General features: G+C 40.4%; 1 protein-coding gene and 1 pseudogene across 2 annotated transcripts; one reads left to right on the forward strand and one right to left on the reverse strand.

The window, feature by feature from the left end:
• Window positions 1-16,951: 16,951 nt before the first annotated feature.
• On the reverse strand, window positions 16,952-121,245 carry efna5b (ephrin-A5b). 2 transcript variants are annotated; one of them, XM_084945283.1, is made up of 5 exons: window positions 120,061-121,239; window positions 40,940-41,232; window positions 23,428-23,493; window positions 22,996-23,076; window positions 16,952-21,464 (listed from the first exon to the last, which is right to left on the reverse strand). In XM_084945283.1, the coding sequence occupies exons 1-5, from the start codon at window positions 120,183-120,185 to the stop codon at window positions 21,340-21,342; spliced, it is 690 nt and encodes a 229-aa protein (XP_084801409.1). In that variant the 5' UTR covers window positions 120,186-121,239; the 3' UTR covers window positions 16,952-21,339. The 2 variants fall into 2 exon arrangements, with proteins under 2 accessions (XP_084801409.1, XP_084801410.1); XM_084945284.1 differs by lacking the exon at window positions 22,996-23,076 and having other exon boundaries at window positions 120,061-121,245.
• On the forward strand, window positions 36,158-40,932 carry LOC146376334 (uncharacterized; annotated as a pseudogene).
• Window positions 121,246-144,179: the final 22,934 nt, after the last annotated feature.

The raw sequence follows: 144,179 nt of genomic DNA on the forward strand, positions 1-144,179 counted from the left end.
ACATTGACAACAATAAAGTGCAGATGCACAACAAAAACAGCCCTAACAATAAGGTAATATTAAATAGGTAACAGGATAGACAAGACCTAAAAATAAATAAAATAAAATGTTCCAACAGTGTTCCCTGGAAAATAGTATACTAGTCTACTTGAGGTAGTCCCAGGTTGTGGTTGGTAGGGGTTTTTGTTTTAATGCAGCATAAGACTATAGCAGCAGTAATAGTAATATAATAATATAAATAGTGCTAAAAGAAATACTAAAAATATATAGCAGCAGGTGTGTGCAATTGCAATGCAGAGGTAGTTGTTTCCAGTCAGGAATGTTTTCCAGTTCTTGGTTCAGAGAGTGTTTCCTTGTTGGAGAGTGTGCGTGGATGGGGGGTGGGGGTGGGTGGGAGGGAGGGGTAGAGTCCAGTCTGTCTTCCTATACTTCTGCCAATCTGGTGATTCTGCTGGCTGGGAGCCGGGAGGGACTGGTAATGTAGCTAATATCTATATTGTAGCAGAAATTGTGTTTACATGGTTAGTTAATGCAGTTTTGCTACTTGTGGGAAAGATGTCTGTGAAGGTTCTCAGTCATCCAGGTCATCGTAGTCAAAGGAGCTTGCAAAGAAAAGCGTCTGGACTTCTTTAAGTTACTTGAAGACGTTTCACCTCTCATCCGAGAAGCTTCTTCAGTTCTAAGGTCAAATGGTGGAGAGTCCCAGATATAAACCTAGTGGGAGTATCCCCCCACAGAGGGACAAAAGGACCCCCTGATGATCCTCTAATCGCCTGAGCCAAGGTGTGAAACTGGGTGTGGGTCCCAATCAGCCAGAGTTTCGGGTGTGTTCATTGTGAAACCTGGCCCCACCCTATCATGCGAATTCCTGAGGTCAGATGGCCCAGGATGTGAGTGGGCGTTAAGGCGTCTGGGAAGGGATCTCAAAACTGGATTATAGATGGCAGAGAGTTGGTGTCGTAAACCCCCGCCTCTGTTCAAAGATGGTCGCTCACAGTGGACATAGATGGCTTCTTTCACTCCTCTTTCAAACCATCTGTCCTCTCTGTCCAAAATGTGAACATTGGCATCCTCGAAAGAGTGTCCTTTATCCTTAAGATGCAGATGGACTGCTGAGTCTTGTCCTGTCGAGGTGGCTCTTCTGTGTTGTGCCATGCGCTTGTGAAGTGGCTGTTTGGTCTCTCCAATGTAGAGGTCTGGGCATTTCTCGCTGCACTGTACAGCATACACCACATTGTTAAGTCTGTGTTTTGGCGTTTTGTCTTTCGGGTGAACCAGTTTTTGTCTGAGCGTGTTGCTGGGTCTGAAATGCACCGGGATGCCATGCTTGGAGAAAACTCTCCTAAGTTTTTCTGATACACCGGCTACATAGGGGATGACAATGTTGTTGCGTCTGTCCTTCTTATCCTCCCTCGCTGGTGTCTGGTCTTCTTTTCTGTGCCTCTTTGCTGACTTTAAGAACGCCCATTTAGGATAGCCGCACGTTTTGAGTGCTTCCTTTACATGTGTGTGTTCCTTCTTTTTTCCTTCAGGCTTAGAGGGAACATGTTCTGCCCGGTGGTGTAGGGTCCTAATTACTCCAAGTTTGTGTTCCAAAGGGTGATGGGAGTCAAAGAGGAGGTACTGGTCCGTGTGTGTGGGCTTCCGGTAAACTTCGATGTTGAGTTTGCCGTTCTCTTCAATGTGCACAGCGCAGTCCAGGAAAGGCAAACAGTTGTCCTTTGTGTCTTCCCTGGTGAACTTGATGTTTTTATCCACAGCGTTAATGTGCGCAGTGAAGGATTCCACTTCTTGTGTCTTGATTTTGACCCAGGTGTCGTCCACATATCTGTACCAGTGGCTGGGTACTCTTCCTTTGAAAGAGCCAAGAGCCTTCCTTTCCACTTCCTCCATGTAAAGGTTGGCTACAATAGGTGACACGGGGGAGCCCATGGCACAGCCATGTTTTTGTCTGTAAAAGCCTTCGTTGTATTTGAAATATGTAGTGGTGAGGCAGAGGTCTAGAGGACAGGACCAACTTCACACCCGATCAGATTTGCACACTGTTAGACCTCTGCCTCACCACTACATATTTCAAATACAACGAAGGCTTTTACAGACAAAAACATGGCTGTGCCATGGGCTCCCCCGTGTCACCTATTGTAGCCAACCTTTACATGGAGGAAGTGGAAAGGAAGGCTCTTGGCTCTTTCAAAGGAAGAGTACCCAGCCACTGGTACAGATATGTGGACGACACCTGTGTCAAAATCAAGACACAAGAAGTGGAATCCTTCACTGCGCACATTAACGCTGTGGATAAAAACATCAAGTTCACCAGGGAAGACACAAAGGACAACTGTTTGCCTTTCCTGGACTGCGCTGTGCACATTGAAGAGAACGGCAAACTCAACATCGAAGTTTACCGGAAGCCCACACACACGGACCAGTACCTCCTCTTTGACTCCCATCACCCTTTGGAACACAAACTTGGAGTAATTAGGACCCTACACCACCGGGCAGAACATGTTCCCTCTAAGCCTGAAGGAAAAAAGAAGGAACACACACATGTAAAGGAAGCACTCAAAACGTGCGGCTATCCTAAATGGGCGTTCTTAAAGTCAGCAAAGAGGCACAGAAAAGAAGACCAGACACCAACGAGGGAGGATAAGAAGGACAGACGCAACAACATTGTCATCCCCTATGTAGCCGGTGTATCAGAAAAACTTAGGAGAGTTTTCTCCAAGCATGACATCCCGGTGCATTTCAGACCCAGCAACACGCTCAGACAAAAACTGGTTCACCCGAAAGACAAAACGCCAAAACACAGACTTAACAATGTGGTGTATGCTGTACAGTGCAGCGAGGAATGCCCAGACCTCTACATTGGAGAGACCAAACAGCCACTTCACAAGCGCATGGCACAACACAGAAGAGCCACCTCGACAGGACAAGACTCAGCAGTCCATCTGCATCTTAAGGATAAAGGACACTCTTTCGAGGATGCCAATGTTCACATTTTGGACAGAGAGGACAGATGGTTTGAAAGAGGAGTGAAAGAAGCCATCTATGTCCACTGTGAGCGACCATCTTTGAACAGAGGCGGGGGTTTACGACACCAACTCTCTGCCATCTATAATCCAGTTTTGAGATCCCTTCCCAGACGCCTTAACGCCCACTCACATCCTGGGCCATCTGACCTCAGGAATTCGCATGATAAGGTGGGGCCAGGTTTCACAATGAACACACCCGAAACTCTGGCTGATTGGGACCCACACCCAGTTTCACACCTTGGCTCAGGCGATTAGAGGATCATCAGGGGGTCCTTTTGTCCCTCTGTGGGGGGATACTCCCACTAGGTTTATATCTGGGACTCTCCACCATTTGACCTTAGAACTGAAGAAGCTTCTCGGATGAGAGGTGAAACGTCTTCAAGTAACTTAAAGAAGTCCAGACGCTTTTCTTTGCAAGCTCCTTTGACTAATTGTGGGAAACTTTAAAAAAGTGAAATCAGCACATCAATTCAGCTGAAAAGATAAATGTTACATTTACTAGCAAACACTTCAGGTTGTTGGTATACACAGATGTGCTAATGCGATGTGAGGGACACCCTGATGTGGACCAGTGGTGGCTGAGGACTCTTATTTTTTCCAATTTTGACTATAGTTATCACTGATCCATTAATAATTAGCATATTTATTATATTTTCATAAAATATAATTTATTAAAATCAAATTTACTTTAATAAATTATGAGGAATTATTTTTTCACCTGTGAAAGAATCCCAGATTTTCCCCCTAACATGTCTTGAATGATGTAAAACGCTGTCATAAAGTTTCATTAAACAGCCAGGAACAAAAACAGTACATCTGAAAAAGAAATACATTATTTAAATTGAACGTTTTCTTAGGCAGAAGTTCTGCTGTTTTGAGTCCTGGTCATGGCTACCTTTCATCTTGAATTTTAATTTCATTTTATGAAAAAGGAAGAAGTTGCAGGGTGCCAAATCTGGCTAGCAGAGCCAGTGGTGAGAGGAGATTTTTCTGGTGTGGGCAGAAGAAAATGAGCTTTGTGCCAGCAGACAATAGCTAATGATAAACACTGATGTCCCACACCACAGTTTAGGTTGTTTCCACCAAAAGTTCCCCCTAAGACCCCTTAGTATGCTACACTACATCTCTGAGTTTACAGTCTGAACATGGGGAACAATCAGCATTGTCTTTAACATGAATTCTTTTTCAGTGTGACACAGAAAGCACAAATGCAGGCATTCAAGTAGGAATATAAGAGCAGGGCAGTGATAGGCCAAATTTAAATCAGCATAGTTTTTGATCATTATATTATTCATCTGATAAACATAGGAAGGTTTCTTTAATACATGCCATGTATTTGCACCATTAGCATCTTTATGTATATTTTATTTGGCATATTGTATTACGCCATCAGATTCTAGTATGGGTTTGTTGTTCTATGTTCACATTAACTCAGTTCACTGTGCTTTTATCTAGTATTAGTAGCTAAGCCTACCCAAGAGGTGCCCACCTGCTTGCTTTCAGCATATCACACTGTAGACCTTTGATCTGTCATCATCCATCTACCCACTAAACCCACAACTATTACAACACATTCATGGTCACTCACTCAAAAGACTAAACGCACACATGTTTTAAGTGCACAGAATCAAAAACACAAACATGCACACACTTCACTCAACAGCTATATTCCAGTAGGGCTAACTAATTTAATTTTCTGCATCTAGGAGCTTTGGGTCCCCTTTGTCCTTGACCTTGTTGCTGTTGGTCAAAACCGATTCAGGGGGATCCGCCTGGCTGTCCTATTTATAACCAGGAAGGAGAGAGGCAAAGCACTCATATTAAGTGCTAAACGTAATAGATGGTAAGCTCTAAATTACACCAAATAAGCCCATAAAAGCAAAGATGGCAACTAAAAGCAAAGACAGGCTTATGGTGAATGAGTTCTACAGGTGAGACGGACTAAAATCTTGCTTTAGATGAAAAGCAATTTAATTGATGTTTGCTCATTCAATGTTTAATCATCTGATTTTGAACTGATTTTAGTCAGATGAGTTATGTTTTTACATGAAAAGCTTTAAAACTTGGTCAGTTTCAGTTCTACTGATTCATGCTTGTTGATGTGAATGTATTGTGTCAACATTGTGAAACAACATGACTAATCATTCTACATCCCATCCCAGACTTTTTTTTTATCTGACCATAAGGTTATAGTCATGACAGGTACAGACGTTTTAGCTCAAACAGTATATGCAAAATCCCTGTCATATCTCCTGCCCATACACCAAGCTGGGCATACTGCAGCTGTCAGATAACATCTGTTTAGCTGTCCTCTGTTTCTGCTCTGTGGTCTGTGCTTTCTCTTTCTTTCTCTCTTCACATACATATATATGTATATATGAACTTGCAGGCATTTGTATACATAATGCAATGTAAACCACACAGTAAACACAAAACAGGCAATTAAAATTTGTGAAACGCCCTACATTCGGTTGTACACATGCCACTCGACAACAGCTTTCAGTAAACGAAATAATGCAGTGGGATCTGGCATAATTGCTCTGTCTCTGCAATCTATGTGGAGACATGCATCATTTTTATAATTACATTTAGAAATACAAATTTATATTTTTTTGTATAAGGATTCATCTGAAATCTCTTGGTTTCCAGAGATGTATAAATATTGTAGCCTTGTCCTTGCAATTGGTTTCATCAGTTAGAACTTCTGTGTAAAGAAATCATATTCCTCCACGAGGGGTATCTTACGCAACATTCAAACAGCCAAGCAGGAAAAAACACATCCAACATTTAGTAGTAAAAAAATATATATGCTTAAAGCTTTTACACTTAATATATCCACTGCACGAGTGTGCCACTTCACTCTCACTCCTCTGATACACTGCGATACCAGTGCGTGCAGTGGGAGATTTTGCTATAACTGTACCCTTAACATGCTTTGAAGCTGCTGAATAACCTAGAAGGCATCCCTGTAGCTATTGCTGTTAAAATTATATATGACATATGTGTGACTCTGTACACTTTGAGTCTACATCCAATGAATGCTGACCTATACTTTAAAGCAGATCAGTTTCAAGAACTCATGTATTATGGTGGTTAATTAAAAAAAAACAATGAATATGATATTTGAATGGTGACCGCTGTTGAACCTTTTCACTCCTGACATTTCAGTGTCCCTTAGGGCTAATACAGAAGCGCTTACCAGCTAACCCCCCCTCCCCCAAAAGATCCTCAATCCTCATGTAAAAATATGCTTTAAATGTAGATTTGCACTTGAAACATAAAACAAAAAAACAAACACAAAACAGTGTTAATCTGAACATTTAATTTGCATGTGATGCTTCATGCATTTCTACAACAGTATTTTTTTAAAAATAACTAAATATCTAAAAATAAACTAATGTAAGAAAAGACTGAATATGAACAAATGAGTGTGGGTTTGTGTGTGTGGCTGATAAAAAGTACGAGAGGACAGCAAGGATGAACAGAGAGAAGCTGAAGTTGGAAGGTCATTTGCATGATCTTTAGAAATATTGCAATAACCTTGGGCTATTGCTAAGAAGACTTAGCTTAGAGAAAACCAAGTTACTTACCACGCTGTGTGTTCGCTCTGCTTCTGCAAGATAAATAAATGCATTTCCACAGTGCACTGAAACATCCACTGAAGATAGTATTCTCACAATTAGCTTTGCTCTTTCTCTTAATTAATGTCATTCAGTAACACTTTAGATTAATGACATTTAATAAGTTACTTAATGCATATTTTGGATAATATTACCATAACTGATTCATCAAAATTTTTATTACAGACCTACCGTGGCCCTAATATGTATGTGGACAGTTAAACTATTCCCTTAGGTCCATAACATTATTAAAATATTTGAAATAAGGTGTTATTATGTCCATAGAAAAACATATTTAACACAACTCTAAAGGTGTAATTTTTACCAAAGTACATCCAAAAAAGTATTTGAACAAGTTCTCACTGTGAAACTTGTCTCCATAACGTCATAAAGCACAACTGTTAGCTAGAGGCAAGGATGAAGGGCACTTGGGATTATTTGGAACATAGGCTGCAAAAGCTGACCAGCTTCAAACTTCACTGCATATTTTTAAGTAAAGCTAAGACAGCAGGCAAGAAATGGGATAAATAATTAATTTGGCGCTCAACAAGCAGATGCAAGTCTGACTATTCTTGATCTAATCAACAAGTATGGGTAACGATTGTGACTGATACAGCTGAACCCAGTCAAAGGCTTAAAGAATAAGTCAGCTGGGATTACATAAAAAGTTCAAATTAAGCAAATCTCTTTCTGATTGTAAAAATCTTGTGCCGAACGCTGGCAGATGAATTCAGACAGGCTGCAGTAAATGGATATACTGTACATGAACGTCAGAACATCAAAGTGTGGGACTGTTTTTCTAAAAATGGTGCAGGTGAAGTGTACAGATGTATTTTGGATGCAAGCTTAAAGAAATCAGCCAAACTGTGAAATTGATATTGCAAAGCATATCAGCTTTGTCCAGGACAAAGTCAACATTTTACAGAGGCTCTTTCGAAACCCTGATCCAAATCTCCCAGAGCACATACAGTATGGCATGGAGAAAAAAGAAATGAGTTTTTTATACTCTTGTGTGGAAACTGAAAGGAAACTTTGACCACAACTCTTGTGGTAAAGTGCCTGGTTGACTCCATGCCCAGATACCGATCATCAAGCAGTCCTGAAAGCTAAAGATGACAATCTAAACATTGAAATATGGTAACTGTGATCTTTAGTGTGCCCACTTCTGACTATCCATGTTCTTTTTCTTAAATGTGTATTATATTTAACCTGCCAAATTTCCTCATGATTGACAAGTGTGCTTGTGCCATGTTTCTTTTAAATAAATGTGATTTGCATTGACATTTTACAGTCTAATGAAATAAAAACATCATGCATTTGCTTACCTTGCAGTGATACAGTGTAATGTAACCAAGTTAGACCACTGCCCGGCCTGGCCAGCACATGTTAATGTAAGCTATTTAATGGTTAGCAATTCCCCGATAGCCACTTAGCCATTGGTCATATTATCATTGCTAAGTAGCTGCTAGCAGCTGTGGCTAATATAAGAAAATGATCATGTAGAAGTTAGGCAGGAAACCATGATGCAAATAGAGTTTGTTTTGGCACATTATAATGTTATTACTGTATTTTTGCACAATTTCAGACAGCATGAAAATAATGTCATTGTCTAGATTGCTCTAATCACTATGATTATTATGATGGTTGAGTATTTTCTTGGGTATCTGTGTCAATTTTGAAATTCTAGTATTATGTGTAAGCACAGTTTGAATTCATCATAGTATAAGGATGAACAATCTTCTCTCAATTTACTTTTTCCATGTATGGATATGTAATATGTATGCAAAAGCTTTAAAGTAGCCAGACTTTCTTCAAAGTGGTCTTGCACAACAGTTCTCTAAGCTGTCTGAAGGGCTTTTTTTTTTCACTCATTTTGAGTCCAGTCATGTTATTTGTTAATAATATTAATGACTTTATTTGCATAGCATGTTATAAAACACACAGTTACAAAATATTTCAAAGATGGCTTTATTCTCATTCCAAGCATGTGCAGTGGTACAGTACACAGTGTAATAAGAAAACGTTCCTTCAAGACCATGGTGCTACATACGACATATAACAGACAATCAGCACTGGACTTTATATCCACAGTAGAAGAACAGCAATCAGAAATAAGTCTAAAGACTAAACATTTCCAAAATTTAGGAGTTACAACCAGAGCTACCAATCTGGTTGCCTCTGGTTTTAAAATAACCATTAAAAGACTCTGATAGGGTGGTCTGCTAGCCTGCCAAAGTAAGGTTTTATATGTGATTAATAACATTTTTAAATGAATTCTGAATTTCACCGGAAGCTTGGACAGGTTGATACAATCCAGGCTTGAACTGTGACCTCATACCATTCATCTTACCAGCAAATGTAATGTAATGCACTAGCATGTAAGAAATATTTCACATTAAGCTGATGACATGGCAGGAAAAGCACACTGAATGGCATTCAGGAGTCTTTTGATAATATTTAACATGAACCTTGGATTGTGCCTATTATTGCTAATCAAGCCAGAGAAGTAGAAGGTATGAGTGAGTCAAGTCAATGCTGAATTTGAATCATTCAAGCATAGAAAGGCACTCAAGGGATGGAAACAGTTTTGTGTCTACACATAACGGACAACTTACAGAATAATGAATTTTAAAAGTGTATGTTTAGGCATTTTGTTACTAGTAGCCTAATTTGTTACAATTTCTTTAGCTGATTCCATGAAAAATAACTCATCAAAATGTTAATCTCAAAGAGCTATTAGCTAAAAACCTGGTATATCTCAGCATGGTGTCCAGTGGGTCCTAAAAAAATCTGAGGAAACTGGATAAGAGGACCACAAAAGAAGAAATGACCGGCCAAAAAACAATCTGCAACAGATGAACGGTGTCGGAAATTCATGTCCTCAAACAAACAAGAAAAATCCACCAAAGATCGGATACAAGACCTGAGAGATGGATCTGGTAACAGTGAGGGTCCACAGCCATCTGCACAGTGGAGGCTCTACCATGGTTTGAGGTTGTATTTTACCCAGTGTTGGGGACCATGTCAAAATTGGTGGAATTATGTATTGTCAGATTTTCATCCACCTGGAAAGTATCTGAGCGGTAGCTACATAATGTTTTAGCTTGTCAACCATACTACCAATGGATAGACAAAGACAATGGAACACAATCAGTCATAGATTGGCATTCAGAGAGCCTGAACCTCAACATTATAGAAGTGTGGCGTCATCTTGACAGAAAACACAACCAAAGTTGAGCTTTGAATGGCCTTCAGGAAGGCTGGAGAACTATTCCTGAAGACTACTTAAACAAATGATAATAAAACTTGTCTAAGAGAGTTCAGGCTATGTTGGAGAAAAAAAGGAGGTCATATTGACTTTCAAGCTAAATAGAATTGAACAAACTGTTTTTGCCTTAAATGCTGTACTTCCATGTACTCGTTTCAATAAATCTGTGCACATGCTTTGTGTTTTATGAGCAGAATATAAAAAAATGAGGGATGGCTCAAGACCTTTGGACAGTACTATAAGCTCCCAAGTTAAAAATAAGGTTAGCATTTATAAATATGGACAAACATGACCTTTGACTAAAATACTGAGCATTGGTTATTTCTTAGATATTAGATTGATATATTGTTTCAAACTTGAACCTTCATTTTATGCTTGGATTAATGAAAATCTGGACCATTACAGCGCACAGAGTAGTAACCTGATCTCACACATACTGCATTCTTCTTTGAAAAACAATGTGATGCTATCAACAGCAGGAGTCATAATCCACCTCAAGTCGCATTTGCTGAAATAGAGGCCTCAAAGACATTTTCAATGCGTAACATGATATATTGTCCAAGAGGGAAAGACTTGAATTAAGAATCAGATTAAAGTTATGGCAAGCTTTATGAATAATGCAGCCAGCATTTATTTCCCAGGAAGTCAACTGTAAAACATAGTCTTCTTGCCAAGTCTCTCTGCTCTCTGTACTCTCTACATTTCATCCACATCAGCAATGATGGATGGCAATTTAAAGTAAACTAATTAAACCCGAAAAGGAAAATGAATTGTGACGATATTTCATCCCATCAACATCATAATTGTGCAAGTGTCAGACTATTTCTAGCCATCAAAAAATTAAAAGCATAAATCAAAGGTTATAGAGGCAAAAAAAGGAGATTGGGTTTGAAAGTTATTGTTTTAACAGGATGACAAAATCATTAGAATCAAATTTATGACCCTGGGGCAAAGACTTCTATGATTCTAGTATTGACTTGTCAGTGTAATATCCCTGTCACTTTTGCCTCATTCATTCAGTCTGCACAGAGGAAATACTCTCATTTCATACTCTCACACTGAGCGGAAAGGGCTGATCAGAAGACAAAAACCTTATCCACTTTGGGAAATCTCACAGCAGAATCCTACAAATATCACTATGGATAACTAGGCAATATGTGAACAGAAGATATTTTTTTATTTGATTTCTACAACCCAAACTGGCTGTGATGGTTAAATCCTGCAACTGGGAAAATAACAAAATAATCACTAGAGTTTATGGAGTTAACAGTAGGGGAGAGCGGGGTAAGTTGTCACACTTTTCACACTGACTAACTTTTACTGAGCACCATACATCACAACGTAATAAATGTTTCACCAAATGAAAGAAGGAAGTCTCGGGCACATATGATGTATTCATTACATTTTCATATCTTATCTCATTACGGAGTTGTAGACTGTTGAATGGAGAATGTGCACTTGTGACAATTTGCCCCATCGGCAGGTAAGTTGTCACACTAGATTATCTTAAAATAAGAACACAAATACTTAATTGTGATTATTGATTTTAATTGTTAAATTCAAACCAAAACTGGAAATTTGAACAATTATGCCAAGAGAATTTGGAAAAAAAACAATTATTTCAATCCAATACACATTTTAATCAAAACATTAAGTAGAAAGAAAACTTTAGTTTGAACTTTAAACTCAAATGTTCTCTGGCTTGCACATAAATCCATCATAACTGAATGGAATGCTGCAAATAACTTGCTTTACTTAACATGTTTATCCTCTGAACAAAACAGATGCCCTATTTCTGATTAATCAGACTCAACTTCAGAGTCACAATTCTGGCACACATAAATTGCCTGGCCTGAGGTGCAAGCATCATGGGCCCATTTGTTGCATTTTACGCATTTTACCCAGGTCTCTTTTGGACGACTGTTTGAAAATGGCTCCACACAGACAAGGCAGAAGCACTCTTCATCATCTGATGATGACTCTTGAATTATTTTTCTTCTTTTAGCTGCGTTGTTCTTCATAGGTCCATATGTTTTCCCCCCTCGCGTCCCTCTCTTTTGAAACAGCTTTTTGCTAGATTCAGCCTTATTCTTTTCTTTTTCTAGTTGCTGCTTCACTGGCGTGTCAGTTAGAATTGCTGATTTGTGTCGTTTTCTTCCTTTGCTGGATGGTTTTTGGCGGCCAGCTTTTGGATATGGCTGGATGTCCTCTGGAGTTGGTAGTCCGCTGTCAGTAATTGCAGTGCTGGGTAAGGGTGAGCTCGTGATAGAGATGGTGCTGGAGCTTGGCAGTTCAGAGTTGGTGCTGGGGCCTAGCAGTGCAGAGTTGGTGCTGGGGCCTGGCAGTGCAGAGGTAGTGCTGGGGCCTGGCAGGTCAGAGTTGGTGCTGGGGCCTGGCAGTGCAGAGGTAGTGCTGGGGCCTGGCAGTGCAGAGTTGGTGCTGGGGCCTGGCAGGGCAGGGTCCGGAATAGGGCGATCTGTGACGTAGGATGGTGCAAACTCGGCTTCCAGAAATACATTTCTGTTGTAAGGTTGAATCCCAGCCACCCTAAAACCAGCCTGAATGTTCAATGGGGTTGCAGCCAGAGGATATGCAATTGCCACAATCCCAGGAATGTCATAAATAGACATTGTCTTCCCAGGGTTGTTCCTCATCCAGGCATCACACGTGCTGTTGATGTGCCTCTGTAGTGGCCCGTAGACAGACCTGTCTAATGGTTGGAGCCGATGTGAGCAGTGGGGTGGGAATGACAGCATGATTATGCCATTTTCTTTGGCATAATTGAGTCCATCAATGGACAGATGAGACTCGTGGTTGTCCAAAAGGAGTAAACAGGGCTTCTCCTTTGAACACTTTGTATGTTCATTGAAATGTTGCAGGAAGTCAACAAAGTGTGTGTCTTTCATCCATCCAGAGGAATTTGCCCCTCCTTTGCTGCCGGGTGGCCCGTTGATCAGGAAATGGTCACGGAAGTGGACACGCGGGAAAATAAAGTATGGAGGTAAACTATTCCCTATTGCTGAGACAGCACAGGCCAGTGTGACAAGGGTTCCCCTTTCAGCAGAGGTCAATGACCCTACTTGTTTGAATCCACGTCTGGCCAACACTTTGTCTGGTTTATGTACAGTGGTGACCCCAGTTTCATCAACATTCCAAATGTCTCCTGGTCCAAACTCATATTTGCATAACACTTTCTCTAAGTTGTCAAAGAAAGCATTGACATTCTCTCTGTTGAAGCTACTTGCCCTGGCAAGGCTAGTTGCTTCTGGCTTTCTCAGTGACAATGTTGTATGCCGCTTTAAAAAGCCTGTAAACCACTCTTTGCTGGCCTTTTCTTTTTCTGCCCACAAAGGCACAAACTTCATTTCGTGTGCCACAGCAAACTGGTAGGCAAGCTTTCTGACCTCACTTGGTGACAGACCAAAATAAATGTCAGCTGACCTAGTAATATACTCAACAAGCTGCTTTTCCAAATCAGGGGAAAAAATCTTCCTTGGCGTTGTATAACCAACCATTGTTGTTGGCATGGCTGTCTGACTTTCAATTTCTTCTCTGGTAATCTTTTGACAATACCGAGTTAGAGTACGGTAATTTATGTCAAAATCCTTTGCTGTACTTCTGATTGATTTGTTCTGCATCTTTACCTGCCTGACTGCCTTTAACATAATGTCAGGTGGTGTTCTGCCACGCCCTGTCTTTCGTTGATAATTTCGAACCATCTTACTTTCTTCCTTCCTTCCTTAATTCCTGCCTCTCCTTCCTTTCTTCAAAAACCTTATTACAAATACAAATGAATTACAATATCACAATTTTTTGGAGCATTTATTTGTACTGGGGCAAGTTGTCACATGTGACGACTTGCCCCAAAGTTAATGAGACAACTTGCCCCAAACTGACATTTATGCTAATTTTGGCTAAATGTCAGGGTTAGCTCAACATAGCACATCAGCTGAAGTATCAAAAGACACGTTAATGTCTCCTCTATTTTGTGTAAAATAATAATTTGTAACATCTATACCTAACAAAGTTGTACTGAAGAAAATTTAAAGTGATTTATTTTTCCTTTTAGGTCAAAAAAATAAAAAAGATGTGCTCACCTCAGATTAGAGCAGTCTTGACCACATGTGAACAGGAGGTTGACTATAGAAGAAGAAGTCACACAAAGTGGCTATTTCATTTTTGAGATAGAGCCTCTAGTGTTGGAGTTATGAACAGTGTGACAACTTACCCGTGTGACAACTTACCCGTGTGACAACTTACCCCGCTCTCCCCTACTTTTAAACCTCACTGTCACTAATGAAAAACAACACTTTTAATAGATGTCACTGAAAAATCTGCACTTTGTGACGACAGAATATGCATTTTTTTTCTTTAGTTAAACCGTTTGACACTTGACAAACTAATTTGTTTTGCTGTGACAAGTTTAGTGCATCCGTTTGTTTCACAGCAATTAAAGCCGCCCACTGGTCATGCTACTTCAAGTGTTTTGTTAGTTACTGCACACTGTTCATACATCTGGGTTGCATTTTTTTTCCACAGCCCTGTGTGAAATTAGCTGTCATTTCAAAAGAGAAATAATCTTAATATCTACATGTGCGATCACTTACTGTAACACATTAGACATGGTGTGAAACACTGTGTGAAGACTTGCTGTTTTCATAGCTCTTCATAGCATCTGGCTGTCTAAAGACAGCATTGAAAACAATCTGAGTTTCACAGAGGAATAACATTTGGCTTCCAACATTTGAAAATGCAGATACGTGCATAGATAGAAACCTGATCCCTTAAACATATAGCCAGTCAAACATGTGATCCCTGATGCAAGTACTCACCTTCTAACATTGCCTTTTTCTCTGTTTTATCTCCCTTTAAGTTGACATTTTCTACTAGCATCACATCTTCCCATAATCCTCCTCTGGATAGGCTGTAGCCCCTCATCTCTTAGCCCTGAAGGTCAACATGTGAGAGGCATAAGCAAAAGAAAATGACCTGCATCAAACACAATGCAGTGACTCCTATCTGAGGTGGGGGATACCCCTGTAGAAAGATAGGCAGATAGGCCATCTTTAGAAGCTACATGCTCTTTGTAACAAAGCAATTTTACCTGATTGTTAACAGGATGTTCTTTTCTAGTATTTATCCCGAGAGAAGAAGAAATCAATCTTAAGCTAAAAAAAATTTCTTAAATAAAAGGAGTATGAGAAATTCATATTTCTTTGAGGAACTGACTCTTTAAGTACGTAAAAAACTCAATTTGATGGGTATGATCAAACACAGATAAGATTTTTCAGCCCTTTTTGAAACATTTTTTGCTGTTACGATTGATCTTCTGCAAAACAACCTACTGAAAGATATTTTTTTCCACTTTATTTTTGATTTCTCTTTCTGTTTTTATATTTTCTTCCTAAATATATTCTTAAAACATGTCAAAGCTGTCATAAGTCATAACTTCTGACCTTGAATTCTTCTCCAACTTTCTAAATAACACTGTGACATTCTACAGTGTGACTGAGACTCTGAAATGTATTCTGCTTATCAGTTATTTCTGGCACAAGCAGCCACCGCCCCCCCCCAACTCCCTCTCAATAAATATGGGGTTGACTAAGTTGATATGCCTTGGAGGCATTTTAAATATTCCCCCCAAAAAATATCTATTCATAAAGCGGGGCGACGTAATTGGGTGATTTATGACCTTTTCACACCACTGAAGCGATTAACTGAAGACATCATTCAGAGCTGTCAGTCAAACAGATTGTTCACATGGAAACGAAACACCATGCAGCCAATAAGTGAGCCAGCTGACTTGAGAATGATTCCTTCAAAAGCCTTTCATTGAAGTGGCCTCTTCAGGACTGTCACTCGAGCTGTTATTGTGTTAAGCTAAAACTTGTATCAGAAAGCTACACTGGTGAAAAGAAAAATGAGATCAAAGGTGCAGGTAGATCAGTGTGCCTTCTTGCATTCATGTGGCTATCTCAAGGGTGGCATGGTTTCTATTGAAGACCGTCTCTTCCCACTGCTCGCCACTCATTCACTGCTGGTCACAGATGTTGAGTATGTTCACAGCTTAATAGTACATGTGGGATGCATCTTCACATAAAGCAATCATTTTCCCAAATTTAATGATCAGGCTCAGTGATTTGCCTTTATTGGTCTTCCTAGAGACACACACCTGCATCTCTAGAGCCTTCTTTGGTAATAACAGCAGGAAGAACAACTTGACACTAATTGGCTCATCATGTCAAGTGTGTTCATGCATAACGTATTTTTTTTCTACTGATGCTTTAAAAAAAAGTACCAAATTTGTGAGAAGATTATCTTCCACAGAACTGCATCCGATCTTTTGTAGCAATGCATTTTATGCTACGGTGCTTTTAAATACTGACGACAAACTGGCAGCACAACTTTTCATCCTGTTATTATTATTTTTTTTTTTTTATCTAGTTCTCTGCTGATGTTTAACCTATATTTATAGTCTATAAAGTCAGATTTCACCGAACTTCATAACATTGCTGAAATCCAACTGGCATATTAGAGGGCCTTTCCCCTCGTTTGGTCCTCAGGGCTTGCCGACTCTCAGTCTAATTAACAGAGATAATGGAAGGTGAAGCTAAATGGCGCTGATGGGGTCCAGCAGAAGGTTATTAGGTGTCCTCATTAGTGCCCGACTGCAGTGAAAGGAGGTTTAAGGTCTTATTCTGATCCTGATGGATGGTGTTCCTCTTTGCCTGTCTTTACAGAGTGTGATTTTACTGCACAGACAGCTAGGCAGGGGCACAGATAGGGAGAAACCTAAAGAGAAGTGTGTGTGCGCACGCTGATGACATTCAATTTGGCACATAATGAGACATGATTTTGCCCGAGTGTCAGAGGAGTATGTTCATTTTCTCTATTAGTTACAGTAGGAATGTTTACTGCAATAAACAACCCTAATACAGTACTTCTTAATACGCCATGGTCGCGTACATTTAAATTAAGTTTCCATATCTTTGTAAAATGAGTTACAAAAAAAAAAAAGAAAAACAGTAGCACAGTCAGCAAAGCAATGGATTTCTGTTTTATTGTAGTACTCATAGTAGCTCAGACATGTGTATATACAAATACAGATCATTTTTTGTCCATTTTTAATTTTTGTTTATATAATGTAAAAGAGCAGGTTGGAAACTTTCCCCACTGATGGCAAAGTGGGAGCTGAGTTCAGAGGTGAAGGAAGAAAGATAGCAGGTGGTGTGGTGCGGTGGGGGATGGGGTTATACAAGTACAAGAAGAATGAGACATAAAATGAAGAAGTGGCTCATCAGCAAGAGGCGAGCTGAGAACCCACGGAACCTGGATCGATGATGGGCTTTACCCCGCTAACAATCCGGTTTTGGATTGGTAGAAGGGGGTGCGCTAATCCTTGAACTGTGCCCGGGACCAATGTCTACCGTAGTGACAAGTGATTTAGGGTTGTTAAAAAGGGAGAGAAAGTGAAGGGCCCCGTCGTAGTCTCTTCGACGCCAGCAGCTGTTCCGTGTAAAAGCACAATGGCAGAAAGCGTCTTGTACACAGACCGGGCTGCCAGGGCAGAGGCTGAAGGGCTAAGGCATGGGAAACACTCTTTGCTGCCAAAGAGGGTTGCCGCTTCCCATTCACTGCAGCAACAGCAAATGAGACATGCACACACCAAACTTACAGGTCACACACGTTTTTTTTTTCCTTTTCTTTTTTCTTTTCTTTTCTTTTTTTTTTACTGAAAAACATCCACACGATGTATACACTCCCAAACACCTCCTCTTGGGAGAGCAGAAAGTGAATGACTAGTCAGAGAAGACAGAGTGCAGCTACATGGGATGACTTCAGTAGATGGATACAGAGAGTCATTCTTATTAAAAAAAACTTAAAGTTGCTTTTGAACTACAAAATGACTGACCCCACTGTAACCTCACAAAAATGATATTTGTTATGTACATTTGCGTAACTACACAGTTTAATGACAGCACTCAAATGGGGATGCAAAAAAACCAAAAAAGAAATCGCACAACATGAACATGAAAATCTAATACATCATAAAGGAAAAGAAAATAACAGCAGAAGAAAACTTTTTTTTTTTTCCAAATGATTTTTTTTTAAACATGTCATCAAGTTCATGCGCATGCCACATAATGAAACTAGTGAGATCCTTCTTTTTAAAAAGCCAACAGTCCAGTTATGGATTTTTGAGCTGACCAACATGCTTTCAAACACTGAAGGCAAAAAAAAGTACAAATAGGCCACCCATTAAGTCCCAAATGTTTCTTATCAAGGCAGGATCCTGACATGAAGACGTGGTGGTTGGTGACTGGTTTGAAACATGTAAGAGATGAGCCTCCTGTTGGCTAAAGTCCAGCCTGCTGTTCACCGATACGTGTTCAGCGCCCACAGGTTTCCACTGTGTATTAGCTCAAAGTTTCATTAGGCATTGAGTATCAAAACACACAATGCATCGTTTGAAGACAGTACACACTCCGCAAAACCCCGAGATAATATGGTATTTGTTTGTTTTTTAGAAAAGACATAAGAACCAAATTAATACTTTAATATCAAACACTATTTACATCAAGAAGTTTTCCTAATAATAATAGTCATAATCATCATCATCATCATCATAACAATAATAATTATACAGATTTAACAATGATGTATCTCATTTTTTTCTTTTGTCCTCCAGAAAGGTACAAAACGGATACTAACCTAACACTACATGTTTTATGGTTGACTACCTCAGGATACACAGTATCCAGTATTTAAGTTGATCCTCATTTCCCAGGTTAAGGTGTGTACAGAATAAATCATGACAATGATAGCAATAATGACAAATACCATTGGTAATTAAGTAATTAATAAGAGTACAATTGAAGCTGGTTTCCGATAAAAGTCTATTGTTAATCTGCTCGCAAGCATCCATTTCGAATCATATGCAGTGCTCATTCCCCGTGGTGTTATCCTGAAAATTAGTACCTCATTAAATGGCATGTCTCCTGTCACCCCTCACAGCCGAGCTGCTATTCCACTGTAATAGCATTGTTACCAACCCCCCCCCCAAAAAACTAATGGCAAAAGGCAAAGGCAGTCTTTCTAGTAATAAAGACAGAAAAAGGCAGCCACAAAGCAAAACCATTACCATGTGCCTTTGAGACTGAATGTTACTGAATGTACGTTTGTCAGAGAAGGTGTTTGTTCCAGTAGTGTTGAATGGATTCTTTTATTTTTTGTCACTTTGTTTGGATTTTTATTTTTTACTTTTTAGGCACTCTAGTCACACTACCTTCAGCTACTTCTCATGTCTTTCCATCTGTGTGTGTGTGTGTGTTTCTCTCACTTTAATTCTTTCTGTCTCCTTCACTCACCAATTCTCTCAAACTGCAAGGTCATTGGTGCTTTAAAACCCCCCACGGCGGAAATCTACCTCCCCCTGAGACCCCCCAGGCCTTCCAGCATCTATTTTTAATACCAGAAATAACTCCCCTTGCCACAACATGGGGTCCACATGCCTGTCATTTTGAACCTCATTAAAGAGTCACTTAAGCCAGTAACACAAGAAGCTGAAGGTGGACATGCAATTGCTCCCGTGCTCCTTTTCTTGCTATTTTTCTACATTTCTGAATCCATATTTCAAGACCAATTGGTGCCCTGTTTCTCGTGCAAGAACCCGGCTCTGAAGGGAAGTCAGTTGCCGCACTTTTTCTGTGTGTTCAGACTTCTTTTAAAACTAAGAAATAAGTCAATCTGAAAAGAAAAAGGAAAAAAAGACATAAAAGCTTTTTATGCTAACTCACCATGTGCATCAGCGGGAGTTGAAGGAAGCTGAATATCATTATATCACAGCAAATTCCTTTAAATTTAAGTGCTAACACAAACCTGGCCAGACTAAATAAAGCAGTGCGTCGCCTAGAATTTAATGGATTTTGTTGTTGTTATTCACACGGCAAACACAAGCTATGCATTAGCTAATGCAACGAGCTGGCTCTAAAAAACATCTCACTTTTACGTAAATCTACTGTATGAGTCAAGGCTGTGGTTACACTTATGGGACAGGGATCCAAGAAAAAGTATGGCACTAATAATGGAAATGTCTTTTCAAACAGTTTCCCACGATTTCTTTCATATTTCTTATTTAGCTTGATGTCACACAGTACAAAAGTCCTACAGTTTTAGAATCTGTATTATTATAGAGATGTAAAAATTAAGCTGCAAATCATTTTCGAACAATTTTTTTAACCGTCAATAGAGGGGTGGGGGGGCTGTGGATGCAAATGTTTATGGGAGTGTTAATATTGACTAATTCTCAAACTGAATAGAGAGAACAAATTGCTGCCTAGCTCAGTAAACATTGTATAAAATGACTGTGACCGCTGCTGTGAAATTGCACGATCAACTTTGAGAAGGTATTGATTTTTGATCCTGATATCCGCCGAAACAAAAAAAATGTCTGGTGAGAAAGTTTCAATTTAGTTGCTTTGTTAGCCAGAGCAATGCTTTGTTGAGCAGACTTTCATGGTTTTTACCTTTATTAACTCAAAGATTCGCTAAACCTTTTAAGTAGCTTATCCAAAATATACAAACACTCTATTTTCAAGGGAAATTGGAGATTGAATGACAAATAATCTTCAGACCGTCTTTGAACCAACATAGTCTGAAGACCTGTTGGGCTAAGGTGCATACCGGGCATTTAATTTTCAGTGCTCAGGTTTATCGTCTTGCTTCTGCTTGAAACTTCACACTTCTTTTCTTACGTCTTTAACTCTTAGCTTTTCTTACTTAATTGAAAATAACTCTAGACGAACGGAGATGCAAAAATCTTTTTTTTTTCCTTTTAATGACCCAACAGAACAATCAAAATATATTCTGAAAGGCTCCTTGAGAGGTCTCAGGATTATTTGTTTGCGTATGTACAGTCATTTCTAAGACCTAGCATCTTCACTGTCCTACTATGTAAAACTGGCTACTGTATAACAACTCTACTCCTGCTTAATGCTGATGTCAATATTTTTTGTATTTGACTCTGCGGCACTGTAATGTCGTGTGTTATGTAAAGTGTGTGTATATGTGTATGTCTAAACAGCGTTGCCATGACAGAAACATAATGTAAAGGGATGTCAAAAGTCACGGGAAAGTAAGAATCACTATGTGTCAAACAGGATTTGGCATCTTAGTTGAAGGTTTAAGGGGGGGAACTGTTTCTCCCGCTTCTAACATCAACTTTTGTTTTTTTTTCACTCACAGACGGAGAAAGACCACTTAAATATTTTTTTTTCTGAAAAAAATAGAGGGTTCCTTGAGAAGCCTGCTTTTATGCCCAAACAAGCAAATGCAATCCACCCAAATCCCACCCCCTACCCTGCAGCCTTGGGCAGGTTCAGGCCACGCTAGGTGTAAATGACCTCCGGGACAGAGGGAGGCGCTATAAAGTGGAGAGTGCTGCTAAGCAGATCAGCATCGAAGCCAGAAGCGGACTTGTTTTCTGGAGGCGTGGCACATCATTTGTTTCACTTCGTGAAGGCTCAGCCGGTTCATGGCTGGTATCGTCTAAAGGATTTAAAGAAAGGAAGAAGAGGAAGAAATAGAAGTGAATTCTATGGTACATGCAGATTTCTCTTAACAGTGCATCATACACACAAAAGCTTATTCAGTGAACATATTCTCAAATACACTCCCAGGCCAGAAAAAAGTCACAATCATCAGGTGGTCCAAGAAAATATCAAGAGTCTGTGACTTTTTTGTGTGTGTCCTGGGCAGTGCATTCACATTTGTCGTGTGAGAATATTTCTTATTTACCAATAATACTTTTCACCAGTTAGTGAAAAGCATAGATGTTTGGGTTTGTGCCATAAAGTCTGAGTTGCCATATGAACTTCAGTTGCTATATAATGTTTCTACTCTCAATGTCAGAAACATTTTTGAATTCATCTCCCAGGTGAGCTGCCCCCTGTGTTTTTCTGGCAGTGGCATCAGTATCTGTGAGCAGCCATGTGCCCACCGCACCATGGGAAAGGAGCTGAACCATGCACAGCAAAGGACAGATAGACAGAACAGAGGACTGGACAGTTACATAACTATACAAAGTTGTGTTTGTGTGTCTGTGTGTGTGTGTGTGTGTGGTAGAAATTGGGCAGAGACAGGGCGACAACAGATGACGAATTAATGTTTTCATGTTTCTCCTTTGGAAGGCATAACAGGGAAATGAGCCAAAAGAAGCTTGCAAGATGAGAGCCAGCCATTGAGGATGCAGGCAGGGTTTTAAGACGGGCAAAGGGGGGAGAAGCAGATGGGTATCAAACATGCCCTAGGATGCAGCATTGCTCTGCCTGGACTTGTGTATTTGTGTCCCATTTAGGTATCATAATATCTTATCTTCACAGTGAAGACATTTCAGAATGCAGCAGATCTCATTTTCAAATGACAGAATCCTTTTTTTGTGATCAATGATCATATCACTGTATATATCTATATATAAATAAAAAATATAGACAGTGGGGTAGTCTTTTTGTTATTTCAGACCTTGCAGTGAGCTGGTGCTGGGAATGAGACAACAGCATGTGGGTGATGTGGAGTGTTTCAGTTCAGAGACTGGGTTAGGCTGATATATGAAGACATAAAACTGCTGTGCGTTCTGAGCACAGAAAATAATCAATGCTGTGCTACAGAGCCAACAGCAAGTCAGTCAAGAGTAAAGAAAAAGATTAAAATTTGCCAAATGTATAGCTACTGTGTGGCTGTGCCTACTGCATTCATATTATTTAATGGTTTTTAAAACTGACGTTCTTAGTTAAAATACAGGCAGAAGAATTTTAGTAAGCATAAAGATTGCATGTTGTGGCATTGACCACAACATGCAGCTGGGAATATTACATGAGCAGCATTTTACATCATGTATGCAGCAGCAGTAACGTGACACCACTTTGATATTCTGGAGAAAAAGCAGCTTAAAAGAAGCATTATAGAGACAGGCAAGGGCAGATTGGCATCATAAAAGAAAGAGGCACAGAAAAAGGTACACATATACAGATAGCTGGAACTCATACAGAAGTGAATCAAAAAAGCAGGAAGCCATACTAACCTCGTGGTTCTAATGTATTGTCTACTTTGTCGTTTACATCAAAAACGCGGTCATGTACACCTATAGTTTTCACACAGCTGTCTATAACAGAAAATAGGGAGAATGAGAAATCATTAGAGGTATGTGCCAAATAGGTTAGTGACATTTGTAGCCCCCAAGCCCTCAAAATAAACATCTCAAGCAACAAAGCTCATGGCAACATTCAGATATTCAGATTATTTTATTTGACGTGAATGTCTATCATCATTTTCATGTTTTCAAATTTATTTATTTTTTAGCAAATCAAGCAGTGCTGTGATAAGTGAAAGAGCTATGTTCAACAGTGAGCTCAAGGTAGTGCGGTAACCAGACAAGTGGACATAAAGTGCTTTGATTTTCACTCCAACCGGCTACTTCAAGAAGCTCGGTTACAAAGCCTTGTGTTGCACTTACTTGCTGGTCGGACGAAAACTTTGAGCTTCAAGCAGGTTTTTTTCCCATTTTCAGCAACAGTGGAGGCTGGAGAAAATAGACACAGGTAAAAAGATGGTGCTTTCAATACTATATAGCATCAGATATATACAGTAAACAATGAACAAACAATGCAACTGTGTATTTTATCTATTCACATTCACACCCGCAGCCAATTTAGAATCACCAATTAACCTAACCCCATGCATGTCTTTAGACTGTGGGAGAAAGTTGGAGAGAACCCCTGCAGGGGGGAATGCAATTTCCAGCACTAACCACCGCAACACCTTGCCATCCATTAATGATTGTGTTATGAATATATTTATTTTCCCGTAGACAACAACTAGAAGTGAGGTAATTTATTAAGAAAAACACAAACCTTAATAGTTCGTTTTGACTCGCAAGTGGATTTTATGGCATTAGCTGCGGTTCTTGTGGGATTACAGCTGGAAAGTATTTACAGATGTGCTGAAGAAATCACCCTAGGGAAAGTGGAGTGCTTTGCTCGCAGTTTAATTGTACCATTTTGAGATTCAAAAACTGGCACTAGCTCAATGTGGGATCAACATAATTCCCATCATTTAACCTGGTTAAAGACTCTCATGCAGATACTTTAAATGTACACATTTATATGTATTCCTATAGAAACACATCAATCCTCTTTCAGGAGCGCAAAGTTCACACAGCGAGGATGTACAGTATGTGCTACATGTGTGGATGGTTTGCGGTTCCTGTCAGGAAATGGATCCCTTCCTGTCAAGTCCACGGGGTGTGAATCTCTCAGCATTAGCTACCATGGTGGTTGTATCACATCCCCTAAAAATATCTCAAAGGGAGCGTGTGCAAACGTGTGTGTGTGTGTGGTTGACCACTAATGGCGTTGTGTTGAGGCACCAGGTGCTGTCTCCTGTAGACGAGGATAGGGGTCAAACACATGTCAGCTGAAGTCTAGTGGGTGAGTACTGCCTGCATCCATCATGGTAAGATAACATGTAGTAGTTTAGCAATAAATTTTATTGTCTGGGGTCAGAGCAGAAAAAAGAAGAGTCGGCTTTTGCCACTATTGTGATACATTCATGCTATTTACTAGTTCTTCTTTCTATTATCCCCTTCAGCTCCAGTGAGACCATATTGTCCACTAAGGTGTCTTTTCGCATTATTTTATGTTTTCTGTGGATCAGTCTGATGCAGTGAAGCCAGGATTCAATTTCAAAATCGCTTTCCTCCTTTTCCCCCTTTCCAAGCACTATCACTGCCTCTTCTGCATATCCTGTTAAATAACTTTTTTTTATTATTATTCTTTAAACCGCCGTATCTGAAGAATATTTTTCTTAAAAAAAAAAAAAACCCGTCTCTGTACACATTGCTCCAATGAATGCACTAGCATCCATTTTTTCTGAAGGTGGTGGAAAAAAAGCCGTGAGCCGTCCCTGAAGCCGGGAAATGTTTTCATTAAGAGAATTATTTCTAATGACTTTCCATCTCATCTGACCCGTTCTTTTCTTGCATTTGCACGCTCTCGTCTCCTGAGTCACCCTAAAATCCCGACGACAGTTTTCTTATCAAAAACACGCCGCATACTCATCCGCCTTCTGTGCAGCTCATCAGGATTTCTCGCTCCCTTTTGATTTTTAACCTCAGCGTTACCAATTTAATGTTGTCACTTCATCAACTGTTACCCACATCTCCGTCATATATCACTGTACAGGAGAGGTGACCTGAGATCAGACACTATTTTTCACAGCTCAGTTCATATTCAGCAGATGCAGAAGGGAAGAGGGAAGAGAGAGAAAGAAAGGACCTTATTATTTCGGTGTGGAGGCAGCCGATGAACGCTAATGAACCTTGGCCGACGTCGCTCACCCACTCAGTCACATACACACACCAGCGCCCACGCAATTTATGTCACTCTTCTTATTGCTGCACTTCTTTATCCTCTCATTCTCAGTGTGCGCGCATATGCGCCCAAACAGCCGCACACCATCTCCAGATGTTTTATCTTCATCACTGTTGTGGGCAGAGTTCAGTCACAGCCATCGACACTAGCCACTTAACAAAGACAGCTGATCATGAGAGAAGTATGGCCCTGATGAAAACAGCAAAGAGCATGTGGGCATCTCTGTCATGCTGTTGGGATGTTCATTGACTTGGCTAGAACATGATATCTGCCTCTTACGCAATAGAAATAATGCATGAGTAATTAAAGTAGGTTTTTTTCTGTTATCTTGACTAATATTATGAATATAGAATATGACCATCTAGATTATTTCAAGAGTTGATTAAATGAGTGCACCGATCATGGGTGCACTGAATGTATGTACATTTTTGTCTACATCGTAAAGACTGAGCTTTGGCTTTGCATTCTCTTTTCAGTAGCAGCTCGTAATGCTCGCTATTTGATGAGGATTCTGCCACCTGGGCACAAACTGTCCACACCAGTGCCTGCTTATTTTAGATTAACAAGCTGCTGAGGGCCAGCTTATTGTTCTTGTAGGCTGTAACATCAACACCTGCTATTCTGGCTCCCTTCAGGCCCACAATCCAACTATCAATCCATCCAGCCTAAGCAAGTGGCTGCTTTGAAGGACAGAGGCCCTAGATGTCCCAAGATGGGATTGGTGAGAGGGAGGTCGGGTTACTCCTCCGTGCCCTGTCCCCTAGCTGGTAATGGCCGGTTCCCTCAGTACACTGCATTATGCATCAGCATTAAGGCAAATGGAATGAAGCAGAATCCAATTACAGAAGAACAAACAGGTGGGCTCAGTGCAGCTTAGGAGCAGTATTGTTTCAATCACAGCCCAAGCCAAGCTTTATTGTAACTGAAATTTTATCTACAAAACACATTTCCTATGTCTTTCACCGGAAGATTACATTCCAGACATGACGAATAACCAATAAATATCTTGAAAGAAAGCTAAAAGCAAAGCTGTCTAAATACAGAAGCTAAAATTGACATAGCATATGGGTTATCCATCATCTAGCAGGTGAAATGGGGGGAGGGGGAACACTGCAGGGTGAGTTTTGTTTGTCATTTTGTAAACATCAAATCTGTGTCATCTGGGCTTTTCTCATAACCACTGAACATTTTAAACATTTGGATGTTTGCCAGTATCAGCACAACCACAAAGCCTAATGCAGTCGGGCAGTCTTTAACTAATTTCTAATGAAAAAGTTTCCTCTTTTCACCCGTATGTTTAAGTTTGCTGTGTTTGTAGTGGTCAATTCCACACACACACACACACACAAAAATCCACTGAACATACTTAGCCCAGATGTCCACCAAAGCTAATCATACTGTCACAACAAACTGTCAGCATTTTATAGAACAGCGTTACGCAGAAAGGCATTCCTTCGGTTTCAGTTACAAAAGTCAAACCTTGCATAGACTTGTACAGGATCATGTGAACGTGTAACATGAATAGCATGATGTTAGCGTGCCTGTAGCCTGTGTCAAGTCTCCAGCTGGTTTTAATAATGGCGCTCCATTCCTTAGATCACTGCTTATTTGTTAGATGGGAGGGGTTAAACTGGAAAGTCTGTAATGTTGTGTCCAGCTCCGAGCATTCCTCGTTAGCTAATTCTTCAAGCTCGGAGAAAAACAGCCCGTTGGCTTTGTCTTTCATTTAGTAGGATCACCCATGTGAATTACCCCACGCAAGCTTAGAGTGTATGTCCAAAAGTTCAGGATTCTGAATTTACATAAAATTGTGTACAGGGGAGAAGAAGCGGTGAGAAACGAAAAGCTTCACTTTCTAAAAACTATATGCCAGCATCTATATGTTTCTTTTATACAGCCTCCTTCCCAGGAATCTGCTATTCCGAGACCAGAAATTACTTGTGGCATCTATTAGCTTTCACTGAAAAAAGAACAATGTTGGACTAAATAAACAAAAGAAAACTTTTAATTCAAGAGACTTGCTTTATTTATTTATTTTTTTAGAGAGAGAATGCTTGCATGACCCCTCTAATAAGAAATATGAACTGTTTCATTGTTCAGAATAATCTCTTCGTTGCAAACAACAGTGCACACTTGACTGTATGACACACATGTTCAATAAAGTGTCCATATGCACTGACATACACATAATGGCTAAATGTTCCTCAGAAATTATTCTCCCACATCTTATAAAGCAGCAGACTTAAAAGGACAAAAATGTATCTATTTACAGGCTTTAAAAAAAAATGTGAATGTGTATGTGTGTTTGCCTTTATACACAGAATCTGTATGTGTGTGTAAGAAGATGGAAGAGACTATCGACTGAAGAGGCCCATTAACCAGATGCTACTACAGCGAACACACAATGGGAGGGAATGAGGGAGCTGAGGAGCAGTAAAAGAGGAGGGTTTGGATTCATGCATCAGAGGGAACATAATCTTCTCCCCCTGGTGATAGCTGGCCTTTTGCTCCTTCCTTGTATATTTCAATCGTTGGCAAAAGTGCACCAAAGTCATTCCTTTTGCCACTTGTGCAATTGGGACAAGGTCACAAGCCATGAGGAAAACACTGAGAGAAATATAAGTTGAGAAGGGGAAGTTAGATGCAATCAATAACGCCTAATTATACAGTGCAACACTTTCCTCATACAACTGAATGTCAGAGCACTTGTGTAAGGATACAATTATTTCCTTGTCAAAGTGCATCCAGCATCATAATTTTGTGGAAGACCACATAATGACGCTCTTACAAATTACTCTTGTCGTCTTGAAAATGAAAAGCGAGTGATTGAAAGTCTGAAAACCCTTCAATTTCATCAACCGATTCATGTCTTTGCACTCAAATTACAATAAAATGGATGATTTATTAATCTATGGTGGAGTTCGGCGTTTTAAGGCAGTTACAGAATAATAAGTCTGTGCATAATAATGGTTCATTACTGCACTTAGTGTCTCACGTAGAATCATAATATTATTGTTATGGCCCAAGTACCCACCCACTGAATAAACGAGCAAAACTGTGAGGCTCTGTGTGTGTGCGAGTGTACAGTAATGTGTGCACTGTAACAACGGAAGAATAAAGGAGAAAAATATACAAGAATTAACCAATTAAACACAGTCGCTTGCAGATTAATATTGTACTGTGCTACACAATGGTTATAGATGTTTAGGTTTTTATGCATCACGCAGTTAAAAACTATCCTGAGCAACGAGTCCTGCAGTAGATACCGTGGCGATAAAGAGCCCTCAGCTCAACATTATCATTTCAGTCTAGGATTACGTGAGGAAACAGAAGCAAGGGAGGCAGCCTTAGTGGGAGTTAAGCAAACCCAATTTGCTTTTAGCAAAACTTTTGCACAGTACTATATCTGTTAATGGTTTAATGGCCAGGGATAGAATGTCCTTGACTTTGGGATTGTGAATCATAATCAGTTCCTGAAGATGGCTTTTAGGTGCATGAATCATAATAGGTTGAGAGGAGCCGTGTGCACTTTGATTCACAGCCCTCGCCTGCCCTATTTTTCCACTGATCTCTTGGCTTTTCACAGCCACTCTGTTTTCTGGCAGGCATTGTGATGACTACTTTAGGGGCGGTCAAACTCGGATAACTTGATTAGAGACTTTTCTATCTCGCCTTGCTTTCTCTGGGCTGTCAACAAGTATGCCATGAGTTCACTCATGGTCTATTATTAACCAAGTCTGGCCAACAGGCTAGCTAACTGATTGACTGTTTTCAATTTATTTTTAAAAAATGGATGCCTGAAGTTCCAGTGAGCTTGTCATGACCAAAACCAGTTTATTTTTGCATTATTGGATCTCATCCAAAACATGTGCAGGCTTGTTTCCACGACTGGGAAAAAAAAACAAAAAAAGAAGCCATCTGTAAGTCAAAATGTGTCATTATTCTGTCAAAAATTTAAATTGGGTATTTCAAAATATTTTTTGACTGAGTTAAGACTTTGAGATAGTAATCCAAAACTTCAGCTCAGCTCTGCCTGCCATTCTTTTTCCCATAGAACCCAGCACATTGAATTGACACATTTACCAATGTGTTTGATATACAGACAGAGATAGGTAACATATTTGAGAAATTTGTATCTTCGTAAGGCACCAAGAACACCCAGAAGGACTTCAGTCATGAAATACTGTAGACAAGAAGATAGAAAAAAACATTTATTTATGTATGTTTTCGGGGTGGCTGTAGCTCAGGAGGTAAAGCGGGTAATCTACTTATTGGAATGTTGATTGTTCAATTCCTCGCTGCTTCAGGTTGAATGTTAAAATTCGTTCTTTGAAAGAAATATCTTGGGTAAGACACTGAACCCCATTTGCTCTATTCAAAGTGTGAATATTGGGTACAAAAGGCTTAGGGTGTAGTGGGGGGGAAATTCTGGTGTGAATGAGGCATGTTCTATAAAGTGCTCCCTGTGCTCAAGTAGAGTGCAAAAGTGCCATATAAGAACCAGTCCCTTTACTATTAACCATGTTTTTGGAGAGCAAATCATTCCACAGTCTCTTATTAGTAGTAATTTAGTTTTTGAATACTCAAAATATGTATTAATCACTTAGATCAAATAATCAAACCTATGCATTTGTATCTGTGGCATGCATTCTGGGAGGCAAAAACACTGAGCTTATCTAGTGCCAAAGAGGCACAGAGAGGACACTTAATTAAAAAAGCAGTGCCATTGGCAGCTGCTAAGTACAAGCTCCCCAAAAAAAAAATCCCTGAATCTGAACTGACTCCTGCAGAAAAGCCGTCGACTTCTGTCTTCTTTGTAAATCTGGGACTTCTAATAAATGTGCTGGTGGTCATTGTGGAAATCGTGGCTCTGTTATTAAGATTTAAAGGATTATAGGACAAATGTTGTGTGATTTGTGGCTTTTTTTAATTTATTTTTTTCACTGAGGTTATTGAAAGATGATTTGCCTCCTGTTCTTACATAAAGTTTGTTAAACATGCAGTCCCACTGAGTTTGTACTTGAGCAGGTATTCTAACAAGACCCTCGGTGGAAGGCCCTGGCTTCAAACTAATAACATATGACTCTGTTATGCTTCTAACAGGCTGAAATGCACACAGCTTAGTGACAGCACACCTTCCCATGTCCACGTTTATATGTCTGTAGTGGGGAGTACTGTATTAAACCCAAAGGAGAGGATTAGATATAAGAGAGAGACAATAAATGATATAGTAACCAGGGGAGATAGTGGTGGAATGTATATCCATCTATCAGGATTATAATAATGCATTCCAGACAGTGTGGATCCGGGTGCCTGTTATGTGTATCTGTCCATGTTTATTTATGCAAAATGTGGATGAGTGTGTATACATTTGTGCAAGTGCCGTGTTACTCCATGTTGTCAGATTATTTCTGAATGCCAATGACAGCCCTGATTTTTCATTTGAATGGATGATGCCGTCCATATGCAGGATACCTCCTTGTACCACAAATGGAACTGAGTTGACTCTTTATCATTATTAGCAACTCTTCCATAGCCCCGGAAAAACACAGAGCACATACGCCACCCCCGCCTTTATTTCATTTTTGCCATTGATGCCATTTTTCTGTGGCTGCCATTTCCTGCTGTCTCTGCTTCTCTCTCCTCTCCAGAGTGGCTTGAAGGATCATGGCGCATCACGGGATTTATGGTCAATCGCGAGACAGCTACATTCCACGTCTTGAAGAATCTGTTAAAGCTTTGTGTGCATGTAGCAGTCCAGAAAAGCTGAAATATGTCTTATGAGATTTTGGAAAAAAATATCAAATGTTTTCTCTTGTTTTTTTAAGCTCGCTATTTATGATCAGTCTTGGCTTTGTGTTGCATTAGCATTTTGCATTTTGGCCTACGGGCATCTGGAGACTGATTGAAACTTTGCTAAATGTTTTTCATTTTGTAATACAGCTTGGATATAATCGCCACTGCAGTCTGGGTTTTGATAACGCATTAAACAAGTGTTCATTTGATATCATGCACAGACTTTCCAAAGGACTGTTCGTTTCTGTAATAACCACAAGATAAGACACAAAGATATTATTGATTGTGCGTTCTGTGAGAAGCAGTTCCAGTCTATGAAGGCAAGCAAGTCAAACGGCAAGAAAATGTCTTTTTAACCACCGGTCTGCCACTGCATTGTTACTCCAAGTAGTTTCCTTTTTCTCACAAATCTTGCCTAATAAACATCATAACTCTGCTCACTCGTTGCTTGCGGTGAGGTGCCGCTGATATTGGATATCTGCCCTTTTTGATTAAAATCACTCTGATACACGATTGTGGATTGTGTCCATATTAGAAAATTGTGCTTGCATCAGCATTCAGCGAGATGGGTTCCACTTAAACCAAGACTGCTCTGTGAACTGTGACCCAAGAAGGGCTCCCGCTGTCCAGGCTTATCCCAGCTGTCATTCACGGAGGCAGACACTTGCAGAATACTGCATTTTGCTGAACTGCTTATGTGACCAACATTGGGATAATCCCCATCCTGCATCTGAATGTGTTCAACATTATTTACTTTGTTAACTCTGTTTTGCGTTGACTTGTACACTAAGATAAGGCTCATGACCAACTCTTGTTTTCTTACATCTTTAATTAACTGCCTCAAATGGAGAAAAACAGGATGACACAAACTAAAATGAAGAATTATGACCTCTATTTTAGTGAATTTCCTCCGTCCTGCTAGCGTTGATTAAGCGCTTTCTGTTCTCAAAGCAGATGACAGCAGAACCCTGTCTCCTCTCTCTAATTTTATCAGAGATGCAACAAATCAACCTTCGACCTGCATCAAACTCACAGGGCGAAAACACCATTAAGAGGCGTTTTCGCTGCAGGAATATGATTTGACATCTTAATTTTCATCTACAAACAAGATAGCAAATCAATCATGTCGCTGAGGGCAAATTTTTCAGCCCCTAGTCCCTCCGGTCATTTGGCTACAGAAAGTTAATAGAGAAAGGAAAAGATTAATATTCTGATACTGTATGTCAGCACCGTTTACATATAAGGCCTCTGTTGTGTGTGGAGACAGACTGTGCTTACTCAAAATGAGTACAAATCTGAGGAATATTGATTGTGAACGGATTTTTTTTTAATCTAGGATGCATGATAAACTATTACGTCTCAAGTACATGAGCGCTTTCACAGTATTGCTTACCTCAGCTTGTGTGTTCATGGATAGTGACCTTTGCCTTGGGACACACTGACATTTCAGTTGAGAGCGGTTATGCAGCATAGCCAGCTTCAGTGGGTAATGATCCCTAAGATTTTCTCTGTTGGCTATGCCACACTATACATTTACACAACAGTCTAACTATGGAGAATAACAGGTTTTTTCACTTTAAATGGAAAATATATATATTTATTTGAATAAATATATAAGTAAATGAGTGAAATCATGTTTGAATTTTGGATGTTTTGTTTTTTTGAAATTAACTGTGCCAATTTTCCCCATAGTGTGATAACTAACAACTAGCTAAAAAAGCCAGATATACTGCGTGTTCACGTTCCACATGAATCCCACATGAATCAACTTTTTCATGCTTCAAATAAATCACAAAATTTTGGCACAGCCAGTACTTAGGTGTTCCTAACAAGATGCAGCACGAGCCAGAGTTTAATTAGTGTTTACTCGCGGTTGCACAGAATTTGACAGCAGTCTTTTTCTTTCTTTTTCATCATTAGCAACAATAATGAGACTGGATATTGTCACGAGGTAGTTGGCTAAATCCTGTCATAATAACAGTCAAGTTAAATATCAGCAAGATTGTTTCATAGCTGAATGAGCATTCACATCTCAGAAACTATAGGACGTAATATCATCGTTATCATTAAAAAGACCTAAACCGTGTATTCACTTCATTAAATAAGAATGATGGCATTAGACATTGACAAAGTGCTGCAACTGTAACACTGAAAATATTCCTGCAGAAGGCTTAGTAACACACTGGAACAATGAAACCAAGAGAAAACGCTGCACTAAACGTTATTAAAACTCCAACTTTCTTGGCCAACTCAGTCTTTGCTACAGAAATAATGCCATCCTGTCTGGCTCATGGTCCACTAACACAATTTTTCCATTCTAGGGTTTAGCGCCACATTGTAAGCCCTAACTGAGATTAATAAATGATAATAAACAACAGCTGTAAAACTGAAATGTTATGTTATATCCACACTAGCGCTAGAATTTATCTGCACACCATATAAGAGTATTTGTGATTTCATGTGAAAATGGCAGGCACACTGAATGTGCTCAAAGATTCCCATTCATGAAAAGGTGAGAAGGAAAGATGGTTAAGAATATGCATGTTTTCAGGTGTTTGCTTAAAACACAACAAACCCAAGACAACCAGGTTTATTTATTAGATTTAAGTGCACATTCACTGGATATTTTTGCAATGTAGTTCCCGAAATGTGAGCAAACACTCCATCTGCAAGCAAGATTGGTTTAAGGAGGATGGATGTGTTTCTTCCTGGTTATATTGCAAAAAGGTTTTGTAAACACATTAGTCTAAACAGCCAGCTGTTAGGTATGTTTGTAACACAGGGAATTGAAGCTAAAAAAAACTGCTTATTTTTATTGCTTATTTGTGTCACTTTGCCAAATATTAGACACAGAGGGTTAAAGTGAAAATAAATATTTTCTCCATACGTTTGAATGGAGTTAGAGGATTATCTGTAAAACACACGGCAGGCAAGACCCGGCCAGCATCTGGACAAAGTTCAGTGTTTTTGAATAAAGACTAGGCTTGCAAGCATACAGCACATGAGGGAAATCTGCCTGAAAAGCTGACTTCACTTCAAGGTGCCTGTAAAATATTGCAGCTGATGCCCTGGTGCTGATGTGCAAACAAGAAAAGAGACTCCCAGTTACTGCAGCATTTAGTATTTTATTCAGTATTAGAAAGGGAAAAACTGTATGTTAAGGTAAAAATGCAATCCCTGGGAACATTGCAGCGATTAAGTTATACTGTTACGATTTAATTTTGCCACTTTTTTAGTTTTTCCTGAGTTAGAAATTTGTATTTATTACAACAGTGAATATCTGAAAAGGTTGCATATTTTTGTTGCGCTGGGGTGTTAAGAAGATTCGGTGATCACACTGATGATGATGATGATGATGACAGAAGCTGCCACAGATGAATTGTAAAGATGTAAAAATGTGACTAGCTCTCCCTCTCTCCATATCCCTTCTTCAGCTTTACATCCCGTCTCCTAAAGAGACTGTCTAATCCATTAGCGGCCATCTCCCCTGCTTCCTGTGGACATTCAGGCTGGACACAATGACAGTGGGAAATCACATGTCAGATGACTTCATGGTAGATGACTTTAATATCCGCCACACTAGCCAGTGAGTATATACGCTGAAATCATTCAATAGCCAATGAAGCCGCGGGCCACTAAACAAAATATGGCGTGCTATAGCAGAATGGATGTGTTCCATGGAAGCCCTGTTGGTCGCAGTGTAATTTAATCCAGCCCTTAGGACAAGCATCTCTCAACAGAAATGGGGAAAAAAAATTGCAAAAAGAGACTTGAGGGAGTGGATGAATTTTATAACCCTACACTAACCCCTATCAACTCTCCCAAGTCTGGAGACTCCCCCCCTCCCTCCCTCCTGATTTAGAATGAGTGTCAGTGTGAACTGGCTATAAAAGAAAAGGAAAATCTGGTTACTTTTAACAGATAAATGGCCAAAAACCTGATTGTTGAAAGGCTTCGGGGAAAGATTATTTCATAGACAAGCTTGAGATTGACAGCACCTATTTAGCACGAAAACAATAGCAAACATTAGTGAGATACAGTTATGTTGTTTTTTTCCCCCTCCCTCCCTTTCTTCTTTTCTTTTTACTCCAGTCCCTAAGAGGAAACACGTGAAAGGAATAAAGCACACAAGTGTCGGTTAGCTGTCGGGTTAACTGCTTCATAAAAGCCTGCCAATTTAGAAAACAGATCGCGGTGTATAGGTAGAGTTCAGCTGTGCTCCTGAGTCATCTTTGGGAGACGAAAACAAAAGGACATGGGATTGTGACAGCTGCGCTGAGCTCCATTTAAGCCGCAGGCTGACAATTACAGAAACCTCTTTTTTAACCTTTCTTTAACCAAGAAAAGTGACTACACAAGTATATAACTCATGTTCATATATTACTGTAGAGGAAGGACTCGTGCCATTCAGTTCCCCTATTACCTTACTTTGATAAAAGCTCATTTCCCAGGGGCCTCAACTTCAGATGAAGTCAGTAAGGCTCAGTTCTTATGCCAAGAAGCAGACAACTTAACATCTAACACAAGCTACACAGAAGAATAATATAATACAGAGAGCAGGGCACTCCTTTTTGAAAGATACAGTATTGTGAAGCAGAAGAAGAGAGCTATAACTTTCAGACTGTCTCAATTTAACTCCCCTATGAATTCCATTGCCATTTTAGGGAAGAGTTTTCTGTGGTTGACGAGAGCAGTGTGAAAAGCTTAGCTGAAAGCAGAGCATGAAAGCATCTACTCGGATCACTGTAATGCCACCCTCAAAGCTCTGCAGCAAAATTGAGAAAACATAGTTGGGAAATAGCGGCTCTCTCGTGCTGTTGTAGTAGTAGATAAACAGTGGGTCAGGAAAGGGCCTTCCAGGTATGTTATTCCTGTTGAATTACATTTTTTTGGATTCGTATTTTTTCTGTGGATGCTTGGGTTGATTTTTTTGTTTTTTGAAAATAACAGCTTTTGGAAGTATCACACGACAGCACAGTATTAATATTAATGCATGACCTCTGCGGCACCGGGCAATTCTCCGACATCCCCACTCCTGCTAAACAGGTGGAAATAGACTTAATGGTGCTGAATCTTTGATTTTATTTATTCTTTGCTGTGTTTTACTTGCATCTGTTTGAAAGAGACCGGAAGTGACACACCGAGCTGTCAGCAACAGGTTCTCTGAGCAGAAACGTTGGCAAACTTAACATATCTCCTGAAAACGGCAGCTCTCCGTGGATACTAATCTTTGAGAGCGTGTGTGGGAAACCGTCCAGAAGTGGTGGCTCGTCATTTGCGACCTCTCGAAAACTCAGAAGTTGATGTTTTTGAACCGTAGCGGTGAGAGAGAGGAAGGACGCTAGCATCAACTAGCTAGCCGGTTGTCACGGCAACGCTACAAGAGCGTCTCTCAGCATGGGCCCGAAAAAAGTTCTGTCAGCCGAGGAAGGTGACGATATTAAGAAGTCGCTGGAGTTTATGACAGAGGAGATTTCTACTGTCAAACTGCAGCAGAAAGCCATCCTGGACCTGGTCGAGGAAGTTAAGGCTCTCCGCATCCAGAACGCCGAGAAGGATCGGCGGCTGGCGTACCTGGAGAACAGAGTGGCGGATTTGGAGCAGTACACCCGGATGAACGATTGTTATCATCACGGGGCTTCGCATCAAACCCCGGTCATACGCCCGGGCGGTCGCCGCTGACAATGTAGGAGAGCCAGGAGAGGAAGATGTCAACTCCACGGAGCATCAAGTGGTTACCTTTCTACGGTCCAAAGGTGTGGAAGTGGATTATAACAACATTGAGGCTTGCCACCCTCTACCCCGAAAAAATGACAGTGACAAACCAGCCATCATTGTGAGATTTGCTAACAGAAAACACAAAACAGCACTGTTAAAACAAGGAAAGAAACTGAAAGGATCCGATGTCTTCATGAACGAACATCTGATAAAAAGAAATGCGGACATTGCCAGGAAAGCACGTTACTTGAAGAAACAGGGAAAAATTCAAAATACATGGACCACCAACTGCAAAGTATTCATTAAACTCAATGGAACACCGGAACAAGCCAAAGTGTTGGTCATCAGAAATATGGAGGAGCTGGACAAATACTGAGGTCAACTTACTCTGGAGGTATGAATACACATGTGACGTGACACACAACACAACACATGGCACAGTCCAAAAGAACTTCATCTGCATCCGGCAACAATATCAATATAACTCATTGGAATTCTCTTTATGATAATCTGGAACTGAGAACATTTCGATACACAGACCATAATGTTCTAGACTTAGAAAAGGATATAGACCCGGAAAATAATTTCTTCTACAACATTAGCAGTAACTGCTGCTACTTCACTGATGAACAGTTTAAGCACACCATCAACACGGAAAATAAATTATCAATAATCCATTTTAATAGCAGAAGTCTGTATGCCAACTTCAACAATATAAAGGAATATCTAAATGAGTTGACAAATCCATTTGGAATTATTGCCATTTCTGAAACATGGATCAATGCGGAGAAAGGAATGGACTTTGGACTGGAGGGATATGAAGTGAATTTTGTAAATAGAAGGAACAAGAGTGGAGGGGGAGTAGCTGTTTATGTGGATAAAAACCTAAACTACAAGGTGGTAGAAAGTATGACAACTGTAATTGATAATTTACTAGAATGTATAACAATTGAAATTTATAAGGAAAAAGAGAAAAATGTAATAATTAGCTGTATATATAGAACACCTGGCTCTAGTATTCAAGTATTTAATGACTTCATAGAGGAAATATTCTCTAAAACAAATCAAAAAGTTATGTTTATCTGTGGTGATTTTAATATTGACCTGTTGAATCCGAAAAAGCATAAAATGACCGACGAATTCCTAAACACTATGTACAGTTTGAGTTTACATCCTAAAATAACCAGGCCTAGCAGAATTACACTACATTGTGCCACCTTACTTGACAATATTTTCACTAACAATATGGAAAACAACATTGTGAGCGGAATATTAATTAATGACATCAGTGATCACCTACCAGTTTTTGCAGTTTATGACACTAATTATAAGAAAAATCAGCATGAAGAACAACTGAGATACAGACGTGTAAGGACAGAAGAAACTATGAATGCACTTAAGAACGATCTATTAAATCAGGACTGGGACAATGTGTACAAAGAAGCTGATATTGATATTGCATATGGCATATTTTTAAGAATATTCATGGAGTTGTACGATAAAAACTGTCCAACAATAAAATACAACAGAAAGCACAAATATTCAGATAGACCATGGATCACTAAGGGTTTACAAAATGCATGTAAAAAGAAAAATACACTCTATAGGGAATTCCTAAAACAAAGAACAAAAGATGCTGAAAATAAATATAAAAAATACAAAAATAAGTTGACCAATATTATACGTGTATGTAGAAAGGAGTATTATAGTAAAATATTGAACAACAATAAACATAATATGAAGGGAATATGGGATGTTTTAAACGGTATCATTAAAAATAATTCTGGACAACAAAGTTATCCTCAATACTTTATCGACAATGGTAATATTATGGAAAACACTGCTGATAAGGTCAACAGCTTTAATCATTATTTTGTAAATATTGGACCAAAACTGGCAGAACAAATTCCTGAGTCACTGCCATCAGTAGACTGTAGTGAAAACCTGATTGATAGGAACCCTAACTCAATGTTCCTCACATCAGTGGAGGAAAAAGAAATAATTGACATTGTACACATGTGTAAATATAAAACATCTACTGATTGTAATGATATTGACATGAAAATCGTCAAGAAGGTCATTGAAGGAATTGTAGGACCTCTAACATATATTTGCAACTTATCATTTCAGACGGGAAAAGTGCCAAACAAAATGAAAATAGCTAAAGTTGTGCCGCTGTATAAAACCGGGGATAGACGCCACTTCACAAATTACAGGCCTGTTTCTTTACTACCACAATTCTCCAAAATCCTAGAAAACCTGTTTAATAAACGATTAGACAAATTCTTAGATAAATATAAATTACTCTCTGACAGTCAATATGGATTCAGATCAAAAAGATCAACATCTCTGGCATTAATCGAATCAATTGAGGAGATTACAAATGCTATAGATCAGAAACAGTATGCAGCTGGAGTATTTCTGGATCTCAAGAAAGCATTCGACACAATCAATCATGACATATTAATTAATAAACTGGAACGGTACGGGATCAGGGGGGTTGTACTGCAATGGGTGAAAAATTATTTAAGTGACAGGAAACAATTTGTGAAGCTGGGTGTCCATTCCTCATCATGCTTGGACATTGCTTGTGGTGTTCCACAAGGCTCTGTACTGGGTCCAAAATTATTTATTATTTATATAAATGATATTTGTAAGGCATCTGATATATTAAAATTAGTATTATTTGCAGATGACACAAATATTTTTTGTTCTGGGGGGAATCTAAAGGAGCTGCTGGATACAATTACTTCAGAAATGTGCAAAATTAAAAAATGGTTTAACAGGAACAAACTATCGCTAAATCTAAGTAAAACTAAAATTATCTTATTTGGGAATTCCCTTAGAAATGCACAAGTGCAGATTCATTTAGATGGTGTGGAAATTGAAAGAGTACTTGAACATAAGTTTCTTGGTGTGATTATAGATGATAAATTAAACTGGAAGTCTCATATAAATCATATACATAACAAAATTTCAAGAAGTGTCTCAATCTTGAGTAAAGTAAAACACATTCTGGACCACAAATCACTCCACATTCTCTATTGTTCCCTGATTGCACCGTATTTGAATTACTGTGCAGAGGTTTGGGGCAATACTTACAAATGTTCGCTATCATCAATCTTTATATTACAAAAAAGGGCCATAAGGATAATCCATAAAACTGGTTACAGAGATCATACAAATCCACTATTCTTAAAATCAAAAATTCTAAAATTCACAGATCTGGTTCATTTTCTCACTGCACAAATTATATATAAAGCAATAAATAACCTGCTTCCTGACAATATTCTAAAAATGTTTTCTAAAAGGGAACGGGGATACAATTTGAGGGGGGAATTCAATTTAAAACATCCTCGTATCCGTACAACATTAAAAAGTTTTTGCATCTCTGTGTGTGGAGTGAAGCTGTGGAACAGACTAAGTAAAGATATGAAGCAATGTCCAAGCATGGCGCAGTTTAAAAAGCGGTTTAAGGATATGGTTTTTACAGGGTACAGGGAAAAGGTAGAGATTTGATAGGGTGTTCTTGTCTAACATTTTCATGTGTGTGCGGGTGCACGGGTATGCTGGTATGGGTATATATATATATTTGTAGGTTGTGTATCCTTGAGGTGTTAATGGGGTTATTGAAAATGTGTATATGTGCGTATGTGTATATACGTATGTATGGATAGATAGAAACATATATGTATATATATATTAAAAAAAAAAAATTACACATAACATATAATGTAATTGCAAGGAGGTATTCTATTGATACTAGATAGTGGAAAAGGGGTGGGATTAAATAAGCTTATGCTTCTTCCTGCTCCTTTTTGAACATGAACGTTATTTGGAGTTGTGGTTGCTCGTTTTCCTTTTGTTTTGCTTTGTTCATTTGTCTCTTTTAATTCTATTTTGTTGTACTTTTTCAACATGTTCAAAATAAAGATTCAATCAATCAATCAATGCGACATTAATATGTAAAACAGCCTAAATCTTGTATTAGTAGTGCCATTTCTTGTTATTTCACTGCTGTTTCTTCTACAGTGTATTGTAGATGTAATGCACAGCATATACTCATTCAGAGCAGGTACTCACAGATGTAATAGTATTCTCTGCCCGGTCTGAACTCAAAGCCCAAGGAGAAGGGAGTGAAGAGCTGGAACTTCTCTGAAAACTTAAGTGGCCCGTTCGGAGAGTGCGGCCTGTTGCATTCCCAGCGTTTAAAGCCTTTGGAGGTGTGGTCACACGTGCTATAGCCATCATAGTTGACCATGTAGAGGACGTAGCGCTCTGTCCGTTCCTCAGGCACTGTGTCTTCATAGTGAGGACAGTAGACGTCAAGGTAGTCGTTTATGCACACATCGATGTGGTAATCCCCACGATGGAACCTGGTTGGAAAAAAAAGGAGGAGGCAGAAAAAGGTTAACCTTCAAAATTATTTTCAATGCAAACCTAGTTTTGAATGATTTATGTGAACACGCTACATCTCGCAGCACTCTTTCAGTATTTGGTGAAAATTTTCATGCACCAACACTCTCATCCTCTAGCATCAATAAATCTGAGTGGGTTAGTTTATCTATAAATCTCTCTCTGTAACAAATATTTACTTGTGCATATGCCTTCTGAATGGTAGCAAAATGAAGTATCCAACTCTGAGGAAAGATGTTTACAGGAAAACAGTTTTCAGGTCTTTTGGGACAAAAAAAAATACATTTGCTTGAGGATTTTTGTACAGTAAAAAAAAAGTAGAGTAGAAATGGTCACAGAGATATAGGATGGCAGGATGGTTCAGCCAGTAAATGTCAGTGATTGGAAAAATACAGGGCCAGGCTGTCTCTGAGGGCTGTGCAGTGAGGCATTTTTACAGCAGCAATGATCTAGAACAGGCCACGCAGGGTCAGAGGGCTTCAATACATACAGGGAGATTCATCAAAAGGCCACACACTGTCACAGGCTAGCACTAACATACACACAATCTCACCACAGTCTCTGCTGCCCAACACGCAGCCCTCTTATCTGTGGAATTTTCACATCCTCCAAAATCAGAGAGCATTTTCTGCATTGCGAGTGCTCTCGTTGACCCAGGGTGGAGTGACCCTAACCTCTGGGTCACGAGGGGGTTTGGAGAGAAAATGCCAAACACCTGTAAGCTTGCTAGGGATGCCCCAATTAGGCACACGCACACACTTGAAGCAGAACAAGAGTGATAATGTGAACCGCAGAGTTGACAATTCCTACGCAGCTGGCGTGACTGACTCGCTTCACAGAGAAACCAGGTGGTGTGAGGCGAGGCCCTGGTTAAATGTCGCGGGAGCACAACCTTACAAGAGTTTGGACCAAACTTATAATTAAAAAATCGCATCTGCTGTCTATGGGAAGAACTCTTCAACCCCCACAACAGGCAAGAAGCGTACGACAGGACAAATTCATTTTATATAAGAATTTTTAGGCTTAGATTTAACGCACCAAAGCAGCATAGTGACCTTTTATCATTCAGTATTTTCTTTTCATGTCCATTAAGTATTGCGTATTTCTAAAGAAACAAAAACTGCATGTCTCTTTGTATATGGCGAATAGGCAGTTAGAAAGAAGAAGGTCAAATTAATGACAAAAAAAATTCTAACTCATGGTGTAAAATACCATAATACTGCCTTTAAAGGATGCTGAAACCGTGCTTTCACTCTCTTTCCACCCACTTATTTGATTTCTCATTTTGAAAACTACAGCTCTATTGTTCTGCCTCTAAAGAAGGAAGCTCCTACAATCAAACACATGTATTGAAATCCTGCTTGGCTCACATCAGTCTGCAGTTTATCTGGTCACTCAGCAGAGAATAACAATCACAATGAAAACCAGGCGCCTTATACTGAAGATCAAATAGCCATTTTAGCAAAAAATCTGGTTTTGGGGCCTTTTAGTTGTTACTTTCTTAATGTTGGTGTAATGGAACAATTATTGCTACGATTGAGCAACAAAACTGAACCAAGCCATTTCTCATTACCGCGATCATGTGTGTCCTCTGGCTCTGCGCGGAATATTTGTGTGCACGTGTGTGTATTTGAGCATGAGCTAGCATGAAATGTCGTTCTTCTGTGTTTACCCGAGTAGGGTAAATATCAGCGTGAGGGTGTTTACAACCAAGGCATGGAGCAATTCATCTGTAACATTTCATTTAAAACATGTCTGTGGAGGTCCAGGAAGCGCCATGCATCTCTCGCGCTGCTTTAAAATGTCACTGCGTTAATGGTCAAATTCTCCCGGTCGCTCCTCCCAGCTTATGTGTATGTGTACATTCTGCGAGTGTGTGAGCAGGAGCGAGAAAGAGTATTAGAGAGGGAGCCTGTATGCGTGCGTGTGCCTGTGTGTGTGTGATGTTTCAGCTGCCCTTCTCTCCCTGCCTCAGCAGTCAGAATAGTGGCTTGTGGCCCTGACTGCAAATGAAGCAGAGGATGTTTGGGTGAGTGAGCACATAAAAAGGGACAGGACAGGCATTTGTAACATGTAACCTACTCAGTCACACACCCACCCACCCACATATACACCCACACATACACACCCACACACACACACACACATATATGTATATGAAACAAACGCAAAACTAGTACAAACCCTCACACACATGCACACCCATTAGAAACAGGCACACACATACATTAGGTTTGTGTTATCAGATGAGCGAGCACCCTGGCACATTGGCAAAGGAACAGCAGTGAGACAACCAGAAGCTGCTAATGGCACCGAGTGAGAAAGAGACCGAGGGTGAGAAACAGGCAGGGAGGCAGAGACAGAAAGGACCTGGTTCCAAAAGAGGGTGAGGGAATACAAAGAAGAGACAGCAAGACTGAACGCAGCAGATAGCACTGCCAGGCTTCCTGGTGAATCCACATCTTTGCAGGAGTTACTCAAGCATGCATTCATCATTAAAGGAGATTTTACAAAAGCTGCATGTGCATGGCACGATTGTGTGAGCAGTCAAATCTCTAAAACCTCCATCACCATTCAGGGAAGGACTCATCAAGATGTAGCTTCATGGATTTTTTGTAAAAAGTGTTCATTTTCCTTACGAACCTTTAGAAAAGTCAGTTCTGCTTTGTTCATTATCATGCAATGTTTTGGACGTTTTCCCCAAGCGTACATCGGTCTGTATGTTGGATGAAGAAGCGCCAAGATGTTGCTCAAATGTAATGTAAATTTAAAGCAGTGCTTCATTAGATTCCAGAAGAGTGACAGGCATAACTAAAAAAGAAAAAAAATCAAGAAGAGCGAAATATGAGCAGAAGGGCAAGCCAACTAATTTACAGGTTTTTCTGCATATGTAAGTCAGGGATATAATGTGTGGAGGGTATAGAATTTGTCAGCAAACAAATTAAGAGATTTATCAATGATAAGAACCAGTTCTGCTACACTCAAATATAAAAAAGAATGTGCAAAAGGATCATTAAATGATCCAATTAAAATGCATGATTTTGTCTTTAAATGTAAGATAAACGTGCATCTTGTAAAGTATTCAGCAAGTACTCTGAAATTGAAAGAATGGTGTTTTGGTTCAATCTCCAGCTCCTCCACATTCACAAGAATCTAAACCCTGAGTTGTTTCCAGTTGCAGGTAAACACTCTGCTGTCATTTGTGTGTGAGCGTGTGAATGGGAAACGCACCGAAAAGCACTTTGAAGACCGTTTATTAATGCTAAACATTTACTCCACCCAGTCACCAGAGACGCTTCCCTGTATTTTAGAACAAACTTCTGGCAGCGTCATGAGCTGCAATCTTTTCCGTTCTTCTGAGGAACTGTAGCGGCACAGAACGGCAGCGGAAGCCTTCCAGCAGTAAAATGGCTAGGTAATTAAGGAGCAAATTTGGATAGCAGGCTAATTGTCAAATGGTGATAATTACATGTCTTTGTTATGCCACAGCTGTCCCAGCGAGCTGTGGGTCACAACACAAAGCGAGGAAAATCAGCTGGACACAGAGCATGAGTGTGTGTGTCTGTGTGTGTGTGTGTGTGTGTGTGAGGGAGAGAGAGAGTGTGAGGGATAATCTTTATTGCCAACTGATTACATTTTCACACCGCCTCCTCAGGCCCTTTGGGTTAAAACTGAAGGGGCAAGTATTGTCAGCACACACACACATGCACACACACACAGATACATAGAGACACTTGCACATGCAGAGTCACAAACAGAGCGAGTTTGGGAGAGCTGGAACAGTGAAGTGAATTCAGGGTAAGGTGGCAAACCACTGCAGTTGCTGATTGGCTCATTTCCATTTCAATTACACAGCCCAGTGACATTGCTGTGCACACACTTGGGCGCATTCACACTCGCAGAGAGACAAACATACACACAAATACGTACACACACACACAGGTCCCGCGCATACATACGCATGCTGTAGGCCTATGCGCTCTCGTGAGGCACTTCTCTGAGCTGTGCATCGGTAGCTGCAGACAGAAAGCAAGAAGGACAGGGAGAGATAGATAACCTGAGCGAAAGAGAAAGGCAGAGGAGGAGAGCAAGAGCTCAGTGGCAGGCAGAGTGAGAGTAATCCAAACCATCTAACCAGTTGAATAAGTGAGATCCAGTAGAAAGAGGAGACTGCATGGCAGAGCAGTACTCTAAATACTACTGCTCAGAGGTGTGACCCGAAAGCAGAGGCTGCTTCATGACTAACACAGCGTATCAGAGAGGTACGATCATTTTATGTTAATGCTTTGCTTCTTTATTATGAGAAAATAAGCTCTAAAATGTGCTCTTCACTTTTCTTTTCTTTTTGTTTTTTTCCAAGACGTAAAGGGTGAAGACGCAGCAATAACGTGCATCCCAACGTGTGCTGACAAAGAGAGACTGCCACTGGTGTCACGTAAAAATGATCATGACAACACTGATGAACACAAGGAGGCAAAAATAGTGTTAACATTTTATGTAGAAAGAAATTCCTGGAACAATTCTGCTTCATCTTTTTTTTTTTTTTTTTACCTGCACAGACTTTAACAAGAAATGCTAAGATTAGACACTGCTGACAGCTGCATGCATTACAAAGCCAAAGCCCCGTCAACCTCAGTACAAAATATCATTTCTGTTTGTCTCTTCCTCTCTTCCCCCAGTTTTGAAATGTATTTTCTCGCTCACATCCCCTTCTTTCTTGATTTTTTCCGCCTGCCTGAGTTTCTCGCTTTGCCCAGTCCTGCTCATGACCCCAAATCAGATCTATTTACATTATTTCAACACTCCCTGTTGAAATTCAAACATCTGATATATTTTCAATTCAATATCCTCAGGCAATGTTCCGTTGCTTGATAAATCAAATCACAGTAACCTAGAAACTAGAAATGCACTGGGACCTTAAAAGGCAAGTCTGTTATTGTTTTTCCCTCAACTTTTCTCTGCATCCCGTTGACCGTGTGTGTGTGTGTGTGTGCGCGTGTGTGTGTGCTTACATGTATTACTGTGTGTGCGTGAGGGTGCAGGTGGGGTTATGTATGTCCTCCTAAAGTGAAATATAATTTGTTGATTTTGATCCAGAGGGAGAATCTGTTTAGCCAAGAGAAGATGAACTCTGACTGAACCCGCTAGGGAATACATGCAAAAGCCTTTGGAGGGCCATTCAACACATATGTTCCAAACACACATAACAAACACTTCAAGATATAGTTTTCACACTTGTCTAATTGCAGATGTTTGGTTTGGGTCTGAAGATGAAAGGAGGAGAAGAAAGGCAGTACTGGCAGACAGAAAGACGTAAAGGGAAAGAGGAAAGCGGCTGCTGCTCATCATTCTTGTTGATAACAGCTGTTAGAAAGGGATTTAGCCTTTCCAGCCAGATATTCACCTTCTTATTACTGATGGCAAAGCAGTGTAATGGGGAGAGGGGTGAAGAACTGATAACTGAATCCAGTATCTGTGCTCGACAGTCATCTTGACTGCTATGTTAGCAGTTTGGGACCTTGAGATGGAAAGCATTTTTCTTTGTGTCTGAGAAACTGGCAAAGGATGACAATGCAGCTTTCTTGGTTGCACATTTTACAAGTCCTAAAATTATTTCTCCAGCAGGTTAACACATAAACTGGGCATTGACAACCCCCTGTAACTGGCTATACCAAGCCAGAATTGGGATTGGAGGCTTCAACGAATCATTTTGTCACATTATAATGGAATATGGGATACTTAAAAAACAGTGTTACTTAGTAAGAATGTATTATATGCAAAATACAATAATGTTGCCGAGCAAAAACCTAGGAATACATGGACATTTGGACGATATACAACACAATAATTACACATTGCCCTGCATTTTCTGGCAGTTTTTTTGCCCCATTTGACAACTTTGCAGCAAAGTTGTCATTTTCCTTTGAGAAATGACCACAGCTATAAAAAGGGCACATTGATGAGAGATTCAAATCCCAAAATACTACTGAAGAAGTACAGAGATGGCTATGAAGTTGGAGAGGGGCACAGTGAAGTCAGAACATGCGCGAAATGTCAACTTGTTGCATGAGCTGACAGCCGCATTCCTCGCTCACTAACTGGTCGATAGGTTTACAACGCTGGGAGGGGTTAGAGGATGAGACACAGTGTCATCAGACCTATAGAATATCATATATTATTGGTATGCCTGCGGGACAGGTGTCTATGAATGCAGGCATGTTTTTATGTGTTCATGCTAGATATCGACTATAATGTGCAAACACATCCACACACACAGAAGTGCATAGCTGCTGGTCATGGTGCATTTTATTGTGTCCATCTGCTGGAGCTTTATGGACGGTGTACTTCAGGCTCAGAGCAGGTGGTCAGCCCAATATAATATACCGACTGTCAGCAGTGAGGGACGTGCCCATGCTTTTCGTCACCTTCCCCACTCCCACGTAGTTTCATTCGTTCGCCTCTCTGAGTCTTTTCTCCCTCTTCATCTCCCTGTCCTTTACTTCCTCACTCTTTTTCCCCTCCCGCCCACCTCAACCCCTACCACCCCTTGACTGTGATCTTACAATATTCATTTCTGCCATTTATGTCTGTCAGCACTCATTTTGCCCCAGGGAGACAATGAATTAAGAGCAGTGACAGACAAGTTCTTGTTCTGCTCTTGATGCTGAGTGAAACAGCGAGATGTAGGGCTCCAATAAGTGTTTGATGTAGTCTGCATCAGCATGCTGCTGCTCGAGTCCAAAACAGAGGGGGGAGAAGAAGAAAAAAAAGACAGACAGATACTTCCTCTGAGCTCATCTACTCACTCCTCTGCCAAACAGCCGTTTTTATGGATGTGTAACACTGATGTGTAAAAGCGATATGTGTGAGCGAATGGCTGAATATGTCTATGCGGGCCTGTGTATATCTGTCTGTGTGTAAAAGGATTTCTTTATGTCTCTCCTCATCACCAAGGGAGTCAGGGAAAAATGGCACATCCCCCAACATCCTGTCAGACCCTGGGGTCATTTTTCTGAATCACTGCTGCCCCAAGCCCACTTCAATCCCTTTGTAAATACTGTATACTTTGACATGTTTACTGGGTCCAGAGTTGAGTGTGTGCTTGCCTGCAGATGCATGTGGGCTTATTCATGGTCACACATGGGCAGTTGCTATCAATTAATGGCCATGTATCATTGAGTGGTGAAATGTGTTGGCCATTAATCATTGGTCATTGTTTTATAGTGACAGGGTATTTGGCAGCTGAGACAGAACAGTGGCAATGAAACGGCTTTGAGCCGTGTAACCCATCTTCCTGATGTGAGTGAGAGAAGGAGCGAGGGAAAGAAGGGCATCCTGTACAAATAGGGATGGAGATAAAAACTTGGTCTGGCAGTCTGGCTAGCTCGCTCTCGATAGGTTCTAAGAGGCTAGATAAACACAAACACTTAAAGTCGCCATGTGTCTGTAGCAATTAATGCTTTGTAAGTGACATAACTAAACAGTTTGATAGGTAGGCTATTATGCACGTGTAAACACAGAAAACATTCCCAGGTGCATGCTTTCATTTGTGTACAGTAGTCGACATTGCATAATGTCACTGGTACAAACCTTAAATGGAACTAAAATGGTCTCATCAATGCAGATGAAACAGTCGCTGGACTGAAAATGATGATGCTAAACAAAGGAGCGCTGTACTCACAATACACTGCTCGGGTGCTTGAGTAATGTCTCCTGCGTAGGTCACAGACGTATCTAAAACGTCTCTTAGAATCAGGCAAAATGTGGTTAAATTAAAAGAAAAGAAGTTGTTTCTTTATTTTAAATTTCTTTATGTATCTACTTTACCTATTCTCATAATTGTAGGAAATAACACAGGGGGGATATTGGGGACATTATATGATGTAAAGGTGACAAATATCCCAAACTGCTACAGAACACGCCTAGAAAAAAACTGCTCTTTTAGTGATGAAATAGTTCCCAGTATCACTTTGGGTGGGGGGGGGATCTCCTATTTTGGTTATTTTATGTTCACACTGAGAACATTTGGGACTTTAAGAGAATGCTGCCATATGTTTCCTTGCTTATAGATGTTGTTTCATCTGGGACAGCATAAGTTGGAGTGAACCAGAGAGCAGACTTTGGGGATATAAAGAAAATATTCCCAAATGTTTATCCTCTAGATCATGAGTTAACATACCCTTTATTTCTTAAAAGGGAAAAAAGTTACCTTAATTAATCCTCCAGTAACATCCAGGAACACAGCTTAAAGGGGATATTCCCATGTGGTTCATTTTTCACTTTTCATTACATTACAGTACCTTCCGGGAATGTTATAGTAACACAACAGAAACAATACAGCAGAACCTGCAAAACAGTAGTAAGAGAAATTTTACACCCGTGTGTGCAACACTAGCTCCACTCAGCTAAAAGCCATGCCAGGTTGTCAGTTTATCGGGTCAGATTAAAAGGGAGTGCGGATTGCCATCAAATAAAATCAGTCACATAAGTGTTGAGATTACTCCAACAAGGCGAATGGGGTTTTGGTGGAAAAACAGACAGATCAGAACATCAGCCTAGGCTTAAAAAAAAATAGGAGTATGGTGCAACTGCTGAGTGTATTATGCACCATCACATCACGCAATATGCTTAGCACCCTGGTTGTTAAGTAAACAAGCACATAGCCAATATCAGTCTTTATCAGACATGTTGATTAGGTCTATTAGGTTAGAAATGAGTTCCTTGATAAGAATACTGTTAGCTTTGATTCATTAAATATTGTGTTCAAGAGTATTTGTACTGTAGCATGTTATCAAGTCCAAACTGTGAAGAAAAATGTTATATATTTATTTCAATGAACAACATCATGTTGTGTAAAGCAATCTGTGAAACCTGTAAATGCTTGTGGTTGATGGTAGCAAACTAGCATTTTCTCTTAGGGTTTGCCTCCACCTTGTTTCACTGGTTTTAGATAATGGCTTGGACATAACTGGGATTGTTTGCCTGCACTGGGCTCAGCTTTTGTATATGACCTTTTGTACAGTAAGACAAAAACCTTGTCTATTTGAACTTCATAATTACAGTCCACAATAATTCATGTAGAAAATGCTGCAAGACTTACATAGAGAATTAAGATTGGTCTCCTCATGTTTGCTGTAATGCCACTAAACGTTTCTGCAAATGTTATGGGAACAAAAGACTTAGAGACAATGACTTTAGTAATGGCCCTGCTCTGTTTTTTAAATAGATATTCCTGTTATTGATTCAAATTATTTCTCATTGACATTTAAGGAGGGGAAACTATTTCCTGTTTTGTGTAAAAATAAAACAAACAAACAAAAAAAACATTAAACAAGCTAGAGAGGGAGTAATGGAGAACAGAGAGGGCTTTTGTTCAGTAGATTTCTCCTGTCTAAAAAGGCTATTGCAGTACATCCGTTCTTCCCCACCTTTCTTTTGACTTTCATCCACCTTTTTATGGCACATTGGAAAAGCAGAATATCAGCCCACTCCAGTACTTGTTCTATAAGCCCTCCTCACTCTGTTTCTCAGGACAAATGATCAGCAGATAGATGGAGGAGTGGAGTGAGTGGGAAAACTGGCAAAAAGGGCAAAGATGGACAAAAAAAGAAAAATCATGGAATCACATTGAGTGATAAGTAGAAGAGATTCAGAGTGGGAGGAAGGAAAAAGAAGAAAGGCATGTATTAAGGTTTGAAAGCTCCAAAAAATAGAGGGAAGGGAGGGATGAAAAGAAAAGGAGATAAATATGTGGACAGATGAAATGAGAATCACGGATTTAAAAAGAAGAATCGTCGAGTGTGTGCTGCTTCATGCTTGTTCGACAATATTTTCACCTGTAGGACTGATCATGTACACACACATACACAGACATCCCCATATACTGTATATCTATGCACTAAATGCACACACAGAGGCTGACCTTCACAGTAGGTTGCCATGGAGCTCTGACCGTATGTTATAATGTCACCACTTTCATAAAACCTGCACCTCTTTTACAGTTCACAAACCACTAACAATACACTGTTTGTGTGTGAGAGAGAGAGCGGGTACATGCATGGAAAGAGTGTGTGCCAAGCCTTCTGTGATTAGGATAAGTTAGGTATGTAACACTTAAAAACGGAGCTATGGGAAGCCAAATGTGAACTCTTGTGTTTATCTGAGCTATGTAATTGCTTTACTGACAGACTGTAGCTATAGTTGTGCCTGTCTATACATCATTGATGTCATGTGAAAACCTTGTTGATCCCTTCCTTTGGGGATTCCTCATACTTAACAAGAGGACTCTAGCAAATACACATTCACAAGCCGCTACATTAGGTACACCTGTTCAACCTCTCATTAATCTAACTACCTAATCAGCAAATCACTCAGTGCACTTAGACATGTAGTCACAATCAAGATGACCTAAAGTTCAAACCTAACGTCAGAATGGAAAAGAAACTTGACTTTAAGTGGCTTTGAATGTGATATGGTTGTATGTTAAGTATTTCAGAAACGGGTGATCTTCTGGGATTTTCCTGCATGTTCAGGGTTTCAGGGTTATGTTCAGAAATGTCTGAAGACAGAAAATATCTAGTGAGAGGCAGTTCTCTGGGCAAAAATGTGTTGTTGATATCAGAGGTCAGAGGAGAATGGCCAGACTGTTTCGAGCCGATAGGTTGGCAACAGCAGCTCAGATAACCACTCATTATAACTGAGCTATGCAGAATAAACAGCACATCAAAACTTGAAACAGATGCACTACAGCAGTGTAGTGCTATTATGTTAATGTGGACCAGAATCTCTGAGGAATGTTTCCAGGACCTTGTTGAATCTACGCCACAAGGAATTACGGAAGTTTTGAATGTGATAGGAAGTCCAACACGGTACTAGGGACATAACTAATAAATTAATCAGAATGCATAAGTGTTTCATTTTAATTCCAAAAACAGTCAAAACTATATTCGTCGAGTTACTAAAAAGCCACATTTACTTTATCCGTGCTCAAAGAAAGCAGCTTGGTTCAAATTTAAATTGTAACCCGAGTATTCAGAAAATAAATGTTCATTTGCTGCCCTATTGACAAGTGGTTAATGAGAAATGGTTGAAGATGAATGTCACGCTACCTGAGGAAATCTATCACACAGTACTTTGTTTCTCGAGAAAAAAGAAATCTCAAACCTACTAGTCACTGATGTAAAAGTTTACAAAATAAATTAGATTTGTACCATGAAATTGTAGCTTTATCTTTAAAGAGATAAACAACTGTATTCCAAGCAAATATTACAGTCAAAATTATTAAGTTTTTAAAGTGCATACTTCATTTGGACATACCCTGGCATGGTACTACTTTACTCCATTTCCATCAATAGTGATCTTCATCATTTCTTGATTTCAGTCTTGGTACCTCCCAGATAGTTTCATATAATATTACACTGAGCAGACTAGTTCTGATAAAATCACGCTTGAATGTGTTTTGTTCAGCACAAAGCCCCTGATCATGCCAAGTTAAAACTATATGACCAAAGCTTTTTGGGATTTGTGAAAACAATGTTTGCACTCGCACACTTTTCTTTTTAAGTATCTATATCTCTGCCCTCCAGCTTCTGCATACTTGAACTCACTGTAAATACTGCGGTCTATTACATGGAATGGAATTAACTTGTTCACTTAATGAGAGCATATATCAACCATTCATTCATTTTTACACTAATTACTGTCTTAAGGCAATACAAGAGGTCTGTGAAGTGAAATGTAGTATAACACTGGAATCTTACGATACAAGAATCAGTACCAGATCTAAACAGTACCCAGCTGTTGCTCAGCAGACAGAGGAAGGTTTGAACTCCGCCAAGGTTTCTGATTCATTTTTCCCCCCCGGGGAGACTCATAATAAAAAGTGTATTATTTCACTGTAATAAAGGATCCTCTGAATAAATACCAGTGCTAACATCTTGTGTTATGTGATGACATGTTTTGTCACATCGTATCATGTTTTGCCCCCAATATCATCTGCATCAGTCTAGACGGTGAACGCCTGTCTGAGTAACAGTGTAGTCTACATAATAAAGCTTCGGCACCAAGTGTTGACACATCAATCAGATAAAAGAAAACAGCAATATTCTCCGATTGCTATCACCCCTGGCGGCTGCCCAAATCAGGTTTGAAAATTTGAATACAGGGTCCGCAAAGGGTTAATCAAAACTTTCATCTCAACAGTGAAAGCCTATCGCAATGATCACAATCAGATTATAAGGAACTGCGCTACGTTCTCCCCAGACAGATAACTTTCAAGTTCAATTATAACTTTTAAGAACAATCGAAATTCACCAACATTCTAAGTGTTATGGCTCTATTACTGAACCGGAGAGCCGGCAGACAGGAGACGTGGCTGATGTGGCAGCGCATGGTTTAGAGGAGGTAATTTACAGAACATCTGCTGATTGAAAAAGGCAGAATGTTTTAAGAGCAGATGGTTATGGAGAGATGATGGAAGTACTTTATAACCAGCCTCGGCACAAAACAACCACTGCCATGTTTTCTAACAAGGGGCTGTTGTTTCTAGAAATGAGAGGGATTTTTCTTTTTAAACAGCTGGAAAACAAGAATGCATGAATATATTGTATGAGCGTATAAAGTCGGCAAAAAGGGTGAAAATTGCTAATATTTCAAAGAGACTTAGGTGCTGTCTTCTCATTGCATGTTGGATTGCTGTTTGACAGATATGTATAAACCCTAAAACAATCTATCTATAGAAATGCTGACAATTTAATATTAAAATTGCTAGGTATTTTAAAAAAAAATCCTGCTCAGTAATATTGAGGAGCACATATTTTTTACATTCAAATAAATATTTTAATGTCTAACATTTACTTAGGGTGACATTAACAGAGGCAGAGAGATAACAGCGAGGCTCTGAGCAACACTGTAGCTGTAACTCCAGGGGCATCAAATGATTTTTGCCAGTGGGGAGCTGACACATGGGCCTCTCCGCTAATTCCTCATGCCCGTTTAAAAGCTATATGGTTCTTTAGCTCCTACATGTCTGTGCATGCATGTGCAGAGTGTAAGTCTGTATTAATGCACCAGTGTGTGTGTGTGTGTGTGTGTGTGTGTGTGTGTGTGTGTGTGTGTGTTCGGTGTGAACAAAGCATTTTGTAGGACCTTCAGGGTCAGACTCCCACAGAGAAGCTGTCAAGGTCCCAGGCAGGGGGTTAAGTGGTGTGTCGGGTACTTGGGCTCTACGTCTTATTGCGGGCAATGCCTGTGTTATATAGGGCACCAAAGGTCACTTTGCAATATAGACGTGACGTTCACACACACAGAAGTGAATGCAAGCATGTACGTGAAATCTGTGTGCACAAATAATTCCCTTAAACTGTATTTTTCAGAGACAGTTTGTTTACCTTTGTATTGCTGCCTGTTTATAAATGGCTTACATTATGCCCTTGATCTGGTTAGGTTTCTATTTAACTTCATCACACACAGATCAATTGCATATTTGGCGTATCTGGCAGAAAACTAGTTTAATCGGAAATAAATGTTTGAATTGCTTTAGTAAAAACTATCTTTATGTCTGGTTGATTAAGTTGCTGTAATGATCACATTTATCACAGTCTTGCTGCACATTCCGGTTTGTCTTTTTTTAGCAGGTTAATATTTCATATCTTAAAGTGACATCACCATATACTAAGGAAATTAGAAAATATTACTAATGACCTGAATGAACAAAACAAGTGTGTTCCCTCTTTTTGGAAAGAACAGCAACATCCCAGCTTAACTCCGTTTAAAAGACCAGGAACTTTGTCAGTTTAACAGAGTTTGTGTCATGTTGAACAAGCTGAGAGATGTTTACTATGCCTTTATTCTGGGCCCAGGCAAACACTGTGCACACAAGCGCACTGCGTATGATTGGCAGGGGTCTTACTGTATGCATGCACACAGTACGTGTGTCTGTGAATTCTTTGGTTATATCTGTGGTAATAAAAACCTCTGTTTGCTTTTCAGTTTCAAATTTGGATCAGCTTCACAATAAGGGAAGAACAATCCTTATCCAAACCACTTAGGAGAAAGAGGAAAAGCAATTAAGCTTTACCTTAATTCATATACAGCCAAAAGCGTTCTATATCCCCAACCGCATATATGCAGACACACACACACTCTTCCCAAATCTGTCTTCTGATAATAGAGATTCTGATTGATTTTTGCCAAACCATATCTAGGTCTTAATTTGAAGTAATTGGGCTACTCAAGTTTCCCCTTTGGAAGAAGACAGAAGGTTTTAGCACTAAAGCAAGGTCTGTAGGTCATGTCTTGGTGGGCACATGCTGCTTTCTTCTTCACACTCGCAGCCACGAGTTCATGAACTTTTGAACCCGCCTCAGAGCTGGAAATTGAAACAATAAAGCTTTTGCGAAGAAAATGAAATTTCAACACAGTCACAGAATTGGCTGTACTAGGAAATCATTTGTGCCCTTTGTATTGTTTATTTATGCACTCTAGTTGGCGTAGGCAAACACAGAAATGGTCCGCAATATATGGTCCCACAAATAGGCACGCACACACACACATACACACACACACACACACACACACACACACACAAAGGGGTGTTTATGGAAGCAAGTGGTGACATGCTGTGGACAGGTTTCGAGAGGTTTAGCGACATGTGTGGTCTAAAGTTAGCGCAGTTGGAGAATGCCTTCCATCTTTGCGTCCATCCATCCCTGAGCGCACCCTCCTCTCCAGCTGTCTCCATCTCATCCCCTGACCTGAGCTGCTGTCAGGGCCTCCTGCTTCAACACAGCATACTGCACACCCACCACATGCTGCGGCTGACTACAGCAAGACCTCATAAAATAAGATTACTATCAATCAGTATTATAAAGAGGGTCCAATTATCATTTATCAATAACCACAAGCAAGACCATATGTTGTACTGCATTTGGTACATATGTTGGATTATTTACAATTAGCATTTTTGTTTTAGTATTCTTTCACATAACTCTCTCTTCAAACGTACTTTTCAACCTTCTCAAAGTACATTGCGGTATACATTTGCCAGAAATATTCATGCAGATGGTCCAGCACTATCACTTCTGCCTGACCTCCATGTTGTCTGTCTCACTTCACCTGCTGCTCTCTCTCCACGCTCTGACACTAGCGTGTCGAAAGCCTAAACCGTCTGGTATTGATGTACCCATCATGGCACAGCAGGGGCCCCTTCATCACAGGCACACACATGCCTGGCTGAGGTGTCCCAGTTGAGGCATTAGTCAAGTGTGTTTATACTGTACGTGCAAAGAAATGGTCCATATGAAGTCAGCAGTGTAGCCTTTGCATGGTTGGCTGAATCCCCTCACAGGTGCTAAAGATCAGTTCGTAGACTAATAATTTCAAATACTAGTCCTTACTAACGCCCTCACCTACATATTTTACCGTTTCTGACGTTACACAACTGTTAACAGATGTAACTGTGTCCCTCTCCTTGTAGCACAACTCAAAAGTCAGGCGTGTTCGTGGAGTGAGATAAAAACATGAATTCCCATAAATACTGCTGACCTTTTGCTTCTTTTTCCAGAAAGAAACAAAGTATTTGGCAGATATTTTGGGAGTGAGCAGAAGACAGATCAAGATAAAGAAAATGAAAGAAAAGATTCAAGATCCAAGAAAAACTTTACTGCCATCAAGAAAAATGAACAAAATATTTCACAGATTATTAAGGGTGTTAGCAAAGGAAATATGCTGATCATAAAAGAGGGATGATGTCTTAAGGTACTGGGCAAAAGAAGAAAAGGGAAGGAGATTATCGAGGTATTACAATGAAAATCATATGTTAGTATCTAATTGACCATCTCTGCAGTTCAGCCCATCAGCATGCAGCTTGAGGCGTAGACAGGGGTGGGTTTAATATCGTGTGTGTGTGTGTGTGTGTGTGTGTGTGTGTGTGAGTGTGAGAGGTTTCTGTTAAACTACAGCGAGCACTTGCACATTTCATTTAAGCACACTGGGTGACTGGATCAGAGTAGCACCACAAGCAGTGTTTCACAAAATAAAAAATTTAAGGCTGATGTTAAAATCACTGGGCGATATTACAGATGGCATTTCAGATGCATACTGACAGACCCATATGTAACATCCCAGACACTTTCATAAATTAGCAGCCTTGACACAATGAACAGTATTTCCTGAAAAATTGTGGAATGTCTGACGTGGATGCATCATGAATAAACAGCAGAGGAAATGATTGCCTTCAAAATTTATCGGGAGGCTGAAGCATGGGTGGAGGGGTGAAAGGGGGCGGTAAGGGGAGTGAAACCTGAATTGAGTGAAAAGGATTGCGTGTAATATTTTCCACATGCTTCCAAGTCACACTTGGCTGGCCTCAAATTAAAGCAGCACACAGGTGGGCACGGCAACACATTTGAATTTCTATACGTGTACACAACCACGCAAGCATGAAAATTAAAAATAAACCACCTACACAGTAACTTTAAAATGTACATATAAGCCAGTGATTGACAGGACTAGTAGAAATTGCTTGGATATTCGATTGAACTCTTTAGATTTTAATCATCAACATTCACACAAAGGGAATATAAAAAAAGGTGATTGCCAGCCACCAGTAGGCAGTAAGAGGAAGAAAAAAAAAGCTGAAATACACTCAGGGAACGATGTAACGTAGCAGATGTATACTTCTGAAGCTGAGCCTTCTCTTGCATAAAACATCAGGCATTGAGCATCTTAAGTGCTTCTATTGTAATCAGTCCAAAGCCATAACAACTCCCATAAAGGCCTGGCGAGAGTGGCTGAAGGTCCATTTAGGTGTCTACAACAAAGAGCATCACTTGATCAATAGACAACCTCGTTAGGGCAATATGCTGTGGCGGGCAGATTCTAAAGGCACATGGGGATGATGGGAGGTGGATGTGACAAGGGAAAGGGGGTTGATAGGAGACCTTCTCTGTGGTGTTTTAGCAGAAGAGAAACAAAAGCTAAATGAATACGCAGATATGGACCAACACGTATGACACACTGTCCAACAATCACTAACAAAGTGCTTTTTGCTGGAGAAAAAGAAAAACTCTTTTGAGGCCTCTGTTTGTGTTTGCGTTCACTCGCGTGCATGTGTGCGCGTGTGATCGAAAGCCACTAAAAGCTCTTTAGGGGCACCTTAGGGAGCTATCCTTCATGACTTATCAACTAGGCAGACAGGCATAAGTGTGCACACACATACACACAAGGAGGCAAACACTTACATGCACTTATACACACAAAGTGGATCCTTAATGAACCCTTGTCAGGTTTGAAGGCAACAAAGGTTGGGAAGAAAAGAAGAGAGGGAAGAGGGGCAGATGAGTGGAGAGCGGAATAAAAGAAGAATATGGAGGTGAGGGGAAACAGAGATATGGGGGGGTCAATGGGAGTGGTTCTCCCTGGGCTGCTCGGCCTGGAGATCGATCGCTTATCACTGTCACCTAATCTGTCCATCTCTCCAACCCACACCCTTCTCTCTTCCCTTCTTCCTCCATCTTGCTCCGGTGCAGAAAGGTATAGAAAAAAAGGACAGAAAGAGATATAAGGAGACAGAATGATGGAGTGTGCACCTCTCATGAATAGAATTAGAGAGGAGAAAGAAGGAGATGAAGTAAAAAAACAAAGGCAAATGAAGACCAACAGAAAGTAAAGCAGAATGGCAGTAAGAACCAAGTGAAAAAGAAACAGCGGGTAAATGATGGAAGGGATGCCGTGCCTAACAATAACTGCAGCATCTCTTTACAGGGGTGCAACACACTTCAGGTATGTGAACAAAACAAAAAGACTAAATAAAAACACTAAAAGCACAACCAGGCATTTGGTTCGAGCTATTTTACAAAGACATTCGTGTGCAACCTTACAAAAAATGAAAGAATTCTACAGGATATATTGTAGAAAAACTTCCTACAGACCCTTACACCCTTATACAGTTTAGTATCTAGCACTTGGGGAGCGCTCCACTTGTACTGTGTACAGTTCTGCATATCCTCAAAAGTCGGTTTGCACACAGATGTTTGCAGAGTTTCATGTTAACCTTTGCAAACTTTGGCAAGTGACAAACTCTACATCAAGCACTGGACACAGTAGCCATGGTTACAACTTCTTAAATGCAAGTTATAACCTCCAAAACAGCATGCAGAGTTTTTAATCTGCCTTCTACCTGAGAATCGTTATATGACTTCACAGTATAAAAGCAGTGTAGTGAATAGAAACTCATAAGAGACCTACAGAAGAGAGGACAGAAATAACACATACCTATAGCATCTAAAAGCTGCACATACACCTACAGGGGAGCTATAACTCTGGATCAGACCACAACTTAAATCAACCTGAAAGATTATATTAATCATATATCAAGTTCTGTTTACTATAATTCGGCATTTGTGGAAACAGCAGTGCAGCAGATGAAAAACCCTCACGTGTACTTTTCTCAGCTCCCATCTATTGCACAATTTTTACACACTGCTTCCCTTTCTGTGTCCCTTTCCATCTTCCCTTCCTTCCTTCCCTCCCTGTTATTACCCTGCTCCTATTCCCTGCCTTCTGGCTGTCTTTTGGCAGCACAGGAGGGATAACAGATGAGAGCGAAGAAACAGGAGACAGAGACACGGAGGACAGAAAGAATGGGCTGTTGTTTGATGTTGCACCTTGAACACCTTACAGCTATGAAGATTTGCTCTCCCGTGGTCACACTCAAAGGACTATAAACAACGATAATGAAAAAGCTCTTTATGTGATTTTGAATATTTCACAAATACTCATCAGCTTCAGAAAAGTGATATACAGGAAATCCAAGCGAGTGTGCCCGTAACCTCAAGTTATGGGAGAGTGCGTGAGTGAAGACAGAGATGTGAAGTAGCCCTCTGTATTTCCCACAGGCTCGCTTTGAAACAATAGAGGACAGACGACGGTGTGAGTTAGGGACTAAAGGACATTAACGATGGTGTGAAAATTTCCTCCTAGCTGTAGTGAGGGCTCCATTTAGGGGTGCAATTACCCTGAACACTTAACCCCCATTAGGAGAGAGACTAACTCAGGGATGGAGGCAGGGAGAGAGGAAGACAGTCAAAGAATTGAGAGTGAGTAAAAAGTTCAGCCTGTAGCCTGAAATTCAGAGCAACGTTGCTTGAAGACGACGTTGCTTGAAGACGACGTTGCTTGAAGACGACGTTGCTTGAAGACGTCGTCTTCAGCTTCTCGGATGAGAGGTGAAACATCTTCAAGCAACTTAAAGAAGTCCAGACGCTTTTCTTTGCAAGCTCCTTTGACAACTTACATTTAGCAAACACACACTTTCCATTCTACCGTGTTTTCTTCAACATGCTACATTAACAAGGACGCTATGCCATGTGCCGAATCCACAGCATGTCTCCACTTCAGACACGACTCCTTTCCACTCTGTGGTTTGTTCTGGCACGGTTTACTCACTTTTCCTCTTGCAGCAAGGATTTGTTTTGTTTTTTAAAATCTCTTTTTAAATCCTCACATTGATCCAATTAAAAAAAACAACAACAAAAAAACAGAATAAACTCTTTTGGTAGCATGATAAGCAGCTAAAGCATTACCCGAATGGCGAGGAAGGAAGTTCTCTCGTATTCCACTGAGTGAAGCTTTAATGGCATGACCACTGATTAAAAGTATTTCTAAAATGGATGGCACAGGGGAGCACAAACAGGATGAAGATGTACAAAGGAAAAATAAACATAGACGACGGAGAGTGTAATGTCTGATGTCGGGAGATTTAAAAGAAAAACAACGAAAGTGTTGTTGCGCGCGTGTGCACAGCGTACGACAATCGCATATGAACGCATGCATGCGTGCAGACAAACAGGAACACAACCACAGCTAAGAGCAAAGCCTTGTGTTCTACTTTAACAGCTCACCACACAAACTAACACATACATTTTTCTTTTGTCCCTCTTACAATGTTCCTCTCTCCTCATAGATCGCCTTCATTTCCGCTCTGCCTTGCCACTCCATCACAGTTTGTGCCTGTCGTTGTATCAGGCTACATGTCCTCCTACTATTCTGCCGCTCTCACGATCCAGACAAACGTCTGGCAAAGTTTATTTTAACCTTAGTGTCCACTAAATTTCTCCTCTTGTTCAAGCAAATGTTAGACTTTGCTGACAGACATGCCCCTGTTTAATTGCCTTCCCATGATACTGAGCTCATCTTGGATAACCCGGTAATTAACAAACTACATCTGACGTTTTCATCACTGGTCTTGTATTGTCAGCAGTTGAACTTGCTGCCAGCCAACATTATGTTGAAAATTATGCTGGGTAATATGAAATATCTTCCAGCTACAGGGCTACATTTGCTTCCTTCTGGAGGTGGTTCCATTTAACATTAAGTGTAACTTAATAACGAAATTCATGCACATGCAGTACACAGAAACTGCAATTACCGGTTCTTTCCATCCATTAAGCCATACAATTTCTTCCGCTTATCTAATTCAGTGTCACGGGATGGCTGCAGGCTATCCCAACTGTCATTAGGTGACAGACAGCGTACACCATGGACAGGTCGCCAGTCCATCACAGGGCTACATTCATTAAAAGTATTTTGATTAAGTACTATATATCCTGAGTGTATAGTGCTAATATCATGTGGCAACAGGCCCTTTCAGACCAGAGGAACCTCTTCAGAGTTATTATAACTTTTGGAGGAAGTTCCCTATTTTTTGGCGTGTCCAAACTGCACAAACTAGGAACTATCAAAGTTTCGCAGTGATCTAAACTGAAGCTGTTACGTCAGGGTAGGTACTTTCCAGCACAAGCAAAACCTTTGAGTAATATGTAAGGCAACTGCTCACAACAAAAGCATGCATTGACTGATACAATTCCATTTTGACCTATCAAAGGAAAATATATAAAACGATGCAGCATTTCTTCTCAGTACAGTGAGATAATGTTCAGAGAAAATCATGAAGCTGAATTAAAATAACAAGATGACCACAATAACTAAAGCACAAGTGTTATGGTTTACTAAACATTATCCTTTGTCATATATCAAGATATTCTGGTAATGCAGGCACAATGGATTCATTTGTTAGATTTCTGGAAGGTATTATCAACAGAAACAGGAGCTGCACTGGAGAAAGCCTCTGTCTAAAGATATCAATCCTTTGTATATTAAAAGAAAAGAGCTTCTTTTAAACCTCCATTAAATAGCACAAAAGCACGAAATGGGTGTTTTCAAAGGTCAGGCTTTCCAACTCTACTTAGTTCAAACCAAAACCCAGTTTAAACAAAATTCTGATCCAGTTTACTGTTGTGGTTGTAGCATAATGTAAAGCTAAGCTTAAAGTGCACAATGATATAATTATAAAGACTATAAGCTTCACACAAAGCAATCTGAACTTGTTTACAGCAAATTAAACGTGGCACTATTACTATAACATAGGACAAACTGGATTCAAGGGGAAAATAAAATCTAAAGAGCACTTCAAGATAATCCAACTGAAAGCCGAAGCATTTTCTAATCTCGGATGGCTTTATCGTGTAATGAGTAATCTGAAAGAGCTCATCACTGTGATATATAACCAAATACCATCTGGTAGGGAGGACCATAGTTAAATGTTGACAGTAATGACAATTTAGATCATCAGCCTTATTAAATAAAGAGCTCATTTGTGCAGACATATGGCCAATCAACTCATTGCCTGGCACTCCATCATGCACGCACGCGCGCACACACACACACACAAAGAAAGAAAAGGAAAACAGTAAATGCATACATGCAGGAGACTGCAATATGTCTTTTATTGGAACATATTTTACATTTTTGTCGTAGGAATAACAGATGATAATAATAATAATAATGGATTGGATTTATTTAGCGCTTTTCAAGGCACCCAAAGCGCTTTACAATACCACTATTCATTCACTCTCACATTCATACACTGGTGGAGGCAAGCTACAGTTGTAGCCACAGCTGCCCTGGGGCAGACTGACAGAAGCGAGGCTGCCATATCGCGCCATCGGCCCCTCTGGCCAACACCAGTAGGCGGTAGGGTAAAGTGTCTTGCCCAAGGACACAACGACCAGGACAGAGAGCCCAGGGATCGAACCGGCGACCTTCCGGTTACAGATGCGATTCCCAACCCCCTGAGCCACGGTCGCCCGTGAGATGAGACTAAAAGACTAAAAGTTTGTGACACGCTACTTTAAAATAGCTTTTCTTGATCAAACAAAGCAAAAGTAGAAAGATATCCTGAATTGGATGAGTGGTTAAGAAGGAAGATGGATAAATGGATTCATTTGAGAGCATTTTTAAAATACATTTAAGGCATGCTGGAGGTCATTCACAGAAAATCAACAGACAGCTGGTGTTTTGCCCCCCTGCCAATCTAATAGCTCCTTCTGTGAAGTGGCATCCTTGGTGTGCAGACTGTTCATGATATTTTCTGACCAGCTAGGTAGCAATTAGTTTAGGACATACAGCCACCAGCTCTCAGTAGCCCATCTTTGTCCAGAAACGGTGTCAACTTTCGAAGAGGGCTTTGTTTTGGGATTTAGTCCACTTTGACAAGACACTCAAACTCCCTTGTGAAAGCTGTTCAGTTCAAAGATTACCGTTACTGCTTGTGCATCTTCATTTCCTGCCTTGCCACCATTGGTGTTTGCAACACTTCTTGCTTTGTTGATTAGTGTGGACACTGCATGAGTCAAAGATCTCCAAGTGGAAAAAGTAATAAATCTTTGAACTCCAAGCAAACTTTCTTTATTCATAGAATATATTTGATAGTAACAGACATAAAATCTGTGTGAGTTGTTATATATGTAACCCAGTACTATTTTACTATCACTGTAGTATGTCAAAGAATGACTGTCAATATCCATTTCATCTTAGATGATGTCTGCCAGCTCAGACAGCTGTGCAAAGCTTAAGGCGGGGCGCTGTATGCGCTGGGTGTGGGGCCAGTTTTGTCTTGCCATAACAAATCCCACATGGATCTGTCCTGTTGTAGAAATTGTCGTCAAGTAAGCCACAGCAGCTATGGGAATGGGAATGACTGACGGATCTGAAAAACACACAACTCTCTGTGGCGAGTCTGTGTGGACACAGAAACTGGAACATCAGGTCTTGGAATCTGGAGCTGTTCTAAGTCTTTCATAGAGATTCTCCAGAGTTTTCAATTTTCCCAGTTTGATGCTGGCAACGGTCTGTCCCAGCTAAACTGCTCAACAGACCACTTATCATCGCTTGGGAAGGCCGCAGGACACAAATGGCTTCCGCTTCACTAGGAAAATATTAAAATTTGTCGTTCACATAAAAATTGCGTGTGATGAACTCTTGCACTGGTAGTGGAGTCATCTGCTTCCCGAGTAGCTCGCCTGAGGCAGTAAATGACAAATGCTGGTAATGGACTGTTGCCCAATACATGAATTGTCATTCGAAACTCTTTCACAGGTTTTTGTAGATTGCTGTTTTCATACCATAAGAACATCAGAAAGTTTCGATGTTCTTCACAGACTTTGAAGAAGTAGAACATCTCTGCACATCTGCTGTAACTGCTATTGGTTCTCTGCAGAAGCGGATAAGAACTCCAAGAAGAGTGTTGTTCAAGTCGGGTCCACTCATGAGTATATCACTGAGGGAAATTCCTTTATGTTTGGCACTTGAATTGAACACTACCCTTATCTGGTCAGGTTTTTGTAGATGGTAAACCCCAAATATTGGTAGATACCACGTTTCCTCACCTTCTTTTAATGGCGGTGCTGGCTCTGCATGTTTTTCATCCAACATTCTTTGCATGAAATCGATGAAGTGTCTTTTCATTTCTGTTTTTTTCTCTTTTTTCTCTTTCCAAAGAGATTAAAGACTTTAAGGCTTAAGATCGGTTATTAGGAAGGCTGTTTCATGATGACTCAAAATGCAATGGGGCAACCCAAGTGTTGCAACCATCTTTATAGACTTGTTTTTCTAGCCTTTTCAAAAAAAACCTCTTGTCATGGCACTTGACATAGCAGAGATTTTGTCACGTTGTGTCCTTTGAAACACCTTACTGGCAAAATCACTTCTCTTACTTTCCAGGTGTTGTGCAGAGCTTTGGAGACTTAGATTTGATGTGTGACAACCAAGCTTTTCTTTGACTTGCATATTGTTTGGGCATCCACTCAAGATTGAAGCTTGTCCATTTGGTAGAATGTTGGGCTTGTATACACTAATGTTAGCTGTCTTTTGCACCTCCTCCAGACACCCTTCTCCCACAATCACCCAACCAAGGTTGAGCACTGATATATGGCTCGTAATGGAGACTGTTAGGCTTTTTTCTGATTTTGTGCACACACAGAATGTCTCACCCAAGGAGGAGCAGGATGTCAGCATCTGGATCAATTTCTGGGATTTTACCTTTGACTGGCTTCAGATGTGGGCAGTACTGAGTAACTTCTGGTGATGGCATTTCTGTCCTATCATCAGGTATCATATCAGACTCAATAATAGTGGGCAGGGAAAGCTGAGTGGTACCATCAAAAGACTCTAAAATGAAGTGGCTGATATTGTAGAGATAGCAAGGAGACGAGCAAAAGCATGTTTTCGATGTATATGGTTCAAGCTGTCCTTCAGACTTAAAAATGTCAAAAAGTATGTTTTAGCCGAGGAGTGATTGCTGTGTTTGTCTAGAACAGCATAGATCTTGACTGCTTTTATTGGATGTCCAGCAGGATACACTCTGAGTGTGAGAATCGGATTTACTCTGTGGGCCGTGTCAGGGTATGAAAGGCCTGGAAGCTGACCGCTTCTTTTGGCAGCACAAAGTTCTATTAGAACAGGGGTGTCAAACTCATTTTAGTTCAGGGGCCACATGGAGAAAAGTCTATTCTCAAGTGGGCCGGACTGGTAAAATCATTGTGTATATATATAACTTAAAAACAACAACTTCAGATTGTTTTCTTTGTTTTAATATGATCAACATAAAAATAAAGCTAGAGCCTGTGGACAGTATGTTCAAAATAGTACAGGCACAACATAGCTATTAATCATAAAACATCTCAAGTTATTTGAAAATTCTGAGGACAAAGAACGCACAAACACACAGTGCCTCAGTGATTCACAGAACTGTTTCACAGATCACAGAACTATATCAGGGTGTCACTTCGCAGGCAGCAATGTAGATAAAAATAATGAAATCCTGTTCCTCAAACATAATAACATAATATATTTCTTATAATACATGAAATAGCCTGAAAGCATGAAAGCCTTACTAAAGCCTTACTAACTCAAATTACAACTTGTCTAATCAAGAGAAATACGTGAAAAAATATTTAGTGTCCCTCTTGCTAACTCAATGCTAACATATAGCGCTAGCAAACAGTGCGACTACATGCTAGCTTCAAATATAAGGGTCAGAACTATTTCACATCACTTATTCGACATAAACTCAGAATATACTGATACTTACAGGCATATTTTCCCATGCTCTAGTAGAAACAACTTTGGAACTAGTCTGAGTAAACTTAATTTTTACTGTAGAAACTTGGTTAAACAAGCCCACTTCCTCCCCCTAGTGGGGTGATGGAGCTACTGCACCCAGTAGTAACAGCACAGCTAGTACAATCTTTACTGGATTCCACATAAACATTTCCAATGTGTGAAAGAATTGCCATTTGTGCTCCACATGGTGTATTCAATGACTCAAGGTGTTGATCTGTGCAAAATGCTCATGATCCAGCTCCTGTTTTCAACACTTGCAACTGGCATTCAACTCTGAGTGAACCCACACGTGTACACAGGGGTGAGTGGAAGAAGATGACAGTGGTGAAAGCAGAGAAAGGACAGCAAGGGAGACTATTTTTTTTTGTCCTTTTCAGCACAACCATCTGCATCATCCATCTAATCTCATGCTTTTCTGCCATCCTATTTATCCTCTGCTCCTCTTTAGCCTCCAGCAGCCTCACAAACGCAATGTGATAATCCATTAGTTTGCTTTGTCTGTGACAAGAGGCAAGTAATACAACACAAGACTATAGAAAAGCTTTAAACAGTCATTAAGATCAGGCTGAAAACATCAATAGTGTTGTCAAAGATTTCCCCACCAAACCTTCGGAAGTTTAGATGGCAACTCTTACACAATCCCAAATCATGGAGCAAGTAACAGAAAATGTTATGCGTAACTGGTTTAGAATTTGATAAGAAATCTGGCAGTGTTTACAGAGTTTTTTTTAGTTATCTTGCTCTTCTTGCTGATTGACTTTATATTTAGTTGACATGCAGTAATAAAGCCTGCTATACTTTGTATTACTATTTACAACTTTGTACAGTAATATAAATCTCCAAAGTTGGCAGTGAAGTCACATTTTTCTAAGAGAAAGTACTCATTTATCTTGATGAAATCAAAAATCAAATTCTGGTGACAGTTGCTGGAATGTTTGCTTTTGTTGAAAGGCCAGAGTCAATTAAATCTAGCCAAGCACAACCATGAAGTACTGATGGAAGCGATAAACCGAGTTTTTGAGTGTTAAAGGATCTATTACGCTTTCCATATTATTTTTATTCTTGGACTATGCTAGAGTTCACATCACATGATTCACAGTTCAAATTATTATAATTTTTTTTAAACTGGACTTTTGCCCATTCCCTCTGTTCATCATGTGTCTGACACAAACTGTTTTCTCTTTCAAGCCAATTGGCTGACACTCATGAGCAGAGGGTCTGAACAGCAGGTGGGTGGGGCTGCAGCACTCAAATTCTGAGTCACGTGTCACGTGTATACATGATATTAGGGTATCCTCTCTTGCTGATATTACATATATGTAACAGTAGAAAAATAAACTGTCTGAAACCTGAGCTGAATTTAGGGTATGATTAATGTGAGCATTCATCATTGTAGTAGTATATATGACAGAGCATCCAGTTTAATTTCTTAACTTCTACCTGGGATTTGTTATTTTCATTATTATTATTAGTATTATTATTTTTTATTATTTTGCTATTACTTGTGTATACTTAATAAATATCAATCTTTAAGATTCTAAATGAAGATTTTAGGTTCTTTAACTCAAGCTCAAACATAAATATATTATATAAGATAAACATTATACCTCACATGTGGTCTATTCTGCTACTTATAACACATTGGTTGGACCTGATGGTAAAAGCTTCAACCATAAGATCGGATGAGATCAGTGGGGTGCTTTGCTTTAATTTAAGGATAGGTTTTATTTTATCTCACATAGCATACACTAAAACTATTTTTATGATTTCAGTAATTCTTCTTTCACTGTGTTTCACTGTGTTGCATGCTCGCTCCCCATTGGGTGTTTCTCTTGACACCTCTTAAATCTCTAATCTTTATAAACAAGTCACTTCTCTCTTCCCTCCATCTTTCCTATACACATTCTTCTATTATCAATTTTCTCATAACTCCTTCATTTTGTGTTCACACCTCTTTCATCCTCCTTCTCACCTCCCTTCTTTCCAACCTCCCCTTTGCCCTCAGGTGTGGTTTAGATAAGGCTAGCGGAAGGGATTAGTGAAAGCTCTCTGCTATGTTTGCCTTTGGCGCAGAGGACAAAAGGACTGGGACGTTTACACTGCTCCACCATCTCCATTCACCTGGCCGTGTGTGGAAAACAGCCATGCAAGGACGCACACAAACATAAGAACACACACTCACACTCACCTGTGTAATGACTGTGTCACTGTGCCCCAGTTATGAACTGAATCAGCATAATCCCTTCACACTCCATTAAACAAGAAAAGGCAGGGTGTAGTTTCACAAAAGTGCACAAACACACACACACACACACACACACACACAGAAATACAGTGCTGACACATACCCTCACACTGTGTGGTCTGCAAATTTTAGCTGGTCCCATAGGCTGATATTACTGGTCTGGTGAGCAAAGTCAGACACAGCATGGTACTGGTATATTTGTGTGTAGGCACATATCTTCTCAAAAGAATACGAGTTGAGCTACTGAAGACAACACATTGTGCCGTGTTATTACAATGGGATTGGCCTTATTTGCGCCACAGGGCCTAGCAAAGCTTAGCAGGTGGTTCTCATTATTTTGTTATTAATATTTATCGACATTTATTCAATTGTGTTTTTAATCCCATTTCCTACAGAGATGATTAGTTAGCTGTATTAAAAGTTTTAATGAAAAACATTTTTGATTGTATAATTGCTTTTGATTGCACACATGTCCATGTCCAGAACAGGTCATGTTTATGATGGCACGGTGATTGTCTCTACCCGTCATTCATGTCAGTTGCCCTGCCTATTATTCTATCCTATTAATCTGTTGTAGGGTAGAAAGGAGAGTCTGCAAGTCTGCTAAGGATCCCAGTGACATACACTTCATCACGAGACACCAACGTGTCTGCCTGTTTTTGTGACTGCACAGAGTCATTCGCTGAGAATTTACATTATAATTCACTAACTACACATGTGCTCAGGTGGCGGACTTTAAGCGGATGTCAAAGAAACGTAACAGGAATGATTATTCGGCAATCGGGTCTCCAGCTGTCCATGTCCGCAACAGAATATAATCTAGGCTTAACACATACAGACAGACATTCACAGCTACAGTTAATTTAGAATCACTGGTTAGAAACTCCATGCATGTCTTTGGACTGTGGTAGGAAGCTGGAGTACCCACAGAAAACCCATGCAGACACAAGGAGAACATGGAAAGTCCACACAGAAATGCCCCAAACTGGATTTCTTAGCTTGAGTTGACAGTGCTAACCATCGCATCACTGTGTTGCTTCCTTTTTATTAACATGTTTAAAAAAACCAATTTTAAGTACCATTTTGGTAATGACGCAGTATGCACTATGTGTACACAGTTTATGTGGCACAGGTGGAACTGTATATGTGCAGCTCTTACTTCTCTATTCTGTGGCAAATGAGAGGACAGAATAAAAGCTAGCATAGGCCATAGCGGCAGGACAGCACTGAATCACAGGTAACCTTGTTCACACGATGAATCATTTCATCTACGGTAATAAATAGAAAAATCATATCTATATTAATTCTTACTTTACCCGAGTTTTAATAACAAAACTTTGTATTTCCTTCTAGTTCATTTTTGACATTTGGTTTTCTTTTAAAGTTGTTTAAACAAGTAAAAACAGTCACCATGAACATTAGTCTAAAACACTAGCATACATTAGCAAACCTAATGATCGATGCTAATGTCTGAAGGCAGGGGGTCAACTTAGAGTCAGTGGACTGCTGGGTTTGCAGTACCCTGGCAAAAACCCTGCTGATTGCATCCTTTTCATGACAACAACTGAAGAGAGGAGATGAGGAGTGCAGCGGACAGATGAGATACAAGAAGAGCTACTAGAGAGGTGAAGAAGAGGAGCATATCAGATAAACTGATAAGACAGAGCATTAACATAGTTTGTCTCTCTTCCAAAGGTGCCGTTGTCACAGAGTAAAATCAGACGCTATCAGGCCAGGTTTGCTTAACAGCTTTTCAAAAGTTTAACAAACACGCAACACGACACATGTTTTAGCAACATCAAAGCTCAGATTTTCTTAGGAATTTTCTCCTGCAGCCAAGAAAGAAAGAAAAAAGTCTGAATGCACTCATTTTGTTTTCTTGATTTGATTTCATGTTGTGAAAAAGAGCCTATGCATCCGACTGAAACCTTTTGATAGAGACCAGTTTCACTTACATTCTTTTTCCTGTGAATAAACTTGAAAACTGTGCAATTATCAGGTTAAAATCCAAATATTTATAGCTCTGTTAAGCTCCCAATATCTTAAGCACATGCACATCTGCAATCAGAGAATGAGAACACTCTTTGAGAAGCACAAGTGCTTAAATGTTCACAGACATCTGAAGCCATAGCTCTTTCATTTCGCAGGTCAACAATGCTTGATCATCCTGTTTGTTCTTTTTTTGTCCTTCATTATGATCAGTCATTCCTTTTCTCCTCCCACATGTATCCAAAAAACTAGTACAGTCTGATTTTGTAGTGCATGGTACTAATGACTAATCCTTTACCAGTGACTACAGAAAAAACATCTATAATACCAAGCCGGGTGAATGTTTAGGCTAATCCATATAATGGTGCTACCCAAATTTGCCAATCCCTTTATTTATCCATCAGGGATCTGCTCATCTAAGTGTTGAAAACTGGATGAGTCTGATACACAGTCCAATGGGCAATGAGCCACTGTGAACAGACAGAACAATCAGTGAAATACGTACACAACAAGACCAGAGCAACTAGCATATTTACACATACAGGCACACAAATACACAAGCCACAAGAAATCGTATACATGAAAGCAGACTGATCCAGTGAGTGGGCAGAAAAAAAAAATATTGAGTTAGTGAGAGAAAAAGGAAGACGGTGAAAAAGAAAATAGTCAAGGGAGGAGGACGAATATGTGCAGGGTTTTGTGTGTATGCGGGAAAGAGGGAGTGAGACCTTGTATTTCTGTTTGCTATCGGATGAGTGTGTGTTGTTTTTCTAGCACCCACCTATCAGTCAGGGCCTGCAGGCGGGGAGTAGAGCAGTGTGGGTAGGAGAGGTGTCAGCTAATCTGCCATGATTGATGTGCGATCCAAAACTGATGGAACTTTACTATACACCTCGAAGGCACACACACATCTATATGTACCCATGTCCACATGCACATGCATGCCACCTCACACCGTTTCTGAGGACGCCTGCTGCACATGATTGCAGAGAATCACACATGTTCCCTGGGCTCCTGTGCTCATCCTGTACAGCCTGAGAGCCTTAGCTGAGGTTTCACTGAGATGCGCTTTCCATTTCACCTAATTGGCCATGAAAAATGGATGACAGACATAAACAGTGACTGTCATTATGTCATTAAGCGTGTGCAGGTCCAGCGTGTGTGAGCAAGGTGTGAGCAAGAGTTTGAGCACGTTTGCGTTATATCTGGAGATTGGCATGCGTAAACTAAAAGTACTCTATTTGTTTTTAAGCCTAATTGCCGAAATAACAGTATACTTTCAAAGAGGGCCCAGATGTGGTGAGCTGGCTGGTACAGAACACCCACACTGAACTGACAGTAAAGCGACACAGAAATAAACACAGAAGGAAAAGGAGAAGAAAAAAACAATTTTCATGTCAGTAACATTTTAAATAATATCTAAAAAATCAGAAATAAAATATCCTCATAATCACATTCTCCATTAGTTTTCTACAGTCTCATTGTTATTCGAATGATATAGGAGATATAACTTTATACCAAATATTTCTTGGTATTCTTTGCCTGCATTTAACAGCTTAGTTTTCAATCACCTAATGTTTATTAAAGATAAATCTCATCCCAAAATATGCTAAAGGGACCACACTTTAAGCTTAAAGAGGAGTTTGAACAAGTGAACAAATATCTAAATATAAGCCTTTAACTGTTTACATTCTGACTCATACCTTACTTTGAAAAGTTTGTTTTTCTTATTAATTCTTCTCTTCCCTGGAGGCTTTGAATCACAACCACACTGTGTGCCGTTTTGCGGTCAACCGCTGGGCTGCACAGATATTGACTCCCCTAATCAAGCAAAGTTTATACAGTGGTGTGTTGGATGTAGGCGTTGCCATATGAACACAATCTGTTTAGGTCATTTCACTTCTTTAAAGATCTGCTCCAATGGAAATCTGACAGTAACTTATTTGTTAGTAGATCGACTCAAAGCGAAGGAGACAAAAGGTGCAGAAGTACATGTATGCTATTTTAAGTCCTGAAGAGTTTTTTAGGGTTATATCAACAAGGAAAAGAAAACAAAAAGAAAAGCAGCTTGTCAAAAAGGACACACTTTAAAGCACAACTCAAATGTGAAGTTTTCCCTTTTTCTTTCCTTTTTTTCATTGCGTCTTTGTTGTTTTTGCTGTCGGCAACAGAATTGATGTTTCATTAATGCTGTAAGTGGCAACGATGGGTTCTTTGCACATCATCAGGGGGGTTTATTTCCAGCAAGCATTTCTTCGTATCGCACAAAGGAGTAACTTTCTATGTCTTCTATGTGGCATTATTGAACATCCACTAATTAAATGTTGCTGGATGTGTAGCCTTCTCCATGTGAGTATTAAATAAATTGAATAATGTTTGTCACATATGGGCGAACTTCCTGCTGTCAGTAGAAATTGCTATCACTATAATTTAATGTGTTAAGGCCTGAACTGTTTTCAGCTAGAAGAAATTCAGTGCAAATCTGGCAAATTGAAATCATTGCATTCTGTATAATGGCAAAACATCACCATGGTACCAGCATTCAGTCTATTCACAATTGTTAATTTTGCATGACAAAAGTCGTTGGATGACAGAGACAATTTCTAAGCTACGCTGTTCAAATTTGGAAAAGGCTGCAAATGGCAAAATTCTAAGTGGTTCATTTTTTTCTTCTATTTCTTTATTTTTTGCACTCGGTATTTTCACCTTGAAATTTTTTCACTTCAAAGCTTCCAAAGGAAACGGGGGCATAACCGCACACTTGAACAGTACTCGTTCTCCTTCTTCCTGCGTTGCAATTACAATTGAAATGACAAGCACACACAAAACAAGGAGCCAAATGCAAAGTCCTGAAAATTTCAAAAGCCTTCCAAACAAATCTTTAGTAAGACCCCAGAGCGAAGGGGCCCGGGTTAGGATTAGAATCAGAATCAGTATTAAGGGACATTGACATTCTGGAGGTGGCGTACTGATGGGAAACTTTGGCAGGCTTGTTTGGCTGTGGCTGGAATTCCTGATGAGTCGATGTTTATCTTATCTGGGAGAGATAGCAATTTTTAAAGTGTTTTACATCAATTCAACTAATTCAAACAGGACGTGGATAAACAGGACTGCTGCATCCAATCAGGCAGGATATGCTGCCATGCATAACCCTACACACGCAAAGGCACTCGCACGCACGCAACCCAATGCCCGTAATAGTCAATGCTTATAAACTGTGCTCCCAATCCTGAGATGCAGTCAGAACAATAAGGGTGAGCCTGCTGCAGGACAGGAATGAGAAGAAAGTGTCCCCCTTCAGCACTGATTCTCTTGAGGGCCAATTAGAGAAACCATGGTCAACGTTACACAACCCTCTTCTTCACTTTATTTCCATTGATGGCTCCTTTAAACCGAATCTGGATCAGAATTGCTGAATATGAAAATTTTGATTGGCTACTTATGAACTGACATATATCCCAATTTTCCCCGCTTTGTTGTACATGTTTAATACCTAGTTTGTGGATGTTAACAACTGCCCACCGTTTGTCTGAATAAACATGCTTCTTAAAATACTTATCGTGTATTCTGGGAATAGTGGTCTTTACCTACCAAGCTGCTCATTATTATGTGTCTAAGGAAGCTTTAATCAAAGGTCCAACACCTGATTGGTTCTTGCTGGCTTCCTTCCTGCTCTCCACCAGCATTCTTTCCTGGTCCAACAAAAGTAATTACCAGAGACCTCTACCTCACCCTAGGGACAAAGAGGGGAGCATATGCTGTCAGACTCACACATGGACACATACCCATCACCCTACACACACACACACACACACACACACACACACACACACAGAGTAAGACTTACCAATATGTATCACAATCTTTTGCTCCCTGGCTACTGAATGACAGTTTAGCTAATTAGAATCTGATTTACTCATTTAATGAAAAAGGGAATAATTAGATAGTTAAATAGCAGCCAGGAGAAATTTGCTGGGTATCTGTTTAGAATCAGTGTGTGTGTGTGTGTGTGTGTGTGTGTGTGTGTGTGTGTGTGTGTGTGTGTGTGTGTCCCTGACCAGAGGGGAATTGAGTTTTGAAATGGGATGCCTGACTGCACCACCCAGCTAACTGTTTTCTAAATGAAATTAGTGTTCATTAGATGAACATATGTAAACGCTCACACTTATAAGCACACTGTCCCTCATAAAAGGACACACACTCTATCACACACACATACACAGGCAGTATGTGCACACATGAAAGGAGCAGACAAAAGGTGGCTGTGCGCCGTCTCTTCTGTATCACACTGGCAACAAATCTACTCCTCCGTTTTCCATTTCTTATTACCGAGTGTCTTTCTCTTCACACTGGTGTGTATTTCAATCGTGACTGGACATAGACTAATTTGATTAGGCTTTGGGAATTCATTCTCTATTGCTGCAACTCTTGTTAGAGATGACACTTCACAAGCTTTACACCATTTAAGTTGGCTGCCTCATGAATTGACAAAAATAAAAAATAAAAATCTTGCCTTTGAGATACTCCTTTGTTTCTGTGATCACAAGTGAGGATTGCCTGTAGAATTTGGGTCCCCGTCTCATTTCTTAGGAAAAGATGATGGCTATTGTCTTACATTGATGGGGGGATTAGGCTGGTGTGAATAGTATACTATATAAGATGGCATAGCATTGTCACTCACTGCTGTGTTCAGTTTTTTCTCGGGGGCAAACATCTGTCCCTCAAGTTTTTCCACTTTGTTGTACATTCCCTCACGTCAGTTCTGACAGTTTCAGCAATCGCCCTCCAGGAATTTTCTGATTTGTGAGTCCCTAACATTAATGCTGTGATTATTTTTCCTTACACTGAGATGAGGACTGTTATTTTCTCGCAGATAAATTCAAAAATTGCTGTTAAAAAGTAACTGGAAATACATAGGGAATCAACAGTACTGAACAAGCCAATCACAATAGTTGTGGACTGTGTTTGCGGTTACGACCTAGCTACAGTGCAAATTTACCTGGTGACACTTAAACGAAGCTTAAAAACGAGTGTGAATTTTATTTTATTTTTTTTTGCCTGTCCCATTTGGTTCTTTAGCCGTCACAATTGTTGTCTGAAGACCAACAAGGATACCCAATGGATTTACTTTGCCAAATAGATCATCACGGCCTTGCCGTATTGCTCCATTTGATCTACCTTTGTTGTTATTATTTATTTTATTTTATTTTCAGTTGTTACAGACCGGATAGACATGACTGAGGGAAAGGAAAGGGAGAAAGAAAGATGAAGGAAAAGAAAAACAGAAGGGAAGAGGGACAGTGAGAAAGGGCACTTAAAAAGAGAAAGAAGAGAAAAGAAATCTCCTGGATCACCTGTTGAGAGAAAAAGAAGAGAAAACAAGCAAAAAAAGCAACATACTAAACACAACACCATCACGTTAATCTAGCTAAGTGTAAACAGCAGTAAATACTAAATATTGAATGTTGTTGTGTAGCAAGCAGGACCGACAGCGCACAATGTGCTTGGAAATAGAAGCCAATAAAGGTGTAGTTTATGTCTATGAACAGTGAACACCCGTGTGCACACCTGTGTGGATCAGCGCGCTTGAATTCAAAAGGTTTCCCCATGTAATGGTCTGCTAGAGGATGTAGAGAGCCATAGCCCTGTCCCCCAGGGCATGAAGCAGGCATGGAGGAGATCCAGGCTCCAGATATCCAGAGGCCCCAGAGTGCGAGAGCCCAAGGAGGACCACCGGAGGGGCATCGTGCCACCCTCCTGGGAAGAGCTGAGGACAGCCCCAGATGAGGGGTCACCCAGTAGCCACGGAGCAGAAGCCAGAGGGGGCTGCAGTGGCGTGCCCACCGGCTCTACCGGCAGCCAGCTGTGCCAGAGTGAACCGAGCCGCAGGCCCAGAGGCCGGAGGCCCGAGGGCCCCCTTTGCCCCGGAAGAGGCCTGACCGGGCAACAGGCACCAGGCCCCGCCAAGTAGTCACCGGGAGTGAGCTGGTACATACCTGAGCGCCCAGCCCCGGACACCAAGAACCACCAACGCACCGACCCCTGAGGCATCAGTTACCGGCAGGGAGTGTGGTGAGGGGAGATAGGCCTTTGGAGGGCCTGGGAGTTCCCAGAGAGGTGGAGTGTAAGACCCAACCTGACATATAAACACAGACAAACAGGCACACACAGACACAAACATGCATTCCCACCCTCATGCACACATGTACAAATACTCAGCACTCACCCAACATAGGGATAGACATACATGGACACTGTACACACAATCACACTCCCCAAACAAACTCTATACCCCAGGTCCAGGTACCCTCGCCCCTGGAGGGGGAAACGGCACCTACACCCAGGAGATGTTACCCTTTCCTCCGAGGTGGAGGCAAGCAGACCGCCCCAGGCTCCGCAGCAGCAGGGAGGCCCCGCATCCCAGATCCCAATCAGATGGCCAACACCTCCTTCCAGCCCCCCCGCCCCGATGGCCAGCAGAGAACAGGGGTGTGTGAAGACCCCAAACCTCCCTCCTCTCGCTCATGTGTAGTGTTGCTGCGTGTTGTTGTAAGGTGCATTTAAAACACGGGAGAGCATGGTGCTGCTGCCAGAGAGCAGCAGGTGTTAGCACGGCCCCTCCCGAGAACCCTCAATGTCTACATGGATTTAAAATTGAGAGGTGGGCACTGGCGCCAGAGGTGGGGTTGAATACACAGACCGTCCACTGGAAGCCGTTAACGTGCCCACCCTCAAGGCCCTATATGTATGTGTTATGAGAGTGTGAGTAATGTGGATGTCTAAGTTGTGGAATAAAATTGAGGCACAGGTGGCCAGAAGGGGACAGAGGGGGGGGAATGCCTCCCCTGCACCCTGGTGACACACCCGCACCCCAAGGCCCTACTTATATGGGTTGTTGTGTTGGAGCGGGAAGAGGGAGGCAGTCTGGGATGGGGAGGAAAAGAAGGGAGGAGCAAGATGCCCCTCCCTGGGGCCAGCTCCACCACTGACCCCAGTATGCACCCCCGTCCTTCGGCACCCACCAAGGCAAGGGAGCCCAGGCCCATCCAGATCGGGGCCTACGGCAGCAGGACCACCCAGCCCCACAGGACCCGGGGCAGCCCACCCGACCCCACCGCAGAGGAAACTGTACCCACCCTAACATTCAATCATCTCCCAGACTGCACAAGTAGACACCCAGGTTAAGTTTATTCTCCACCTCTCCTATGACTCTCCCCCACCTGCAGAGTGGACTCCTGCAAGGATGGAACAAACTCCCTGTCAGTTGAAGAGCCCCCTAGTTAGGCCGATGCACCAGAGGCGCCAGGGCTGAGCCCCCGTGCACCCACCCGCCCACAACCTCGGCGACACACCAACAAGGACCTAAGCCCCCAAGGCCCAGCCAGAGCCCTAGCACGGAGGCGAAGCACCCCCGAACCCCACGAGTGTGAAATTTAAAAAAAAACTTCCAGAAAACACAAACTTTGCATTGAGGCATCAAAGCTTTCATACATTAAGCAAAACACATTGGTTACTTGATGGATTTGGCACATTCTCTTGCAGACTTTAACGTCCAAGTTTCAAGAGTCAGCTGCCAAAAAAGCAACACCTTTATTAGCCATGTTGTCAGAAAATCAATTCCAGAGAAAAACATACATGGGTGATGTGAGAAGGATAATGGAAATTTAGTCCTCTGTCAGGCAGCGAAAATTGCTGTTTAGAAGTAGAATTCTGGATGTCAGTTTCCAATTGAGCATATACAGACAAGTCAAAACCACCCTTATTACTGCTGCACCCCTCAGACATAGCCTCCACTGGGAAATCTATAGAGGCGCAAAATTTGCGTGATTTGTATAATTGTGTAAGACATGCAAAGTATTTAGAGCAACCCTTTAAAGCGATCAAATCTGTGGCCAATTAAAATAAGCAGGTAAACAAATGAATGCAAAATATTTCACTTCAAAGCAACACAGATGGACAGAGACGACTCTGGCCCTTGTCCTTGAGCACAATGTATAGGTAAACACTCAAAATGGTCAGTTTCCAGGTGCATGAGTATTCGTGTGTCCGGTCCTTTCTGCCTTTGCTGCACATGCTAATGTGTTAGTGAACCTACCAACATAAATAAGAGTTAAGATTTTAAATCAAATTTCAGTGGCAAGGTCAAAACCATTTGGAATGTAAAATGAGTCAGAAACCTTCTTTTACCCTTCTGGCTCCAAACTCTCCATATGGCGTAAACAAACACAAGGAAGGACATTTGGTAATGAGATGGCATTGTTACAGTTTCTGAAGTTATGTGCATTAGGGGACTCTCTCTTTCAGGGAGAGACTCATGTGTGAATGCATGGAGATGAAAAAAATTCTCTCACATGTAGCCTCTGAGAGGCACGCATTTACATAAAAGATGTTTGGCTTTATTTCACAAGGACTGGAGCATGTTGCCAACTTAATTACCTGTTAAGATGTAATCCATGTTGTTGTTTTTTGTTTTATGTTATTCAGCCATAGCAGAGCTCGAGATAGCATGCAACAGGTAAAGCCCACTGGCCAGAAATCTCCGTTCACATGCGAACTCTTCCTAAGGAACACTTTTTACACAGGAAGTTTGACTAAGCTGCTCCTGAGGCAGAAACGCCCGCCCATCCTCAAAGAACTGATGGAGCATTCACCTTATGCCTCATTGAGCTGACTCACTGTAGCACTGCAGAGGATACAACATATGGGAGGAAATAAATAAACAAATGCTCCTTTTTGCATCTTGGCTCCGTGTCAGCTCACGGCCCGGGGTTGTTTCCTCACCCTTCACTCAGGTCTGGTGAGAGCAGCCCCAAGGGGGCCACTGGGCCCTGTGTTGAGCCATCATGGTGCATCATTATGCTGGATCCTCATGCCTGAAGAGCAGCATGCATCACAGACAAATCTGTCACATTTGTTTCTCTTCTCTCTCTCACAGTCTCCTACTTTATTTTTCTTGCTCACTTACAGCTCTACATCTGATCAAACAATGCATCCCTTCATTGCCATGCCCTCCAGCATGCTTGGTCTGGCTGTCAGGAAACTGTCTGACACTTCCAAGACAACACACCAACACCTCGAATATATCGAAATACACACAATAGAGGTGGTCGGGCATTTTTTGTTTTTGTTTGTTTGTTTTATGGCTGATGTCTTGTTGCATGGTAGGACAGGTATATAGACTGTTATGTACTTGGGGTCACTGATTAGGTGACTTACTGCTGGCAAGAATTGCAGCATATACTGCAGGTATATGTGGAGCTCTTCATATCATAAGTCATTCCTTGTTCCTTCTTTATGACACAAGTACAAAAAATAAAAAAAGGATGTTTGCCTGGGAGTAAAAAGAACATTGTCTACATGCTCGTGTTTATGAAAATGCAAGTGAGACCTGCCTGCATGCGTCAACAAATGTCCCTGCGTGTGAGAGCAAGTCAACAGAAACTTTAAAACTTGCCCAGGGCAACTTGCTGCCTTGGAGTCGCAGCACTGAGGGGGAAAGCAGGAGAGAATGATTGGCATAAGGCTGTTTACCGTAAACAATAACCAGCGCTGTCTGGTTATTACGCAGGAATGCACCCTTCTCTCATCTTTATGCTTTTTTCTGTGTGTTTTTGACTTGCTATAGCCACCCCCCAAAACACCGACACAGCAGCATGTTTTCACTCTTGACGAGCGCTGGCCACGACTGTGTGTGTGGTGGCACGACTGATACAGGATATCTTTAATTAGGAGGTGAAAGTTAGTGAGGGGTGATTACTAATCTTGAAGGAGTTTATACAAGGTCGGAACATTTAATCTGACTCTAAATCAGAGGGTTTCTGCGTGTCTACCAGTCTTTCATTTATTTGGCTTCCTCAGATCCATCTGTCTGTATGTATGTTAATTTTCTTAAGTCAAAGGTGGCACCACAAAGTCAATTTTGAGATCTGATATAATCTCTCCCCCTTTGATCCCACTCAGTCTCTTCCTGTCTACTTCTGTTCCACCCCAGCTGCACTCACCATCTTCACTAACATATGGCATGCTGTTGTTAAACAATGGTTTGGCTGTCATTGATAAATGTTATTTAAAATGAGCCGCATTTGCCATGTAATTTTTGACTCTGTAATTCATCTAAAAGCCATCCTGTGTTTATTAACTGCTGTTTACTGTACATTTCTGATCCCATTATCTATTGTTCTTTCAGGAAACAGTCCTCCACTTATCTGCACTATTCCCTCATGTCAGATGAGATGAATACTTAAACACGGAAAGCGATTACCCACAAGCTTACTCATATATACAGATGGTTTTCCTCTGATCTCTAAGCTCACGGTGTCCCAGATGAGTTCCCTCATCTCCACAGTTTGTATCGCAGAGACTGCAATTGTAACAAAAGCCAAAATCACATTGCAAACACTGCGCATGCAAAGGCATGCAACAAAAACAAAACTGCAGACATAAAATCTTTCCTTTCCTTCCTGGACACACAATGGTTTAAGTTACCTTGGCAGAAACCCAAACATTTTTCTACCTGTTAACAGACTGATCATGGTTCTTGCCTTATTTCTACACTCTGTCCACCTCTTTTTCTTGGAAGTATTTTGTGCTGCCATAGACTGTACTTGAGGGATAAATCTTCTAGGGCTTCTACATTCTTTGGTAATACATCTAATCATCAATAGGTGGCGAGTCAAGGTGAGAAAACAGGTCCAAGTCTATGGGACACTGACCTTAAAGCTCATATAGCAGTAAACATTTTACCGATGAGTTTTGTTATAAGTCTCATTTAACATAGCAAGAAGTCCATTATGTAAAAAAGTAAACACTTAGATGATAAAGCAGAGTATTTAAAAGTTGCTACCACATGAATTACAGTGTCCTTGTCAGTCAGGTCCAACCCTTGCTCGTGATATTTGCGTTACATGAAAATAAATTAAGATACCAGATGCAGACCAATGGGTGAAATCAATGATGCTACATCTTCCTTTAAAATACTCTGTGTGCTACAAGTGAAAACTACTGAATCACACAAAGATAATCAGCAGACCATTCTCAGTCTCATCCTGCCACTTCCACTCTTTTCTCTTTACAGTTTTTATTCCAAAATGTCTGTTCCAGTTTAAATGTTTGGCCCACATTCCTTTGCTCTGCCTCAGCCCTAACATCATCCCACGACAGGTCCAACTTCTCTCTCATAACAGGGTGTGTCTTCTTGTCCTGGTTTCGGGCCAACCCTTTTCTTCACTTCACCATTTTTTGTCCTTTGTTAATCTCTTTCCTTTAGCCTATACCGTCCGCTTCCAGCGCTCTCTTCCTCTCATCTAATTTCCCCTGTAGCACAGTCTTCTAAGATGCATACTAAATCTCTGTTGTGCCTTTACTTGTCTATAGAAAACAAAACCACAGCAACCTAATCAAAGTGTATTTTCCTCTTTCAGTCCTTTAAAGGAAATCAAACAGAGGAAAAAGTGCATCGCTGGTCCTGGTTGCTAGGAGACCATGGGTCCACGCTTCAAGCAGCTATTTACAAGCTTTTATTTACACCCTCTTTCTCTCTCTTTCCCTTCCATTCCCTTCTTTTCTTCCTCTTTCAGCTTTACGCCTATTTACTTTATCTGTTTATTGTCTTATTATTTTATCTCCCACTATTTGGCAAACTAAGAGAGAGGACAGGGCCAAAATGAACAGATTAACTAAACGAGAAGAGGCCTGTAATATGGAAAAACACAGCTCGTTTCTCCTGTTTGCTCAGAAAGATGGAGGGAAACATGAAGAAGTGAAGAAGAAAGTAAAAGCTATTGATTTTCTCTTTTTTATTGTTCTCCTTGATTTGTGTCACACAAGTGGAAGCTCTAAAATGAGAAGGTCTCATTTAATTCCCATTTTCCACTTCTACTACCTTGACCCCAATTCATTGTTCTTACCTGCTTTTCCTCTTGTTCTCCACTATCCAGTGTCAGTATCCCTTTGCCCTGCCAGATTTCTATCCTCATCTGTCTTCACTGCCCTCCCCTCTTGTCACCTACAGCCCCTCCTCCCAGTATATATTTTTTTCTCTCTGACAGCAGTGCCGGGTGGGGCGTGGGGCATTTGAAGGGAGGTGTGGTAGCCATTAGCTAAGCACCTCTGCTACAATCTGCTACATGGTGGGAGGATGAAGGAGGAAGATGAAGGAGGAAAAAGGAGAAGGATGTAGCGGCTGATCCAAGATGATCTCCGTTGCATGTTTCCTCCACTGTTCTGTTCCGTTTCGTTTTGTCCTTCCCCTGCATGCTCCTAATGGCTTCCTAATGACAGCTTGCAGGCACCACACACCCAGCCATTTATAACCATCTAGACAGAGAGACTGGGTGTGTATGTGGGGTGTTTAAAAGACAGGGGGACATTATATAGCAGATGCACCTCATCCACATTGCACGCAGAAACACACACATGCTGTTAGCCATCAGCCTACACGGCCCCTGTGTAAACAACAGTAGCCTAAGGCGGCTCTACGTGAACCCGGAGGTGACATAAAGACTTTCAGCATCTTACTAGGAACCATTCTGGCCACATGTTGTGTGAAAGCCATTAGAAAAGGCTATTTAGTCTAAATACCTACAGGCTATTTTTCCATGAAATTCACAATACAGCTCTAGCTTTCCTTCTTCCTCCACATATAACTCACACAGAGATGCAAGAAAACTAAGATGGCAACATACAGTCTGATTTTTCATTGCTGGTTGTTAACATAAATGCTTACCTGTACGTAAGAAAGCAGAGTTTGAGAAGGGATGTTAAACAGCTCCCACTTCTTCTACTTCAGTAGAAAGGTTGGCATTAACATTTACAGTTTAGTCAAGGTGATTTTTATTATGTTTGACAGTGCATGAGGTGCAGTCAGAACTGACTGAATTAATCCAGCAGCTTGTTAAAGATTTAACTCGCAAGAAGACAACACAGCAAACACTTGTTACTGGATATACACTACAAAACTTTCAGAGTCAAACGTAGCCAGGATAAATAGTCTGTCATTAGCAAATGAACAAGAACTCTTCAGAATTTCATAGATAACGCTCTGTCATCTAAGAACCACATATAAGCTGTGAGGCCACCTCATGTAAAGTTGTCACAAATGAACACCTGACTAGGTCACATGCACACTATCTTACCCAAACCACCTTTTCTGAATCTAAACAAGTACTAAAAAGCAGGGTTTAAAAATAACTAGGCACAAAAACCAAAGCTCCCAACTGGGATGAATGAACTCTTGGTTGACAGGCTTGTGATTTAAGCCACTTCAACCCCTCCTGCCTCCTTACATGGACTTTGTTGCTTTTTCAAACTACAACATTTGCCAACGTCCAATACCGCTACGATCAGTGCACAAAGTCACCAGTGCTAAAAGGCATTGTGTTTATCTGACACCAGTGACTTTGATGCCCTGGAAAAGAGAACTGACTGAGTTTGCCTGACTCGAGTATTGAGTTCAAATCTACATGGTGTTTTTAAATAATTTTAGATAGATATGAACTTGAACTTTTTGCAGTTAATTTCAGCAAAGGATGTTCATGGAGGTCCTCCTAGTATTCATTCAGCTGCTTATTAAAAACTCAAACTTTTAAAAGTCTGAGTGATTGTATGCCTTTTTTTTTCAGCAAGTTTTTAAAGACTTGCCCAAAAATGTGTTGCCTGTTCTGAATTCCAAAATAAAAGTCTGACATTTTGAATACAAAGAGAAGAGCGGTATGAATAAAAACACAAACACACAGAGGGTATCCTATAATCACGTCTTACCTGCTTGCTTAATGTGAGAGTAGAAACGTCTAAAAATCCTTAACTATATCCCTCCTGGGCTGAAGGGAAAATCCCCGTCCCTCAGAGTGTGTGAGACTGTGTGTGCCGAGGGTGTTTGCATTGGATCAAATCAACACCTCCTCACAGATTCTTTCTGATGTGTCTGTATGTGTTGAAAACATATGCCACCCTGGTAAGAAACAAAAAAACTGTGACCACACACACACATAACGCCACATGGAGTGGGCTATGGGATGTTTTATATAAGATCAATTAGGCATTTTTGGTTTTTTGATTCTATGAAATGGATATTCGGAATACAGCGCATCTAATTATTTGATTTGTACGTCTGGTGTATGCCTGTCCAGTAGTCTGTCATTTTTTTTAACAAATTCATCTCTCAATTTTCCATTGACCCTGTAAGTCTCCTGAGATTATGAAACACAGATTTGCCATTGGAAGTGCATCCTCAGCTGTGAGCAGAGCTGGTAGCAGCCATATGATCATGGTGTTGACAGCTATCCATGACCTCATCTATTTAAGTCCATTTTCGGCTTAGAGGCAAAAGAAAAAAAAAGAAAAAGAAAAGAAAGAGAGCAGGGAGTGAATAGAAGAACTGAAAAAAACCTCGGTAAACTAAAGGAAGACAAATAGACTGAAAAGGTAAGGCGAGAGAGACAGAGATACAAGAAGAAAGAGTCAGAAGAATGCAGAGGGAACAAAGGGGAGAGAAAACGGTGAAGAGAAGGAAGAAGAGAGGAGGAAGCTGAAAGGAGCTGGCAATCGGTGACAATGCAGATGGACTTCAAAGCATTACTGCAAAAGGTAGGATCACAGAGTGCATGCTGCAAAAAAATTGAGTTCTAGTAGGTTACTTGGAAACTTTACATGCATTTTTAAATCAAGCACACAGACACCGCTGTGCACTTGAACGACCCTCGAGCGCACGGAAAATAAAAAGAAAAGAGAAAAGAAATTGAATTCAGAAGTTCTCGGAGAAAGAAAGCTCATGCAAGTGTGCATACGCTCCCTGTGTAAGATGAAGTTGCTTGGGTTCGAGCAAGGTAATCAAATCGGACACGTGGATCAAGTGTATTATTGTCGTTATTTAGTAAAACATTCGATAAACACCATCTTAATGCTCCCCTTAAAGTTGTGTCAGCTTCTCGCACTGGCTGTTGTAATCAGCCTCTTCTCTTTCAGTTCTAATTCACTTAACATTACTAAATGAGAAAAAAGAGCTGATGGGTGAGATAATGGAGCTGACTCACAACTTGTCTATACCAACTACTGTGTACGAGAGGCCCACACACAGACAACAGCATGACCACTCATTCAGAGATGCTCAGCCACCCATGCGTAAACCTGTATGCGCACAGACAGATGCGCATAGTCACAAGACGGAGATCAGGTTGGAGTGGATAATGAAACTGCTTCTGACCCCGTCCACTTATGATCCGCTGTCCATTACCCAATGGACACCACTCTCTTCTATTGATCACAGCCCCCTTCTCTTTCACTTCTTCGCTGCTCTTGTCGTTTTTCATCTCGTTACCTCTCCGCTCATCTGCATCGCTCTGCTGATGGTTTCCGTGGCCGTTGATGGGACTATAAATCAGCAGCCGCACCTAGCGATTATCACCAAAGAGACCAACTTAGAGCACGCTTCTCGTCCCTGAAAACCCCAAATGTCCTCATTGGAAACAATACACACCTACTCAGACATGCACAATGGATGTCCTCTAGCTCAAGTTTACATTTTCTGAGTAGGTGGAAGAGTCTTTCTCTCTCTCTCCCTCTTTCACTCTCTCACAAACACACACACACACACACACACACACACACACACACACACACACACACACACACACACACACACACACAGACAGACACAGACAAAGAGAGAGAGTTATGGGTTACAAGAGCAATAATGGAATCCCTTCCTTGATGTGAGGTGCTGGGCCCATTCGACGGCCCGTCAGCCATGAAAATGTCAGCAGTGATCTAGAGGGGCTGGAGCAGGTTTATGACATCATCAGTGTGCTGCCACAGCAGAGATATTGCAGCAAGAGTTCTGATGGTCTGATTTTTCCACAAGGTCTCACGTTGTGCAAACAGTCACAAAGTGCTGGAATAGGACGCATCTCTAAGTGCTTCATTCTTTCCCAAACAGAATGAGACACTTCAGACAGGGCGGCAGCATAAAGAGCGGTTTCAACTCAATCAAAAAGGTACACACTATAAGCCAAACAGGAAACCTGTGAGTGTGTTGTGGGTAAGACAGAAGGACACTGGATATGGACCTTTTAGCCTGGTATTTAGTCTGTGGCAGGGGTTTTGCTACTTGTCTGGTGTCTGCCTGTGCCACTTTTGGTGCCAACCTAAGCAAACTTGTGAGACTGTAATCACAACAAGACAATCACAAGGGATTAATACTAGCATGCACCATTTGCCACATATCCACACTGAGACACTTCAAAATATGCAAGTACATACTCGCAAAGGAACCCACAGATGTAGGCACTCTAACCCTGAGTAAAGCTTCTTCTGATTTCTAAACATATGGTTGCCTGTATTGTGCCGGTGGTAATGTAAGAGGCCAAGCTGTTTAAAATTATGCTTTATTCGCTGTCAGTGGACTAATGTAAATACATGTTCTCACAATAACATTTCACACCCACAGTGAGCTTGAAATTAACAAAGTATCACTTCTCAGTGTATCTTGGACAGACAAGTAATGCTGGGTGCCATTCAAGGCCTACGCCCTAAAATTTGAGACTACTTCGTCATTAGTGCTAAAAATCCAAGTGCCAACTTCTTTTTAATTCAGTTGCCTTAACAAAGAAGCATCTGTTGGGTGTATCTTTGTAAGAGCTGTATATGATTTTCCTCACTAGCATTACCGTTGACAAGTAATTAAAGGAAAATGTTATTACACCCCAGAAGCTTAAAAGGATGGAACAGAAGACAGAAGAAGAAGAGCTCATGACAGAAAATGTGCAACACTGTAAAAAGGTCTTGAGCTATCCCAGATTTCTCTTTTGCTAAGAAAATGGGAAAGAGGTTGTGTGACTCATTGAAACATGTGCAAACATAAATGGAAATAGAGTATATAAGGTCAAAACAGATTTTCTACAATTCTAACAAGCTTAAAAGTCAACATTTGGCATGACCATCTTTGTTCTTCAACATAGCCAGAACTCTCTTTGGCAAGCTTCTTGTAATTTCCTTAAGTAGTCTTCAGGAATAGTTCTCCAGGCTTCTTGAAGGACATTCAAAGCTCTTCTTTAGTGGTTGGCTGCCTCTTGTTCTGTTCTCTGTCAAGATGATCCCACACTGCTTTAATACTGTTGAGGTCCGGGCTCTGGGGAGGACAGGTCATGACTGATTGTATTCCATTGTGTGTTTTTCTATCCAGGTATGCTTTTACAGCACTGATAGTGTGTTTAGGATATCGTCATGCTGAAAAATGAAGCTGTTGCCAATCAGACACTTTCCAGATGGTATTGCATGGTGGATCAAAATCTGACCATACTTGTCTGTGTACAAAACTCCACCAATTTAGATGAGTTGGACCATTTGGACATGGCCCAAAACCAGGATAGAGCCTTCACTCTATTTTACAGATTGTTGCAGACACTCACTGCTGTACCTCTTTGCTGACCTTACCCAGACAGTTTAAACCAGAAATTTCAAATGTGGATTCATCACTCCATAAGACCCGTTGTCAATGATTTTCAGTCCAGTTCTTGTATAATTTGGCAATTACAAAATTACCAAAATTACTCTGTAATTTTAAGCTTTTTTCCCTAGTTTCCCTTTCTTAAAATGGTTTCTCGACACTCACCATTCAGTTCAGATCATGACACTTGATGACACAGATGAATCAACTGAAGGGCCAGATGCATCTCTCAGGCTCTCTGTCAGGTCTTTGTTCCTACATTTGTTCCTATTTCATAAGCACATGACTTTCAGATAGTTCATCTGCTGTGAACAGTTTTTCCACAGCCTGCCACTTCTTTTTTTTGTCCTCAACTTGTCCAATTTCCTTAAATCTCAAAGGACAAAATGCACACAGTGCTGAGATATGCCAAGTTTTTGGCTAATAGCTCCTTGGGAATCAAAAATACTATTTTATGCCTGTCAAACTGTGTTGTCTTTCGCATTTTTCTTTGGGTTGAGCTAAAGAAATAGGAAGAAAATGTGTTTTTGCAACACACTGCTAGTAACAAGTGCCTAAAGATACAGTTTAAAATTATGTGTTGGCACAACACTGTTTCATCTCATAGGTTAGGTGACTTTTCAGTGGATGACTGATTCATATGTCAGTGTTAAGTGGATTAACAAACTAAAAAAAAAAACATTTCTCTGTAAATAAGTGGTCAGGTCCACGGACTGGACTGAAAATGAGTGAAACATCAAACATGGAAAAAAAGACAGACTTTGAAAGACCTTTAGAAAGCCTGGAGAACTGTTGCTCAGGACCACTTTAAAAAGTTATGAGAAAGTCTGGCTCCTTGGAGGGAAAATATAGAGAAATGAGTGGTGACTCGAGACTTTTGCACAGTACTGTAAACAGGAAAAAAAGGAAATATGTTAGAGGAGAAAAAAAGAGCACAAATGAACAGGCCAGAAAGAAGGAGTAAAAAGAGTGCTATGTGGATACTGGTAAATTATAGGGTACAAATAAATGAGGGTATGTAATTTGGGTTGTTTAGTAATTACACTGGTTTGACAGAGCCATGTCAAACCATCCCTTTCTTGATCCTCCACTGCTTGACTGCCCGCTTTTTTTTCTGCCAGCATCATGTTTTCCACATTTAGCTCTTCTCACTCTCTTTTCCCTCTTCTCCCTCCCACTCGCTACAGCTTTAAATGCTCCACTCCAGTCAACGAGCATCAGTCAAAAAGTTTTACTAGCTGTATATCCCGTCTACTCCCCTTCATTTGACAAGCTTGAAATATAGAGGAAAATGTTAATATATGTTTTCTAGTTACTGGCCAGGTCTATGAAATTCATTTATATTGGTGGATGCCATTCCAACCATTTGACGGCGGGTGTGTGTGATCTTGTGGTGATTTATTTTATCCCAAAAACGTATTATTTTGAAGTGTGAATATAGAGAGTGTGTGTGTGTGTGTGTGTGTGTGTGTAAGAGAGCTATATAGGACTTCTGTATGTGTAAGAACTCTTTACTAAAACTGCACCATTAAGACTTTGGTCTGAAATTTCAAAAAAACTATTACTTTTCTCTCAAACATCAATATCCACATGCTCTGTTGATAAAATCCACATTAGCAAGGCAGGAAACCAGCAATAAAACCTGACACATGGAAACAGTCAGGCTCCTGTGATTTTTGCAGTAGTGTAAGGGCTCTCCAATGAATATAATGTATGGTATAACAATGGTGAAAGACTAAATAGAGAATTAAGTGGATTTTATATATTTTTATTTATATATATTTTTATATATATATTTTTATATATATATATATATAAAATAAGTTGTCTGTCTTCTTAACTTATATTTTTAGCTAGTTTGAAAACAAGTGAGTCCCTGCAGCAATCTGGCACCGCACTGATTGCACTCACAGACAATCACAAAAAAAAAAAAAAGACTGAAAGAGTGTTGAAATGTACATAAAACCAAGGATTAGTTAAACCACACTCAAACTGTGGGCCATCCCTTCTAGTCAATCCACTCCTTATTACATTACATGACCACAAGCATATAAACACATCTTTGGCCACACACACACGCACACACACACAAACACACACACACACACACAGTCATACACAAAAAGAAGCTTCCTAGTTCTGTTTGACTGCCCTGGGCCCCCGGTAGTGTTTGCACCCTGACCTCGTCACATTTGAGTGGTTCTGAGGGGGAGAGGGGGTTCTGGGGGTTCGATTTTACACGGAGGAGGTCACAGAGAGCTGGATCCTCAGACAAAAGCCCCAGTTGTGGCGGGTGTCTGCAGGTCATGGTGGGTCATGGGTCAGCCCCTACAGCCTAACCCTTTTTCTGTCTCTGTCCTTCTTTTCCTCCTTTCTTCCATCCATCTCCCTTTTCAATAGAGAGGAAGATCCAAGAGGAACAATGGCCTTCTTCTGCCCCCAATATCATCCCAACAGTGGGGATGCATACTGAACAGGGGCCACGGCAAGCCAAGGGGTTCCTCTCACTGCTTGGCCTGTTTTCTCCTCTGTTCCTTGCATTCATATCCCTTTGCCCATTAAACTCTCCACCCTCCATCTCCTTTAACCACCCCTCCTCCTTTCCACGTTATATATCCTCATTCTGCCTCAGCTTGTTTTACAGACTGACACAAACTAAAAAAATGTTTTTGTCTTCTAAAGCATCACCTGCTTTTATGTGGCATGACAAATAAATATGACACAAACAAATAGTAAATCTGTAATGAAAGCTAACCTACTCCACATCATGTTATACACCCTACTCTAAACTTTCACCAACATCTTCCTCTTCACCTTTCATTCATCCTCTTGCCACTTATTTTAAACACATCTTCCCTTCCAGGGGGCCTCACAGGCTTCTCTCCAGCTGGCACTACAAGCTGACCTTTGCCACAACAAAACATCCAGAACACTCTCTGTCTCCCTACATGTATAACACACACACACACACACACACACACACACACACACACACAAAGAACACACAGGCCTACTACTACAAATGCAGCAGGAATGCCAGCAGGAGCACGAAAGAGGCCAAACAGGAATACAAAATGACAGTCTTGTTCCGCTTTCAACTGAGAGTTAAACTAAAGCGTTACCCCCCGTTCTTCTCCCAGCCCTCCATTCTCTGCTTGTCTGACCCTTCTAGTTCTTGTAGTTGCACCTAAGCAAGGGGGCTCATATTAAAGAGTGGCAGCTAGTCCAAGTCCAAATGTGATTAATTTGCTGCATTCACCAGGGTTGTTCTCCACACACAATAGAAATGGACTGTCTAGGAGTCCATTAAAAAGACTCCCAAGCCGAGGGCCCCCATCCCAGGCACTTGGCAATGAGTCACCTTCTGCAGTCAAGAAGTTTTAAAAGGTGTGTGTGTGTGGGAGAGAGAGTCTCCACAGCATTCTGTATGTGTGTACATTTCTCTAACAGGAGAAATAATATTTTAAAAGCTTAGCGCATCACAATACCTGACAATAATTTAGTGTAACTAGAAGTGCTTCTACTGTGTGATAGGAACCCATTAAAAGGAATTCCTGAGGTAATCAGTCATGAAAGACATTTAATGCGGCAGCCATTAGAATTATATTCCATATTTGGATCACAAAAGCACTTGTTAAGCCAATTTTAATATTTGCGCACTGCATTGGTTGTTGATTTAATGTTAATTCTCACCCCAGAACGAAAGCAGGAGGAGGAGAAAGTGCAGTTCAAACATTACATACATCCTCCGAGGCTTAAAGAATTACACAAAGAGTAGATCACACTATTTTTTTAAAGCACTGCACATCCAGTCTTGCATTCGTATTTGTGTTCTGCTCTGCTTGTGGAGACTTTTGCCATCCTTGGTTCCCGTCTGTCTTCCTCTCTCACTGTCTCGTTTGTTGAAACAAAGCAGAGTGCTGAAACAGTGTCATAATTAGTCTTGATTGATGTAGCATATTAAGCTGCAAACAATTAGCATACAGTATATTGCAACTCAGGCCATCTGAGAATGACTGATGTAACTGACCTGCACTAAGCACAGGCTCAGTAATAAAGGCAGGGAGAGACGTTTGCCACAGAGTCAAGCAAATCATATTGGAAATCTTTCTGCTCTGTTATTTGTCACACAAACAAGTCAATAGCATTTGTAAGATAGGAGGTTAAAAACACTTATGGGTACTTTTAAAGCTAATTAGAATACTAAATAAGAGCCCTATACGTCAGTATGCCATGTAGTTAATATCAGATGAGGGTTTTTTTCCTTTCTTTCATTAGTGAAAGCAAATGTTTAAAAATCACTATTTACTTGCAGTATATGATTGACTGAAAGAGAGAATGAAGAACACACGGTCCTTAAGAGATAAATACTCTAAACAAATACTCAGCTCCAAACAATCAGTTTAAAATTTCTCATTGTTCTCTCGTTTAGCTGTGCTCTATCATTAAATACCAAGAAGACTCCATTCACACGGATGAGTGAAAAAAAGTGCCTATTATAATGTTGTCCATCACAGCTAAAAAGTTTACACCTAGGCTGTATAACAAAGAAGAGTAGATTACAGGGTATGTGTGTGATTTACTCAGACACTCAGCAGAGAAGCCACACTGTGTGCAAAGATACTGAAATTAGCTCACATTTACTGGCACGCCGTTTTAAGTTCAGTGAAAGTGAACCATGCCTGAAACGGTCTAACACTTTGTTGTTTGCATTTCTGACTGTTTTAATGCCCGTGTGTGAGCTTGATTATGCTTGTCAGTATATCCCTGTGTACACATATGTGTGCACAGACACATCTGTTCAGCAGGTCACATGAAACGTGCTAGCACAATTGCTGAAGGGGGTTAATTATCCAGCTTTTTTCTTAGCGTGGGACATCATCCCTGTGCAAAGCAGAGATTGAGACAGGGTCTCTGAAACCACTGCGACCAATTGTTCTCTCTCTGTCAGGCAAATGACAGGCTGGCGTTCACATGTAGGGTGGGTTTAAATGGCATAGATGCTGGGGGGGGGGGCTTTATCTTTCCATTTCAAAAGTAGCAATTTACAACAACATATAACCCCTTTTACGATCTTAAAATTTACACAAGATTCCCCGAATTCCTTTTCTCTTTTCACCTCTCTGTCTTACAGTCTGTTTCTGCTTTCCCTCTTCATCTCTCTGTGGCGAAACACAAGACCTTTAGCATATACTACAGGGTCTCTAGAGCTTGCAAATCCCTGGGAGCGCTCTCACAGCAGCTACGAGCCCAGCCTGGGGCTCCCTACCTGGGGCTCTGTGCTGTTGATGTCTCCTTGGGGACCTGAAGACATGGGGGAGGTAGGCTAGAGGGATAAACACAAATTTAATACTGCTGGGAGAATTTAAGAGGTGAGAGTAACGGAGAGGGCAAGAGATGTTATGAAAGCAGAGGGACTCGGAGAATAAGTGATTCAAAAAAGTAGAGAAAAGCTGGTATGAATAAAGGATAAGCGAAGCTGCAGGCATAGTAAAGTATGTAGTTATTTCCCTTGGGCATGGGCAGGTAAGACTGGGCAGATTTCCCAAATGCAAATGGAACAAAAGGTGAACGAGTTTTTTTTTCCTTTCTTTTTTTTTTTTCAAGAGGGTGTGATGAGTGCACTTGATGCCACACAACTATGAAAGAAGTCGCTAACTCCGATCACGTACACGTCATAGTTTTGGCATGTATTGCTTAGCATTGCTGTTTATTATTTTATTAGTATGACTGTTATTCTTCGTTGCAGTCCATGGTTCCTGGGAAGCAGTTGTCCTAAATACCATAAATACCAATAAGGATGTACCAAGCATTCTCCACATGAGGTTTGGGAATATTTATGCATTTAAACTTAAAATAGGAATTTAAATATTTGGGGATTTTATATGAACCAACAAAATAACATTTTTTGTTTATATTTAGCTAATGTGCTTGCCATCTGTGGAAAACTGAGTTGCACTTGAGCAATTACTTTATAAACTTACTTTGTTATCGTAGCTGTAGTTCGGCATACTTGACCTCCTTTATGGACCAGATCTTTATGAATGTGACAGTAAACTGGTTTTTCAATTTACCGGTATATAAAGCCTGTATTTCCCAGATTTACTTCTGACACCGTGTACCTTCCAGCTTGGCCCCACATCTTATCGTTGAAGTTTATAGACCTGTCCAGCCTGTTTCTGTTTTCATCAACAGCAGATAATATTTTAAGTTTGAATCTATTTGCATCATAAATGGATGCAAATGCATGAGTAGCACCTCTGAACATTGTCAGTTTTGTGTGTCTTTTACTGATCTTGCCGTGCATTTGACATTTGAGAAAACAAGTCTGCATATATGCGTGCATATGTGTGTGTGTGTGTGAAGCACAACAGTGTAAAGAGTATGCTAACATAAAAAGCCACAGGGAATGGAGGGCACTACTGATCTCCCGCCAACAGAAAAGGTCAAACTCCTCAATATTAACTCTAGCTCAGGTCACCATGCTGATTATGCTACAATAACCATTTTACGCACTGCATCTATGGACCCCGTCCACCCACACATAGATGCACTTTTTTTACTCTGCCAGTCCTCACACGTCCGTTTGGAATTAAAACCCACCCCGAGAGACAGCCCTGTCGGCGCCCCATGCAGACATACATTAACACATTCTCACACAATTGTCCACAAGCATAAACCCTGAGCCCTCAGAGACCACTGCTCCCCATGCTACACCACACAGTGGAAATATAAGTTGATATGGCAGAAGTGTGAAAATGCACACGTTCATGCACGCACCCACACAGATTGCAGAAGTCCCAAACGTACAACAGCAACAGAGCTCCAAGAATGTGATGGCATTACATTCGAGACTTGACCAGACGTTCAGCCATGACCTAGACGGATCTCAGTATTTCTTCACTATGTCACACTGGAGGTAGATGGTAAAGACATGAATCCTTTCATCTTTCTCAGGCACTGCTACCATCCCTTTCTTAGGTTCTGACCACAAAAATTACATTTCCACTTTCTGAGTTTACCAGAAGAGAGGGTGAAGTAAACAAACCATGTTTTCTCTGAGAGTGTAGACCGTGGATGAATGCTATGTTGCAATATTTGATGATGGGAGATGATGCAAAACTTCCAAATTCATCATCCATATGTTTTCTTAATGCCTCATAAATGCAATCACCATTTTACCCCATGTGCATGTACAGTTTTTTTTTTTGCAAACCTGTTGACAGTCCAACTAAGCTTCTGTAGTCTTGAAAGAAAACGAGGAATGGGCATATGTGAGTGGTTGAAACCTATGCTCTACCCCTTGTGTCAAGAATTATGAAAAATGAAACGGACTAATTTTCCTGCAATTTGGTGGTATTCTGATTGCTGTCACATTCAAAACTGGAATTAAATAAAGTTTGCTGTGATGAATGCAGAAAGAGACAGGGGAAAAAATGAAACAAAGCTAAATATATAAATAAAGTAAAATGAAAAGAGCAGAAGTCATCACGAGTGAATTAATTTTGGCTCAGCAGTGGAGCTGTATTAAATGACACCTCGTGAAATGTGTGGCTAAAGCTGTCATCTCCAGCGCCTCCTTTCCACATTGAGTCATCCTAATCCTGTTTAATACAGTACTGCTAAATGGCTATCTGTCCTACCCACAAAGTCTTAGAGTGTTGTGTTAAAATATGTGACTGAGCGTTTCCTTTCATTACAGTTCCAAAGAAAAGGAGTGCAGTGGTACGAATACAAATAGAGCCTGATTACATTTAATAATAAACCATCAAGGATATAAGGTGTACTGGAGAGTACGATTTTATTATTTCATTTTTAGCTTTTTCCTCAGTCTTCCATTTTTCCAGTTGTGCAGTAATACATTTTAGCACATTTTAAATGACGTGCTCTGAAGAAAACAGACTGGCTGTTCTTCATTTTCACAACATAAGCACAAAACGTCTTCTCAATCAACTTTAGCACTTAAAAAAAACACTACTCAGGTTTGAAAAGAAGCATCTTCATTATAATCACTGCTGATTCAGAGTTTAACTGTAGAGGTAGCCAATAAATCAACGTTAATTGTGAGTCTGGCGGCTCCTATAGCCACGTTGGCCACCACCAAGTGGTTAGTGGATAAATCACATTTACCACTAAGAGATGTCACACAGTTGCCTATCCAGGAGCTGAAAAATGAGTTCCAGGTACAAAGGGGAGTCGTGACAGATCTCCTCCCTGGTCTCATATCTGCTCCTACTGTGATCTGGGCCATCCGTGGGTGAGGAATGAGACTCTGGGAACGCAGTAGAAACACTTTGTCATCTCCGACGATGAGGAGGAGGAGCTGTCAGGTATAATCAGCAGGGTGATGTGTGAAAGCCGAGAAGGGCACGGTTTGAGGATGAATGAAAAGAGGCTGACATGCCTCTTGTTAACACAAATTATTAATCCCACTCTGTTGGCGAGTTTAAAGTAAAACAGAAGTAAAAGCAATAATTTCTCTGTCATAATCCTTTTTGAACAAACTGGCAGCTAATTGCAATCACAGTGTCTGCTGTGACAGGTTCTCCACACTGGAACTGATATTTGTTCTGGTGAATGTGACCTCCACATGATTATATTAGGCAAATACAGGGTAGGTCTTTTTTGCAATTAGTTACAGAAAATTATACAAAAACTCAACATATCAATACTGCATGTTTGACTGACTGTCTTTTCCTTTCAAATGAATGGCTGTGCATGCTGCCATTATGGTGTGAGCAATGGGAGAATATAAGCTGGCCTTTTTTTTATTATCTTTCCATTTTCCTATTTTATGGGTCAAAATGTAAATAAACATGCTTACGCTTTAATGCACAAACACTGTAGGCGGCAGGCAAAGGGGGAAAGTATCATTTGGCGCAATCAATTACTTCATTTGATTCCCTGGAAATAACAAAGACAATGTGAGCCAGGAAGCCCCAGGGTAGACTATGGTGTGATTCATACCATTTTTAAAAAGGGAGGAGGAAAAAAAAAAAAAAAAAAAAAAAAAAAACACAGGGCAGAATAGTTTCTAATAAGAGCTGAATCATTTTACACATTTTACATTTTACACTTGTAGTTTACTCCTGCTGCATCTTAGATGAATCCACTGATACACCACTGAAAATGAGTAGTAACAAGATGCACAAAGACTAGCTGCATGCTTATATTTTTTATTTTCTTTACTTATAATATTCTAAACACACTCTACCATACTGCTTACTCTCTTTAATCCACCAAGAGTCTCTTGCGTATATTCGTACACATGCAAGCCAAAACAGAAATCCCGTTTTAAATCCCGTTAGCTTACAAACTAATGCAGTAGTTGCTCTATATGCTCTTTAATGTACTTATTGCTCTATAAGTACACGAGTCCAAATGAGACACATGGTTTTATAAATGCATGTGTGACACACAAGTTCTCATTCTCATGTATTCTTGCTTCTAATCTGCCATGTATTTAAAACTGTGCATGCACTTGCAGAAGTAGATGTGTTGACGCCGTCATTAAAAGAAGAGCTTACTGACTGAATTTGCAAAGCAATTCCGGGCTGGACCTTATTTTGCTGCTGCAAAGCACATTTTTACTTTCTATTGATTGAGGAAGATTGAGGAGGATGCTGAACAGTTTTCACATTTCTGTCAGACTTAAGAGGATGCAGCATTTGTACTATATGAAAGGGGAGAGAAAGCTTTTTAAAATCTCTTTTCTACTCTCTGACCTCCAGATGGAATCAGGGAGCTGTCATGACGTGCAGTGCCCAATGAGGGCAGAAGTTCCTCGGTTACCTTTTCAGGCACAAGGACCCAACAACCACAGTCCCCATGCTGGAATAAAAGCAGAGAGATAGATGAAAGCAGCAGAGGGGATGACTCCCCTGATCCCCTCCTGTCTTTTCCGTCACCCACCCAGAGGAAAATTTAATAAAGTCCACATACCAAGAGAGAGGAAAGAATACATGAAAGGAAAGATGGAGAGATGGAAAGATGGAAAGAGGAGGAGATGGAGGGGTGGCAGTGATGACTGACCCCTCTCCCATGGTGTCATCTCTGACCTTCAGAATAGCCAGGGAGCATTGAACCTCAGGAGACAAGATGAAACAGAGATGTCACACACTCATACACAGGAAAAACACAAACAATGCCGACAAAAATAGAGCTTATACAGCAACAAAGTAAAAAAAAATAAACACATTGCTGACACAAATTCACTTCTTCACATACAAGCTGGCACGTGTTTAAGTAATGCATTAATTCCTGTGAAATTGGTCTGTGGGTTATTTGCTTGTTTGAAAAATAGAATTAAAAAAATGTCTGTGCTTGAGCAGAGAATGAGCGCTATTCATAAAGGCACAAGAACACAAGAGTCATGTGATTTTCAACACACACACACACACACACACACACACGCACACACACTCACGACAGAGAGAATGAGTCTGGTCCGAGTAGCTGTGACCTTGAAGGAGGATTTGTTGAGTATTTGAGAAGGGAGTGCTGGGTGAAACAAAAGTGGGCCATGTTGGTATCTTGGCCCACTCACACTGTGACACACACACACACACACACAAAGCCAACAGTGTTAGCTGTGGTAACATTAATTTGTCCTCTTTCATAGATGATTACACCCAGCAGGAGAGAGGGGGCATCTCTTTAATGACAGTCTTTCACACCCAAACACTCCCACCAGACGTGCAAGATATTTAGGTAAGAAGGAAAGCGGAGAGTTGAGGATAAATGACACAGAGAGCAGTGCAGGAGAACAATAAAGTGAATTAAGAAAAAGAAGAAAAAGTAATGAAAGAAGAGGAAAATAGGAGAATGATGGCAGTAATAAATTATAGTCACAGGAAGGAAAAGGCAAGTCAGGAAAGATGATGGAAATGGAAAACAATAAAACAAAGGTGAATGTAGGAAAAGATTAAAGGCAACAAACACGAGTATGATGTGGAAAATGTAGATAAGTGACATAGTTATGTGTACAGTTGTGTGTTTGTGCGCCAGAGGGCAATGTACTTGTCAAATGCCAGCCAACAGATGGTGTCTAATCTATGGAGGGCACCCCCCACCTCTGAGGCCACAGCAGGAACTAAGGATCCAAAGTGGCGCTCACACAATTATCAACTGTCAGTGGGGTTCATCTCTAAAAAGAGCACATAGAAAAACATCCACCACACAGGCCTTTAAACATGAAAAATGTAAACATACATGTGATAACGTTTTAGCCATTTTAGGTCTTTACATTTTTATCCTTTATGCACTCGCAGCAAGAAAGCGTGTGATCAGTCGCAAATTTATTCCTCACCAAGTAGACAACGACTCCTAACATACAGCCAGAGTCATAAAGAGCTATCTTAAGTAACAAAAAGAACAAGCAGTCCTGCAGCAGATGGTCTGGCCCCCACAGAGGCCTGATCTCGACATCATTAAGTCAGTCTGGGATTACACGAAGAGACAGGAGATACTGAGACTTCCTAAAAGCACAAAGAAACTGTGGTAACTTCTCCAAAATGCTTGGAAGAACTTACCTACCAAGTACAATCGAAAAACTTCAGACATTTACCAAAGAGAATTTCTACTATTTTAAAGGCAAATAGTGGTTACATGAAATTTCTGGTGGCACTTTGTGTATTGTGCTATCTGGCAAATGAAAATATTCACAGAATTTTTATTTTAAAAGTATTTGTTCATTCTTTGTACAGTGTGGTTATACAGACACAACTTCAACAGGTGTGCAGTCGTGAAGATATTTCTTGTTGTATTTGTCAGAGCTTTTAGATGTCTTTTTTTCTTCTGTTTTTTCAGTATTTTTTAATGTTGGGAGCAAAACAAACTAAATTAGAATTGCCTCTTTAGGGGGGATAAAAACAGAAATTTAAAGAAAGATTATTTAAAACCAACTCTAATTAAAACTTTTTGCATCACTAGATGCAGCTCAGTGTTAAGTGAGGAAATGTGTTCTTTGTAATTTGGGTGAACTGAACCCTTGAGCCTGCGGTTAATTCACTTTGCCACTGAGTTAATTTTGGAGGTCAATTTTCTTTAGAATCAATAGGGGGGGAAATCCATGGTGAAATGCCTGTCATATCCCATCTGTCACAAAATTTCGTATTTTAACTGATGCTTTCATCCGAGGTAAATTGCAATAAATGAGCAGGTGAGTGTACAACATCAAGAGCACTCATCTCTTGATGTTGTACACTGGTTGTCACATCTGTGACTTCTCTTTTATGGCACTTTGTTTTATTTCACAAGGGCAGACAGGTTGGCCTTATAATTTGAAAGAAAAACCGTGGAAATAACTTCCTAGTTGAATACCGCATTACCCCAAATACCTGATGAATGCTTAGTCACATACAACGTTTACTCCCAGCAAACACACACACACACACACCATAATGTCTACGTGGCTCTGTATGGTGTCTGACTGCCGTAGCCCTCAGTGCTGATGCTGCTGTAAGCAAGTGTCTGAATCAGCACGATCTAACACTGAATGAATGACTGAGGAAGGTACAGCCAAACAGGAGCCAAGGCTGAAGGTGTTTGCTTGTGCATCAAAGTAAACGTATCTCTTTTTGTTTGTACGCGTAAACCACTACTCGAGGCGTGAGTGTGCACAGGTACAATCTGTGATGTGTACGCGCGAACGTGAAAATATATGCAATGAAAGCTGAAAAGTGAACGAAGGAATAGGGAACCATGTGGGATGAATTAAGCATTTCTGTTTAAAAAAAAAAAAAAGGGGGAGGTCTTGAAGGCCTGTTGAAAACCTTGGTGTGAACAAAGAGGAACTGTTAGTCACCCTGGCCCCTCCTGGGCTGCCCCTTCCAGTGACATGTGGTGAATCAGAGGCCATTTACACAGAAATAATAGTGTCTCAAATCAGCAGTCATTCTAATGGGACTAAATTACTCTTTTTTTTTTTAGCCAAAAGTCTAACCGGAACCTATTGTATTCTTCTTCATGAATATCCAAGGTTCTTTGTAGAAATTACAATAGTGTATTCAGGCTACTGGGAATGTTCAATAAGCAACTGTGTAGTTGTGTGTACTTGTACTGTACACAGATACGGGTGTATCTACCTGCTTCTGTTATTAGATAAATATTTGTGTAATTAAAGCCTGTTTAACAGGCTCTACCACAAATGTCTTATGTACATAATTCATGATAAAAATATACTCTGTGCATTTTAAAGGTGACTCAATAAACAGAAAGGTGAAAGAGGTCCTTGTCACATGAAAGGCTCCATTTCTCACTAGATATGGGTCAAACCATGTCTGTGAGTCTTTTTTCCCCCTTTACTGCCTTCTACAAGTACCTTTTTTAAATTCAGTTCATATAACCGAGCGCTTTACACTATTAAACCCACCCACACCCCACCCCCACAGCAGCTTCCAGTGTCTGATCCAGAGACACAGGTCATTTGTCATCAGAGAGGGGAGCTCTAGGAAACAGCAAGCCCAGCATGGGAGCTCCACACTGGGCATGACAGCTCTCAATGCTGCTCCTCGAAATCGCTGAATATAGTCAAATAGCGGAGCAGCAATCAGAAAGAAAGAGAAGCAAAGAGACAGGGATGGGGATGAGGTGTCAGTGTGTTTGCAAGTGTGTGTCACCCTGTCCCACTGCCTGCTTTTCTAGCAAGTGTTCATGTGCTTGGACGTACATGTGCTCGGCTGTTTCTCTCGGAACAAAGCTCAGCTGGGACAAAGAAGGTTAAAGCAGAGACGAATGTAGATCGAGTCAGCTCTGCACGTATGGTTTAACCTGCTCGCAAACATGTTAACCTTAAAATGCATATACACCCACAGACCATGTCCAGGCAGGGTACTAGGTTATAATGGTGTTGTGCGCCGTTGTGCACGTTCACTGTCACTGACCCCAATATGACTCATTACTTACACAAGCCCACGCATTCGGACTCTGATTGCAAACCTGCCCTAGGAGGCGGCGGAGGAGAAGGAGGCACACAGGACAAGAGGGGAGCCGTAAATGCATTCTCAATCTCTTAACTCTCTCACCTTTCTGCATTATATCCTCACTGTGCAAAGAAGGAGGCGAGAAAGCAGGAGAGGCACATAAAGTGAATATAATAAAGAAGAAGCACAATAGAAGACAGGTAAAAGGATGAACAAACAAAAGGACGCTGGTTTGAGAAACATCAGCCCCCCACTGTCACAGCGTTATATAGTGTGTGCTTGTATTTTATCCCAGTGAGCATGCAGATACTGTATTGATTGGGGCTGAGAGGGGCAGGCAGTGGCAGAGGGGTATTAAATAAAAGAAGGAGGGGGATGAAAAAAAATCAATTCCCTTTGCCCCCTGAAAAAAAGAGAAGAAAAAAGAAAACAGAATGGGAGTGAAGGAGAAAGGATGAGATAAAATACAAAAAATAAAAGAGGAGTGTTGGTCAGGAAGCCAAGTTGGTTCATTTGAGTCAGGCCGTTATGGTGCATCTACTTTCTGTGCACCCTTGTCTCAGCCCACACTCCCCAGTCCCTTTGTCACTGGATGCTCTGGTCAGCACATTCTGCCTCTTTGTCTGCAGAACCTTCACCTTTCCTTCTGTTGTCAATAACTGTGTTACTACCAAGGGTGGGTGGAAAAGCACAGAGCCACACTTGGATGCACAGTTTAAAACACAGCACACACTAACAGACATAGATATAAACAGGTGCACAATGCAGCTCTCACATGTCCAATCAGGTTGGAAGCTGAAAAATCGTAGTTTTCTATGTCACCCAATGTCAGAGGTGGGTGCTGTGTTTATGCAGACATCGCGTGCCAAGAATCACCCAGACATATCTTTTTGTATGCCCACCATGTGGCCCACATTACCCCCGCCTACATCAGCAATGTACGCCAGACATCACTTATCTACTGGCCACCCTCCTCCCTACACCCTCCTTCACTCCACCCAAACCCCATCAACGACACGGGACCAGGCAAGCGTGAGAGACGGGCTGGCGATAGACACGAAATGTGGCACGAAATGCAGAAAAGGAGCCCCACAGACACACACATAGTGTCAAGCACACAGACGCCTCAGACTTCTAGCCAAGCCTAGGCTGTGGTTAACTCCTGGCATGCCACGCAGAAGCAGAGGCAGCTGTTCTCAAGAGGGAAACGGGGGAAAAAGCATCCTAGTGTGAAAACGGCTAAGAAGAATACATGCTCGCACCTTTTTGAACTAGCACAACATGTAACAAACATATGCAAACATACAGGGCGATACAACTTCAGCCACAAGGTGATAATTGCTTCTTTGCATCTTTCAAATGTTTGCTGCAAGTTTCAACACAGTTGTTTTATTTAAATGAGTTCACCGTTCAATATTCCTTATTTAGAAATAACAAGAAAATTACATCTTTATGTCTGCAGGTGGGTTTGGATAACCTTTAAATCTGCAGTAGGCAGGTGATCTCCCGCTACTCTGAAACGCGTCCCCCTGACCTTCCAATTAGAGCTCACTACCCAACAGCGTCTACACACTAAATCTTCCCACAGGCTGGTGGTTTGGACACCGGTATAAAACAGCCTGCTATAAAATCATTACTGGACTGTAAAACGCTAGAAAAATTCACAATTAAAAGACCAGCAGAGACACAGAGAAAACAAAGACAGAATGAGGGGAATTATTCTGTGTCCAGATATGTGGAAGTAAAACATTTGCACAACACACTCAGTAAAATACCATGGGGAGATCAGCGTGTACTGTACCAAAGTAATGTTCTCTTTGTTGTTTTCAAGGGGGGGGATGGAAAACGGGTGGGGGTTGAAAACTGTGAGCTGAGATACAATCAACTCATATTTTGACAGCTGTAGTGCTGATTTAATACTCCAAATGATAAGCAATGGCAAACGAATAACTCCGCATCAATCATAAATCAAATTCTCATACATCAAAATATAGTTTGCAGATAAATGCATGGCTAATCTGAGTTTTGCCGTGGCATTTAATTAATTGGCTTCAGACAAAAGTCTACCCCTAATTAACACGTTTAAACAAATGTATCAAACAGACTGCAGTTCATCCTCCATCAGCCACGTGTGAATTTAAACTAAATGCCATCCACAGGCACTGACGGTGGCATTTTCTGATGAGACGTTTGTCTTGTCATCAGCAGCCTTCAGGGTTCATCATGATGTACAATATAAAGAAAATCACATGCAGGAACTTCTGCATAGTTTCTGTTCACACTTAAAATATATAGAATTCTTGCACATTTACATGTAACTGTGTAAAAGCAGATCAGTTGTGGAGCAACGAATGGCACAGCAGAATGATAACACATCTAACTGCTGTACAATCTAATTAGCGACACCATAATAAGCTATTATATCATATTAATAGCAGTACACACTACTGCTGATGGGGGATTTGGGGGGGGGGGGCTCATTTAGGACAGAATGTGTAAAAGGTCACAGAGAAATGATTTACGGGATGCAGTCTCATCAGGTTGGAGGCATAAATTGTCAATTCAAATTAAAAGTGAAAGTGTAGAGCTTTGTAAGCTGAGTCTGAACAGAGAACTGAGAGAGTCCCGTCTACTGCAGGAGGAGGATTCCCTCAGTGAACATCACAGTGAGACAGAAAGGGGTCTAATCCATACCTGCCTGTGCTAATAGCACTCCCATACTGGCACACTGAGCCCATAAGTAAGCATATGAGCTAAACTGGGCATACTGACCTCTTAACATATGTTACTGATGAATGACCACAGAGGCCTGCAACTATCGTTTCGGCGCCTTTGGGCAGCAGCGTTGTTTACCAAATACAGTGATGCAGATTGCTTAAGTTTCCTTTAATTAAAATTCTTTCCTATTATGGGATATTTATAAACAAGTCATTAGCACATAAAAGGAATCATTACACCAAAAAGTATTTTGTTCCCTGCAATTTTCGTTTATAATAAGAAATCGGCAATTCTCTTTTTAAACACTTTTTTTAAAGACTACAAAAGACAAGAACATTAATTCTGGAAGACTACAGCGAAAACAGCTCAATGCATTTAGCCTGTAGGAAGAAAACAATAAAACAAATCAATGGTAAGCTTGTAAATGCTGCAATTTTAGTTTGAAAAGGAGTGTCTAAATTGGAAATAACTGGGTAAGTCAGAGATTAACCTCCCTCTATCACTTATCGATCCACATTTATTACTTTTAAATGTGGGTAATTGGGGAGAGTTTGGTACAATCTCTGTCTGCATCTTTATAGAATGGCTCCAGTAGGTGTATGGGCCTTAAGTGCACTCATAAATTGGTTTTATTAGTTTCTGAGACATATCGCTGTTAATGTTTCCACTCGACGGCTTTATGGCCACATTGTACCGACTCCGGTGAAAGATGCTACCTAACATACTGCAAAACTGATGCTGACCAAAAACAGGGTTTTGACGTAACGCTTTCATTTAAATTTTTAACGAGATGTGTGGCACGACTACAGCGTTATCAGTCCTGGAAAATAAGAGATAAGAGAATACTGGAAGTGTCTTTATTTTGAGGGGGTGAAAATTACACTCACTATGATCTGGGCAATTTATTTCCACACGTGAAAACTGTGATCGGAGGCAAGAACTTGAATGAAAAAGCAATCCTATTACCTACAACATGTAATACTGCTGTGACATTACGTGTGAATGTCTGTGTGAGTAAGCATTAGCACACGCCCTGTACAACTCCCTGTATTATTCTCCAGATGTTTTCTTTCACAGCTCCGTAAAAGACTACCGGCATTTATCCGTCTTTCTTTTCCTCCATTATTCCCCGCTCTTCCTACTCACACCATACGATCCCTCCATCAAAGCGGGCCACTTTGCCAAACATGATCCCTGCCTGTTGTGCATTGGTTTGGTTTCGAGAAGCGGATTAAACAGTTCCCACCAACTCTCTGATGTGGACCTTATCTCAGGTTTCTCTTGACACTGGCAGGGTTGTGCTGTTATTAAAAGCTAAAGGGCTTTGTTATGGAACACAAAAGTTAGAGCTAGACAGCAGTTAGTCAGGCTTTGTTAAGGGTCACAGAGGTGTTAAACAGACTACACCTGAGGCTGTATTAACACCTGAAACATACAAACTTCCATGGAAAAAAGTTCAATTTATTTAAGCAAATTAACAAAGAACAATTGTGTAATGAGGTGGAAAATATATATTACTGATTATTGCTAATTTTAAAAAAAAATTAAAAAGCAGGCAAAAGTTTATTTTGGGAACTGAAAATGATGATTGCAGGTAATTGAAATAATATATGGAATAGTGTTTTTAACTATTGAGTATTGTCTTTAAATATTTTCAAGAGGTTGACTAAATCGATTTCTCAATAGATGGCCTCTCTTAACTGTTGGAATTGAGCCAGCCATTGCTCTTCTCCTGGGGTTGCTGTTTATTGATCATAGTATCGCATGGTTGTAATGTGATGTCAATGCCTGTCTTACCTGTCTGAGCAAGCAGCTATTGCAAGAAAAAAGGTGGATTAGGGCCAAACAAATCCAAACCCATGATTATAAACTTGACACATAATAAAACTATTGTGAATACTCTTTTTAAAAAAATAATTTAAGAGAAAAAATAAATAAAATACATAAATTTTTTGGTAATTAAATTCAGTTTAATAAAATATATTTGCCCACACTGAAGTACTAGATTAACGCAGAATGACCACATTTTGGGGCGGCTCAGCGTCAGGCCTTGTTACTCAGGATCCCCATCTTCTCTCCCTCCCACCTCCTTTCATCCTCCTCATCCTGGCCCCCGCCTCAAAAGACTAGTCTGGCTGGCCTACACACGCGATCCTCACGCTAGCTGGGCCTAAGCCCCGTAAAGGCTAACACAAGCTCAGTGTAAAAACTCCTACAGGGGCCCACCTCCATCCCTCTATCCCCCTTTTCCCCATCTTGTGCTGCCTGACTACACTTTCGCTTCACATTACTTCTGCTTTTCTAACTTTTCCACTTCTGAGCACTATCTATTATGCACTAGAATAACAGTGGGGTCAGGCTTGGCAGCGGGACATAAAGGCCGATTATGAGTGTGAATAATTCAGCCATCTTCGTGCCATGTTCCTCTTAACAGTGATACAGGCAGGAAAGCTTTGCCGCTAATGTACGACTGTAGACACAATCTGACCTGAGCCTAATGTAAGTACAGCTCTTTACATCCCGGAGAAAGGACATGGAAAGTGTGACTGTACTGCATTATTAAAGCTGCTGCAAACCCAATGCCGCTCACAGATTGACAAGTCAGATACCTTCACAGGCCTTGCAAATGACACCTGTCACCCTGTTGACGAGAAAGCCAGAATCCTGGGGCAGAGTTATCATGATATGCACTTATACAAACAAAGGATTATTAAAACATATGGATATATAGATGAGTCTTTATTTAAAAAAAACAAAACAAAAACAGGCAAACAAATGTTTCTGGTCACGGTAGCCATTGTGAAAGTTTGTGAAAGGTCAGTGAAATTAGTTAAGCAGACAACCTTTCATTGCCTTCATGCTTAAAACATGCTACCTGTACTAGATTTTTCATGAAATCGCGTGCTAAGGTTTAGAAGTACTACTCTTCTTAGAGATCACAAACAGTAATGAATATTTCATCACTCCACCCAAAGCCAAGCACGCACTCTAATCCAATAGAGGAGAAATATGAGGCATCTCATTTCCCGCGGACTAATGGTCTACCACAACTCTGTACCTCATAAAAAAATATCACCACTGAGACTTCTGCAAAATTTCAGGCATTTCCATGAAAGGAATCCTAAACAGACGGCAACTTTGCAACAAAAAAACCTCCAAAACACACACGTATATATAAGGGAGCAATTATTCAATGTAAATAAGATATATTTTCAATTTTTAAAGAAATTTAAAAAAAATACTGGAATTTGACTGTTGGATATCCAGTAAGATGTTGCTTTTTTTTTTTTATAAAGATATCTGGATTAACACAATTATTTATTTTAATTATTTAATTTCATAGCAGCAGCTGCTACTTCTCTTAATCAAACAGTAAATTTTTTTGTTGCAAATATTTTATGAATAAGAATGTTTTCTGTATTAAATATGTGCACAATGTAACAGTTTAAACTGTATTGAACGGAAGCAAAAATGGTATTTAGATTTTTTTTTAAACAAACAAAAAAAAGACACAAAGCAGTGATGCTATAAAATTTTAGAAGCATTTTAAAAGCAACAGGCGGGCCAAATGCTCCTCTGCTCCTTAAAAAAAAAAAAAAAAAAAAAAAAAAAAAGCAGAGTGAACAGCCACTTCACTCCCTCCTATTTGTGCTTCCGTTTGCCATGAACGCACTAATCCTGGCTGGAATGTCTCCGGTCGTGGGGTCCTACGGCCCTGAGGAGCAGAGCAGCAGGTGAAACTGAACTCTGATGGCTTGTCGCGCCTCCCAGTAGTTCTACTGTATAGTTCAACCAGGCCATCTGTTACACAAGAACCCAAATGTGCAAAAGAAAGAAGACCGTTTTCTTCATATGTTGTTTGTTTAATTTAAGGCTAAAAGAAAATTAAATCAATGAGAGGTCAAATTTGAGGGGGTAGGGACTAATAAGTGTATGTATGTATGTATGTATGTATGTATGTATGTATGTATGTATGTATGTATGTATGTATGTATGTATGTATGTATGTATGTATGTGGAATGATATTTTGTAATAATTGTGAAGGCACATGTTTGAAATAAAAATGAACTGAACTGAACTGTAAAGGAAATAATTTAATAAATAAAATCATAAATCAAATATTTAAGTTTAACAGTACTCTAACAGAACTCTACACGTGGAGTTGAAGCAGATTATTACAGATTACGGATAATTTAATTTGCCTAAGAAGGTTATTCTTACCAAGTAGCTGTAATCACAGTTTTCTAAAGAATTCATTTTTTAAATCAAAACTCGATTCTGACGGGTCTTGTATATATAAACGTCCATGTTTCTGGCTAGTGTCATATTTTTATTTCATGATGCTTTTTCAAAAAAAAGAAAAAAAGAAAAAAATTGACAATAGCAACAACACACACACAGACACACACATACGAACAATAGACATAGAGGTGGGAGGGGCTAGGTTACGGATTAAAAAGAGAAAAAAGATTTTTTTTAAAAAAAAAACAAAAAAAAAATCCCCAAAAACCAGGGGGAGGTGGAGTGTGGACGCAACTGTCACTCAAGTGCTGCAGCCACAACATGGAGCCTAATGCTAACAGTGGGCATGCTGGGTCACCTCAGTGGGATCCCAAGACCCCAGTGCAGTACAGTTAAAGATCTGGTAATCCCAGAGAGAGGAAAGAGGGGACAATATGGCACAAAGAACAAAAGAGCGGGAGTAAACCAACTGTCCTATATTTCAGAGATACGAGGCAAGGTAAGAAAGACAAAAGCAGCTATGTGTTAAGGGCAAAAAAAATGCCCGTAGGAACTAGTTACCTTAAAAAAATTCTGGAACCCAGCCAACAAAGCATCAAAACCCATGTCCATTATCACCTCTACAATTACGAGGCAAGTGATGACTGATCCAGTTTGGTATTGTTTTGATTCTCAAAGCTCAACAGTGAGATTAAGGACATTAAAAACTTTTGTATGCATGACTATCCTGAAGAAAACACACACACTCCTGAGGATGTAGCCATAGGCAGCGCTCATCACCTCTGTTTATCTGGAGGGCTTAGGCCACTTTGGGGACTCCCCTTAAGTCTCACTTATCTCATTAGACCCTTAAAACTGATTAATATGAATGCCAGCAGAGGCCAACTCAAGGCATTCCTAAGAATGGAGGGAAGGAGGAAAAGAGAAGAGATGGATGGGGTGGGGGGATTTTAGAGGAAGGGGGTTTTTGTGTCTCCGGACAATGAGCTGATGGCTTTTTAAGCCTCTCAGTGGCTCTGGGTTAATACTCAGGGCTGCAGTCATGGGATAGGCCGCGGTTCAAAGGCTGCTGCACTCTGAGCCTCACTGCTTGCTGATTTAAAGGAAGAAAATAAACAAGCAGACTAAATACCACATCTTCTGCAACTTGAACCTCGCTAAAGAAATAATGAACTACCCGCCTAAATCGGAGTGGTAAATGTGCATGCGTGTGCGTCGGTCTATGTTCTTTGGGGTGTCATATTTGGTTTTGTGGGATAATGTTCAGAATAAGCCAGACCAGTCAACGCTGGGCAGAGATGAGAGGAGGAGGGAGAAGATGGGTTTCATCACACATTCAGGGGATCAATCACTTTCTCTTCAGGGGAAAAAAAACCCACACTCAGTACAGTTTCACACCGAAATACCAACCATCACACAAACAAAAAGCAGCGCGCACATGCACAACACAATGCAACTTCACAAAATGGGAAAACTATCAAGCAGCTCTCAGAGGAGCAGGCTCAGAGAATTGGGTCAAGAATAGTGCTGCGCTCTGCCGTAGTAGTGGGTATGCGTTTCTGCTGCTTCATTAAAGCAGGCTTCGAAGCAGAGGTCGTCTCAGGATAACCACGCATGCTAACAGAAACTCGAGCATGCGCACAAGTAACTAGCCACTGGCATGCGAGTAAACAGAAAGATACCGCCAAAAGACACAAAACGCACACTCGTCTGAGCATCAAAGCCATCAAAGCGGAGGATGCTAGACTTAGTTCAGTGTTACACATTTTTAAAGTATGATTTATTAACTGCTTGATTCTAGATTCTCCTTAAAGTTTGGATCAAACATCGGCATCTGTTGCCTCATAAAAAGCCTGGACCCATGAGGGTACAACTGGGAAAAAAACGCTTTTAATGTGAGTAGTAGTAGTAGTAGATAGTGATTTAAAAAAGATAAACTGAACTTCATCTTGACAAGAAGTTTGAGAAATGCAGAATGATATCTCTAAAAGATAATTTTCATTTGTTTTTAGAGTTATTAAACTCCAAGGTGGCGCAGCTAGAGAGACAAATAGGAAAAGATTTCTTTCACATTTAGATATCTAACATTTGAATTACAATCATGTGTAATTATCCACACTATTCATCACAGTCTTTGCTTTTAAAGTACATTTACGTCTAAGGACAAAAACGACTCGCTCTTATTGTACCAATTTGTCGCCACAGCAGATATCTACCATTTTGGAACGAAACCTTCCATTAAGCTGCTACATAGCACACACCCTGGCATTCTGACTGTGATACATGCTTTGCAGTGGAAAATGCACTTTCAAGGGCACAGTGTGCAATGTGTCACAGTAGTTAAGAATAAGATGCAACTTAGTAGCACAGCACCAACTCCCGAGTAAACACAACCCTGTGTGTGGGAGTCTTTAGTGTCAGAGGAAACAAAAGCAGGGGTCTAAACCTGAGCAGGATTAATCCCGTCTCTGTGGAAGAAAGCCCCAGTGTCACTAAACTCAAACCGTAAAGACAACATCTCCTCAGGGTGAAGACCCAGAGTTTAGCCCCAGGAGAACTACCACCAACCAACCAACCACAGCCACCACCCGGGACACAGAGACAGCCGGCGAGCTGCATGCATCTTTAAAATGTGGCGAAGCCAGACAAGGAACTGAGGGGGGTGGAAACTGGGGGGGGGTCGATGAGCCGGATGGTGTTGAGGGAAGAACATAAGAGAAGATGGGTAAGGGCAGTTGGAAATAAGAGAGAATGCCATCTTTTCTTTTCCAAACACTGTGACACCCCTGGCTACTACTACGACATAGCAGCCCCAGCAGTGTCTGGCACTTGCATTATGCTCTTCCTCTCCTCCTTTTTCTGTCCAAAAGCATACTACTACTTCAGCTGCTCGCGCTCCCTTTCTCCTTGCCATTCATGTGATTCTCCCTCACTCCTCTCCTTTGGCCTCTCTTTTTTCCCCCCTCCGATTAAAAGGCATGCGCTACTTTCAGCCCTGGCTATGTGGAGTGGACAGAGAGAGCAGAACAATGGCTGCCTTTCAGTCTAGCGGCGCAGCGCTGGGGGGGGGGGGCACTGGCTGCTAGTATTTTTCTCTACTGTCAGTTCAAACAAGCTAATGCAGCTAGCTTATTATTGTCATGTCTTGTTAGAACCACAGACTTAACGAAGTGAAAAACAGCACTGTGTGACTTTGTGTTTGTTTGCTTACATTTCTGTGCTTTGACCTATATTTAGTCCACTTTTTCATGGCCATGTTAATGTAAACAAGAATGAACTCGTTGAAAGCAGAACAGGCTGTGTCAGCCATTTTAAAATAATCACAGGTGGTGAAGGAGTTAACGCCGTCCTAATCTAAAATCAGTGTTTTATATTTTCTAATTTTTCTTTTTGCGGCGGGGCTGTAAAAGTCTGCAAATATATCAATAAGATTGCATCAATATCAAAGAGAAAGAAGACCACACAACTTTACAACCCAACTGTGTGTTTCTCAGTCTGTCTGTGAAGATGAATTACCTCATGAGTCATTTACAACTGGCTACAACCTGTCAATTAGGTCTTTATTCACAAGCTTGAGATGTGTTCTCTTCTGGGATCTATTCTCCACACTGCTGCCCAGCTAGAAAAACATCCAGTCACTCCCCCGCAGCACCCCAAGTTAAATAAGGAAAACTGCAGCGTACAGTCCGAAGCCAGTCTACCATGAAAGGAATTATCTGTGGAAAATGTGCCTGGCAAAAAACTCGAACAGTCTCAATCGCTCCCATCACATTTTCCAGTTCAAATAGTGACGGGTGACAAAATAAGTGAAAACATTTATTTATTTATTTTTTTAAAAGAAACCCATCAGCTGTTTTGGCCTTACACACGTATCCGTGTAGTTCCTGTAAAAATAATATGAAGTTTACAGTAAATGAGTCTAACAAGGTCAAACACAGAAAACAGAAAGTGCTGGTCTATACCAATATAGATACATATATCTTTCAACAGTACTCCTTTCAACTGAGATCAGAGGGCACAGAAGCTATCACACCTCTCTCTCTCAGTAGCGCCCCTTTCTGGTCAGGGGGGATAGACCAACCGAGCGTTATAACAGCTGCTTGTAGGCCTCCATCTTATGGAAGAGCGCAGAGGACGTGAAGAAGGATATGGTTAAGCGCCATTTTCAGCCGCGAATGAGAATCTGTAACAAACGCGCGAGCTTTCTGGATTGGTGTTTGAACCCTCATTAGAACTACAGTGATCATTTATTCCCGTTGACCACTCTTTTTGATCTCCTAAAATGTATTATACATATTTTCTACTTAGTTCTGTTTAATTTAACCTTTTAAACCATAAATTAACCTGACGTGTTCACAGAAAGAGTACACTTTGGATTCAGATGATATGAATTCACTTTAGGGGGAAAAAAATTAGAGGTGGTAGAAAAAAAATATACAACTTAGATTTTTTTTTTTTTTTTTTGGTTAATTTTAGCCAGAGAGGCCTGCGATAGTGGCGGGGAAAAACAAACAAACAAATAAATCAGTCTGCAAATAAAAAACAAATGCATCTAGTACAAAGGCAACAAAGAAAAAAAGGGTAAAGGTTTTTTTTCTTTACATTTTCATAACAGAATATAAGTCTTGCACCAAGATTTGCACACGTGGAAGTTGCATAAGCTGGTAAATACTTTATTGTTTCCAAGTACAACTATACAGACTGTTTCCCCCATGGGTTGAATGCCAACGATTGAATGAGGGCTGAAAAGTAGATCACTCAGCTGATAGCAGTGTTTCAGCACACCAATATGACCTTGGAGTGACTAGTGTGAAAACAATTACCTGGACATTAATGTGTGGTTGTCCGGGCAAGGGAATTATGCGCTTCAGAAATTATGTTTTATTTTTAAAGCAATCCTGCCGTTTTGGGGTAAATAACGTTTAAAAGTGGTAATTTTACAGTTTACCAGTATGATATCGCTACTTTCGTCATGATCATTAATATATATCTACTAATGAAAAAACACGAGTTTTCTGATATATATATCTATAGACATAGATGAAAATATTAACATATAAAAGTATATTTAGTTATATAAAAATACACTTCCGTACTTTCGTCATAAGGTGCTTTCACCAGGATTAGCATATGCAAGTCTACAGTCTGACCAGTCGCCCCCGACGACAGGGCTGCTTCTGTCCGCTGCATAGTTCCTTCACAAGGGTCACGGCCAAGAGCCCTACCCCTCTTCCACTGCTCACTGAAGAACAGCTGCTCTGCCAAGCACATTGACTAAGCATTGACTGCTGCCTGCTGGGCTCATTTTCTAGTTAATAGGAAAAAAAATCTAATTTAAATGGAAAGTGCATTTACATGTCTGGTGACAAAAATACTACATTTAAACTGAATAAAAGTATTATACTGCCCAGCACTATCATTACAATTTGCTGGTTTTCTATCAAGTCCTATATTTTTCTTTTTTGGTCTTTATTCTCTGCCTCGATCTCTTTGTGTCCCCTCTGCTCGCAGTCCCTGCAGCTCTGCTGGTGGCTGTGCTTGCCAATGCCACAAGCATAAAAAAAATGACAAAGCAAGGGGTCATTAACAAGAACTAATCAGCCTGCAGACAGGGGGACGGAGAGAGAGGAAAGAGTAAAACACAGAGTGAGTCAGGATGAAAACGATGAGGTTAGGAGCAACTAAAATAGGGCAATATCAACTTGACTTTAAAAATTACAGGTATTCAGAATTTGTAATCATACGAATGATAACGTAATATAAAATTTTTCCATTTGTTAAAGGCAAATGCATGTAGAGATTATGATTTTCCAACTTTATGCATTTGTGCCTTAGTATAAATCAGTATTTGCACCTACATGCAAGCACAGATTGATAATACATATATTCATGACCCACTAGTCTATGACAGGTAATGAGAAGTAAGAGGCAGAAACATGTGATTATTGCAGTGTCCAGGAATATGAAGAAGCAGGAACAAGCCCTTTATGACCTTATGGCTCATTTGGCACACACACACACACACACACACACACACACAAACAAAGACAAAGATGAGCCAATCAAGACAGCAACAAAAGCAAGCTAACACTAGGAGCAACACTACTATATACAGGTCTAAAGCAGCTTGTTAGAAAATTTCATTAGTTGAGCTACAAATTATGCAGCAAAATACAAATCACCTTGAGCAATTTGCATGACCACAACCGCATCAAACTGTTTATGTTAATAACACCTTCCACTTCAAGGAGAGTTGCAGTTACTACTTTGTCTGTTGCAAGCCAACTTTCTGCTTCGTTATTCCTCTCCGTATGTGTGTGACCTCTCCCTGAGCTCCTCTCAGAGTGTGCCTGACCTCTGCGCGTCTTTCTCCACCATCAACCGTGGAGGGACTCTGAAAATATCTAATTGTATTCATTCATTTTCTGCGCCTGGCAAGAAGAGACAAAAAGAGAGAGGGAGAAAGGGAAGGAAGGAGAGAGCGAAAGAGACGGAGAGCAGAGAGGCAGCACGGGATCAAGGCAAGGAGGGATATGGGGAAGAAGAAAGGACGAAGGGGGAGCATGGAAGAGAAAGCCTTCTCTTCGCTATTACAGCTGAGACATCATTAGAGTCACTGTCTGTCCCTTATTGGAATAAATGCTCGCAAGCAAAGACAGTTAGTGAGATAGCAGAGGGACAGATTCCACAGAGAGAAGTGTTATTTCAAACTAATGGAAGTCTTTCAGATAAAACTTTAGGGTTTCATCCTGGATTTCTCCAAACATCCTCAAAAATGCTAATATTCCAAATTAAATTCTTATGAGTAACTATCAAAGAGAAAACTAAAAGAGAAAGTTTAGATGTCCCACAGAGAGAGAGGGAGATTAAAAGATAAAGGTGCTATTCAGAAAAACAATGCAGTTAGCAAGTTTCTGGTCTCATGCTGCGGCCGTGAGAGACAACGATGGAACGAAGCCAGCAAAACGGCAAGGAAACCCACCTCAGCCTGCACCCAGATCAGGAACAACACAAACACCCAGCAGAAATTACTGTGGCACGGCGAGCACAAATAGCATTTCACAATAATGTGTAATTCAGTTATAATTTCGAATGAGAAAACTTTTGAAGAAAATGCAAACTAAAAAAAAAAAAAAAAAAAAAAAAAAGGGGAAAAATAGCAGAACGTTTTATTCCAAACACAAAAACTTCCAATCTGAGGTTCCCGGTTCTACGTTACTGACGGTCTGTAAGCAGGTCTATCGCAGTGTGCTTTGTATACCAGCGAGTGAAACTAAAGCATTGCTCACTGTTTAAACTTTGAGCCCTTTCACTTTTTCCGTTTACATCGACTTCAGACTTTCTCAAATCATTTAGCACGGCATGACACTTGAAATCAGACAAATTCATGTTTACGTTCCTGCGGACAGTTTCAGGCTGATTGATGTTGGACAGAAACAGATGTAGCAAAGTTTACGAGTCAAGCTGTTTCACCTGGCATTTCCATACAGAAGCTTTCTCTAGAAGAATTATTTCTGTGCATTTCAGGTGATTAAGTAAGCAAGCAGAGCACAGCACATTGCGCACACTGATGTGAAGCATCCAATTTGGTTAAATGAATTAAAAGCAAAAGAGGTTTTATGACAGAACCCAACTCAAAGAGCAGCGTTAGTGTGATGGATCATATCTCTTGGGCAATTTTCAAGTTCGACGAAGCTGCAGTTTCACACGGAGCAAAAAAGGAGTGTCGACAAATGGCTTTTTCTCTAGGTAGTAAAACAAGCCCTGAATGATTGTGGTCAGATACCAGCAACTAAGAATATGAGCTGATTCAAACATAGGGGGAAAAAACATGGAATTAACTCTTCTAATAACATTTCTGATGAATTACATGATGATAGCAGTAAATCAATTGGAAAGTAACGTGCGAATGAGTCTGTTTGTGATCAGGGACGCTGTAAATTCTTTCAGTGTGACTGTGAAGCCTCAGAACAAAAGGCAGACGCACACAAGTTCCACTACCATGCCACACCAGCTTTCTACAGTAATGCATGAGGAAAGGGACTCAATATTTATTAACCGAGTCATCAATAACACACGTTTGCCATCTCTACCTCTCTCCTTTTCTTCACTGCTTTTTAACATTACCTTTCTGGCTTCCTGCCTCAGACCTGCAGGGGTGAGAGTCAAACAAACTCTATTTGGAGTAAGTAGAACAGAGTGACTGGTGTTAGCATGAAAACCTGTTTTCTTTCCTCGGGCAACTAAGAGCCTCAGAAACAGATGAGATGCAAGAAACTATCTGTTTCTGTGATTTTACAGCGGACTCAAAGACAGTAAAAGCGCAACACGGATCACTACAACTGTATTTTACACTCTCACCGTTTCTTTTTTCCGCGTTCCTATGTCAGATCAAAGATCAAACGTAGATGTACTTAGATTTCCATTTTTCTTTAAACCGTACTTTGTTTTTTGTTGTTTCTTTCTTTACTGAAACTTGTCAGCACATCTGGAAGATATCAAGTTAACAGAGCGGCAAGTCAAGTCAAAACTGTTTTGTTGGGGAAAAAAAATGTGCAGACTAATGAAAGTGTGTCTATCAACAGCAGAAATCTTTAACTCAAACTTTAACTTAAAATTGTGTTTGCCTCTACTGAAGAAAGCGCTCCATAAATAAACAGCCAGGGTAAGCTGGAATAGGGACTAAGACCACAGCAGTCACGGTCTACGGTATATCAGGCCGAGAATCTACACACTGCGCTAGACTGGCCCCGACTTCAGGAGAAAGCTTACAGTCAGCCCTCCGTCTGTAACCCTGACCACTAATTGTTTCAAGCAATAAATCATGTTTTCCCAAATTTCAAACTGAACGTAAATAGTTGTGCAACAAATTCAGCATATGCTATTAATGGCTTTGTGTTAAGCATTTTATTCAACAAATACTAAGTGCCATTGGCAGCTCAGTGAAATCTCTCTGTAAACTCAACCAGCAGCATTTAGACTTAATAAGCCTGAGACAAGGCTGTACAGTTTAACTCCATAAGGGACTTTTAGTGGGAAATGCTGTCTCAACGAATGTCCACAGCATACACTGAGGTTAACTCAACGCTGTTGAAGTTTCAGTCTCAAGGACTGCAGCACTTCTCACAAACTTTTATTTTGCTTTGCTGAAGTTGCCGAGTGTGAATGATCTACGTTCTCACTTACACACTGAGTTTTGGTGAATCTAATTATGTTGAACACATAAGTATCTTTATTTTCCTAAAATAAAAAGTGAAAAGCGCCTCTTTTCACAGTAACTGTTCCATTGTTCCATTTTTTGACAAGATAGATATCCTCTAAACTCTAAAGTAACAATTTATCTTCACATCTATGAAAAAAGTAAAATAAATAAATAAATAAATTTCAAGAAAAACTTTGCCTCTTTCAGAATAACAAAGAAGAACAATATTTTAAGAAGACAAATTATTGGTTTTCACACTAACCAGCCATCTCTTTACTAAGGCAAATTAAACCTTTCACAGATGACACAGTTAATTAGTATTCTTGTATTTAATTTTAGCAAAACATCTGTTATTAGTTTCTTTAAAAGCTTGAAAAACGCTGCTTAATTTCGACATACTTCATTTACTGTTTCACTGTAATAAGTCCACACATGCTACAGTTCAATGCTCCACAAATGTAATTTTACAAACTATATTTCACATTGACTGTTAAATGTATTAACTTAAGAAACATTGATAACATTTTGCTTAATTTTCCAGCAACCCTTAAAGGTGATCCGAGAACACATTTAACAAGGAGCAACTTAAAGAAGAAAAAAATAAAACTTGACCAATTAAAACTCTCAAAACTGGCGTCACTTCGGATTTAATCTACTGCGTGTTTTTATTATTCAAATGTGAGTTTGACATTTTCTGTCATTTTCTTTTTTTGCTGTGGTTACTCTGTACTTATGAAGCACTCCTTTAGGTATTTTTAGTTGTCTTGATATCGCCGAATGCGTCTAGATTACATTATGGTAACTGTCCTGAAATATGAAAAATTGATTCTTTAATCCTGACTGACATATAGGCTATCTGTGCCTACGATCAGTATCTTGAGTTTCTATATTGTGACGAAGCCATAAATGCCCTGAACGCAAAACGCACAAGCGACATAGAGAAGCCCTCCTCCGTAGTTCACAGGTCTGAGACATTTGGCCTGTTCGTGGCGTTACTCCTATAACTGGAGTTTTCCGAATGAAGCCAACACATGTAATCTAAAAGCGAGGAAATTAATTACCATATTTTGTAGGTAAATGGGCTTTTTGGATTTGTGCTGAGACTAATAAGATACAGGTGTTAATGGCTCCGGTGGGGTCGTGTCAAGCACAGCTTGAGTCCACCGAGGAGAGAAAGAACATAAGATAATGATCCTGATTGTATAGCACAGTCCCTCTGTCTGTAAGAGGGTAAATGGTTACTTTCCTTATCAGGACGATACTGACAGCGGGTAAAGCGAAGGAACATTGGGCTTTACAGGTTATGTCCGGGCCTTGTTACGCACGGTTTTAATCTATAGTTTCTCGGCAGGTACGCTTTTTATGAGCAGCCTCGCGCTGAAAATAAGACAGAGGGTTTTTCCTGTCCTTGGTTGTAGCATTTACCTACAGATGCTGGCATTATGCCCTCACTGCGGAGAATAAATACTGATGTGGTCCGGCAAACCTGAAAAGCCGTCGTTCGTACATAAGAGAAGGAACCTCGCCGTCCCTCCGTAGTTAAACCTGCCCGGTGAGAAGCCACTTACTTGGTGTTGGTTCGGTTCCAGAAGACAGCGTAGCGGTCGGCCACCACTTTGGAGCTTGGCTCCTGGCTAAATACACACATCAACAGCACCAAGCAGACGAAGACAACCATTTCCAATTGCAGCATCACTACAGCAAACTTCGGCACGTATTCCTCTTCAGCGTAGGTTAGTCAGTCAAGTTGCACGGGCGTTTCAACCGGGACAGGTGATGAGTCTCATTCACACGTGTCCGCGTGTTTCTGGCGCAGTTTGTGAATACTAAACAAATACAAATGCGCACAACATAGAAAACGAAGGAAAAACCATTAATGACAGTTCGGATGACACTTCTTCGGGTCGAAGGAAATGTGAAGTTACAAAAGCAACGCGTTTCTCGCTGATGCAGAGAGAAAGTTCAGATGAATCATGAGCTTTATTTGGTGAAGGTTGTCAACTCTAACAAATCCGTATCAAGGTGATAAAATATCTCTCCATCTACTGCACAAACAGTGATCAGCAAATGTAGGCACCAATACGCAGCACAACAGGCAGTGTCTTCTGTGGTGTGATCGTGTTCCTGCAGGGAGCTACTGGATGTAGCCTGTATCAGGGCAAATGACAGCTGCTGAACACTTATTCTTTACTCCAAACCGAAAGCGCAGGGGATTAGCCAGCCCAAGATATGATGGAGAAAAAAAGAGAGAGGGGGGAATCAATGTGTCCAATGACGCTGTAAGGCGCACGTCAGATGTCCATGTTTTCCAGGCAACTTTTTAAAGCCATACAGTCAGCCAGTCACTGAGAAATGAATGGGGAAAGCTGGGCACGGTCTTTCGTTTCCAGCGTGAAAAAAAAGAATGTTATCCTTTCCCGGCGATTTACCGGGTGTGACACGACCGATGCGGGGAGGAGTCCTTCTCGGTGTCGGGGAGGACAGAGTTATGTTTTCTCATGCGCTTCTGTCCGTGGAGGCGCTTGTTTATGGTCGCATCCCAAACTGTCCTCCTCATATATAAGCCATCGTGCGACGTGCAGGCATGAAAAAAATACTGCGTTCTCCCATGAGCGTGCTATGAAGTCTTCCTCTTTTTCTTATGTTTGGGTTTCAAACGCCGGGACACGCAGGAAGGTGAGGGCACAAGCAGGCAGCTTGAGACGCCGAGTGAGAGAGTGGGTTTGGTTACGACGGAGCGGGGGATAGTCCCATTGGTTTGAAATTATTTGAATGGGCGTCTCTCGAACAAAGCCAAGCCCCTCCCCCCACCTAAAACCGAGCTAATTCAATTACCGAAAGGTAGAGCTGGAAGGGGACATGGAAAGAGGTGCGCACAGCTGGGACAGTGACCGCTTTTAGATACTCTGTCCACACTACGTTGTCAGCTCCGCTTGATAAGTGCGCTCGGCGCAATTTAATTACATGCAAACGGACGCAGCGGACCAAAGAAGACCATGGGCTCCAGTTACACTCTCATTTCAATTTAAGTTGTGTTTTTTTCTATTAACAAGAGGAAGCCTGTAACGAGGTAATGGCCAAGATGTTGACATAACAATACCTTTATACATAAATATATTCGATTTTATAAGGAAAAAGATAATTAATATTAACATGTTATTTTTCTTTGTACTTTCATTGCCCATTATTTTTTTCATCAATCTAATTTAAAAAATATATTTCATATAATTTTTTATATTGTATTTAATTTTAACTACTTTACCTCCACAAAGGTCAAATCTACAGTTAGAGGAGGAGGGCAGCGACACTTCTCAGCCCTTCTGTGTGATAGCGCAGTGTTGAGAGATGACCACGCATTGCCCGTGCAGATGTAGCGGGGCAGCCTGTTGCTGGGAACGGACTGGAGCGGTTCGAGGAGCTGCTCCAGCGCCCAGACGCCCCGCAGTGGCGAGTCGCCGACTCGGCCAAGGACAAATTCAAGCTCGAGTGCGCCAGGGGAAGCGCGTCTGTCGTCGACTTAATCAGACAAATGCTCACAAGGAGGATTTATGAAACTTTAGAAAATAAGCTGTAGGCCTAAACTCAGATGGGACATCCGCAGCGAAAATAATGTGTAATATGAACAGCCTATAGAGGCAAGAGTTATGGGGTGAAATTTCACCGATGTGGCCATTCGGAATGATTTTTAAATAACAGTAATAATATTGAAGACATACTATAAACTTTAAGGACTAAAATCTTTGCCCATCTTGTGTAAATGTAAAAATAAGTGAGATATTAAACAAAGCAGATATGATTTTGAAAGGGAGAGAGCAGGTGGAGGAAGTGGAAAAAGTAGTTCCAGTGAAAACAACAAGCACATTCAAGTTTAAACAAGTGGGATTTAAAATGTAAATCTAGAAAATAACATTTATTAAAATAGGCATGAACAATAAATGTGATCATGACAAAGAGGTAAGTAAAGTTTATAGCTACGTTTTCTGTTGTTTTCATTTTTACATTTTCCACATCTCTAATATCACTATCAGCAAATAGCTAATATAAACCTATTGATAAAAAATAGTAAATTCAGATAAAACCTTGCCTGGTTGCCTGGTGCATCAATATCTCTGTTATAAAGTCAAGAAAATCAAGGCATTTCACTCTAAATTCCAAAAATGTCAACTTTATGTGAGTGCAACAGGTGCTGTGTCCCTTTCAGAAAACAGGAGGGGAGGAAAAAAAAGGAGTGGAAAGACAAGAGAAGGGAGGAAAGGGTAAGAGGGCAGCTAATATTTTAAGATAATTCTCTTGACCTGTTCTCTTGGACTAGTGTAAACTAAGGACCACTCACTTACATCTATCAGCGCGCACATGCACACTGGCAGGACACTCACTCTGCAACCACATACAGACATCAGCACCAGATAATCCTGGAAAAATGTTATGACATACACACTTTTTTTTCAAGACTTTTTTTTTAACACGCACACACACAAAGGGAGGACATTATCAGCTACTAGGGAAGGAGGGGTGGGTAGGTCAACCCGGAGGTCACTTAACATGGCTGTTTTCACACCCACTTTACAACCATGACTGCATTCCTCTCCTGCTGTGTCTCGTCTCTCTCACGCACACATGCACACATACACACTAGCATCCAAAAAAAAGGGGAAAAAAGTTGATAACAAGCATGTTTGACTGACTAGCGCGCACAGCGTATACCCCCAGCTGCTTTCATTTTCTCTGGCATAGGAACAGAGCTATCTCTCCCCATCCCCTTCTTAACCTGCTGTCACCATCATAGTGGGCTGCGTTGATTACTTCTCACGCAGGCCCATTTTCTCCCTCACCTCCATCCACATGTTCCCGCTGAGCGGTGCAAAGATGGCTTGAACTCTATTTTCAAAAATGCGGGGTTTATTTTCCTATTTGATTGATTAGTGCGGAGGAAAACAATACCATCATAAACAACCAGTGACCAGGTGATGCGTGTGTTCTTTTTAAATGGATGAAAGTTTGCATGCTCATATTTTTTTTACTTCCTGCTTACATCTCATTGTATGTTCTTATTATCCTCCAACGCCCCCTATGAATTGTGTATTTTTACAGAGCAGAGTACTTTCTAATTTTACTGCAGTGTCATGTAATTCTCCCTTTTTTACTTGAAGGTTTTATCATTCAATTTCATATATATATATATATATATATATATATATATATATATATAGTCGTTCTTACAAAATGACAAGTGTCTGGCTTTAAGCCAGAGATTTTCTTCCTCTCACATACAGTAATCTGAACACTCACGCAGGCAGGGTCACTGCAGGGTGAGATGGGAAGGCTGACTGACTGACTGGGTGGGTGAATCATACCTATTTCAATGCAACTGTTCATTTATTATCAGGACAATTATAGAGAAGCAGAAGTTGGGAGGAAGAGGTGAGAACGCAGCTCGTTGGTGTCAATATGGAAGGTCAGCCATGCCAACAAGCAATTATAGACATGAAAATCAAAGAGGATTCTGTGCATGGGTTCTTAAAATAAATACATTTTTAAAAAGAAACAAAGCCTAGCAAAGCATTAGTTAAAACTGTCAGCACAATCAACTCTCTTTTTCTGAATAGGATTTATTGCATCCTCCATTAGATGTAGATTTCATTAATTATTTATGCACTATCATCAAAAGAGATATAAACCTAAACCACCAAAGAGGCACAGTCAAAGTGGCACCATTCTGTTATAATGTTTTCTTTTCATCCAATACACAAAAATAAGAAGAGTAATAATAAACTAAACGTGTTCACGTCTCCATCATCAAATTTTTGCAACATGTTCCCACACTTTTACACTACATCACTATGTGTTACAGTCTATGTCATTTCCATAATGTTTTGCGTGTTTACAGAGATAGCGAGCAGCATTGGAATACAGTAGATCAAGCACTGTACTGGAGATCTGTGTAATGATCTGTTCAAACAGTGCTGTTTCATATCTCATTGATATACAGCTCACACATCCATAAATATGATACTTTCTCACAAGCCCAGGCAATGGGATCCTTGTCAGTTAGCATTACTGGGAGCACCGTGCATGTGTTTTTGCCCTGTAACCTCATTCATGCTATCATGTGCGTCAAACTGCAAACACAGATTGGCTTGGGTTACATGCGGGGAGAAAATAGGATTTGGACCTCTTTGGAGCACAGATGAAAAAAAAAAATGTCTATTTCAGCAGATAATAATCTCAGTTCACCTTCTCGAGATATCTTCCACAAAGAGCTTAAAAAGAAAAATAAGCACCCTGTTGCAGTGTATGTCCACGATTTGATAACAAGGAAGAATATTTGACAAACCGTTTAACGTCATGTGTTACACCTGAAATCGCAAATCTATCCATCTGTAGGGCTGTATCCTGCATTTCAGTAACACGATACATTATATCTTATCGAGTGCATTACCTCCCTCCTCTGTACCGCTGCCTCACTCTCTCTTAATTCTCCACCACCTCCCTCCTTAGGATGCATATTAGATTAAAGATTTTATTGTCACACTCAATGCACTTAGAGTGTTGGCAAACTGAATCGCAAGGAGACAGCATGTCATAGAAGAGACACCTTGGGTTGACTAAGTCATGACGAGCCAGCACAAATCGATGAGATGGACTAATCGGATGTATCTGCTGGGACGAGCCCTGCCCTGAATCCAAATGATGGACACCAGATGGGGACTGATGTTGCCATTAGTACTCAATCAGTGCGGTAGGCAGAGCAATGTAAGGACAAGGGCTTCGTTTTCAATGAGGAATGAGCTTTTCAATAGAGACCGCCAAGGTCCCCCTATTCATAGAGGGAGAGCAGGAGTCTGCGTTAGAGATGGCTTGTCTGTGTTTGTGCTGGTGCAAAGAAAAAGAAACAGAGATGAATAAGGAAAAGGTTTTGACTGTATAGATACTTACAGTGTGTGCATGTCAGGGGGAGGGGGTTATACTTAGGAAGACGCCTTTTCAAACAAGGACAGAAAGTGTTGCAATGAGCTTGGGAGGATCTTGACAAGAAATTACATCTCACAAGAAAATAGATCCATGCCACTGTTAAGACATTTATGTTATTGTTACTGATCCACATTTTCATGGGACATCTTGGGAAAGATCATGGTCATGGGTAAAAGAAACCAAGGCAGAATTATGTCCACATGCTAATAATATTAATAATAATATTGCTTTTGTTTTACAGCATCCGTTTAAACCAGAGAATTTACCCAAAATGCAACACAAATGCATAAAATATGCATAATATAAAATGTGATTAATAACAAAGTAAAACACTAAAATATTAAAAGCATTTTTTTTAGAAAGCCATTTTATTCAGGCAGCGTTTAAACATTTAGTTTCTTATTTTTAAAAAAAAAATGAGGGATTGACTGAGCTGATCAAGGTTGTTCCAGGACGAAAACAGTAAAAGCACAGCCCCTCTTTGTTTTAAGGCTCCACCGTGGATTCAAACAGCAACCAGCTCTCCAATTTGCCAGGTCTGAGTCCTGAGTAATTGCTTTAAAGTGGACGTGTATTATGTAGAAATGATCTGTAAAAAGTTATATTTAATGTTGTAGCGATGCAGGGGAGAGGATTGAAATTTGGGTTTAAAGTTTCACAAAAGAAAACAATTGTGGGAAATTCGCCTGTTCGCTTGCTCGCCAAGAGTTAGATGTTGAGTTCAGTCAGTAGATATGAGGCTACTGTGCCAGTAAGCTTAGCTTGGCAGAAAGATTGAAAACAAAGGAAACAAAGAGCCTGGTTATGTTTATAGGTAAGGAAAAGTTCACCAGTAGGCACATACACTATATCCTGTTTGTTTAATCTCTCAACAAAGTGTTTTGTTTCTTTGGTGGGGAGGGATTACAGGCCATGTGGTTTCTAGATTTGAAGATAGGCAGATGTGTTTGGATGTAGCCACGCCAGATGTTTCTCTATATAAAACTAACATATGCTAATCAGTAAAACTAACTCTATTAAAAGGTATAAATCTCCATACTAAAAATTCTTCAAGAGGGTGAAGCTGAAACGATAATCCACTAAACAACTTCTCTAACCACTCAGAGTAAATGTCTTTGCCTTCAGATCTGTCAAAGTGCACACATTACCAATAAACATAACCAAAAAGTATATGTCACAGAGAGAGTTTTTCTCTGTGAGTCCCGTTTCTTATCTTAAGTAAACATTCCCAAGAAAGCACTTTCTTAGATGAATGAGAATGTCCAGAAAGGTTTGTTTCTCGAGGGGTTTGGGACATACCATCATCTGATAAAGAATTAATAAGAACATTCTTCGTTCTTCAGCTGGACATTATCAGCTGACGCTAGTGTGAAAACAGCTGTTTTATGTCTGACCTACTCCCAGTTTTTCAGCGGCTTTACAGTAACGCTATCCATTTTCTTTTTCCTCCCATTCTCCCTGCAAAAAAAATGAACGAAGGCTCGCTCACGTGCACAGAAGGAAACCACAAACAGTCCCCTGTGATCCCCAGGTTTAAATATTTATTTGGCCTACAACAGAGCAGTTTGTTTCTTTATGTTTCTTAATGCAGTATGTTGTTGATGGCATGCACTGACAAATGTGTGCACGTGTGCAGCATGCATTCAAAGCATGTCGACTAGTGTGAACTATTCTGTGTGTGAAACATAAAGATAAGAATTGCTAGTATTCCTTTTTTTTTTTTCTTGTTTTAAACCAAAATCTTTCCATGTGTTATACTTAAGACTGTTTCATCCAAAGGGGAGATCCAGAGTTAATAAGAATAAGAATACATAGCATGGTGGCATCTTATCCTTAGATTTAATTCGGAAAAGTCTAACTTATCCTCATCACAGGGACCTGTAGAGTAACAAATGATGAATCACAGTATGTGATAATAAAGGTGACACTGTGAAAATCCCTTGGCTGGGATCCATCTCATCATTATGAGAGCATTATGAATGGATGTAATAAAAGTGAATTAAGACAGGACACTGCTGATATAGATATTATGAGCACATTGTCCCTACCCTAATGTGAATGGTGCTTCAGCTGGCTTCTGCAATAAGGGTCTCAATTTGGAGAGGCTATCCTCAACTCTGAGTAATACTTACATACAATCATGACCAAAAAGCTGGGAGGAGAGAGGGTGGGCAACTATTGAGTCCTCTTTTGTACTCTCTGTGCTCCTTCATTACAGCAATGAATGTAAAAAAGTCTTTGATATCCCTGGCTACAGTGTGCAACGCAGCAGTCATTCGCCTCCATGGGGCTTCGCATCTCTCTTTGAAGTCCCAGGAAGAAATTGATGTTCCACTGTCCCTTTATGACTCTTCTGTTGAAAGGAAATATAGATTCATAGGCCCAGGACAAAGCTAATAGCCAGACTTGTTCAAAGCAAAGGAGCAGAATAATAGTGCAGCGTGTCAGTTCAAGCCAAAGAACATTAATCTCTTATTAATACCAGTTGATTCTGCTTTTCAAACTGTACTTTCTCTGCTTCTGTCTGTCCTTCTGCCTCGTTCTCTGGCGGGTGTTGCTCTGCGGAGAAGGCCACCGCTTACGAGCTCAGCTATACATCATTGATGAGGGTACAATAGCATTAGTGTATGCTTAGCCTGCTAATTCTCCCTGCCATTGTGGAAAGTTTTATAATCGGGCCATTTGTAATTCCACACATAAAAGGATAAGCTGAGATCCAAGAGGACTTATGACACTGATCAAATTAAGATCATTTTCTCCCAACAGGAATACCTGATAATGAGAAATACAATTGCTACGAACAGTATCGCTGACAAGCTATTGACAAGATTTGCCCCGTGGTATTTATGAGTAGGCACTTGTTATGCACTTTGCATATGCAAAAATATTCCCATCTACAGGTAATCCATTTTCATTTACAGTGCATTTTCTTTCCATGCTATTACAAGCATTAAACCTCAATGAAATATTGTCATTTTATGTGTATTTATTAGTGACTCTTGGCCCCATTGTGGCATTTTCCTTGCTATCTGTGGGAATGTGAGAATGCTTCATATCCCCCTGACAGCACATTAATTCTCGCAGACATCACTCAGTCACTGAGACAGACCATTTCCTTCTCCTGTTTTTCTTTTGCTTTTTTAATCGAGGGAATAATTGAAGGAATAAAGGATACATAGGCGCTCAGGGTAAACTAGCATCGGATTACCTGCCAGACACATACGCACCCATTACAACATGCCCAACAGATTCATGTTTGAATGCTTGTGCACACCTAAACACATTATCACATGCATAATCACAGACACAGAAACAAGAAAATTCAGCCTCTGGAAATTATGGGGTGGAAAAACCCAGTGTGTGTGTGTTCTTCTTAATTTGATGACAAAAAATGTTTTGTGTAATTACACCTGATAAGAAAGAAGAACGTTATTGGCTGTTAACACTGTTTGAAATAATGCAGATGCAGAAATGATGAGACAATATGACTCCAGTCAGCCTAAATTCTTTACATATAAAAACATACCCGCGTATAATTCTGGCCTCTCACTTTGACTTATGGCTTTCTGTTTCAGGAGGGATACTCATCACATCTGGGTTGTGATGTCATCAATTTTCTTTTCAGTTCTTTATTAAATATGATGTTATCATTCAAAGTCCCTGGTCCAGGGAAATGTGAGGTCACTCCCAAAAGTTATACAATCACAGTGACTTCCAGAAATTCTACGTGCAGTCCAAGCCGCGGCCGTGCTTAAAGAGGATCAGCACTTTTTAAACATGCGGATCAGAACAAATAGTGTCACTGCCATTCTGATTTAATCACAGCATAGGCCTTACATTACCACAATGTGACACTTTAATTAGAATGATTAGTACCAGAGGAGCATATGTATTTGTTGTCCTCGGTCTTCATGGCAGCAAGCTGAAGTTAGGAGAGCACCCAGGAAAGCTGACGCATTATTCAAAATGTGAAGGATTTAAGGGCCACTTCACCTAAATCACAAACATGTGGTCGGGTCTGTCATTTGTGCTACAAAATATATTCTGATTTGGAAAAGCAAGCTGTTAAATTTTGCACAGCCTTTGATGGGTTTTTATCAGAATCATTCTCAAAGGTGCAGCATGGAACATGAAACAATATTATCCCTGTGTGATAAGTATCATCGTCACTCCTCCACCAACCAGACTTCCAGACCTGCTGGTCAGCCAGTCAGCAGAACACAGAAACACCATATTTGACTAATACCAACATGTCAGCACTACATATCCCTGCAGCTCAGGATATTGGAGCAACTACCCTTATACATCACCCCCTAGGAGGATAGGGGTCTTTGCATCCCAATTCATATGTAGGGCTCAGTAAAACAGATCTAACACCAGTGCTCACTTGCTGGGGAAGAAGGAGTCTGTCATAATTAGCAGTGGCATTTGCTGACAGAGAGGCCAAGCCGGTCTGGCTTCCATTGAGATGCTTTAGCATAGAGAAAGGGAGCGAGAGAGAGCCATCAGATAAAGAGAGGTCTTTCACCCGCCCCCAAAATGGATGTTGTTGCCTGAGGGGCCACTGTGCCAATCAGCAACTTTCCAACCAAATCATTTGCATCATAAACAGTCTGTTATGATGTGCTTTGAATTAATTTGTTGTTCGGTTAAACACTAGCACGAATGAAAGTTTGATTCAAATATGATTATAATTCAGACCGTTATGCTATAATCACAGGGTTTTAGACTTTTCCGCAAATGCAAACCAAGAAGCGTTCAAATATAGAGCGTTTACGCGGGCTTCTGCTCGTATGATTCAGGAAATTAAAGTTTTTGAAACAAAATAGAAATGCTCCCTTTGATTTAATATAGCTATTACCAAAAGTTTGTTTCCCTTTTATCTTTTCTGATTCCTTTAACAATAGTTCAAAGCAATGATTCAAGTGTTGCTGCAGCTGGCAACTCCGGAGACAGTTATCAATAGTAGTGGTGCCTGCTAATTATCCACCCCTGGGGGAACAGGGATGATAATGCAACTCTGCTTTTCTCTGTTTTGAATCTTTACCTTTCTCCCTTGGCTCATTAAACACCACCATCTCCATGGGTGGACTGGTAAGAGAGCACTTTAGTGTGACTGATAACAAGCTTGTTGTTGTTGTGGGATTGTGCTGCTCTGTATGGGCTGTGTACATAACACGACCAATGAAAATGTAACAGTAACACGGAGGAGGGTTAAAGAAAAACAGGGTAAATTTGGAGAAATGTGCACTTTATTACAAGTCACAGACTGCACTCCAAAATACTGCATGCATATGAAGGTGAGCGGTCTTCCTTGAAGACACATCTGGTGTCCATCAGCGACATTTTTCTGAGGTCAGGGGGCACAGGATATTTAACGTTTCCATCAAAGAATCTGGATGACAAGGTAATGTCTCCGGCTGAGACAAAGGCTCATTAAATTACATATATTGCTCCTTCCTCTCATGATCCGGAAAGAAAATGATAGTAATAATTTTAAAGACCAGGAAACAGAGCAATCCAGATGATAAATGTCACCTCACAGGTTTTTCATGTAGTTTACAAGTTTATGCAGGATGAAATAGAAGAGGTTTTGTATCCCATCATGTTTGCCTCAAGGTGAAAAAGTACCATTCACGTATGATGAGTAAATGAGCCCATGGCCCATCTCTGTGGCATGTGTCATGTATAAGCAGCAGTGAAACAAAACAGATCCCTCACCTTTATGTCAGTCAGTCAAAAGTCTCAAGGAAAAGCTGTGTTGAAAGGAGATGGATGAAACATTTTCAAAGATAAATGAGCACAAGCGTGTCTTGCGCACTAGCTGCCACCCATTAAGAAAGCACACTTTCATAGCTATAGCAATAGCTCACTGGCCTCTTTCGCTCCTTTCTTTCAACATCTGTCTTTCCTTCTTCCTCCCTTTCTCACTTCTTTGCCCCAGGCGGGACATGGGACCACCTGCCACTGGTGAGGCAGGAACACAGGCAACAGTGACAGCTCTCCAATGGATTTGCACACCACTGCAGGCCTCGAGGCCCCGTGAGAAAGAGGGGAGGGCGGGCAGAGTAGCAGATCCAAAGAACGGAGCTTCAGGAGAGAGAGATGAACTGCCTACCGCAGGAAACAAGACGATTAATTATGCAAGTCACACAGTGACTTTTAACATTTGTGGCAGAAGTACACGCTGTGTGGTAATTGGTAATTTAAAACAACATATATGATGCAGTAATGGGGTCATCGTTCACCCACATGCATTCTGCTCTGCTTACGCACAACACAAAACCCTTTAATCATTCAGACTGCTGCTGCCGTGATATTTTTGAAATAAAGAAAGTGTCCTTGCCCAAAAAAAAGAAAGGACAAAGTTTGTAATTTGGTCCGCTAAAAAAAGTGTCTGTCTGTGTTTTCCCTATAAATTTGTATTATTATTGTCTCTAAGAATTAAAAGCAAAGGAAGCAAGTCACTTTTCTTCTCTCATCAGCCATTATTTACCAGTCCACATTTGTTTGGTTCACCACAGTCTCTCCTACAACTTGAGCCAGTTGTTTTTATGTCAAAACAACATGGCAGCACTTTGGTTAAATCTCATGCCAAACCAAATTTACCACAAATCGAAAGACCTGTAATTTTTGTGCAGGACCAACCAGGGTGACTCTGAGTTGGTCTCCCCCCTCTAACTGAACCTGTGTCTCACACCAGTTTCTCTGCACGTGTCCAGAACAACTTCATTCTTTATGGTTCTGAATGTATTTTATGACAGCGTGGATTTCAGATCTCCTCCTTTTTTTACAATTTACTGGTCGTTTGACAGCCATGCTAAAGTTTTCCAGCATTGTTCTTACAGGAGCTTTTTACTGTGAAGCAGATTATGAAGATGTTCTGCTATCCTGTGTGTGAACCTTTACCCAAGTTTGGATAGTCGCAGGTGCTCAAGGCTCAGTTCACACCCATTTGACGTTACAGTCTTTAAGCCACAGAATCTGATTTATTTATTTATTTTAATTTTTAATTTGGAAGGTTTGTTCTGCAGACAAAGAACTTTGTCCTCTGTCCTATCTGAGATATTTTCTTTTATTAAAACACATACATTTTCATTATTGCTGAGCACTAATCCTATGCTACAATATTGCCTCTATCTATTACAGTCAGTTATCGCTCGCTTTATACTTTGTTGGCTCTTCTCTTATTATTTCCCGGGCCAGACCCGTGCAGACAGATTGCAGGCTGACAAACCTGAGAGAGAGTTATGGCTGTTCCATTACAGATTTGACAATGGATATATTTCAGACTGGCTCTCTGTGCCTGTAAAACAATGGCACATCAGACATGCCACGTCAAATGTTGTTTTTCTGGTATTAACTAGAATCAGCTGTGGATTCTCCTCCCTGTGCTCTGAGAGTCCTGCAGTCCTTGTGTGGCTGTTCACTTCACTTCACTCACAAGTACTTGTTACACAAGAATGTGCGTGTGTTGTGTGTGTGCTGCCATGCATGTGGGTAACCTCTCTTCAAGAGTCTGCTATGGCATGACAACACTTGCAAGATAAAGGGGATAAGAAAATGGAGCGAGACAGAGAATGAGGCAATATATATGGAAGATATGGACAAAGCTCAACTCTGAGACAGCGGATCCCCTTTGAAAGTTTCCGATCATAAATTAAACATATGCATCTTAATAACACTGCATGGGAAAAAGCAAACCACCCTGAATGGGATCTCCAGTGCTTTCTGCAGTCGTGGTGAATCAGATGCCTGCTTCTTACAAGGGTAGAATGCATGAATAGTCCGACAAGGGCGGCATCCGCATCGCAGGGCTATGGGAGAATACCAGAGGACAGATTGACGAGGGTAGAGAGGTCATTGTTCTGGCGGGCCAACAAATAAGGACAAAAGGTTAGATAAAGAGGGAGGGTCTGTGAAAAACAGTCACAAGGAAGGATATGATCTAAGACCTTAAAATGCCATTAAATTCTGAATTTTTACAAAGTTTTCACAGTGGCATCTATTTCTTACCTAGGCTTGAATGAAACAGGGAAAAAAAATCACACGTTTTCTCAATTCTGTACTTTCCCACATAGAAAAAATCCATAAATTTAGGTTGCAGTCAAATGTTTTTCTTTTTTCTTTTCTTCTTTTACTTTTTTTCACAGTGGAAAGCAACGTGAGAGATTCACTGCTGCTGTTCTTCAAGTCATTCTACATGGTGCCTATGCACCTGTTGGGGTATGTGTACACATCACAGGGATATATTGTTTGTGTGTACACAGTACAGATTGTGCAGAAGGCTGCTGGAGCAGACAGAGCGGAGCTCTCTGCACAGTGGTGCCAGAGGCAAACCATTAATTAAGCAAAGAGACAGAAATTGACCCAGCTGGTGGTACAACTTATACACAAGAAATGCTACGAACGCACACTCAAATGTAATCAGCACACGCACACACACACAGATGTGTTCCTTTATAGGTACATATCCCAAATTACACTGATGCAGAAATGGGCAAGTGTGTGCACCACGTGCTCACGGACAACATATATACTGAGGAGAATCAGTCTGTGGGTGAGAAACAATTAGTATGTGAGCAAGGTAACACTTTATCTTTACAAGTCTCTCTTTCTGTGTGTGTGTGTGTGTGTGTGTGTGTGTGTGTGTGTGTGTGTGTGTGTTTGTCTGTGTGTGTTATTTGTCTGTATGCAGCTGACATTATAACTAGAAATGGCACGATACCACTTTTTTATGTCCGATACCGATATGATAAATTTGGATATCTGCCGATACTGATATGAATCCGTGTTTTTTAATCAATAAAACTGTTTTTTTTTTAATATCTTGCTGCATTTTGTATAAGTTCATACTCAAGTTTAAATAAACAACAACACTAAAGCTATTCTGTTATACCTGTATGTAAAAAAATACACTGAACCCAAAATATTTCATAGTTCAGCAATACTGATTTCATTTCATGTTCATTTTTTTTCATTTATTTATTTATTTCACACTTGGTACAACAGTTTCCACAGTTAGTTCTTTCAGACAAACCAACCACACTTTCTGTCAGTAAAGCACTGCAACCATGTGTGAAAAGGAGCAGGAAGAAGAATCAATCTGATCAATCTAATAAACTTAAACCTACTCCATCCTCCCTATTCTGGTATTTTAAAGAGTACTTAACAGAAATATTAAGCAACCTAACTAATAGGGTCGCCAACTCCCAGCAAAAAAAAATAGGGAACCACCCCCACCTCATGATGCTTAATTGATGTAATCAACTTAAATTTGATGCAGTGTGAAAAAAATTCACAGAAATAAATTATTTTTCAAGAATAATTAAATAGATTCAACATCTTTCTTCAACAGAATTGCAGACTGCACAGATGGTATCTTCCCAAAGGAAAAAGTACTAGCTTATAGGGTATATTAGACTTAATAGATACTTATAGTTATAGTTAGTTATACAGTAATGGACTTCTATACATTTTACATCAGATTAAAACTTTGGGTGTAAGATTCAGATAATTATTTTAAACTAAACTTTGCTAGATCCGCCCCTGCACACTTACCAGCCGTCAGCTACGTAGAAAAGGATCCTGGTGTAGAAAGTAATATTAAATAAATTCTAACAACAGCTTATCAACATTAAACGTGCCGCTGTTGTTCAGCCGCTGGTTTCCTCTTTCTGGCGCGAAGTGGGCCAAAAACAAAGAAGAGAGACTGAATCAGCTGATCATTGATCAGTTTCATGATTGAAGTAGCAGCAGGAGAGGGAGGGAGAGAGAAGAGGCAGTCGCTCCATATATCGGCTGTTAAGCTTAATGCTGGAATGCTTTACAAACGTACACACTTGCTTTACTTCTCTCTGGGATAACTTTCTCGGAGATGAAATGCAGGTTTGGTAGCAAGGCTACAAATACACACAGCCGCTCTATCACACGAGGCACACTCTTCCAACGTGCTACGGTTATGAGCCGAGTTACGCCATGTCGCAAGTTTTGTGAGGTGCTTTTTTGATATTTAATGGATCGATTACATTTTTTATTTCTCTCCGATATCCTATCCAGTAATTTACGTCAGTATCGGACCGATACCGATAGGTAATATCAGATCGGTTCTAATTATAACCCACCCACCCCTTCCGCCGTTGAACCTGCTGTTAAAATATATGTATAGACAAGCCTGCATGTATGGAGCTAACGACTGGTTATGAAAAGAGAGAAGGATTTTATGGCTTGGCTGTGGGGCTCCCACGGAGTCACTGGGGCTTTGTTTTATCTCTGGCTTTACATCTTTGTCCCATTCATCATGTTAAAGACATGACAGCAAAAAGCTTTACTTAGGTACAAATAGGGAGCTCCGCCACATTTTCTACATCTACTGTTTCTACCTCAATGTCTTTCTCAGCTTTGCACACACAGTCATACTGAGGAAAAGAAGTGAAATCAGGTTGTTTAGATTGGTTTTCTCAGAGTAAATCCTCAGTGCTGGACCCTATGGAGTGAGGTCATTGAAGAGCAGTCAATATGGATTAAGTCAAATTGCAGGGTTGTCCATCTAAGAGGCAAGAAGAGGAGAGGAGAGAAGAGGAAAGGAGAGGAGAGGAGATTTGTGCAAAATCATAAAGCATAAAAACTTGTTTATGTGCTCTGCTTTCAAATGTGATACCTTGAAATTGACAAAAACCTGCGCCCACACACACACACACACACACACACACACACACACACACACACACACACACACACACACACACACACAATCAAAACACTAAACACAATGTAAACAACACATCTCAGCAGCCCTAACTCTCCACTCAGTCCGTAGCTCTCTTCCAAACACTCCAAGACAGAAACACACAAAACCATTCCTTCTGTTTCTTATTATGTGGGCATCATGAGACATTTTTGGGGCGACATTTCCAAAGATCTGTCACTCTTGGCTCTTTCAACTGGCCCTGTGGAATGTGGAACCTTGCTGTCTTTCCTTCACACATTCACAAAGCTCCATAATGGTAATTACTCTTCACATCATGATTAGAACATATGCACCCAGTCAATAGCCAACAGATGTGGCCTGATAATCTTGCGATTTGGGGATGAAGATAATTCTAACCTTGCCTTGAATACACAATCACCCTCCTTTTGAGATTTTTTGTTGCTCTGTTTTCACTGTCCTGTCATGCCATTTACAAAAGTGATGAATGGGTTTAGTTTCCTCTTGTACCAGGGACAGTTTCAGTTAAGGGATTTGGGTAGTCTAATGCCACATATACTTCTAGAATAAGATACCAAGACTATTTTCTCACACAAACATCAGTCCTGTTTCAAGAGGAAGAAAAAATAAAATCTGCCTGACCTTATCTTGTGCACATCTGTCTTCTAATTTTGCCCATTTATCCAAGTTTCTTGGAGTACTGATCGTGCTTGTTTGTCTTGGCCAGCACTAAGACGTACAGTTATTTCCTTGTGTTTCCTGTTATTGTTGCAGTTTTCCCATCTCTCTTATCAGAGTTATGCCACAAAAAGACTTAAATTGCATTAAAAAGACACTAGACCTTGAGAGGTTTACTCACTCTGACCCATTTTTCAGCTCTTACACATATTAGTCAGTGACAAGAAATACATTTGTACACTGACGAACTTAAAGGCAGCTTAGATAGGTAGTCAAATAAATTAAAGACATGTAGGTCTTTGTACTTTAAAAGACAAACAGAAAAAAGCATGTTATTCAATCAGACATGAATTCTTCAGTGCAGGGAAGCAGGTTGGGCTCTTCAGACTTAGAAGAAGGATCAAATTACTCTCATTGAATCCTAACCTAGACAATTAGAAGATCACATGCTAAACCAGTCCTCTATCAGCATGTGACTGACATCATGCCACAATCCTCAGGAAGGACCATGGGCTCCATGGAGTAATATCCATTACCCACCAAGCACCATGGCAGCCCTGGGCTGCCCATCACAAATGAAACCATCTGCCTCTTCCATCTGCACTCATTTTGTTCATTATTCTCGGGCCAAAAACAGTCCTTTCCTCCAACTTCTCCCTCACGCTCCACAACTCCCTACTGTACATATCAACTTTTCCAGTTATTTTTAGTACTTTTAACTGCTCGTTTGTGCACAATTATCATTTTGTTCCTGTTTTCTTATTAATTCGCCACAATACCACAAAATGTAAATCCTCTCAGCTTTCCTAATGCTGACATTCGTGTGTGGCCATTTATACAGCAAATTCCCCCATGTCAGGTGTGTGACTGCGAGTGTGTGTGGTTCAATGTCTTCAGTGTCTTTCAACATCTTAATAAAGATGGAGATTGCATCGCATCCCAACTTATTAATCAGCTATCCCCCCCACATCACTCAGCACGTCTGCATGTGAACGCGTGTATCTCCATATATTAAACTTCATGAAGCACAGTCTCTTATCTGATTAAATGATTAACATCTGTTTAAGAAGTAAGTAGTCTTAGGTAGTTCACATTTTTAAAAAAAATAGGGATACTGAAAATATTGCAATGTGTTTTACTTTCTTCAGATAATTTTGATAAAAGATCACATCTAAGAAAATGTTTGTATTTATTAATCATTTAATAAACATCCACTTTTTAAAGATCATCAATTATAAATTCCAATTAAAAACCATTTCAGGTGATATATCATTCAGATGCTTTTTAAAACGTCAGACTTTATCCCTTAACTGTGTTTTTCAGTTGGTTGACTTATTAGTAGTTAGGATGCGATAAGTGCAGTCCTGAGCCACCACGAGTGTTCTCATCGTTGATTAGTTGAATATTTCAGATGCCCACATCAATCATGTTTATGGAGGCAGGGTGATTAAGATTTACTGGAACACCGTCTCCCTTGACATACTCAAGATTAATGTTTTAATTCAGATTAGATTACTGTGAAAAATATATATTTTTCTGTTTCCATTAAGCAGAAAAGGAAGAGCAGGATCGTGGACATGTAGATTTCTTCAGCAGCTGGGAGAGGGACTGGGTTTTTATATATCCCAATTAATCAATTTCAACATAAAAGGTACACAGTGTACTGTTTTTTTCTGGAAATGGATGCATGTGATGAAGCAGTTACATTAATAATTTGAGAATTGACCTTGCTAAATATCCATAGGAGTAAACTTTAAAACTGTCTCAGACCTGTTCATTTACTTCCTTACCACTTAGTGGGGCGATTGTGGCTCAAAGAGTTGGCAGTTCGCCTTGTAATCGGAAGGTTGCCGGTTCGAGCCCCGACAGTCTCGATCGTTGTGTCCTTGGGCAAGACACTTGACCCGTTGCCTACTGGTGGTGGTCAGAGGGCCCGGTGGCGCCAGTGTCCGGCAGCCTCGCCTCTGGCAGTGTGCCCCAGGGTGGCTACAATGTAGCTTGCCATCACCAGTGTGTGTGAATGGGTGGATGACTGCATGTGTAAAGTGCTTTGGGGTCCTTAGGGACTAGTAAAGCACTATATAAATACAGGCCATTTACCATTTTTCAATTCATTCTTAACCTCCACATTTTATTATAGACTTCCTCCTTGGGGCCCTCTCTTTCTTTGTTTTTTTTTTATTTCCTTCCTCACTTTTTATTTCCTGTCCTTCCCTTTTTTCCGTCTACCAGATGTACATCGGGTCAAATATTTTCAAAAGCCAGTGTCTGATCTGTGCCAATCGCATCGCAGGGTTTGTTTATTTTTTCACATATTTAAGTGCATGCAACACTAAATTAAACTTGTCATGGTGGTACAATAAAACACAAGCTGAAATCCAGGGGGTTCATGCTTGGACCAAATTCTGGAAATTACTGTGTGAAGGGTGGAACAACACGGCGAGTATAAATTATTAGGGTGTGTGTGTCTGCGTGTAAATATATGTGTTTGGAATAAAAGTGTGGAGATATACAGTAGAGCTGGAGCTGGAAAGTGTTAGATGCAAGAGTTTTACAGCGTGGGGCATTGACTGGGGGGAGTGTTTTATTAAAGTTAACGAGTGAAGGCCTCGCCCCTTCCACTGGCCATGCCCAAGCTTAAGTGCTTGATACCCTGTTACTCTGCAGACGTGTAAATCTCCCTCCCTCTCTTTCTCACTCACTGTCTCACTCCTGTTCTCCCTCACACACCCAAATGGGAAAATGTTAGCCAGAGGGAGCAGTGTCTTATAAATCCACACACAGAATAGGGTGCTTTAGAATCCAAGGGGCATTTGTGAGTCCTCTCATGTTTATGACAGCAGCATGTGCTGTCGTAAACACTTCACATTCACACAAATGCAGATACACTTACATGCCAAACTGCTGCCATTGACTCTCTTAACCGCTTTCTGTCAGACTGGACATCTAAAAGTTGCCATCCAATTTGCGAGCGGGTGAACAGACAAAATAAAAAGAAGAGGTCAAAGGCCGAAGATTGTATAAACTGCTTGTAAAAATGACCCCGTATATGTCAGTGCTAGATGTGCTTTCAGCCTCCTTATCCGGGTTTACAAGTTGTCTGACTTCTCTCTGCTTCTGTGTGGCACTGGAGGAAGACGAAGACACTGTGTCTGTAAGGGAGGAAGCAAGAGGAGAAATCAATAAGGCAGAAAATTAGATCATAAAAAATGATAAGGAACAAAGAGCAATGTGTCTTCTGCCATTGATGGATATTGCATTTTCAAGTTAATGCCAGCATATTAAATTGTTGATGAATAATGACAGTCAGCAGCAGGGCTTGAGATGATTTTTGATGAATGACAAGTTAGGATACTTGCATGTTTACTTGAATGATAGCAAAGTACCATTCAGTATACTGAGATGTGCCCGTGAACCACAGCTACTGTAAGAGTGGTGATAAAACACGAGTGTGCACTCATACCTGAAGTATTACAGTAGAAGTCACGAGAGCATAGGCGTCTATACTGTACCACTAAGTAGTTCTGAGAGTTTTAGCTGTAGTGGCTACGCCAGCAGTTTATACCTTCGCTAATATTCTACTAGTTGTAACAACAGCACAGTGCTACTGCAGCACTTTAACATTTTCAGTAGTTTTATAGCCCCTTTTAAAGCCAGTAATTAAGCTCATACCAGAAGGAATTAGTTAAACTAGTTAAACTTGTTTTTTTCTTGACTGAGTACAGTGGTGTGGGCTATAAAAACAAATTGTGTTGTACTCATTAAAAGTACACTGGCCCATCTTGATTTCCAGGTGGGTCATCTTGTGTTGGATATAAAGAGCAACTTAGACCCTGGAGATGCATAGCAAGGTTTTCAGTGTAGTGTCTAGAGTCATATAATGAATGATATATAAAGAATATTGACAATTTAAAAGTGCACCTGGTATGTCAGGCCAATGCCATTTCAGAGTACTTTTTTTTTTTTAAAGGTGAACGGTCGGTTATTATTCCCTGCTTCTTTTTTACAGGTATTCCAAATCTAGTTGAGGACCAGAATATTTGCATAGTCAATCAGCACTTAGATAGCATGTGCTTGGATTCTTTATTCCAGCCTCCCTCTTTCTCTTTCTGTGTGTTGCTGTGTATTAAATGCATGCTGTTGTGCAGATCTGGGACAAATCAAAGGAAAAACCTAAAGGCCCGGTGCCTACTATGAGAGGATCTAGTAGCTGTTATACTGAGGTTTTAGACCGTGCCATGGTCATGTGGTGAAACCTCAATGACAAACTTTAGATTGATCTTTCCAATAATTTGTCACCCATATATATGTATTGATTTATTTTTTAGTTACTGGTGAATAGCCACAACTGAACAAAATGAGAAAAGATTTTTAAAAAATGAATAAACGAAAAGAAAGAAAGAAACAAAAAAGTAAGGAGCCATAACAAGATCAAAAGAAAAAAAAGCTTTGTGTTTAGTAAGAAACCAACCAACCGGCAAGCTCTCTTGCTCCCCGCTTTCCCTACAACTCTGGGAGAAGTAAAGGGCAAAAAAATGAAGGAGGAAGCAACAGAATAAAAAAAAAATAAGAACGAGAGCCTCTGGAAGAATGAAATGGAAAAATAGGAGATGAGAAAGTCGAAAGGGTACCCTGATGGAATAATGAAAAAAGAAAAAGATTGTGAAATACAATATAAGAAAGAGGGTGGGGTTTTTGAAGCCAGATAAGATCAGATATGTGTATATAGGAGACGGCTGAAGAGAAATCATGAAGAAATGGAAAGAAAAAGGGAAAGAAGGGTGGAAAGTGCACAAGTCAGTAGGGTGGAGTATAAATACAGTGGGGATTATAAAGTCACCCTGTTCTGCTCTCTGCTCCCCATCTCTTGTGACAGAACACAGAAAGAGGCTTACTACTGAGTTATGCATTGCAAACAGGGTGTGTATTTGTGTGTATGTGCAGCTGCCCATTGCCATTAATCACATCTTTAAAGGATTCAGCCAGGCCTGGTTTTGTCCTCTGTGTCCTGTTCCAGACTGAATACTACTGACCTGACTGACCTTATGATGTGGGCTCCTAGTCTGATTATCCACTATTAAATAAATTCCAAATGGGCATTAATACCACATCTATCTGTTTCACACTGAATTACACAGTCATACCCACTCAAACCTGTGTGCATATAGTCGCATTGGCCTACTCTAGTGGGTAATAGCTGCATGGCCAGCATCCAAAATTTGATTTCACTTATGGAAATAAATGATAAAACACCATAAAAGTAAATAACCAGTCAATGAGGTGCTATTTCATATCAGCAAGTTGGTGACTGTCTAAAACGTCTAGATGAATGACTCTCTGTCAGACCTTTTAAACACTCAGTTGAGTGACACTGGAACAAATACACGCCTTAGCTGAGCCACCACTCAGGTTTATTTAGCTAGATATTGATTTTACGCCACGGGAGAAGAAATATCACAGCCTTCCAGTAAATATCATACCCATGTATTCAGATGTGAACTAAATGACAATAAATATTTTTTAAATTCAACTAAGCTGATGTAGCAACCTGGCTGTGGAGTCTTTTAACTGCGCCAAGCTGTATTCAGATATTGGATTGGTTTAAAAGCATGTTATTACAAGCCAGCGAAGTATACAGTGCAGTCACATTCTTATGTCAGTCACACAGAGGATTTAAACCTGTATTTGAACAAAGAGAAAGAAAGAGAGACATTGGCAGGAAGCCACGCTGATGGAAGTGCTAATCATTAAAAACAGAAAGCCTGACACACAGTGACCTCAAGAGGGACTTCTTTGTGACCTGAGAAAAACAGTGTATCAAGTTATGCAAGCTGCACGCAAATAAATAGCCTATGGAAAGAACTTAATTCAGCTAAACTTGATTAGGAATAGGTTTTAAGTCTAATCCTGACTACCTCATTTCCTGCAGCTGTAAAGTATCCAAAAGAGCAAATTCATTGCAGTTTTCTGACCCTAGGCTTAACTTTCACCCTAATGCCATTGGACGTGGATTGCCAGTCTACATCGCTTTCTGTGCAAAGATTAGTTGATTTTGTAGTTGTTAACATCCTTGTCATCTTCATTATGCTGAACTATCAGCTCTTGTTCTGCGTTCCTGCATCTGTGCTGCTTAAGGCACATGTGATTTGACTGCAATAACCGGAGCAATCACAAGTTATGTCACGTGAAACCAATCAAAGAACAAAATCATACTTAGAAACAAATGTGACTTCCACTGATAAGATTTTTGATTTTATCATTTTTTCCTTCATTAAAATATTCTGGAATAAAGCCTGAGGAAAAAATTATATTAGCATAATTTGCTCATAAGTGCATCATTCAAAATATATTATAATTTGATGTATTTGTAAAGATGTGATAAATTCTCCACGTTCTAACATGAAAGTTATGACTGAGAAAAATTATTTTGCTATAAAGTTTGTGAGATTACAAGCATGTAGCATACATACAACAAGAAGAATTTAAGAGAATTTAACAATAATCACAATCTCTGTAATTTCACCTCTGTACACCACTCCAGTGGCTTTGAAATCAAACACTCAAGATGCGATTGAAGTGCAGACTTAATTCAAGGGTTTAACAAAATTATTGTACTGTTTATTACAGTAATACTTATAAACACTCAACCATTTTCAGAGGACCAAACATGATTGGACGAGCATTCATTCTTACATGACACATAACAGATGAAAAGGTATAGAGTAGAGTCCAAGTGTTAAACCTTTTTTTCACTAGAAATGTCAATATGGCGTCCAAATAAATGTCATTGCAAGAGGAGTAGGCAGTCATTAACCTGAAAAAACAAAATAAACTTATAAAGGACGAAGCAAAAACTAGGTGTGGCCAAACCAATAGTCAGGTACATTCTTTAAAAGAAGAAATGTACCGGCGAGCTCAGACACATCAAAAGGTGTGAAATACTGTGGAAGAAAACTGAGGTGAATGATCACAGAATTATCTCCATGGTTAAGAATAACAACATCGCAACATCTACCCAAGGCTGGAGCGCTCTCAATGAGGCATATCATTGTCAAAGTCTACAATCAAGAAGTACCTTCATGAGGGTTTATAGCAGGTGGTAAACCAATGGTCACACTGGCAATGCCAGGTTAGACTGTGTCAGTAAACATTTTTTTTAAAAGGCCTTATAGTTCTGAAAAAAAAAAAAAAAATCAACTACCATAATGATATAAAGCAAACCGTAACATCTGTCAAACACGGTGGAGGCAGAGTTATTTCATGGGCATGTATGACTGCCGGTGGTCATTGTTGTTTATTGTGACTGCTGATGAAAGCAGCAATTGGTAG

The sequence above is a fragment of the Perissodus microlepis genome, chromosome 12 (genome assembly GCF_051167445.1).
Source record: "Perissodus microlepis isolate ML-2025 ecotype Zambia chromosome 12, ASM5116744v1, whole genome shotgun sequence".
Taxonomy (NCBI): Eukaryota; Metazoa; Chordata; class Actinopteri; order Cichliformes; family Cichlidae; genus Perissodus; species Perissodus microlepis.

Excerpts from the sequence above, each read along its gene's own strand:
- efna5b (XM_084945283.1), bottom strand. The coding sequence starts at position 120,185 with ATGCTGCAATTGGAAATGGTTGTCTTCGTCTGCTTGGTGCTGTTGATG. Across the intron at positions 41,233-120,060 it reads TGGAACCGAACCAACACCAA|GTTCCATCGTGGGGATTACC; the intron begins GTAAGTGGCTTC and ends TTTTCCAACCAG. Across the intron at positions 23,077-23,427 it reads AGTTTTCGTCCGACCAGCAA|ACAGCTGTGTGAAAACTATA; the intron begins GTAAGTGCAACA and ends TTTCTGTTATAG.